The sequence below is a fragment of the Bos indicus genome, chromosome 20, assembly GCF_029378745.1.
Source record: "Bos indicus isolate NIAB-ARS_2022 breed Sahiwal x Tharparkar chromosome 20, NIAB-ARS_B.indTharparkar_mat_pri_1.0, whole genome shotgun sequence".
Lineage (NCBI taxonomy): Eukaryota > Metazoa > Chordata > Mammalia > Artiodactyla > Bovidae > Bos > Bos indicus.
The window spans coordinates 66278261-66421386 of NC_091779.1; the positions used below are offsets into that span (position 1 = coordinate 66278261).

General features: G+C 47.6%; 2 protein-coding genes and 3 non-coding genes across 5 annotated transcripts; 3 read left to right on the plus strand and 2 right to left on the minus strand.

Moving 5' to 3' along the window:
• Positions 1-19768: 19768 nt before the first annotated feature.
• Positions 19769-19875, minus strand: LOC139178093 (U6 spliceosomal RNA). The gene has a single exon (XR_011562517.1). It is a non-coding gene; the product is annotated as a U6 spliceosomal RNA (small nuclear RNA).
• A 5764-nt stretch (positions 19876-25639) lies between these two features.
• LOC139178085 (U6 spliceosomal RNA) lies at positions 25640-25746 on the plus strand. The gene has a single exon (XR_011562508.1). It is a non-coding gene; the product is annotated as a U6 spliceosomal RNA (small nuclear RNA).
• A 12925-nt stretch (positions 25747-38671) lies between these two features.
• SRD5A1 (steroid 5 alpha-reductase 1) lies at positions 38672-76745 on the minus strand. The gene is made up of 5 exons (XM_019982880.2): positions 76392-76745; positions 50909-51075; positions 47841-47942; positions 45865-46015; positions 38672-40771 (listed from the first exon to the last, which is right to left on the minus strand). The coding sequence occupies exons 1-5, from the start codon at positions 76676-76678 to the stop codon at positions 40705-40707; spliced, it is 774 nt and encodes a 257-aa protein (XP_019838439.1). The 5' UTR covers positions 76679-76745; the 3' UTR covers positions 38672-40704.
• A 597-nt stretch (positions 76746-77342) lies between these two features.
• On the plus strand, positions 77343-111026 carry NSUN2 (NOP2/Sun RNA methyltransferase 2). Its single transcript, XM_070774875.1, has 19 exons — positions 77343-77519; positions 77607-77764; positions 79084-79188; positions 85965-86070; positions 89141-89212; positions 89984-90068; positions 91842-92034; positions 93888-93962; positions 97036-97166; positions 100044-100117; positions 100706-100836; positions 101170-101266; positions 104324-104508; positions 104781-104873; positions 105603-105738; positions 106858-106938; positions 107157-107295; positions 108327-108366; positions 110053-111026. Exons 1-19 carry the CDS (start codon positions 77424-77426, stop codon positions 110390-110392), a joined length of 2337 nt encoding a protein of 778 aa, XP_070630976.1. The 5' UTR covers positions 77343-77423; the 3' UTR covers positions 110393-111026.
• LOC139178112 (small nucleolar RNA SNORA70) lies at positions 95011-95143 on the plus strand. The gene has a single exon (XR_011562533.1). It is a non-coding gene; the product is annotated as a small nucleolar RNA SNORA70 (small nucleolar RNA).
• Positions 111027-143126: the final 32100 nt, after the last annotated feature.

The following is a 143126-nucleotide window of genomic DNA, read 5'->3' on the forward strand; positions in this document are numbered from 1 at the left end:
ATTATGTCCATTGCAGCCAAAGATGGAGAAGCTCTACACAGTTAGTAAAAATAAGACCGGGAGCTGACTGTGGCTCAGACCATGAACTCTGTATTGCCAAATTCAGACTTTAAGTGAAGAAAGTAGGGGAAACCACTAGATCATTCAGGTATTACTTAACTCAAATCTCTTATAATTATACAGTGGAAGTGAGAAATAGATTTAAGGGACTAGATCTGATAGGCAGAGTGCCTGATGAACTATGGATGAAGGTTCATGATGTTGTAAAGGAGACAGGGATCAAGACCATCTGCAAGAAAAAGAAATGCAAAAAAGCAAAATGGCTGTCTGAGGAAGCCTTACAAATAACTGTGAAAAGAGAACTGAAGAGCAAAGAAGAAAAGGAAACATATACCCATTTGAATGCGGAGTTCCAGAGAATAGCAAAGAGAGATAAGAAAGCCTTCCTCAGCGATCAATGCAAAGAAATAGAGGAAAACAACAGAATGGGAAAGACTAGAGATCTCTTCAAGAAAATTACAGATACCAAGCGAACATTTCATGCAAAGATGGGCTCAAAAAAGACAGAAATGGTATGGAGCAGAAGATATTAAGAAGAGGTAGCAAGAATACAGAGAAAACCTGTACAAGAAAGATCTTCATGACCCAGATAATCACGATGGTGTGATCACTCACCTAGAGCCATGCATCCTGGAATGTGAAGTCCAGTGGGCCTTAGAAAACATCATTACGAACAAAGCTAGTGGAGGTGATGTAATTCCAGTTGATCTATTTTAAATCCTGAAAGATGATGCTGTGAAAGTGCTGCACTCAGTATGACAGCAAATTTGGAAAACTCAGCAGTGGCCACAGGACTGGAAAAGGTCAGTTTTCATTCCAATCCCAAAGAAAGGCAATGCCCCAAATGCTCAAACTACTGTACAATTGCACTCTTCTCACACGCTAGTAAAGTAATGCTCAAAAGTCTCCAAGCCAGGCTTTAGCAGTATGTGAACCGTGAACTTCCTGATGTTCAAGCTGGATTTAGAAAAGGCAGAGGAACCAGAGATCAAATTGCCAACATCTGCTGGATCATGGAAAAAGCAAGAGAGTTCCAGAAAAACATCTATTTCTGCTTTATTGACTATGTCAAAGCCTTTGACTGTGTGGATCACAGTAAACTGTGGAAAATTCCGAAAAAGATGGGAATGCCAGACCACCTGACCTGCCTCTTGAGAAATTTGTATGCAGGTCAGGAAGCAACAGTTAGAACTGGACATGGAACAACAGACTGGTTCCAAATAGGAAAAGGAGTACGTCAAGGCTGTATATTGTCACCCTGTTTATTTAACTTCTATGCAAAGTACATCATGAGAAACGCTGGACTGGAAGAAGCATGAGCTGGAATCAAGATTGTTGGAAGAAATATCAATAACCTCAGATATGCAGATGACACCACCCTTATGGCAGAAAGCCAAGAAGAACTAAAGAGCCTCTTGACGAAAGTGAAAGAGGAGAGTGAAAAAGTTGGCTTAAAGTTCAACATTCAGAAAACGAAGATCATGGCATCTGGTCCCATCACTTCATGGCAAATAGATGGGGAAACAGTGGGAAAAGTGTCAGACTTTATTTTGGGGGGCTCCAAAATGACTGCAGATGGTGACTGCAGCCATGAAATTAAAAGATGCTTACTCCTGGAAGGAAAGTTATGATCAACCTAGACAGCTTATTAAAAAGCAGAGACATTACTTTGCCAAAACAGGTCCAACTAGTCAAGGCTATGGTTTTTCCAGTAGTCACGTATGGATGTGAGAATTGGACTATAAAGAAAGCTGAGCACTGAAGAATTGATGCTTTTGAACTGTGGTGTTGGAGAGGACCCTTGAGAGTCCCTTGGACTGCAAGGCGATCCAACCAGTCCATCCCAAGGGAGATCAGTCTTGGGTGTTCATTGGAAGGACTAATGTTGAAACTGAAACTCCAAACTTTGGCCACCTGATGCGAAGAGCTGACTCATTGGAAAAGACCCTGATGCCGGAAAAGGTTGAAGGCAGGAAGAGAAGGGGATGACAGGATGAGGTAGTTTGATGGCATCACCGACTCAATGGAGATGAATTTGGGTAAACTCTGTGAGCTGGTGATGGACAGGGAGGCCTGGTGTGCTGCAGTCCATGGGGTCACAGTTGGACATGACTAAGGAACTGAACTGTACTGATAAGGCATATTTTCTAAGAAAAATGAAAGTAATAGTATGTTCTTTTTCACCGATTCAAGAGGGAAAATTGTCCCCCTCCCCCACCATCCTTGGCACTCACCTTGCAAATTTTGCATTTCCCAGTGCATTATTTTCAACCCAATGAAAATTCCTAGTAGAGACTATTATTTATATGTCTCTTGCCCTGAATTAAATTGTTACTTATAATGGGAAAAGCCTATAAAGTATGGGCATTGGACATTCTCTAGGCCTACATTGCACTCAGTGCTGTGAGGGTGATGGATGGGGAATCTGTTCCTGAAGTTTAGGACTGCGCCCCAAGGCTTCTCTTCTCCAGGAACCCAAGATAGACAGAAAACCATCCTATTCAAGCAGAATCGAGTCCAGTTCACTGAAGGAAATGCATAGAAATGTGGAACAATAGTCCATTTGTGTGCTATTAACCCAGGAAACAAAGGGCTGCTGATGAAGCTGCATACAGGAATTCTGGGTGTCATTTGTGACATCACCTGTCCCCCAAACAGGGGCAATTGAGTGTGGAGGAGGACACTTCCCTGGGGTCAGAGGGGGTCAGCCACCAGGAGCTGTTAGGTAGTTAGTGGGGCATCATGTCTACGGGGCATCGTCAGAGGTATGGACAGTACAGGTTTGTGTTTATATCTACAGCATTCCAGCAGATGGAATTGTCTTCTAAAATAGTCAGGGACTTCCCTAGTAGTCCAGTGGTTTAGATTCCATGCTTTCACTGCAGAGGGTGTGAGTTCCATCCCTGATCAGGGAACCAAGATTCTACATGCTGCAAGGTGTGGTCAATACATAAATAAATGTATTAGTAGATCAGATCAGATCAGATCAGTCACTCAGTCATGTCCGACTCTTTGAGACCCCATGAATCACAGCACGCCAGGCCTCCCTGTCCATCACCAACTCCCAGAGTTCACTGAGACTCACATCCATCGAGTCAGTGATGCCATCTAGCCATCTCATCCTCTGTCCTCCCCTTCTCCTCCTGCCCCCAATCCCTCCCAGCATCAGAGTCTTGTCCAATGAGTTAACTCTTCGCATGAGGTGGCCAAAGTACTGGACTTTCAGCTTCATCATCATTCCTTCCAAAGAAATCCCAGGGCTGATCTCCTTCAGAATGGACTGGTTGGATCTCCTTGCAGTCCAAGGGACTCTCAAGAGTCTTCTCCAACACCACACTTCAAAAGCACCAATTCTTCGGCTCTCAGCCTCCTTCACAGTCCAACTCTCACATCCATACATGACCACAGGAAAAACCATAGCCTTGACTAGATGGACCTTTGTTGGCAAAGTAATGTCTCTGCTTTTGAATATGCTATCTAGGTTGGTCATAACTTTCCTTCCAAGGAGTAAGCATCTTTTAATTTCATGGCTGCAGTCACCATCTGTAGTGATTTTGGAGCCCAGAAAAATAAAGTCTGACACTGTTTCCACTGTTTCCCCATCTATTTCCAATGAAGTGGTGGGACCGGATGCCATGATCTTTGTTTTCTGAACGTTGAGCTTTATGCCAACTTTTTCACTCTCGTCTTTCACTTTCATCAAGAGGCTTTTGAGTTCCTCTTCACTTTCTGCCATAAGGATGGTGTCATCTGCATATCTGAGGTTATTGATATTTCTCCCGGCAATCTTGATTCCAGTTTGTGTTTCTTCCAGTCCAGCGTTTCTCATGATGTACTCTGCATAGAAGTTAAATAAACAGGGTGACAATATGCAGCCTTGACGTACTCCTTTTCCTATTTGGAACCAGTCTGTTGTTCCATGTCCAGTTCTAACTGTTGCTTCCTGACCTGCATACAAATTTCTCAAGAGGCAGGTCAGGTGGTCTGGTATTCCCATCTCTTTTAGAATTTCCCACAGTTTATTGTGATCCACACAGTCACTACACTTTAAAAGATAGGTGTCTATGTGTGTGTGTGTGTGTGTTACCTGTCCAGTTGTGTCCAACTCTTTGTAATCCCATGGACTGTAGCCTGCCAGGCTCCTCTGTCCATGGAATTCTCCAGGCAAGGATACCGGAGTGGGTACCCATTTCTTCCTCCAGAGGATCTCCCTGACCCAGGGGTTGAACCTGGATCTCCCGCATTGCAGATGGACTCTACCGTCTGAGCAGTCAGAGCCTCGAGACAATTTTCAGACAGGTAAGACCTGAAGCATCTTGAGGAAGGGCACCTATTTATAACTTGACCAGCCCTGGCCATGTGGGGCAAGATCCACCCTGCCAGCCCTTACCCCTCCCTCCCCAGGGCCAGGCATGAAGAGGCTGTGTGAACTGTGGGGCGGGGGGTGGGCATATGTGTCCAGCTCTGGGGAAGGTGGCCCCTGGCTGGAGGTAGGCATCTGCCTTTGAGAAATCCCTCCAGCAGGGTGGATCCATGAAGCAGTGCCTGAGTCACCTGTCTGTTTCCCCTGGCACCTTCCACAGGAGGGCAGCGGAGCCCAGCCCTGGGAAAATCAGAGCATCGGACGTTCAGGTGCCAGCACTTCTCTTACCCTCCGCAGGCTGCGCCCCAGCAGACTCCCATCGCACCAGATGAACAGTCTGTTGAAAGAGTTTATTGCCCTCTTTCCACATAGCTATTGTTTCTTTAAGTAACTGACTTAACTTCTTAGTTTTAGGCTTATGAAGAAATGGAGCAGAAAATTGAGTCCTATTGTCCCTTTCCCTCTCCGCGTAGTCTCCCACGTTATTAACATCTTGCATTAGTGAGGTGCGGTTGTTACAGTTAATGATATTAATAATACACTAATAACTTACATAAAGCAAAAACTAGACAGCATTTGAAAGTTAAAGTCACTCAGTTGTGTCTGACTTCGCAACCCTGCTCCTCTGTCCATGGCATTCTACAGGCAAGAATACTGGGGTGGGTTGCCATTCCCTTCTCCAAGGGATCTTCCTGATCCAGGGATCAAACCCAGGTCTCCTGTATTACAGGAAGATTCTTTACCATCTGAGCCATCAGGGAAGCAAGCCCTTGATAGCATTTACATTTAACATTTAAATCATTATTCAAATAATAAAATAATAATAGTTTATTATCAACTAAAGTCCATAGTTTACATTGGGGTTCACTTGATGTTGTACATTCCATGGGTTTGAACATGTATAATGACAAGCATCCATTATTATAGTGTCATTCAGAACGGACCCGATTCTATGTTCTGTGCTCTGCCTACTCAAGACTCCCCTGAATCCCAAACCTTGGCAACCACTGATATTTTTACTGTCTCCATAGTTTGCCCTCTTCAAAATATCATATAGTTGGAATCATACAGCCATGTAGACTTTTCAGGTTGGCTTCACTTAGCAATATGCATTTAAGTTTCCTCCATGTCTTTTTATGGTTTGGTAGCTTTTAATCTCTGAATAATATTCCATTGCATGGATGTACCACAATTTCTTTATTCATTCCCATTTTGAAAAACATCTTGGTTGCTTCCAAGTTTAGATAATCATAAGTAAAGCTGTTATAAGCATTCATGTTCAGAGTTTGTGTGGACATAAATATTATTTTTAAAAATTTCTGTTATGGAGTACAGTTGCTCTACAATATCGTTGGTTTCCACCATACAGCAGTGAATCAGCAGTATGTACACATATATACCCTCAGTTTTGGATTTCCTTCCCATTTAGGTTGCACTTCCCAGGTGACACGACTGATAAAGAACTCCCCTGCCAGTGCAGGAGACCCAAGAGATGCAGCTGCCAATGCAGGAGACCCAAGAGATGCAGCTGCCAATGCAGGAGACCCAAGAGATGCAGCTGCCAATGCAGGAGACCCAAGAGATGCAGCTGCCAATGCAGGAGACCCAAGAGATGCAGCTGCCAATGCAGGAGACACAAGAGATGCAGCTGCCAATGCAGGAGACACAAGAGATGCAGCTGCCAATGCAGGAGACACAAGAGATGCAGCTGCCAATGCAGGAGACACAAGAGATGCAGCTGCCAATGCAGGAGACACAAGAGATGCAGCTTCCATCCCTGGGTCGAGAAGATCCCCTGGAGAAGGGAATGGCAACCCACTCCAGTATTCTTGCCTGAAGAATCCCATGGACAGAAGAGCCTGGCGGGCTACAATCCATAGGGTCACAAAGAATCAGACATGAGCGAAGCAACCGGGCATGCACGTATCCACGTAGTCACCACAGAGCACTGAGCAGAGTTCCCTGTGCTATGCTGTGCTATAGAGGAGGATTCCTGTGTGCTGTTTCCTATCTCTCTTGAGCCTTCTGTTCCTTGTCATTTCCTGATAGGAGTGAGCAGAGTGGCAAGCCACTCCCAGGACTGAGATCAAAGAGATGGGATTCTTGCGTAGGATTCCTTCATTAGCTTTTCCATATGGTGAAAGGGATTATTTCCAGCCCTCTTTTGATATGGATTGCCCTTTGGCTTTATGGGCTCTCTGGCTCCTTGTTTCCTTGGTAACTTGTAAAGTCTGGTCTTTTGATCTTTATCTGAAGAAGCTACCTTGTAATATGGTATATATTACTCACACAGAATTCAATAAGGCACCCTTGTGCCACCAGAGACTTGGGTCCCCGTGCCCTTCTTTCTCTCTCTCTTTCTCTTTCTGGCTGAGTCCATGGAGCGCGGAGGCCTGCCAAGCTCATTTTCTTGCCCGGGCTTCCAAGACCTCTTAAGATTTCTTGAGAGGGCGCCCTGTGCCTATGTGAGTGGAACAAGCTCTATCCAAGGGCTTTGTTGGTGTTCTGTGTAAACCCAGGGAATATTAGCCTCTTCCTTTCTTTCACTTTCTTATCGTCGACTCTGGATCACCAGGATCTGGTCCATTAAAGGACCCCAACAAGTGGCCCCCCAGAACAGGCGCCTGGTACATGTGGCACTTCGGACGGAGTGACTCAGGGCCTATTGAGGTCGGTAAGGACAAGGACACGTGTCAAACGGCTGGAAAGCCCCATCACTTTTCTACTTTACTTCATCGTTAATTTAAAGTTCAGGGATTTTCGGTTTCACACCAGCAAATAGAGGCTTGCCTTCAAACAATAGTTGAACATAATCCCTGGTTCCCTGATGAAGGCAGTTTTGATTTAGAAATTTGGCACCAGGTCAAAGAGAATGTTGAACGAGCCACCACACGGGGAAAAAATATTCCAATTGATTTCTGGCCCCTGTGGGCTCTCATTAAAGCTGTAATGCTGCCATTTCAAGGCAATTCTAGCCCTCCCGATATTCAACAACAGACAGAACACTTATTACATGAATATGAATTAGATGATGAAACTTTACAAAAGGCCCAGTTAGAACAAAATACTTCAGAATTTTCCTACAAGCCCTGCCCCGGCTGCTCCAAATGCTCCTTCTCTGCCAACAGGCGTGAATCCAAAAGTCTCTCCTTTGCTAGAACCTAATGATTCTGACATCTTTTTTGGGCGTTAGTTCTAAAAGGCCTTGTAGGTCTTCATAGAACTGTTCAACTTCAGCTTCTTCAGCGTTACTGGTTGGGGCATAGACTTGGATTACCGTGATATTGAATGGTTTGCCTTGGAAACGAACAGAGATCATTCTGTTGTTTTTGAGATTGCATCCAAGTACTGCATTTCGGACTCTTTTGTTGACCATGATGGCTACTCCATTTCTTGTAAGGGATTCCTGCCCACAGGAGTAGATATAATGGTCATCTGAGTTAAATTCACGCATTGCAGTCCATTTTAGTTCTCTGATTCCTAGAATGTTGATGTTCACTCTTGCCATCTCCTGTTTGACCACTTCCAATTTGCTGATTCATGGACCTGACATTCCAGGGTCCTATGCAACATTGCTCTTTACAGCATCAGACCTTGCTTCTATCACCAGTCACATCCACAGCTGGGTATTGTTTTTGCTTTGGCTCCATCCCTTCATTCTTCCTGGAGTTATTTCTCCAATGATATCCAGTAGCATATTAGGCACCTACCGACCCAGGGACTTCCCCTTTCAGTATCCTGTCATTTTGCAGCATGAACTTCCAGATGTTCAAGCTGGTTTTAGAAAAGGCAGAGGAACCAGAGATCAAATTGCCAACATCTGCCGGATCATCGAAAAAGCAAGAGAATTCCAGAAAAACATCTACTTCTGCTTTATTGACTACACCAAAGCCTTTGACTGTGTGGATCACAATAAACTGTGGAAAATTCTGAAAGAGACGGGAATACCAGACCACCTGACCTGCCTCTTGAGAAACCTATATGCAGGTCAGGAAGCAATAGTTAGAAATGGACATGGAACAACAGACTGGTTCCAAATAGGAAAAGGAGTACGTCAAGGCTGTATATTGTCACCGTGCTTATTTAACTTATATGCAGAGTACGTCATAAGGAACGCTGGACTGGAAGAAACACAAGCTGGAATCAAGATTGCTGGGAGAAATATCAATAACCTCAGATATGTAGATGACACCACCATATGGCAGAAAGTGAAGAGGAACTCTTGATGAAAGTGAAAGTGGAGAGTGAAAAAGTTGGCTTAAAGCTCAACATTCAGAAAACGAAGATCATGGCATCTGGTCCCATCACTTCATGGCAAATAGATAGGGAGACCATGGAAACAGTGTCAGATTTTATTTTTTTGGGCTCCAAAATGACTGCAGATTGTGACTGCAGCCATGAAATTAAAAGACACTTACTCCTTGGAAGAAAAGTTATGACCAACCTAGATAGCATATTGAAAAGCAGAGACATTACTTTGCCAACAAAGGTCCGTCTACTTAAGGCTATGGTTTTTCCAGTGGTCATGTATGGATGTGAGAGTTGGACGGTGAAGAAAGCTGAGCACCGAGGAATTGGTGCTTTTAAACTGTGGTGTTGGAGAAGACTCTTGAAAGTCCCTTGGACTTCAAGGAGATCCAACCAGTCCATTCTAAAGGAGATCAGTCCTGGGTGTTCATTGGAAGGACTGATGCTGAAGCTGAAACTCCAATACTTTGGCCACTTCATGCGAAGAGTTGACTCATTGGAAAAGACCCTGATGCTGGGAGGGATTGGGGGCAGGAGGAGAAGGGGACGACAGAGGATGAGATGGCTGGATGGCATCACCGACTCAATGGACATGAGTTTGAGTGAGCTCTGGGAGATGCTGATGGACAGGGAGGCCTGGCCTGCTGTGATTCATGGGGTCACAGAGTCAGACAGGACTGAGTGACTAAACTGAACTGAATGATTCTGACGACTCTCCTGAGACACTTTTTGACACCAAAACTGGCAACACTTTTCTGGATAATAATAATAATAAATCCTTAGCACAAACTCATATTTGCAAAAAAAAAAAAAAATGCTACCTACTCACTCTCCTTCGTGACAGAGGCTCTCTGAATTGATGGTTTTGCAATCACAAGTCTCTGAAGCTGATGCTTTTTCCACCTTCTCAGTTTTAAGAAATGCTAACGCTCAAGGGCAAATAATACCTCAATATGAAGGTATTAACTTTTCTCACATGCAACAAATGAAAAAGGCTGTAACTATGTGTGGCCCACATCCGTCTTTTACTAGAGAAATTCTAAATGCTATGGTGTCTTCTATTGGAACCTTTATTCCCTATGATTGGTGAACTTTAATAAAAGCTCTCCTTAAACCAGGAGAATATCTTCAATACACAACGTGGTTTCAAGATATAGCCAGAGATCATACTAACAAAAACGCTCGAGCTGGTGCTCCCCCAAACCAAATTACTTTTGGAATGTTAACTGGCACCAGGCAATTTGATGCTGTAGAAGCTCAAATACAGTGCCCTCCTTTGTTGCATGAACAATTAAAAACAGTGGCCCTTGAAGCTTGGGATAGAATTACTCCTCAAGGGGAGCCTACATGTAGCTACACTAAAATATTGCAAGGACCTAAGATGTGCAGATGACACCACCCTTATGGCAGAAAGTGAGGAGGAACTAAAAAGCCTCTTGATGAAAGTGAAAGAGGAGAGTGAAAAAGTTGGCATAAAGCTCAACATTCAGAAAACGAAGATCACGGCATCTGGTCCCATCACTTCATGGCAAATAGATGGGGAAACATTGGAAACAGTGGCTGACTTTATGTTTTGGGGCTCCAAAATGACCGCAGATGGTGACTGCAGCCATGAAATTAAAAGACGCTTACTCCTTGGAAGGAAAGTTATGACCAACCTAGATAGCATATTCAAAAGCAGAGACATTACTTTGCCAAAGGTCCGTCTAGTTAAGGCTATGGTTTTTCCAGTGGTCATGTATGGATGTGAGAGTTGGACTGTGAAGAAAACTGAGAACCGAAGAATTGATGCTTTTGAACTGTGGTGTTGGAGAAGACTCTTGAGAGTCCCTTGGACTGCAAGGTGATCCAACCAGTCCATTCTAAAGGAGATCAGTCCTTGGGTGTTCTTTGGAAGGAATGATGCTGAAGCTGAAAGTCTAGTACTTTGGCCACCTCATGTGAAGAGTTGACTCACTGGAAAAGACCCTGATGCTGGGAGGGATTGGGGGCAGGAGGAGAAGGGGACGACAGAGGATGAGATGGCTAGATGGCATCACACACTCGATGGACGTGAGTCTGAGTGAACTCTGGGAGTTGGTGATGGACAGGGAGGCCTGGCGTGCTGCAATTCATGGGGTTGCAAAGAGTCAGACACAACTGAGTGACTGAACTGAACTGAATGAAATTTATGCTGATTTTTTAACTAGATTAGAAACTGCTAATTCCCATATTGTAATCGGAGAAGAAGCTAAAAGGCAACTAGAAAAATTACTTGCTTATGAAAATGCATATCAGGAATGTCAAAAGGCTATAGCCCCAACTCGTGAGACAGGGACTATTATTGATTATTTGAAGGCTTGTCGCGATCTAGGATCAGAAACTCAAAAATGCAAATGCTAGCTGAGACAATGGCTGCTTGCTTTAAAAAGGGAAATGAGGGATGTTTTACATGCCCGGATAAGAACCATTTAAAAAGGGATTGCCCTAAAAAAGCTAATAAAAAACCTCCAAAAATCTGCCCCGGCTGCTGTAGGGGAATGCATTGGGCCAGAGTATAAGTCTAAATTTGATATTTAAGGAAAACCACTTTCAGGAAACTCCAAGCAGGGGACCCCCCAGGTCCCCTTCAACAAAAACCGGGGACAAAATCCATCTTTTCCCGCAAATCTTCAACATCCGGCAGTGCTGCGGTTGATATACCAGCCCTAAATGATTTTCTCCTTTACCCTCAATCAGTCCCTTCTAGGATACCTACCGGACTTTTTGGGCCTTTGCCCCCACAAACTTTCAGTCTTTTACTTGGCCGATCTAGTTTGACTTCTAAAGGAATTACTGTTCACCCTGGAATAATTGATTCAGACTATAAAGGAACAATTCAAATTATGATGTCATCAAAGATTTTATAGCAATTCAAAAGGGGGGACAAAATCGCTCAATTACTTCTTTTACCTGACATTTCTATTAACTCCTCTAATGATATATGGACAGGCAGATTTGGCAGTACAGATAAAAAACAATCTTTATGGACATCATTGGTAACTGAATATGCCTGACCAAATATAAATATCAAAATTAATGGTAAAAGATTTTCTGGTCTCCTTGATACTGGATCTGATATTACTGTTATATCCAAACATTTATGGCCCAAATCCTGGCCTATACAAAAAATCTCTTGCCAGATTTCAGGAATTTCTCAAACCAAAGTACAAGAAGTTTATCAAACTGTTCAAATCTACCCACATGAGGGACCTGAAGGCCAACTTACAACATTAAAACCTTATGTGATAGATACACCCCTTAATTTAATAGGAAGGGATTTACTTATGCAATGGCAAACTCAGATATAGATTCCACATTTTTCCTAGGGGCCACTGCTCATTTAACAAATATTGCAATTATTAAAATAACTTGGAAGAACAATGAGCCTATTTGGACAGAGCAGTGGCCCCTTACAAAAGGAGAAACCACAGGCTGCTAAAGAACTTTTAGATACACAATTAGAATGGAAACATATCGAGAAACCTTGCTCTCCTCGGAACTCTCCTATTTTGGTTATAAAAAAGAAATCTGACAAATGGTGTCTCTTAACAGACCTTAGAAAAGTGAATGCATCTATGAAACCTATGGGTGCGTTACAACCAGGAATCCCATCACCTACCACTATTCCTCAAAATTGGCACATCATTATTATTGATTTGCAAGATTGCTTTTTTAATATACCTCTACACTCTTTAGACTGAGAGAGATTCGCTTTCTCTCTCTCTTATCTTAATCATATCGGGCCTCATAAACGATACCAATGGACTGTATTGCCTCAAGGAATGATGAATTCTCCCACCATGTGTCAGTACTACCTAGCTGAAGCCCTTGAGCCTGTGAGAAAACAATTTCCTGACTTTCTTGTTATCCATTATATGGATGATATATTTTTTTCAGCTCCATCTGTCTTAGAAATTCAACACATGTTTGATATAGCTCAACAATACTTAAAAAACTCTGGATTAATCATTACCCCTGAAAAAATTCAAACCTCTACACCTTATCATTACTTAGGATTTGTTTTTAATAGACAATGTATTATTTCCCAACTAACTCAGATTCGTACTGATAAATTATCAACCTTAAATGATTTTCAGAAACTCTCAGGTGATATAAATTGGATTAGATCCTCTTTGAAAGTGAAAAGTGAAAGTGAAGTCGCTCAGTTGTGTCCAACTCTTTGCGGTAGCCTACCAGGCTCCGCGATCCATAGGATTTTCCAGGCAAGAATACTGGAGTGGACTGCCATTTCCTTCTCCAGGGGATCTTCCCAACCCAGGGATCAAAGCCAGGTCTCCTGCACTGCAGAGAGACGCTTTACCATCTGAGCCAACTAGGAAAGCCCTTCTTCCCTAGTGGCTCAGACCCTCTTTGCTAAGTCGCTTCAGTTGTGCCCGACTCTGTGCGACCCCATAGATGGCAGCCCAACAGGCTCCGCCCTTCCTGGGATTCTCCAGGCAAGAACATTGGAGTGGGTTGCCATTTCCTTCTCCACAGACCCTCTTTAGGCACTGCTAATTATCAACTGACTAATCTATTTCATACTTTGAAAGGAGATCCTGATTTAAGTAGCCCCCGATCACTTTCTCAAGAGGCACGAGAGGAACTCTATTTGGTACAAAATAAATTACAAAAGTAATTTCTTACTCGCATTAGACTAGATTTACCTTTAGAACTATTTATACTCCCCTTCTTCATTCTCCCACTGGACTTCTTGCCCAACAAGAACACCCAATAGAATGGATCTATACCCATTTTAGAGGAGTGAAGTCATTTACACTCTATCTTGATTTAATTGCTCTAATCGTTATCAATGAAAGAAATAGGACTAAAACTCTAATTGGCTCTGATCCCCATAAAATTGTGATACCTGTCAATAAATCTCAATTCGAGAATGCCTTACAAACTTCTACTGATTTCCAAATAGCTTTTCTGGAATACTTTGGAGAAATTTCAATTCATTATCCTTCTAACAAGCTATGGAATTTCTTCAAAAATACTGAATTTATTATTTCCCACATCGTCAGCTCACAGCCTATACCTCAAGCTGAAGTTTTCTATATAGATGGGACTAAGAACACTAACTCCTGGAGATGGTGATGGACAGGGAGGCCTGGCGTGCTGCGATTCATGGGGTCACAAAGAGTCGGATTCGAATGAGTGACTGAACTGAACTGAAGAACGCTAAAGCCTCATTCTGGTCTCTGAAAGAATATAAAGTTTTTTACACTAAATTCCATTCTGCTCAGCAAATAGTATTATATGCTCTTATTCAAGTTACTTGCCTACATCCTTATCCCATTAATATAGTCTCTGATTCCTTGTATTCAGTTTTCATATTAAAAAATATAGAAACCTCCACCATAAACTCCAATCAACCTATTATTCAACAACTCTTTTTCGAATTACTGTATCGACACAAATTCTTCTTTTATCTGGGCCACACCTCTTTGCGGTGAAGCTACACAACACGTTGTAACTCACCTATTAGCTTGTTTGGCCATAATGGGAACGCCTAGCTCTGCTAAAACAGACAATGGCCCTGACTATATTTCTAGACAATTTTTACAATCATTTCCTATTAAACACATCACAGGTATTCCTTATAATCCACAGGCACAAGGCATAATCGAATGAGCACATCACACACTAAAATTGCAAATAAAAAAGGTTAAAAGGGGGGAATACACTGGAACATTGCTATCTTCCCTTTCTAAAGCAGACTCTACTAGATTCCTACATAAGATATTCTCTAAACCTATAACTATTGTTAATACAGCTTTATTTGTTTTAAAATTTTTAAACTTACCACAAGGACATATCTTGACAAGATCAGAAAAACATTTCGAGGAGGAAGGACACTTCTCTTCCTCTGCCCATTTGGGATCAAGACGGGTTCAATAAACAATGGAAATCTGGGAAATTAATCTTACAGGGAAAAGGGTATGCGTGTATTTCCCCAGATGGATCCAACCAACTCACATGGCTTCCTCTTCAGAAGATTCAACCCAAGGGGGCCTCCAGCATTCAAAATGCAGATGAAACAACAAAAAACCCAGGAGGAAGAAGTTCCAATATAGGTCACGTCGGCTCTAAAGATCTCCGAACCGCCCTCAGTGACATCAACCTTATGATCTCCCCTCTTGGGGACAAATAAAAACCCTTACTAATCAAGTCATGTATGGATGTGAGAGTTGGACTGTGAAGAAGACTGAGCACCGAAGAATTGATGCTTTTGAACTGTGGTGTTGGAGAAGACTCTTGAGAGTCCCTTGGACTGCAAGGAGATCCAACCAGTCCATTCTGAAGGAGATCAGCCCTGGGATTTCTTTGGAAGGAATGATGCTAAAGCTGAAACTGGCCACCTCATATGAAGAGCTGACTCATTGGAAAAGACCCTGATGCTGGGAGGGATTGGGAGCAGGAGGAAAAGGGGACGACAGAGGATGAGATGGCTGGATGGCATCACTGACTTGATGGACGTGAGTCTGAGTGAACTCCGGGAGTTGGTGATGGACAGGGAGGCCTGGAGTGCTGCGATTCATGGGGTCGCAAAGAGTCGGACACTACTCAGTGACTGAACTGACTGAGCCACACCATTGTCAATTGGGGACCCCATGGTATGTGGTTGTCTAATTGCTCAGATGATATTAATAGCATCGTGTGTGATTATGCTACTCAAGTGGCTTGGAAAGTTACTAACACTACGATGGAACATTACCATGACAAAGGACTTCTTGGCTGGCTTGACGGTGGAATGGCACCCCCTCGTCCTCGGATCGTCCTCAATAAACAAATTGGGCATGAACAATGGGACATGGGGAAACTTGCTGCGAGCACCGAAGAACTTGGAACTTAGACCAGACATTTCTCAGGAACCAGTCATAGTCATAGTACTTATTGCTTTTGCTATAATCAATCATATTTCATACAAGCCTGTATTCCCCTTCCTTTTGTTTTACCCATAGGAAACTTATAATTCAATAAGACTTTATATTCTGTAACTTGTATAAATTGCAAATTATATACCTGTATTAACTCATATTTCCTTAAGAAATGAATCCCTTTTGATTCTTCGATCTCAATATAATTTGTGGTTATCAGTAAATCTCCAATGGCCCTGGGAAGAAGGTCCCATGGCCGGGCTTGCTTCCCAGTTACTTACTAAATTACTCCGATGCTCTAAATGACTCATTGGACGCCTGATTCTTGGCATTTTGGGATTAATAGCCATTTACACTACTGCTGCCCGGCACTGGCGTTGCTTTACAAACCTCAATTCAACACATAATTTTATCCAAAATTGGACTAAAGATGCTCATACTATGTGGGCCACTCAGGCTCGGATAGATGAGGACATTCAAAATGAAATACAGGCACTAAAAACAGCCATCAAATGGGTTGGAGATCAACTAATAGATGTACAAAAACAAGTGATACTAAAATGTGATTGGAATTCTCAATTTTGTGTTACTCTTGTTCAATTCAGTCATAGTGCCTATAACTGGGAGGAAATCAGATTTCATTTACAAAATATGCATGATAATGCCTCTCTGAATGTACAATTATTGCAAAAAGAAATCTTTGAAACCTTCTCTAAAAGTCTGCCCTCACCCCCCATCTGGAAATTTTAGCTGAACAACTAGCTGATCAATTATCTGGGCTAGACCCCTGAGCTTGGTTTCAAAGCATCACCCACAGCATCGGGTCTGGAACTGTAACTCTGGCAATTGTCTTGGCAATTATATTTGTTGTTTACTGTTGCCTTTCTGCAAAAATTGTTACAACTAAACAAAGTCAAATGGTCAAGACCTTTTTTACAACTATAATAAAATAGGGGGAATTGTCAGGGAATGTTTAACAGTGAGATTCCTGTGTGCTGTTTCCTATCTCTCTTGAGCCTTCTGTTCCTTATCAGTTCCTGAGAGGAGTGAGCAGAGTGGCAAGCCACTCCCAGGACTGAGATCAAAGAGATGGGATTCTTGCGTAGGATTTCCTTCATTAGCTTTTCCATATGGTGAAAGGGATTATTTCCAACCCTCTTTTGATATGGATTGCCTTTTGGCTTTATGGGCTCTCTGGCTCCTTGTTTCCTTGGTAACTTGTAAAGTCTGGTCTTTTGATCTTTATCTGAAGAAGCTACCTTGTAATATGGTATATATTACTCACACAGAATTCAATAAGGCACCCTTGTGCCACCAGAGACTTGGGTCCCCGTGCCCTTCTTTCTCTCTTTCTCTATCTCTCTTTCTGGCTGAGTCCATGGAGCGCGGAGGCCTGCCAAGCTCATTTTCCTGCCCGGGCTTCCAAGACCTCTCAAGACTTCTTGAGAGGGTGCCCTGTGCCTATGTGAGTGGTACAAGCTCTGTCCAAGGGCTTTATTGGTTTTCTGTGTAACTCAGGGAATATTAGCCTCTTTCTTTCTTTAACTTTCTTATCGTCGACTCCAGACCACCAGGTTCTGGTCCATTAAAGGACCCCAACACTATACAGTAAGTTTTCTTTAGCTATCTATTTTGTACACACTAGGATATATATCGGAGAAGGCAATGGCACCCTACTCCAGTACTCTTGCCTGGAAAATCCCATGGGTGGAGAGCCTGGTAGGCTATAGTCCATGGGATCGCTAAGAGTCGGACATGACTGAAGTGACTTAGCAGCAGCAGCAGCAGTATATATATATCTGGAGAAGGCAATGGCACCCCACTCCAGTACTCTTGCCTGGAAAATCCCATGGATGGAGGAGCCTGGTGGGCTGCAGTCCATGAGGTCCTGACTACTTCACTTTTCCTTTTCCCTTTCATGCATTGGAAAAGGAAATGGCAACCCACTCCAGTGTTCTTGCCTGGAGAATCCCAGGGACAGTGGAGCCTGGTGGGCTGCCATCTATGGGGCCACACAGAGTTGGACATGACTGAAGCGACTTAGCAGCAGCAGCAGCAGCATATATATGTCAATCCCAATCTCTTAATTCATCCCCCCCACCTTGGTAACCATACATTTGTTCTCTACATCTGTGTCTCTATTTCTGCTTTGACATGGAACAACAGACTGGTTCCAAATAGGAAAAGGAGTACGTCAAGGCTGTATATTGTCACCCTGCTTATTTAACTTATACGCAGAGTACATCATGAGAAACGCTGGGCTGGAAGAAGCACAAGCTGGAATCAAGATTTCCAGGAGAAATATCAATAACCTCAGATACGCAGATGACACCATCCTTATGGCAGAAAGTGAAGAGGAACTAAAAAGCCTCTTAATGAAGGTGAAAGAGGAGAGTGAAAAAGTTGGCTTAAAATTCAACATTCAGAAAACGAAGATCATGGCATCTGGTCCCATCACTGCATGGCAAATAGATGGGGAAACAGTGGAAACAGTGTCAGACTTTATTTTGGGGGGCTCCAAAATCACTGCAGATGGTGACTGCAGCCATGAAATTAAAAGACGCTTACTCCTTGGAAGGAAAGTTATGACCAACCTAGATAGCATATTGAAAAGCAGAGACATTACTTTGCCAGCAAAGGTCTGTCTAGTCAAGGCTATGGTTTTTCCAGTGGTCATGGATGGATGTGAGAGTTGGACTGTGAAGAAAGCTGAGCACTGAAGAATTGATGCTTTTGAACTGTGGTGTTGGCGAAGACTCTTGAGAGTCCCTTGGACTGCAAGGAGATCCAACCAGTCCATTCTGAAGGAGATCAGCCCTGGGATTTCTTTGGAAGGAATGATGCTGAAGCTGAAACTCCAGTACTTTGGCCACCTCATGTGAAGAGTTGACTCATTGGAAAAGACCCTGATGCTGGGAGGCATTGGGAGCAGGAGGAGAAGGGGACGACAGAGGATGAGATGGCTGGATGGCATCACTGACTTGATGGACGTGAGTCTGAGTGAACTCCGGGAGTTGGTGATGGACAGGGAGGCCTGGCGTGGTTCGATTCATGGGGTTGCAAAGAGTCGGACACGACTGAGCAACTGAACTGAACTGAACTGAACTGAATCATTCTTCTAGATCCCACATATAAGTGATATTATACAGTGTTTGTTTTTCTCTTTCTGACTTACTTCAGTCTTATGGTCGTCACTAGGTCCATTCATTTCTGTACAAATGGCAAAATATCAGCCCTCTTTTTGTCTGCGTATTCCATTGTATAGACACACTGCATTTTCTTTATCCACTCCTCTGTTGATGGGCCTTTAGGTTGCTTCTATGTCCTGGCTATTATAAATAGTGCTGCAATGGACATTGGAGTGCATGCATCTTTTTGAATTATGGGTTTCCCTGAGTATATGCCCAGGAATAAGATTGCTGGGTCTATGGTAGTTCTATTTTCAGTTTTTAAAGGAACCTTCATACTGTTCTCAATAGTGGTGAAATCAATTTACATTCCTACCAATAGTGCAGTAGGATTCTCTTTTCTTCACATCCTTTTCAACATGTATTGTTTGTAGGTTTTTTGATGATGGCCATTGTGACTAGTGTTAGATAATACCTCATCATACTTTTGATTTGCATTTCTGTAATAATTAGGATACTGAGCAGTTTTTCATGTGTTTGTTGGCCATCTGTATGTCTTCTTTGTTTTTTTTTAAATTTAAATTTATTTATTTTAATTAGGGGTTAATTACTTTACAATATTGTATTGGTTTTGCCATACATCAACATGAATCTGCCACAGGTGTACACGTGTTCCCAATCCTGAACCCCCCTCCCACTTCCCTCCCCATACCATCCCTCTGGGTCATCCCAGTGCACCAGCCCCAAGCTTCCTGTATCCTGCATCGAACCTGGATTGGTGGTTCGTTTCTTATATGATATTATACATGTTTCAATGCCATTCTCCCAAATCATCCCCCCTCCCTTTCCCACAGAGTCCAAAAGACTGTTCTATGCATCTGTGTCTCTTTTGCTGTCTCACATACAGGGTTATCGTTACCATCTTTCTAAATTCCATACATATGTGTTAGTATACTGTATTGGTGTTTTTCTTTCTGGCTTACTTCACTCTGTATAATCGGCTCCAGTTTCATCCACCTCATTAGAACTGATTCAAATGTATTCTTTTTAATGGCTGAGTAATACAAAATATGGAACGCTTCACAAATTTGTGTGTCATCCTTGCACAGGGGCCACGCGGATCTTCTCTGTATCGTCCCAGTTTTAGTATATGTGCTGCCGAAGCGAGCAGTGTGTGTCTTCTTTGGAGAAATGTTTATTCAGGTCTTCTGCCAATTTTGGGGGGGTTGTTTGTTTTTTAATTTTGAACTACACAAGCTGTTTCTTTATTCTGGCTATTAATCCCTTCTCAGTCGTTTTGTTTGCAAATATTTCTTCCTATCCTGAGGGTTGTCTTTTCATCTTGTTTATGATTTCCTTTGCTGTGTAAATTGCAAATGTAGAGGGAATCAACAGCAGAATAGCCAAGGCAGAAGAACTGGACAAAAATTTTCAGTTCATTTCAGCTAGGTTAGCAAACACCTAGGAGTGTAATTGCTGGCTGGTATGTAGGTTAGCAAACATCTAGGACTAAAAACATTCGCTGGTTTGGTAAGAGTACATTCAGTTTTGTAAGCAACCACCAAGCTGTCCTCCAAAGAAGCAGCTGTGTCATTTTGCATTCCCACAAGCAATGAATGAGAGCTTTTTTTGTGCTACATCCTCTCCAGCGTTTAGTATTGTTAGTGTTGGATTCCGGGCATCTGAATGGATGTGCAGCGGTATGTCATTGTTTAATTTGCACTCTGACCTGAATGACATACGTTATCGAGCATTTTTTCATAAGCTTGTCCCTCACTTTTTCCTATGGGCCTAAGGGAGATATTTCTTATTCAAAGCAGAAATATTTAGCTTGGCATTATGGGAGAAATATTTTTTTTATAGACTGTTTGGGCCAAATATTCCCTTAACACATCTTTGAAAAGTGATGGGGAATGATACTCATGCCAAGGAACATTTTCTGTTTTAGGTGCTTTCAAGATAGACAGCACTATCAGTGTTAGATCAGTAGGGAGTAATCGAGGGCCTCCATGGGATCCCAGTTGGCAGTGGAGTTTTCTCAGCCACGTGGAGCCTTTCAGACAAATCTTGCTGCTTTGCAATTGTGGGAAGCAACCAATCCAGACTGTTGAAAACTCTCCAAAGAGCTAGACATTAATTAATTTGAGATCTTCCTACAATATGGCTTCTCATATGTATATTTTTAGGTCAGGCAAGTCAGGTTTTTTTTTCTTCTAGAGAAAAGCACTCATCATCTCATTGAGAGAATTGACTGTTTTTTTAAAAAATATATATTTATTTATCTTGCTGTGCTGGGTCTTACCTGCCGCATGTGGCTCCTTGACAAGGGATTGAACCTAGGCCGCCTGCATTAGGAGTGCAGAGTCTTAGCCACTGGACCACCAGGGAAGTCTCTGGCTTGTTTTTAATTCTGTCAAACTGAAGAATTTAATTTAGTTTCTGTGCTTGCTCCAGCAGGTTCTCTACAAGCCAATATTTATTGAGTCCTTGATATTATCTCCGAAGGACAACCTGTCAACCACGGTGAGAGATGGGAAGAGCGAAGGGCAGTGGCTCCCTCCGCACCTTGCTGGGGAGATGGGATTAACACACAGGCAGCAGCAGGGACAGCAAACAGCTAAAACAGGAATTCACCCGCTAGGAGTTTCAACCTCCAGCTTGACCATGACTCTTGAGTTCCTTCTATCTCTAGTTTGACACTGATGATTCGAGCTGCCTGCTGTGAGGCATGTCACCCTGAAGAAGGAATTCTCCCGTGGGACCATATGACAGCGCCCAGTGACTGGCTGTCCAAGATCCTCAACAGTTCCTAGCAATGGCCAATGTGTGGGCACCATGGTTCCTAGATGACCCTCTCTCTTCACAGCTTGTTTTTTCCCTCCTGAAGCTTTGGCGAATAATGAACCATCAGTTCTCTGCAATGTCTAAGTCAATATTTCTAGGAATCTGGGTGAGACTCTTCCCAAATGCATCCAAGTTTGGGGAACTTGTCTGTGAGCTTCCTTCCTCCTCAGCCTCATCCCAGCCGAGCTCTGATGAGCATTACTCTGTGAAACAAGATGGCAAGTGAGATGTCCTTAACATCCTTGGACTTTGTCTTTAGCCCAAGGACCCTTCAGGTTCAATCCCTGGGCCAGGAAGATCCCCTGGAGAAGGGAATGGCTACCCACTCTAGTATTCTTGTCTGGAGAATCCCATGGACAGAGGAGCCTGATGGGCTACAGTCCATGGGGTTGAAAAGAGTCAGACACGATGGAGCAACTAACGAACACTTTCACTTTCAGTTCTGGGTATTACATAAAACTTTTGCAACTATTCCCTCCAAAAGACAGAGTTTTGACCATCTCATTCATTCTTCCTCAACCAGCTAATTCATAGATACTAAAAAAAAATCTATTCTTCCAATGGGATCTATAAAGCAGCTGGGTTTGCAGCATCTTCCCAGAGGAAATGCAAAGTGAGGGAGGTACTCTGGCAAAGGGTGGGTCTCTTTGACCAGGAGGACTGCATGTAGAGAATCTTCAGGAGTTCCCACCTCCCCTTTCCCATCTGGAACAGAAGCAGTGGTCACCACGGGACTTAGCGCATGGGTGATGCGAACACCGAATCCTCAGCCTAATGCTAGGACCGCCCCCCGGACAACCTCCACGTCCCATCAGCTCTCCATGCTCCAGGCCTGTTGAATTCATCCCGTTTCATTTCTGGTGGGATAGAGAGCTCCTTCATCCTTCCTGAATTCAGGTGAATAGTGTTCAACCTTTCATGCTCTTCCCTATAGACAGACACCTGTCCACTTGCCAACAGATGTCTAGACAGGCCACTAAATGCTGAGGGACTTTTACACTGTTTCATTAGACATATCTTCATTTTAGGTAAAAACTGACTGCCTTAGGAGATCTAGGAATTGAAGAAGTTGCTGCCTAATATTTCATTTGTTTTGCATTTGACAAAGATGAGAATAGGATGTCAGTCACACAGTCATGTCTGACTCTTTGAGACTCCATGGACTGTAGCCCACCAGGCTCCCCTGTCCAAGGAATTCTCCAGGTGAGAATAGTGGAGTGGATTGCCATTCCCTTCTCTAGGGTATCTTCCCGATCCAGGGATCAAACCTGGGTCTCCTGCATTGCAGGCAGATCCTCTACCGTCCGGGCCACTGAGATGAAGCTTTTATAAATGAAGGTGAACATTCTGAAATATTTCCTCTGAATTCCATTAGTCAGTGGCAATATAAATATGACTTCCCAGTCCCATTTTCTTCAGGGAAGAGTAGAGAATCTCATCTTTAAAAACCTGGGAAAATGGCCTGCTTTCAACAGTTTTTAAACTGGCTCTTAGTTGATTGATAGTATTATTAATGATTACATTCCATCATTCTGTGACCAAGGTCCTAGAAGTTCAGAAAAAAACTATTTTACTGACTTGCCATTTCCATGTACTTTCTTCTGACAAATTATGTTTTGAAATGACTTAAAGCATCAAGGACATTGTGGCCAATGTCATTGTGGTGTCAATGTGGCCAGGACATTGTGGTGTTAGCCCTGGAGTTAGAACAGACAAAAGGTTCAGTTCAGTTCAGTTGTTCAATCGTGTCCAACTCTTTGTGACCCCATGAATCGCAGCACACCAGGCCTCCCTGTCCATCACCAACTCCCAGAGTTCACTCAGACTCAAGTCCATCGAGTCAGTGATGCCATCCAGCCATCTCATCCTCTGTCGTCCCCTTCTCCTCTTGCCCCCAGTCCCTCCCCGCATCAGAGTCTTTTCCAATGAGTCAACTCTTCACATGAGGTGGCCAAAGTACTGGAGTTTCAGCTTTAGCATCATTCCTTCCAAAGAAATCCCAGGGCTGATCTCCTTCAGAATGGACTGGTTGGATCTCCTTGCAGTCCAAGGGACTCTCAAGAGTCTTCTCCAACACCACAGTTCAAAAGCATCAATTCTTCGGCGCTCAGCCTTCTTCACAGTCCAACTCTCACATCCATCCATGACCACTGGAAAAACCATAGCCTTGACTAGTTGAACCTTTGTTGGCAAAGTAATGTCTCTGCTTTAGTGGCGACAGGACTGGAAAAGGTCAGTTTTCATTCCAATCCCAAAGAAAGGCAATGCCAAAGAATGCTCAAACTACCACACAGTTGCACTCATTTCACACACTAGTAAAGTAATGCTCAAGTTTCTTCAAGCCAGGCTTCAGCAATACGTAACCGTGAACTTCCAGATGTTCAAGCTGGTTTTAGAAAAGGCAGGGGAACCAGAGACCAAATTGCCAACATCTGCTGGATCATCGAAAAAGCAAGAGAGTTCCAGAAAAATATCTATTTCTGCTTTATTGACTATGCCAAAGCCTTTGACTGTGTGGATTACAATAAACTGTGGAAAATTCTGAAAGAGATGGGAATACCAGATCGCCTGACCTGCCTCTTGAGACAAAGGTAGTCTTATAAAATTTGCTGGTTCTTTCTGAGGTTAAGAAGATGTCTTGACACATACATATTTGTCTTAGCTGTTTTGACAAGTTCTTTGTCTGCAGTCAACTGCAGTTTTCAAAAAAAAACAACAAAAAAGGCAAACCATCCTACTCTGTATAATTGCTATCAGTTATCTATTGCTGCATAACAATGATACCACAAAATTTAAGGTACAAAACAACACACATTTATGACCTTAGAGTTTCTGAGGGTTGGGACTCTGGGCACAGCTTAGCAGGGTCCTCTGGGCAGGGTCTCATCAGCTGCAATCAAGGTGTCCACTGGGCTGGAGTCCCATCAGAGACTCTGCTTTCAAGGCTCTTCTTCCAAACTGGCGTGCTGGCTGGCAGCTTCCAGTTCCTGTGGTTGTAGGACTGTGGGCTTCTGCTTCCTGCTGTGAGTCAGCTAGAGGCCATTTTCAGCTCCCGTCATGTGGGCCTTTCCATAGGGCAGATTCCACCATGGCAACTGGCTTCTTCAAAGCCATCGGGGGAGCATCTCACAAGGTGAGTGTTACAGTCTTATGTGCCCTAATGACTAGTAAAGAAATTGAATCAGAAGCCAAAAGCTTCCCAAGAAACAACATCTAGGACTAGACAGCTTCACTGATGAATTCTACCAAATATTCAAGGAAGAATTAATACCAATCCTTCTTAAACTCTTCCAAAAAATAGAAGAGGGAGGTGCTCTTTGGAACTCATTTATGGGGCCAACATTACTCTAACACCAAAACCAGGCAAGGGTGCCACAGAAAAAAAGAAAATTACAGGCCAATATCACTGATGAATATAGACAGGAAAAATTCTCAAAAAATATTAGCAAACCAAATTCACCAATGCATTAAAAGTATCATACACCATGAACAAGGGAGGGTTATTCCAGGGGTGCAAAGATGATTCAGTATCCTCGAGTCTGTCAATCTGATATACCACATTAAACAAAATGAAGGATAAAAATATACGCCACATGTATACCTGTGGTGGACTCATACAATATTGTAATTAACCTCCAATTAAAATAAATAAATTTACATTTTAAAAAATCAGCTCAGTAGATGCAGAGAAAGCATTTGATGAAATTAAACATCCGTTTGTGATAAAAACTCTCAACAGAGCAAGTATAGAGGGAATATACCTCAACATGAAAAAGCCATAGATGACAAGCCTACAGGAACATACTCAGTGGTGAAAACCTTCTCTTCCAAAATCAGGTACAAGATAAGAATGCTCACTCTCACCATTTTTATTCAACCTGTTATTGGAAGTCCTAGACCGAGCAATTAGGCAAGGAAAAGAAATCAAAGGAATCAAGTTGGGAAAGGAAGAAGTAAAACTGTCATTATTTGCAGATGACATAACATTAAATATAGGACAACCCTAAGACTCCATCAAAAAACTATTAGAATTAATAAACAAATTCAGTAACACTGCAGGATATAAAATCAACACATGAAAGTCTGTTGTGGTGCTTGCTTTGGCAGCACACATACTAAAACTGGAACGATACAGAGAAGATTAGCATGGCCCCTGAGCAAGGATGACACACAAATTCATGAAGCGTTCCATATTTTTACACCAATACAGTATACTAACGCATATATATAGAATTTAGAAAGATGGTAACGATAACCCTGTATGCGAGACAGCAAAAGAGACATAGATGTATAGAACAGTCTTTTGGACTCTGTGGGAGAGGGAGGGGTGAGATGATTTGGGAGAATGGCATTGAAACATGTATAATATCATATAAGAAATGAATCACCAGTCCAGGTTTGATGCAGGATACAGGAAGCTTGGGGCTGGTGCACTGGGATGACCCAGAGGGATGGTATGCGGAGGGGGGTGGGAGGGGGGTTCAGGATTGGGAACACGTGTACACCCGTGGCGGATTCATATTGATGTATGGGAAAACCAATACAATATTGTAAAGTAATTAGCCTCTAATTAAAATAAATCAATTTAAATTTAAAAAAAGAAAAAAAAAGAAAGTGTGTTGTGTTTCTGTACACTAATAACAGGCTATCAGAAAGATAAATTAATCCCATTTAACAACTGTATCAAAAAGAATAGAAAACCTAGGAATAAGCTTAACCAAGGAAATGAAAGACTTGTATATTGAAAACTTCAAGACATTAGTGAAAGAAATTGAAGAAGACACAATGGAAAGATATTTTATGCTCATAGATTGGAAAAATCAGTATTAAAATGTCCATACTACCAAAAGCAATCTACAAATAAATGCAATCCCTGTAAAAACTCCAATGGCATTTTCACAGAAATTGGGCAAACGATCTTAAAATTTGCACGGCACCCCAAACAGCCAAAGAAATCTTGAGAAAGAACAAGGTTAGAGGCACCACACTTCTTGAGTTTTAACTGTATCACAAAGTTATGCTAATTATGCTATTGACACAAAAACTATGGATTCGGCTCTAGATTTTGTGGAAGCTTGACTCAAAGGAATTTTTTTTTTTGAGCTGAAAGTCTTTTCTCCAACTCCCCATGAAAGTGAAAGTGAAGTTGCTCAGTCGTTTCCGGCTCTTTGAGACCCCATGGATAGTAGCCTGCACCAAGCTTCTCCGTCCATGGGATTTTCAAGGCAAGAGTACTGGAGTGGGTTGCCATTTCCTTCTCCAGGGAGCCTTCCCAACAACCCAGGGATCAAACCCAGGTCTCTCTCATTGTGGACAGATGCTTTACTGTCTCAGCCACCAGCAAGGCATAGTAACTGCCAATCACAGAGTATGAGTTGTAAGTGTGTGTGGGAAGTGGGCTTGATCCGTAGGCACTGTCCCTGACTGTGGGCTTACCGGGGAAGGTGTGGAGGCTGACTGGAGAGGGCTTCCCTACCGGGTTGACCTGTTGGGTATCCATTGCCTTTGGCATTTCTCTTCTCTCAGAGGTGTAATGCCAAGAGGGTCCCACCCATAAGACATGTTTCTAGGGATGGAATTAGCGGGCAGAGTGATTCAAATTGCTGTGCCTTGGACCCTGGGGAAGACATTCTCCCCTGAATCTAGCAGAGATGAAAGTCACAGGAGGAATCTGAGAAGAGAGGAAACCCGGCCCTGGAGAAGCATTCTTTGAGGTGGGCACAGTATAGTAAGCCCTCTGTCTTGCTAGATTTCAGATTTAGCCAAGATAGCCACTGGATGGTTTTTCCTCACAAAGAACTGAGCAGATAGCTGATGACTAAGGCTGTGCAGTCACGGGACAGAGGAAACTGGAAGAGGGGTGGTTTGGATGCAAAGCAGGCGAAAGGTAGAGAGAGAAGTCCCTGTCAGGGAGAGTGCCAGCTGCTGCCAGGTCAAGCCAGGAGAAGCCTGGCATTGCACCCTGGCCGGGTGGGTGCTGGAAGGACTCCGAATCAGTAAAAGAACAGGATCCTCTGTTGGGGCTAAGGGACAGTCACTTGGGGTTAAAACAAAGAAGGCAGCTGGCAATCATGAAAGATGACAGTTTCTAGAATACCACCTGACTTCAGCCCCTTCAAGAGAAACCAGTCCTGAGTTGTGGGCTGTAGCTTGCGCAACAGCAGGACTTAGCCATAAGGCTGGAGGGCAGAATGAAAGCAAGCAAGGGCAGCATGCGAAGCCTGGTCCCTTCCAACCCTGGGCATGGGGAAGGGAGGAAGGAAGAGACCTGCAGACCTGCCCCCGGGGGCAGGAGTGGATGAGCAGGAGAGTGCAGTGGGAACGGGCCTGGGCCCCTGTCCTGGCCCTGCGGCGGCTGCAGCAGAGTGATTTTGTCAGAGGGCACCCAGGTGTGGGCGAGCGGGCAGCTCACAGGAGCCAGGGCTGGGCACCTGGGTCCCCCAGGGTCCCGAACCAGGAGGGAGGGCTGCCCTCTTCAGAGAAAGAGGCTGCCAGAAGGGAGATTGCAGTCCCAGGGCCAGCCTCCTGCCGGGGCTGGGTGGATGGCACCGGGGTCCCACACCGAACCTCAGCTTAGAGCTGGTCCCAGTGGGGGTGGGGAACTCACGTTCAGTTGGAAAAACGAAGACAGTGGAGCCTTCCCAGGGGTGTTGCAGAAGGCTCAAGGACCCAGGGACTCCTGAATCACACTGGGGCTCTAGACTTCTTTGGCAATCTTGGCTTCATAGCCCCCACACACCCCTAATCTCGTTAGTGACGCTAGTTGGGGCTGAGCTAGCACTTTGAGAATAAGGTCAAGTAACAGACCAAAGAGGCAAACATGTGAGCCCCGAGCTGGCCCAGGGAGGTGTTGCAGCTTCTGAAAGTTGCTTCTGTCAAAGAAGGACCCCAGGGGACACCCCACAGGTTGCCGTGTGCACGCCCTCATTTGCTTCCGAGAGTGCAGGCTTCCAAGACTGTTACAGGTCTGAAAATACTCAGGCCAGCTGTGTTTGGCAATAAACTTGAGTGACCTCCAGCCAGAGGCGGCGAAAGGCACAGGGTCCAGGTTGTCCGTGTGAAAGCCACAAACCCCCTGCAGGACACGAGTTTCCGGTCCTTTGGTCCATGTCATCCCGTCCAGGCTTTCTCTTCAGCATGGAGCTTTTCTACCTTGGCTTTCATGTTGAGTGACAAGCAATGTGGGAGTTGTTTTGTTCATCTAACAAGTGTGTTTTGAGCCCTGACTCCGTCCCAGGTTCCCTACCAGGTCTTCAGGTGGATCTTGATGGATGAGCCCCTGGGGCAGTGCTGTTGGGAGGTGGAGTGGATATAATGTAAGCCAGGAAGGCCATGCTGTGTGCACACGTAACCCTTGGCACCCAGCTCCCAGGGCATTGATCAGCCTGAGGTGGATGGAACACTTGAGGTTGCCGTCTCTGTTTATGGGCTGTTAGCATGCTTTCCGGAGAAGGCAATGGCACCCCACTCCAGTACTCTTGCTTGGAAAATCCTATGGACGGAGGAGCCTGTTAGGCTGCAATCCATGGGGTCGCCAAGAGTCGGACACGACTGATCGACTTCACTTTCACTTTTCACTTTCATGCATTGGAGAAGGAAATGGCAGCCCACTCCAGTGTTCTTGCCTGGAGAATCCCAGGGACGGGGGAGCCTGGTGGGCTGCCGTCTATGGGGTCGCACAGAGTCGAACACAACTGAAGTGACTTAGCATAGCGTGCTTTCAGAAAACACTTGGGAAAATGCCAGAGATTTCTATCCTAATAAGGCATAAGATTTTATCAGAGGAAGATTGGCCTGCAGAAAGTAGAGAAGAAGGGTTAACCCTCTGGACCTTGAATGAGGTGGTTGCTGAATCAGCCTTCTGTGTAAATAATGAGCAATCACCCATTTGATGTCTGAATAATTTCAGCATGTTAACAATCAGCCTCCTGGTGTTGTTGAATATGTGTCTGACAGCCTCATACACCATCATCCCCATAACACAATCTGCAAATGCTTTTCTGGTGCATCAGAGAGTGATTTTGTGAGGAACTGTAAGGGCACACGTTAAAAATAAAATAGAAAATTACTCCTCTCTCTTTTCCTGTGGTTTGGAAGAGATGTGTCTTTACAGGATAAGATCATTTTTGGACTAGCTTTTTTAATAAAGAAAAAAAAGAGGGTTAAATGCTGTTTTCTTTTTAAATATAGGACCTTAAATGCTGTTAATAAAGATTATCTTCTTGGTAAATGTCTGCTTCTGTCTGGTCAAACCAGTTTGCATTGTACTTGGAGGAGCTCCACATTGAGCAGTCCCAGTTTTAAATGATTAGAAGAAAATGGAGCACTATTTAATGGAGGGAGATAAATAAGTTACAACTTCTGAATCTCACAGAGAAAAATATTCATTCTTATTTACTACTTGACTGGCCTCAAATCTCTAGAAAGAACAGGACACTGTGAATAATGGTGCTTGCATGAACATTCTGTCCCCTGTGGTGGTGTCGAGCCTTTGAAAATGGAATTGTTGTTATTTATCCAAATTGAAAATGTATTTTCTCTTTAAATACAGGACCTTAAATTTAAATTATGTTTTGCCTGCCAACTTGGACTGGAGTCTCTTATGGTATTATGGTTGTAGTGTGTGATAAACGATTTCCAAGTCCTTTAGTATCACGTTTTTAATTCAGCATGCCATGGGATGAAGACTTCTGAGCTTTGACAATGAAGGAAAGCCTTCACTAATTTTAAGTCTTTTAGGCAAGGTAAGTATTAGGAACATAACTTCTAAAATGTGCAAGTGTGTGTTTACTAAATTTGCACTGTGAATGGTCTTCACAAAGAACAAGGAAAAAATTTAAGAAGTTCAATTACTGTTTATAATCAACATTTCCTAAAATTCAGCTTAACTTTCAAACTCAGAATTGAGACTAGGGTATGTTACAAGGTTTTTTTTATATTTAGATAGATGGTATGTGGTGGGCCAACAGGGCTTGCTGTTCATTACCAAATAGTGATTAAAACATAAGACTGGGCTTCTCTGGTGGTCCAGTGGTTAAGAATTCACCCTGCACTGCAGGGCACATGGGTTTGATCCCTGGTCTAGGAAGATCCCACATGCCAAGGAGCAGCTAAGCCCATGTGCCACAGCCACTGAGCCTGGACTCTGGAGCTCGTGCTTCCCAAGAAGAGAAGCGGCCGCAGTGGGAAGCCTGCACACCTTAACTAGAGAAAGCCCACACGCAGGACAAAGACTCAGCACAGCCAAAGCTAAAAAAAATCTTAAAAAAAGTGAGATGTTTGGTCTTTAGTTAACATTAAATATTTGACAATCCAAAAAGAAGAGGGGGAAAAAATGGAAGGGAAATAGAAAAGCAACATAAGAACGAAAGGAAGAAATGAAAAAAGGGGTAGGGTGAGGAGAGAGAGAAAGAGAAAAAAGAAAGGAAGGAAATTGCTTTTCCTCTAACGTGGTCTTGACAGTTTCTATTCCCACCGGTCAGGTGTGTGTGACTCTGAGTTGCTTCAAGTCCTTCCTGACACTTGGCATGGTCAGATTTTAACTAGAGCCTTTCTATCACATGTGTGGGGGTATATTTGTGGTTTCCTTTAAAATGCAGCCTTTCATGGGACCTTCCTTGCCATCCAGTGGTCAGGACTCAGTGTGCAGGGACTTGGGTTCCATCCCTGGTCAGGGCACTAAGATTTCTCAAGCTGTGAGCCATGGCCAAAGAAAAATTAAATAAAGAAAATTCAAAACCACCAGCCTTTCATCTTCCACTCGTCGATGTTCATCATACTCATCCCCACCTCCACATTTGTCTGGGGCAGATCCTCCTCTCCTCTCCTCCTGACTGCCCAGCCATCTCCGGCTCCTGCCATCTCCTCTGCATCCGGCTTACTGCGATGGAGAAACCACGGCAGCCCCCAGGTCCAACGTGGTCCCTTTCCCACTCAGACACCTCCGGTGGGCCCTGAACGACGGGACTTTTGTCCTTTGGCTGGTGCATGGTGTCCTCTTCATATGCTCCTCTCCTGTGTTATCCTAGCCCCTCCCTACTCCCCCTTTCTCACTTTATTTCCACCAACTTTGGACTAAATTTGGTCCCAGAGGCTTCTTTGCCCTTCACTCCTCTGGCCTCTATGGGTATGGGCTCGGCCCAGACTATTTCTCCCTGAATTGTAAAAAAAAAAATGCTATATTCTCTGAGCAGATTGAGGGCCCTCTGTTCTTCTTCATTTCTCATAACGCAAACATTGCCTTGTATTTTCCTTCTGCACCAGACCTGCGGTATGGGGTTCACACGAGACCCCAGATCTGCTGGGGTTAAAACTGCATTGTGGGACTTCCCTGGTGGCACAGTGGATAGCAATCCACCTGCCAATACAGGAGACATGGGTTCGATCCCTGGTCTGGGAAGATTCCGCATGCTGCAGAACAGCTAAGCCCATGTGCCCCAACTACTGAGCCCCTGCTTTATAGACTGAGAGCCACAACTCCTGAGCCCAAGTGCGGCAACTCCTGAAGCCCTAGTGCCTAGAGCCCGTGCTCTGAAGCAAGAGAAGCCTCCACAGTGAGAAGCCTGAGCACCACGAGGAACAGCAGCCCACACGTGCTGCAACTAGAGAAAGCCCATGCAAAGCATCAAAGACCCAGCGCACCCCAAAATAAAAAACACATAAAATTACTTTAAAAACTGTACTGTGCCTTTTACGTGTGTATTCAGTTGCTGAGTCATGCCTGACTCTTTACAGCCCCATGGACTGTAGCCCACCAGGCTCCTCTATCCATGGGATTTCCCAGACAAGAATTGTGGGGTGGGTTGCCATTTTCTACTCTAGGACGTCTTCCCCACCTGGGATCAATTGCTCGTCTTGCATTTCCTGCATTGGCTGGCAGATTCTTTACCACTGAGCCACCTGGGAAGCCTGTGCCTTTTAACCCCCTTGTCTAATTCAGTGCTTGAGAGATGTACTGAGTCACCTCATCTTGGTTTTTCTCCCTGGGGATACATCGATACAGTGTCTGCCACCCATTAAACTCCTTCATTCAGTGTGCAAGAACTGTCATCAAATCTCAAAAGTGCTCTCAGCAACGTGTGCTGCCTCTAATCCCCCAACAAAGATGGCAACAAAAGAAAGTGTGAGACCCTCTGTCCTAGGAACAGAACAGCTGCCTGCGGGGAGCTCTCCATGGTCCTGGGAGTCTCCTTGTGCACTGGGGGTCTGACTCAAGACACGCAGCGATTACTGCCCGCCTTCTTTCCTCTTCACAGCATCTTGACTTCACTTTCCTCACCATCCAGACTCCCCTGTCCACTTCTGTATTCTTTTCTTGTTTAACGAAAATATAAAAGAACACATAAAACCACAAAGTAAAATATAGCCACCCAGCATGAGTATTAATACTTGAAAAATAGATGTGATGTATTTGCTTTAGATGTTTAAAACAAAGAAGAAAAAGTACCCATTCTGGAACACTGAAGTCTTCTCGATTCCCGGCTGAGTTCCAGTCTCTCTTGTCTTTGAAGATCAGACATCTTGCTCACAGTCAAGGACTTCTGGGTGTCCAATCCGTGTTTATACTTCTATTGCCCACTGTTCTCCACAGATACACTGCTCTGTGTTTCCCTCTCAACTTGAAACTCCGTATCACTCTCTGGTGGTTGTTTTCCCCTTGCTTCCTCCCTTCACCAGAAAGCTAACCCCGGCTTCCTGTCTAGTCCGAGTTCCCCTAGTTTCAAATGTACAATCAAATGTGGGGCCTCCTACATGGTGCTGTGTTGCCCTGTTCTTGGTCTTCAGTTATATTTTCTAGGACAACCTTGATGTAACCTTCTACCTCTTCTATCAAATTCTCATTTTCTGAGTTACTAGATTCACTGTTCTCCAATAATTTCATTTTCACATATTGTCTTGTGAGTGTAATAATATATTTTTTAAGCTTGAGATGTAAGGGACATACAATGAACTGCATATACTTAGAGTGTATAATTTGATGCATCCAGCTGTGGACTCTTCACACAATCAACCCCAAAGATTCCCTTATGCCCTTTTGTAAGACTCCATCCCCTGCCTGCATTCCCAGGCAAATGTCTATCTGCACACATTGAAGTTGGCACTCATTAACTGGCTTCTTTCAGCAAGCAAAATGATTCTGAGATATATTCATGCTGTTGTGGAGATTCATACTGTATTCCTTTTTAGTATAGGGTAGTATTCCATTGTATGGCCACACAACAATATGTCTAAACCATTCATCTGTTGGTGGACAATTGCATTGTTTCTAGTTTTTGGTATTATAAATAAAACTGCTGTGAACATTCATGTAAAAGTTTTTGTATAGATATTTATTTATTTTTTTTATTTCTTGAGTAAATGCCTAGGAGTGAACTGTTTGAATCATGCATGAAGCATATGTTTAACTTTTTAACAAGCTGTCACAGTGCTTCCCAAGGTGGTTAGATCGTCCCCCATTCCCACTAGCAGTTTGTGAGGGTTCCTGGGCCTCCGCCTGCTTGCCAAGCTTTGGTTGGTCATCCTTTTTAATTTCAGATATTCCAAGAGGTGGGTAGTGGTATCTCATTGCGGCTTGACTGGTGTTTTCCTAGTGACGGAAGAGGGTAAACATCTTTGCATGTGCGTTTTGCCATTTGTACATATTCTTTGGGGAAGTGGCCATTCGAACCTTCTGCCCATTAAAAAATATTTAAAATATTATTGAGATTTGAGAGGTCTTGACATATCTGGATATAAAACGTCCATCAGATGTGGTTTGTCAGCCTCCATCAGCCACCCACCCCTTCACGGCGCTGAGTCACATTTCAGTGCACGATAACCGTCCCACACATGTCCACTCATCTATGCACGCTGAGTTGCCCAGATGTCACAATTAAAAAAAAACAAAACCAAATAAAAAACATTTCCCTTTTGTTTCTGCAATGAGGTTTTCTCCAGAGCTGTTTGCTTTTCATGACAGGGACTTTTCTAAGTATCTGGTGATTCTTGGTCATCAGTTCACACCTTTAAAAAAGGACCAGAAAAGCAGAGCAGGAGCTGTCACTAACGGGCAATACCACCCCGTGCAGGTTCCCACGCAGCCCGAGGCAGAAGGTGACAACCACCACGCTACATGTGATGGTTCCTGAAGACCCAAACGTGGAGGCCTTTTTTCCTAGCATGCAAGCATCTATTTGCTCTCGCTCTCCCTGGAGAGGCCTCCCAGCCCTGCCCCCACCATGCTTCTCCCCTGGGGATGGGCATAGAGCTGATTTCTGGGCTTTGCGTCCTCTTTACGAGGAGCGGGGGGAGCAGGCACTGTTACCCATTCTATGCAGTTGGCCCTCCACCCTCCCATCAGCTCTGGCGTTTAGGGACGACCACCATCACAGCCCCAGGTGGCACAAGTGGTAAAGAACACGCCTGCCAAGGCAGGAGATGTGGGAGAAGTGGTCTCGATCCCTAGGTCAGAAAGATCCCTTGGAGGTGGGCATGGCAACCCACTCCAGTGTTCTTGCCTGGAGAATCCCCATGGACAGAGGAGCCTGGCGGGTTACCGTCCACGGGGTCTCAAAGAGTCAGACACGACTGAAGTGACTGAGCACGCATGCATATCACAGCACCTCTACTAGATTCTACCTGTCTCCACTCCCACACGTGCTGTGGATATGCTGCAATGACTCAATCTCATTCTCCTGACGGGGCCAACCCCAATCCTTAAACTCCTTCACAGGGACTGTAATGGGGGTCAAAATGCGGCAGAGCAAAGTAAAAGCATATGTTCAGCTTATCATATTTAACTGGGAACTTCTAAGTGTACTCCTAAAAATATAAAACCATTCCTTGGACGCTTAGTGCTCAGTCGTGCCCAGCTTTCTGTGACCCTTTGGATTGTACCCCGCCAGGCTCCTTTGTCCATGGAACTTTCTAGGCAAGAATATCAGAGTGGGTTGCCATTTCCTCCTCCAGGGGATCTTCTTGACCCAGGGATCGAACCTGAATCTCCTGTGTCTCCTGCAATGCATGTGGATTCTCTACCTGCTGAGACACCAGGGAAGCTCCAAACCATTCCTAAGGATGCTTAAAAAAAAAAAAAAAAGAACTCTTCTTTCCAGATCACTATAGAAAGTAAACAAAAGCTGAAAACAAGCAATAAAAGCATAAAATATGATAAAAGAACATTTCAGTGTAAAAGAACACTTCAGTTAGTAAAAGAATTTGAGCTTTAAGTGGCAAAGTCCATTTGTTAGGTTGGTAAAGGTAACTGAAACAAAAGATTTTTAAAACTTGGAATGAGGAGACAGGCAAAGAAATGCCAAATGAACTTATCAACAAAAAGAGCTTTGTGGCCATCTTTTTATCAGAGCAGAGTTAAGGCACGGAGAAGGCAATGGCAACCCACTCCAGTACTCTTGCCTGGAAAATCCCATGGATGGAGGAGCCTGGTAGGTTGCAGTCTATGGGGTTACGAAGAGTCGGACATGACTGAGCGACTTCACTTTCACTGTTCACTTTCATGCATTGAAGAAGGAAATGGCAGCCCACTCCAGTGTTCTTGCCTGGAGAATCCCAGGGACGGGGGAGCCTGGTGGGCTGCCGTCTATGGGGTCGCACAGAGTCGGACACGACTGAAGCGACTTAGCAGCAGCAGCAGCAGAGTTAAGGCAAAAAGCATGAAGCAGGTAGATTATCTTATACTGATAGCAGGTACAGATTATAGAGTGGAAAACTATGAAAAACAACAGCATCAAAACATAGAGCAAGAACTGTTTGAAGTAAAATGAAAACGTGATCTGAAAGAAAAGGTTGCAGAGAATGCTAACAGTATAAATACTGTATCTGAATTAACCACAGAGCAAATGGCACCAATGTTTAAAATGATGTTGTATTTTATAAAAAAAGGTTTGAGGCTACAAAGGAAAACTCAGATTCCTCAAAGGAGAAATTGCACAGATAATAATCTCCAGTACACCCACACATGGGAAAAGAACAAAAAAAAAGTTTAAATAAAATTCCCCCAAACGGTTGAAAAGTAAAAAGCACCACTGCAAGCAAAAAGACTGGTTTTCTAAAAGCATTTAGATCAAGGCTTCTGTGATAGTCCAGTGGTGAAGAATCCGCCTTGCAAAGTGGGGGCCACTGGGTTCGATCCTGGCCCGGGAAGACTCCACACGCGTGCCTCACGGCTCCTGAGGCCGGAGCTCCGTGCTCCCGAACAAGAGAGGCCACCGTAATGAGAAGCCTGAGCACTGAAGCTCAGGAAAGACCGCATGCTGCAACCAGAGACACAGCACAACCAAGAATAGATAAATACATAAAAAGCTAGAGTAAAACAGACAAAAAAAGATAAGCATTGAGAGCAACCAGTGAAGAGCTGCAAGATCAGAATGTCCACGTGAACCTAGTCTTAGCCTGTCATCTCCTCTACACCGGCTGGGAGATCCTTGTCTTCCTTTCTCATCTGTGCGAAGTGAATTTGAAAATCTAACTGGAGTTATACAGAGTGAAGTAAGCCAGAAAGAAAAACACCAATACAGTATACTAACGCATATATATGGAATTTAGAAAGACGGTAACGATGACCCTGTGTATGAGACAGCAAAAGAGACACTGATGTATGGAACAGTCTTTTGGACTCTGTGGGAGAGGGAGAGGGTGGGATGATTTGGGAGAATGGCATTGAAACATGTATATCGTATATAAAATGAGTCGCCAGTCCAGGTTCGATGCACGATTCTGGATGCTTGGGGCTGGTGCACTGGGACGACCCAGAGGGATGGTACAGAGAGGCAGGTGGGAGGGGGGTTCAGGATGGGGAGCACGTGTACACCCGTGGTGGATTCATGTTGATGTATGGCAAAACCAATACAATATTATAAAGTTAAAAAATACAATAAAATAAATATATTAAAAAAAAAGAAAATCTTAGTAAACAGAAAATGAACAGAAACAGCAAAGACATGATCCCAATGGCTAAAGCAGAAAACAGAACAATAACCACACAAGAAAATAAAAGTGATCAAAATAATAATTCTGAGTTAGGAGTTCCTGTTAAGATTATGCAAAAATCATAGCAATCACCTCTATGATTTAATCCTCCTTTTGAATTTGTTGCTAATATAAGCAGCAGACAACACCAGTACCAACAGCTTCAAATACTGCAAAACAAGAGCTAACTAGCTAACTAGCTAACTAGGTATCTGAGAATGGTATGTTGCGAAGCTGGAGAACCTGAGATTAATGACAACAAAAAGCTGGAATTCTTAAAATACTCTTAGCAGCATGGTTGGATGAGATTGAGCAAACTCCAGGAGACAGTGAAGGACAGGGAAGTTTGCAGTGCTGCCGTCTTACGGGGTCACCAAGAGTCCAGCATGACTTAGTAACTAAACTAAAAAGCATGGCTGGATGTGACAAATACAGAAGCATCAGTGTGTGGGTGTGTATGCTCAGTCACGTTCAACTCTCTGTGACCCCACAGACTATATAGCTCGCCTGGCTCCTCAGTCCATGAGCTTCTCTAGACATGAATACTGGAGTGGGTAGCCATTCCTTTCTCCATGGCATCTTCCCGATCCAGGGACTGAAGCTGAGTCTCCTGTGTCTCCTGCATTAGCAGGTGGATTCTTTATTACTGTGAATACCTTTCATTCATCCTGGTTCTAAAATGTATTTGGGGACATAGTCTCATTCACAAGAAAGAATAAAATATCTAAAAATAACCCTAGCAGAAATGCATAAAATTTATATAAATAATGTTACACAGCTCTATCACGAGACAAAAAATATTGGGCACTCTGAAATGTAAGGGCTTAACTGGTGGCTCAGACTGTCAAGAATCTGCCTGCAATGCAGGAGACTGGAGTTCGATTCCTGGGTCGGGAAGATCCCCTGGAGAAGGAAATGGCAACCCACTCTAGTATTCTTGCCTGGAGAATCCCATGGACGGAGGAGCGTGGCAGGCTACAGTCCATAGTGTCACAAAGAGTCGGACACGACCGAGCGACTAACACACACACACACACGTGAAATGCTAATATGAGTGGGAAGGAGACTGCAGGGCTGAAACTCACGTTTACCGTCTGAACTTCTAGTGTGAAGAATTGTCCACACAGAAGAGTAACAAAATGACTGAGCCTTCAATGTAATTTTATTAATCTCCTTTATTTTTATATTGAACACAATAACGAACTGTCATAACGTGCTACGTTAGTGTCTAGCAATTGGAAGACAGGCAGACGAAGCAGACTGAGATCTCTTCCTGTGTCAGACACAGTGCGTGCCAGTGAGGCAGGGACTGCGCGTCAGATCCCCACTGAACTCCAAATTCTGGATCACAAAAAAGGAGCACCAACAGACGCAGAATCCCCAGTGGGCCTCTCTGACTCCCAGACAAGCCTCTTCTTGGCCAGGTACGCCTTCCAGGACCCAGGGCCCAAATCAGTTAAGGCTTGCTCAGATTTCTGAGTTTTCCAGACGACACTCTAAATATTTACTGTTTCATAGTTTCAAGTTGTTATTCAGTCAGAAAAAGGTTCAAAGTTTATTTGATCATAAAGTTTCCCTGCAGGAACATTCCAGTTTTAGTTAAAATGAAGCACAGAGTTTATCTGATCATAAAAGTTCCCTGCAAAAGCATTCCAGTTTTAGTTAAAATGAAGGACAACCACATCAGGAAAAGCTTTTCGAAAACCCTAAGAGACTGTAACAAACCGCTAATACCAAGAATACAGTTTCTACATGAAAACTCATGCGGAGGGAGCCCCTGCTTGGGAAGGTGAACCAGGAGAAGGGGAGAGGGGGGCTGATCCGATGGGGTGCCCAGGGGCCCAGAGAGCAGGGGCCAGAGGGCGTGCTCCCTGCCAGGAGGCGGCAGCTGAAGAATGCATAAGACACCACATCGTGCGTCTTGGAGTCCCCCCGTCACTCAGCATGGTCAGCAATCATAAGCGAACAGGAACTCTTTCCACTCACCCCTGTTCCAGTTCCCAGCTCTGCAAATGCAGAAGCAACAGAGGAGAGGAGGGGGTCTTCACCGTGTTCATTACATTTTCGCGGCAGAGACTCAACAGCCTTCCAAAGGAGAGGCTCCTTTGACATATCTGGCAATACTTAGTCAATGTTATTACTGCCATTGATCTCTGTAGAGTTAGGAGCATCGAGAATAAGAAATCCTGCTTCAAGTTGCAGGTGTGCAATCTTGAAAAGTACTTAAAAAAAAAAAAGTGCCTGAAAAAATTCTAGTTCTCCCTCAAAGGAGGAAGGAAAGCCATCCCAGGCCAGCAGCGCCTGGTGAAGGACATGATGGGAGGGCTGGCTGGGGCACCTTCATGCCCTCAGCCCAGGGACACCAGAAGTCCTCCTGCGGGGGATACAGCGGCCTGTTCCTGAAGAATGCCCCTGGCCCCCTGCCTCCCAGTGAGGTCACCTGGTGGACCAGGCTGGAGCAGGTGCCAGAGGCCTTTGTAGCAGCCTCCACTGGGCCTCTCCAGGCCCAACTTCTCTGCCCGCCCAGCACCCAATTGTGAGAGGCTGTGTGTACACCGTGGGTACCCAGAACTGTCTGATCTGGCGGGATGAGGGACATGAAGATAGAACATACCTCTGGTGGGGGGAGGCGGATGTCACCTTTGACCTTAAACTCATGCTGTAGAGGTTGTGTAAGGGCTACAGAAATGTTTCAGTTCATGGAAAGTGAAAGTGAAAAGTGAAAGTATCAGTCGCTCAGTCGCGTCCGACTCTCTGCGACCCGATGGACTGTAGCCCTCCAGGCTCCTCTGTCCATGGGATTCTCCAGCCAAGAATATTGGAGTGGGTTGCCATGCCCTTGGCCAGGGGATGTTCCCCACCCACAGACGGAACCCAGGTCTCCTGCACTGCAGGCGGATTCTTTCCCATTTGAGCCACCAAGCCCCACTCCATGGAAGCAGACCCCAAATCAGAGGAGTTCAGATTCCTGACCTGGTTGGTGGCCAGCGTCATACTTTAGTCTGTGATTTCAGTTTGATTAGACTGTTATTAGGCAGCTTACACATTTGCTAGGGGAAAAAAATCCTAGAGCAAATCTTAAAACAGTGAAGTACCAGAAAAATTACAGAGACATCAGTTCATTTACATGGTCCCAAGAGAAACATCACTGAAAAGCTTCAAGTCAAAGATAATTCCACTGACGACAAACTTAAACCAAAAATGGAATCATGATTTTTCTGAATTTTGGATAATCTTCAAATTTCTCATGGTACCACCTGAAACAAGACAAAAAAATACGTTAAAAAAGTTACTTTTCTCACTAAAACATTTGACAGATGCTAACAAAATGGACAATAGTCTCCTTATAAAGGGATCCTGACCTTTTCAAAAGTACTAATAAAACAGTAGAAATGAACACAGCATTGATAAAGAAACAGACTCCAATCAAAAAAGAGTAATAAAAATTCTGGCATCTCAGGTACACAGCTTGACTTTGTCAGTATCATGAATATCTATCCACATCTGATGGTACAGCATGATTCGAGCAGACGTGACACCTATAATTCACCTTTATACTGGCAAGGAAAGTTATAGGCATGTGATAAACACACGGATCAGGATACTGGAGGGCTACCTTAGCAGACCATAGAAGCAGACAGACTGGGGGAGGGGAGGGGAACCGAGCAGGTGTGTCCTGACTATGGTTTGGTGACTCTGAGAATTTTCTCCAGTCCTCGGAGGAGAACTAGGGCCCAGGGTCTGTGGCAAGAGCACACAGCTATGGGCCGGGCAACTCTCCAAACAAATCTAGGAATATGCAACAGGGGTCATTCATAATGTGGCCCTGCACTCAAACAGGCATTTTCAGTTTTGACTATAAATGAAGTCAACCAAGGCACACTCACTCATTGTGGAAAGGGTTGCAGCTAAGTGGATGGAGTAAAGATGAAAAAACAATCGGACAAAATGGAGAAATAGAGGGAAAAAGGGAGCTTCCCGGAGCACAATGAAGGTTAAACAGACTGAAAACAATGATGGAAAATGATTAGCTATTATTTTCAGAGATGGCAGAAATATATGAAATATACCTGTTATAAAGATGGCAGAAATATATGAAGACAACAACCAGAAAGTGAGTCAGTAAAACCCTGTTGATTTTAGATTCTTGGATGAAGCATCCCCTCCCCTGACACGTGTGTGTGTGCATGCTCAGTCATCTCCGACTCTTTGTGCCTCTGTGGACTGTAGCCCGCCAGGCTCCTCTGTCCATGGGATTTCCCAGGCAGGAATACTGGAGTGGGTTGCCATTTCCTTCTCTAAGGGATCTTCCCAACCCAGGGATCAAATCCACATCTCTTGCATCTCCTGCATTGGCAGGTGGACTGTTTACCACTTGAGCCCCCTGGGAGACCATAGCAACCATGGACTTCCAGATCAGTGATGGTGTCTGAGACAAGAAGGATTAGAGGCCATGGTGACCGTGGACTTTTCCAGATCAGCGATGTGCCTGGAGACAAGAGGGGTTACACACAGCAGTGGAGCCGAGTACGTGCACCATCCACGTGTTGACTCATGTTGGCCTGTGCTACAGTTTGAATGTGAACCCTGCAGAGTCATGTTAAAAACCTAAGGACCAAGGTGATGATCGTATTAGGATGTGAGGCCTTCGGGGGGTGATGAGGGTGGAGCCTCAAGAGTGGAGTCAGTGCCCTGATTAAAGAGGCCCCAGAGCCCCTCCCTCTTCCCGCCTTATGAGTTTACAGCGAGTAGGCACCATCTGCGACCCAGCCAAGGGCCTCCCCCAGAACTGGCCCTGCTGGTGGCATCCAGATCTCAGATTTGCTGCCTCTAGAACTGGGAGAAACAGATGTCCCTTGTTTATAAGGCCCTGGTTTATGGCATGTTTGTTACAGCAGCCTGAATGGACTAAGACATCCTGCTCGGGATCCAGGACACGAACCAGCTGGTTCCTAAGAGCCTCCCATGGCTCAGCAGGGCAGACACCAGGCCAGGAGGGCAGGAGGTGAGTCCCTCTCCTGACCCTGCCCGGGGAATGGGGACAGCGGCCTCGGAAGGGCAAGAGTGAAGGCGAGCGGCAGTCCAAAGTCAACAAGGACAGCCTCACCTGCATAGCCCTCGGGACAGCTCCAAGCACTGTGTGGCCCAGGAAGCTGTTCTACTTTGTTCAACCACTGAGACCTCAAATCCACCTCAAGAAAAGACTTCAAAGCAGAGGTTACCAAACTTTTTGGCACTAGAGGCTGGTTTCGTGGAAGACGGTTTGTCCAAAGACCAGGTCAGGGGAATGGTTTCAGGATGCTTCAAGCACATTATATACATTGTGTACTTTATTTTCTTTTATTATTCTTTTATTATTCCATCAGTGCCACCTCACATCACCAGGCATCAGATCCCAGAGGCTGGAGCCCTGCTTACAAGGAGTCTTCCAGTAGTCCAATGCTTAACACTCTGTGCTTCCGCTGCAGGGGGCACGGGTTTGACCCCTGGTCAGAGAATTGAGATCCACTAAGATCACTCATGCTGTACAGCATACACACACACACACACATATATACACATACACATTTTATACATGTGTTTTCTTGTTCAGTCGCTCAGTTGTGTCTGATTCTTTGTGATCCCATGCATGGCAGCATACCAGGCTTCCCTGGCCTTCACTACCTCCCGGCGTCTGCTCAACTCATATCCATTGAGTCAGTGATGCCATGCAACCATCTCATTCTCAATCACCCCCTTTACTCTTGCCCTTAATCTTTCCTAGTATCAGGGTCTTTTCCAAAGAGTTGGCTCTTTGCCTCAGGAGGCCAAATATTGGAGCTGCAGCTTCATCATCAATCCTCCCAGTGAATATTCAGGACTGACTTCCTTTAGCGTGGACTGGTTGGATCTCCTTGCAGTCCAAGGGACTCTCAAGAGTCTTCTCCAACACCACAGTTCAAAAGCATCCATTCTTCAGTGCTTAGCCTTCTTTATGGTCTAACTCTCACATCCAGTTCATGACTACTGGAAAAATCACAGCTTTGACTACACAGACCTCTGTCAGCAAAGTGATATTTCTGCTTTTAATACACTGTCCAGGTTTGTCATAGCTTTCCTTCCAAGGAACAACGGTCTTTGAATTTCATGGCTGCAGTCTCACTGTCCACAGTGATTTTGGAGCTCAAGAAAATAAAGTCTGTCACTGCTTCCACTTTCCCCCTTCTATTTGCCATGAACTGGTGGAACAGGCTGCCACAATCTTAGTTTTCTGAATGTTGAGTTTTAACCCAGCTTTTTCACTCTCCTCTTTCACCCTCATCAAGACGCTCTTTAGTTCCTCTTCACTTCCTTCCATTAGAATGGTAACATCTGCCTATCTGAGGCTGTTGATATTTCTCCCACAAGATGATTCCAGCTTGTGATTCATCCAGCCATAGACACTTTTAAAAGGACAAGCAGCATATTTCTATTACTTTTCTCGTTCATTTTTCTACCCCTAGAATCAAAGTTTATGTGACACTAAGCAGGGCTGGATATCACTTCTTTGTCTTGAATTTATTACTGTCGAGGCTGAACTGACGTCTCACTGCCTTTCTGCTGAATGCGGAATAACCCTGTAAGCGTTTGTGTGTCTGTGTGTTTCTAGCTCATGAAAAGCTTCGTGTTCCCAATCTCTCTTCCAGAAGCATTCCTCTGCCAAGGACGGGTCACTGATGGGTGAGTAAACACTTTCCAAGTGTAAACAAATCACAGATCTTTATCGAAGTCTTACAAAATACACTGTTGTTCCAAGAATCTAATTTTTTTTTTAATGTATTTTCGAAGACGTTAGATATTTTTAGTCTAAAGAGATGATAATAAATGGTTTCAGCCAGGCCTGTGGAAAGCATGGATCTTTCTGGTTCTGGGCAAAATGTTTCGTAGGCCTGAGGTGGCAGGGAACAACCAGCAGAGGAGAAAACCGAGCGTCTCAGACTCCCTGCCTGTGCTCACGGCCCCGTGGACGCTGCATCCCAGAAGGGCTGGTGTGTCAGCTTCCCAGGGCTGCTGCGACACACAGCCACAAACCTGGGGCCTGAAATGACAGCACGTCTGTTCTCACCGCCTGGCAGCCAGAAGCCCACCATCTGGGCGCGGGCAGGAGCACGCTCCCTCCCCGGCCCCGGGGGACAGTCCGTCCTGCCTCTCCCAGCTCCTGGCTGCCTCTGGGTGCCCCGGTCCGGGACGGCATCGCTGCATTCTCGGCCTCCAGCTTCCCTCTGTGTCTGTCTGCTGCTGGCCATCTTCTCTCTGTGTGTCTGTCTGTGTTCAGGTTTCCCTTCTTCATAAGGACACCAGTCCTTGGGCCCCACTCCAGCGCCACCTCAGCCGAACCAGCCCCATCCGCACAGACTCCACTCCCAGGGTCAGGACACAATCCGACACACGCCAAACACCCAGCATCGCTGTGGCATCAGGGGGACTGTCCCGATGCTGAGCCAGTCTGGGAGCTCTCCAGTCGCAGGACACGTGACTTCCAACCTGTCCGAGGCTTTGTTCCCCGAGCCTCGGTTTCCCACCTGTTAGACTGGGCAGATGGCCTTCAAGATCACCTCATCTTTAACACCCATTGTTTTTTATGTTGATGGTCCAATGCATCACAGGCCTTTTCGGGGATCTGATAAAGGCCGAGGCCCCACACTCTGGAAAATGATGTGAAATGATGTGATTTCGGGGCACGGTAACCTAGAGCCCATTGGGGACCCCAGGCCCGGGTGGTGGGGCACACCTATGGGACGGGACTCTTGCCAGGGCACGATGCCGACTCTTCCAACTACTGCTGCCTGGTCAGCATCCCCCACTGTCATGGGCGAGTCCACAGCAGACCCTGAATCCCCTGCCAGACATTGAACTTGACCATGGAGCCCAGCCATGGCATATCAAAGATGCCACAACAGGGCAAAGCCAACAAGGATGCTGACACATGCCTGACGATTACAGCTAGGCATTTCTTCAGACATTTGTGCTTTTCTGTTTTAATGTAGCTAGAAGTGTTAGTCACTCAGTCGTGTCTGACTCTTTGTGACCCCATAGACTGTAGCCTGCCACGATTCTCTGTTCGTGGAATTCTCCAGGCGAGAATACTGGAGTGGGCTGCCACTTCCTCCTCCAGGGGATCTTCCTGACCCAGGGATCAAGGCCGGCTTTCTCGAATTGCAGGCAGATTCTGTAATGTATGAACCACCAGGAGAGCCCTTTTGTCTAGCTAACGCCTGGTATAAACTGGGATTTGACAAATTAGTATGAATGCTTCTAAAATCTAACCTGAGGATTGCTCTGCGGAGATCAGAGAACAAATTAAAAATGCCAAACATGTTTTTGAACATACTTGTGATGTTGCTGAGCCCTGGTGAACAGGACGCAGAAGGTGAACACAGCGAAAGCCCAGCCCTGAATGGACCAGCTGGCGAGGGCATAGCCGCACCACTCCACGACTTCTCCGAAGTAGTTGGCTGCAGATATGTATTCAAACAAGCCCCCTAGGAGAAAACAGAGCCAGCAGCACGTTTACTAAAAAACAATGCCTAACGAAACCTTGACTGAAGAGAGACCTGTGGATACCTGCAGGGACAACATAAAAACCAACTCTGGAAAAATATGACCTTTACAGAACTTGTATCGATGAGACACCTCCAATAAGACCAGCTTTACTATTTCATACTACAACTTCTGGTAGTACCTGCATGCCCGTATCAACATTCACCTGTTTATCTGACTATAAAAATGCTATGGCTTTAACATACTTCAGTATGTTGCTTCAGTAGCTAACGAGTCAAGCTGACAAAACTTAAACAGGGCTGGGGAGCACAGACTAACAGTGTTAGTCTGGTTAAGAGGGACTTCTAGGAACCCCTGGACAAAAAAGGGAAGGAAATACTAATTTTCAAGGGCAGATTCACTTGTGTATTCACTCATCAAGTCTTCCCAGATGCATCAAGTCTACACGACAGGCCAGACCTTCTTCTAAGGATGTGGGATGCTCCATGGATGAGACCGCTTGCTCCACATCTGGGCTATTACGCCCCAGGGAGGGTTCGGGGGACTCAAGGGGCAGAGCAGGGTGAGGGGGCTGGGAGTGGGGCTGGGCTGGAAGGAGCTCGGGCCAGAGACCACAGTGGCACACTGCAAGGATAACCCCAGGGCCATAGCTTAAGCAATTTGAGGCTCATGGGGTTTTCTGGTTATTTGTTCCACTGTTATTTCTGTACGGTTTCCAGGAAGATAACACAAGGATTCCAGCCTGAGTGCTACCATTTGTGCTGTTCACTGCTGCTCTTTGAGTTTTTAGCTTTACCAACTGATTAAAAAAATTTTTTTAGAAGCTCTGTTGTTTTTTTAACTTCTATATCTATTTAGTTCTTTTTATAGTATGCTACTCCTTTACTCATACTTTCAATCCCTTTATGGTTTAAATATTTAAGTTTTAAATATGAAAGTTTATAACCTGTACCTGAATTCTAAGCTCTGAGATCGCTCACATCAATGACGCCCTTGCTCATGGGGATCTGTTCCTCATGGGCTCTGCAACCTCTGACTGTGGCAATTCTCCCACGGTATAGGGTCTGCTGGGCTCTCGAGGCCTGCGTGGAAGGCAGGTTCTCTGGGAATCTAGGTTTGCCTCGATCGTGGGTGTGAGCCCACCACCCCCAGGATCACAAGGATCCTAATTCGTGGCTGGATGGTTTCTCAGATCAGGCAAGTGGCACGTATTTGGGCTACAAGCCAGCCTGAGGGACAGCGGGTAGTCACCGATTCAACCAAGATGCACTCGGGGCTTTAGCCCTCACTTAGATTTTGCCCTCTGATGATCACGTCTGCTCTTGATACCATACTGATGCATTTACAAATTTTACTCAACATATTAAAGTGTTTTGGAAAGAGGGTCACTCAAGGTATCAGTTCTAATCTATGGCAAGAAAGGAAGTGATGGACACCCCTCGTAGACCATAAATTCTCACTCATACGCTCTTTCCAAACACAGATATAACTAGAATTTCCTTTTTGCTTTCATTAGTCAGAACTGGTTCTTCTATCACTTTAATAAAACAACGATCAGTCACTGCTCCTACGGGTAGTAGCGGCGCACCGGAAACCTGCAGCGACGAGCAGCGTGCTTCAGCTACGAGCTCCGGCAAAACCAAAGCAGCGCGGCGTCACGCCACGAGATCGTGGAACGCGTGCTAAGTTGCTTCAGTCGCGCCCGACTCTTTGCAGCCTGATGGACCGTAGCCCACCAGGCTGCTCTGTCCATGGAATTCTCCAGGCAGTCAATTTTAGAATAAATTCCCCATTTTCAGTACATACCTCTTGGTATTTTATAGCCAGTTTCCCCTGGTTTCCTGAGGTTCCTCAGGACATGATCTGAGTGGATGTTAATCAGCATGCCTATCAACCATAAGGCAGAACCTAAACAAGATAAAACATACAAGGGTATTATGGTAACTAAGCCACAGAATTCACAAGCCCAAGTGTGAATGAACAGTATTATTGTAATCCCTCACAATATCATTAGAGGCATAACATACAAGCCTTGACCAATAGTAAAAATCATGGAAATAAATACTGTGCTTTATTTAGAAAGATGACTTATAGGTGTTGTGAGATAGGGCTTTGTGCTTCTAAAAACACTACTGAATTACCCAATTTATTTAAAATAGCTTTATCTGATGGTCACAATCTATGTTTTTAGGATGACTGGGATGACTAGAAATATGACTGAAGCACAAGCCTCTTTTCTAGGAAAAGGTATTGTCATCGTGGGTCGGCCCACAGAGTTGTCATCGTCCGTGGATTGGCCCACCAAGTTTATGTGACGCCACAGACTCTGTCTGAAGCACGGCACCACCCCCCCCGCCATGGGCAGACGTGGGGCAGGGAGTCCCTAGCGTGTGCTTTACCAGGGCGGACTGCACTCAGGCTGTTGAGGGGGTGGTTCCCAGAAGCTGAGAGCTGGTCCTCATTTCTCTATAATTTTATGTAACGATTTAATGTAGATCCACACCCCTCCCCTACTCATTTCCTGCTCGCTCATCATTTGGCATTCGTGGGTCTGTTCGTGTCCTCAACTCTCAACAAAACTGTCAATTGCCAGCTGCCTGGCTCTGGGTAGATATTCCTGATATATCTATATCAGTCCTGATATACCTGAACGCTTTCTCTCCCATTCTTAAATGACTTCAGAGGTTTTTTATCAGTTAAAAGTTTGCATTGTTTCTCAATGACATATGCTCTCATTTTCAATTCTTCCTATTCAATCGTGGAGAAGTTAAGAAGTCTATATATAATTTCCTGAATATCTTAAACTTTAGACCAGCTTCAGAGGGTTTGCAGGGGACAAGGCCTACCTGCAGAACTACTTCAAATGACACTTAAATGCACAGGCCAAAGAATTCTTTTGTTTTATTGCTGTTCATCAACAATTTTCAAACAATCCATCCCAGAAGCAATTCCCATGAGAACCTCAAGTAGGAGTAGGCTTAGCTGCTCAACTGTCTCTGACTCTTTGCTGACCCACGGACTGCAGCCCACAGGCTCCTTGGTCCATGGGATTCCCGAGGCACAACTACTGGAGTGGGAAGCCATGCCCTTCTCCAGGGGACTTCTTGCCTCCAGGGACTGAACCCAGGTCTCCTGAACTGCAGGCAGTGTCTTCACCATCCAAGCCACCCAAATAAACATTGAAAACTGTTATCTTTTAGTTAAAAAAGAAAAACATTCCCTTTCTCTGTCCTTGGTTGCCTACTCGTAGGGGCTGGTGAAGCCACTGCTCTGCTGTGACTCGGGCAAGGTCTGGGGCCGCCTGATTCACCCCCTGACCTTTCCTCCCTCAGGTGACGAGGACCTAACTTCGGCCCTTCTCGGAACCTCAGAAGGCAGAGGCGTGGGTGCAATTCCTGGCAATGGGCCAAGCCTGTTGTTTCCTTCTTCCTTCTGACAACTGGGGCAGAAGAAAATCAGATAGAGAGCAGGTAAATCAAGACCGTGTTTGGGGGCAGGGAGCAAATACAACAGCTCAGTCTGGTATTCCGTGGAGGCACAGATTGTGGAGCTGGCGTGGGTGTGTGCTAGGTCGCTCAGTCATGTCCAGCTCTGCGACACCGTGGACTGTGCCCACCAGGCTCCCCTGTCCATGGAGTTTCCCAGGCAAGAGCACTGGAGTGCGTTGCCAGGCCCTCCTCTGGGGGATCCTCCCTTCCCTGGGATTGAGCCAGCGTCCCTTACGTCTCCTCCGCTGGCAGGCGGGGTCTGTACCACTAGTGCCATCTGGGAGTTTAAACGTTAAGTTTCCTCTATTATGACCAATTCATAGATGTGGAGCGAAAAAAAAAGGAGAAATGGAGGGTCACTTTATTTTTTAATTTGTTTCTGGCTGTGCTAGGCCCTCACTCCTGCACGTGGCTTTCCCTGGTCGTGAGGAGCGGGGGCGACTCTCTAGGTACGGTGCTCCGGCTCCTCACTGTAATGGCTTCTCCTGGTGCAGACCACGGTCTCTAGGACACACCAGCTTAGCTGGTCTCAGGCAAGTGAAATCTTCCCAGATTAGGGATCAAACTTATGTCCCCTGCACTGGACCACCAGGGAAGTCCTAAGGTTACTTTATATAGTTTAAAGGGCTTTAGGGCAATTTGAAAAGTTGATGGACTCTTAGGAGCTACCCGTGTGCGTGTGTGTGTGCTCAGTGGCTCCGTTGTGTCCAACTTATTGCAACTCCCTGAATGGGACTCTTCCCCCTCCCCTCCCCGCCAGGCTCCTCTCTCCATGGAATTTTCCAGGCAAGAATACTGGAGCAGGTAGCCATTCCCCCCTCCAGGGAATCTTCCTGACCCTGGGATGGAACCTGGGTCTCCTGCATTGTGGGAAGATTCATTACTGTCTGAGCCACCACCAGGGAAGCCTGGAAAATGTGCTACTTTATATTAACTGATAAAAATAAAAAAAATTTTCAAAAACCTCATAAACCTTGGAGTTTAAAGTCTAACTGCCTCGCTGAAGATGACCGACTTTCTCTCGCTTTCCAGAAGAAACTGTAGGAGGTTTGATGACAGTCTTAGATTACACGGCCCGTTAGTGCCCAAGTGGCCTCAGTCTCAGTGCCTTGCTCAGTCTGCTGAAGCTTGTTGCTATTTTTAGGTCACCTTAAGAACAGGTATCTGTGCTTTCGGCGCTTGAGTGGGTGAGAGAGCACGGCGCCTGCGTCACGGGGACAGCCTGACCCTCCATCCCACCAGCGCTCAGCCCCCTGGCCTAGGTCAAGGGGCCTTCACAGACTCTCTGTTCTCTCAAGACGCGTGTGCTTTCTAACTGGACCCTACCAGAAGGTGAACACCGAGCTGAAGGTCACAGGGACGGGAGGCGTCACTGAGGACACTCACCTGTTAGAAACCGGGGGTCACTGAGCCAGTCGTCCGCGTACACTGCGTACTGACTCAGGTACCTGCTCTGCAGGTAGCCGTTATAGGTGCAGAAGATGAACGCCAATAGGAAGGCATACAGCGGCATGGGCTTCCCTCCTCGGATCAGAAATGGGAAAACCAAGCTCCTTCAGAGACAAGAAATGTATATTTTTAAAGCAACAATGATAAAGAATCTAATGTCAGCAATTCTCCTTTAATGTCTTAATGACTTTTTTTTTTCTTTTTAAGCATGAAGATTTTCTTTATTTTCTTCTTGCAGCAACGATTAGATATTTCCTCAACTGGCTCTTGGGCTTCCATGGTGGCTCAGATGGTGAACAATCTACCTGCAATGCAGGAGACCAGGGTTCGATCCCTGGGTTGGGAAGATCCCCTGGAGGAGGGCGGAGCAACCCACTCCAGTACTCTTGCCTGGAGAATCCCATGGACAGAGGAGCCTGGCAGGCTACAATCCACGGGATCGCAAACAGTAGGACATGACTGAGCGCCTTTCACTTACTGGCTATTTTATTACTATTATCTCTAATTGTCCCAGATGTCTTGCAGAGTTTTCCAACTAGAGGAGCTCAGCACCGAATTACAGGTGTGCCAGAGCGGTGCTGCCTAAGCCCTCCAGCTGATCGGGGCAGGATCTGGGGAGGCCAGTGCTCCGGAACAGCTATGTCTTCCCAGGGAGCCTTCTTGTCAGATTATATGTGTCATGTACCTTGTGTGCTATAGTGAGAAACAGATTGAGAAGCTCTGCTTTAAGTGCCTTGGATTTTTAATCTTGATTTTTATATAAAAGTCATTCTTAGGAATACTTGCACAGATGTACTATATCTGTTGAAAGCAGAATTTCTAGTTAAAGAATTAACTGTGTTTCAATAATGTACACCACTGTGCAAAAGTTCAGGGTTCTAGTTATACAGAGTGTGAAACAGATGCACGGAATGAGAGAGAACGGAAGGTCCCATCCTCCTGACACCAGTGACTCAGTCTGGTCCAAGGTGTTTGAATTTGAGGGCCACCGTTACTTTATCTGTCACCATGGCGATGGCTGTCATCTCCCTAGTGCCCACCACGGGCAAGGCCTCCCAGCTCCCTGCACAGAGTCACTGTCACCACACTTGACAGAGGACACGGTTAAGACTCAGCGTGCTCCAGTCATCTGCTTAAGGTCATGGGCTAGTGAGTGGCTGAGTTTAAGTACACTTTGGCCACCTGATACGGAGAGCTGACTCACTGGAAAAGATTGTGATGCTGGGAAAGATTGAGGGCAGGAGGAGAAGGGGAGGACGAGATGGTTGGATGGTATCACTGACTCAGTGGACATGAGTCTGAGCAAGCTCAGGGAGATAGTGAAGGACAGGGAAGCCTGGCGTGCTGCAGTCCATGGGGTCATAAAGAGTCAGACGTGACTTAATGACTGAACAACAGTGTTAGGGTTGCTCAGTCCCGTCTGACTCTTTGTGATCCCATGGGCTGCAGCCCGCCAGGCTCCTCTGTCCGTGGGATTCTCCAGGCAGGCATGCTGGAGTGGGTTGCCATTTCCTTCTCCATGGGATCTTCCCGACGCAGGGGTGGAGCCTGGGTCTCCTGCACTGCAGTGGATTCTGTGCTCTCTGGTTGTACTGCCTTGGTTTAGGTGGACACTGTTGCTTAGCTGCTCAGTTGTGTCCGAGTCTTTGCAACCCCGTGGACTGCAGCCCACCAGGCTCTTCTGTCCATAGCATTCCCAGATAAGAATGCTGGAGTGGGTTGCCATTTCCTTCTCCAGGGGATCTTCCCTTCCCAGGGATCGAACCCTTGTCTCCTGTGCCTCCTGCATTCGCAAGAGGATTCTTTACCACTGCGCCACCTGGGAAGCCCTTAGTGTACATCAGTAGAAGTTTAAAGACAGAAATTAAAAGGATAAGAAGCTAGAAATATAGGAAAAAAACAAGATGTAAAACTTTATGTTGTGTGTGAATTTTCTCTTTAAAATCAATGCGTCATATATTTAAAAGGGGGTCATCACTACATAGCCTACAGCCCTTAAGACGATAATAAGAAACGATTTCAACAGCTTTATGCCAACAAATTTGACAACATGGATGAAGCAGACAAAATTCTTAAAAGACAAAGGTGACCAAAACTGACCAAAGAAGAAACTGACAACTTTAATCCCTCTATCAAGGAAAAAGAATTCAGATGCAAGGAATTCTAGAAAAGCCAAAACTAGAGCCAGGGGAAGGGATCAGCAGCAAAGAAGCACAAAGGGCACATATGGGGATGCGACGTCCTATACCTCTGGGTTGTGGTGATGACCACACAACCGCATCCAGTCACCAAAACTGATCAAATGGAAGTTGATTTATGTAAATGACAGCTTAAAACGGGAAAATGTGCACACTTAGAGTTTCCGTTTTGGCCCTCTGCTCCAGGGTAAAAACACAAACGACTGTTAACAGTCAGAGCACAATAACAGTACTGCGAAGTCACATCCTCAAGGCATTCTCTCCCCAACAGTTTCACTCAGCATCTCGGGAGAGCTTTCCCAGGAATCACAAGCAGGTTCTCATCTTGTTCAGCCGCTTCCCCCAGAGACCTTGTGTAAGTTTAGGGCAAAGCACGAGCTGGACGGGAAGCATCCATCAGGCGATGACACCACGAGTGGGGCAGCTATTTGCCTGGAAACCACAGTGCTGACAGCTCAGCCGCTCTTTGTGACCCCACAGACGGCAGCACGCCAGGCCTCCCTGTCCGTCACCAACTCCCACAGTTTACTCAAACTCATGTCCACTGAGTCGGTGATGCCATCCAACCATCTGGTCCTCTGTCGCCCCCTTCACAAGCCCCTCAAAAAGAACAGGGAGGGACTTTCCTGGTGGCCCAGTGATAACAACTCCACGTTTCCAACGCAGGGGGGTGCAGGTTCGCTCCCTGGGTGGGTAGTAAGAATCCACACACTGTGTCCCAAGGTACATGTGTGCTCAACTGTATCCAACTCTTTTTGACGCTGTCTGCAGGCTCCTCTGTCCATGGAATTCTCCAGGCAAGAAGGCTGGAGAGGGCTGCCATTTCCTCCTCAGGGAATCTTCCCATCCCAGGGCTCAAACCCACATCTCCTGCATTTGCAGGCAGATTCTTTACCGCTGAGCCGCGGGGGCAGCCCACGTGCTGTGTGGTACACAGAAAGAAGAGCCACTCCCTCTGCGTCGGGGAACCGTGGCTCCTACCCGGGCAGACGCTGGTACAAGCACAAAAAGAACAGCCATTTCCTTCTGCATCGGGGAACCGTGGCTCCTACCTGGGCTGACGCTGGTGCAAGTTGACTGGCACTGGGAAGCAGGCGAATGCAAACAGCGACACTGCAAGACCAGGGCTGGGTCTTGACTGCGGGTCCCGGCACAGGCTCCCTCAGAAACAGGCAGGGGTTCTGAGGGGTCGCGACCGGGCACCGTTGCCATGGCGCCTTTCTGTTCCCCCCAGATTCTCAGCCAGGGCAGAGGGCCCTGTGTTAGAGCCAGAGGAAGCGGCTGATGACAAGACAGACCGGTTCTCAGACTGTCCCCGAGGGCCCAGACTTGAGAAGCACCAGGAATAAGCGATCTCATTCCCCAAGTCAGCTCAGGGGATTCCCGAGCCTTGGGAAAGCAGGAAGGGGACTGTATGGTGAGAAAGTTGGGGAAAACAAACTTCTCGGAAAGCTACGGTCTCAAGGAATTTTCCAGGAAAGAAACTGCAGGACCAACTGAGAAAATACTAGAATTCCAAGTTTGGAGAAACAGGGAGGGAAGAAAAGTGAGCAGGAAATAAGACTGGTGGGGGATGCAGGGGGTGTGGGCTGGGTTTAGATACATGCCCGCAGAAATGCAGAGTGCTCAGGTACTGAGAGTCTGGGATGGCTGACCTGAGCAGAATCCACGCAGAGTTCAACACGGGCTAACAGGGATGCACGATCCGAAGTGGAGGAAAAAAACCCAGGAAGCTCAGAGTAGAAAAACCAGGTCCTAAAAAGTGGTTGAGAAGGAAATGGCAACCGACTCCAGTGTTCTTGCCTGGAGAATTTCAGGGATGGCGGAGCCTGCTGGGCCGCCGTCTATGGGGTCACACAGAGTCAGACACGACTGAAGCGACTTAGCAGCAGCAGCAAAAGATGGCTGAAGGGGCCTTCCCTGGAAGTCCAATTGTTAAGACTTCACCTTCCACTGCAGGGGGCATGGGTTCAATCCCTGGGTAGGGGACTAAAATCTCGCATGCGGCGTGGTCAGGCCAAAAAAAGAAAAAAAAACTACAGCTGAAGGCAAATTTCTAGGTTAGTCGCCACACATCTCTAGGTTATAGACGTATGCAGTGCTGAAGGGCCAAGTCTGAGGAAACGCTGCGGAGGTGAAGACCTCTGTAACTCTGTAACCTGAAGATTTCTCCCCTCTGGTTTCCAATTCTGCATGGGCAAACACTGGCTGTGCGTGTGTTAGCTCTCAGTTGTGTCTGACTCTTTCCGATCCCATGGACTACAGCCACCAGGCTCCTCTGTCCATGGGATTCTCCAGGCAAGAATACTAGAGTAGGTGGCTATTTCCTTCTCCAGGGGATCTCCCCGATCCAGGGATCGAACCCTGGTCTCCTGCATTGGAGGCGGACGCTTTACCGTCTGAGCTACCGGCGGGCACGCCGTAAAGGTGGAGCCCAGAGCTGCCTCGTTTTGCCTTCCTGACCGGTCTCCTGGGTCACTGACATTCTGTGACACCAGCGTGAGTGTGGATCAGGTGTCGGCAAACACAGCCGCCGGGCCGAGTCCAGACCTCCACCCGCTGTCTACAGCCTGGGAGCTAAGAACGCTTTTTACATTTGTAAATAGTGTGTGTGTTGGGTGGGCGGCGGGGGGCGGGGGGGAATCAAAAGGCTATTCCATGACACATGAAAATCGTACAAAATTCAGATTTCAGTGTCCGTAAATAAAGCTGTCCTGGAAGGCGGCCACAGGCCTCTGTTAACGTCTCGCCTGGAGGGAGTTCGGGGGCGCGACAGGCCATGCGTGTGGCGATCTCATCTCTTTGCACAGGGCTCGCTGAGCTCGGTGTTCTGTCACGTGGTGCCAGGGTCTGCAAGCCCGCCCACCGCGTCAGAACGAGGAACGCTGTTGGGCAATTCGCGCTTTGACGCTAAGTGGAGCGTGGGCTGTTTTGTTACAGCGTGCACGTGCGTGCTCAGCTGTGTCCGACTCTGTGCGACCCCACGGACTGTGTAGCCCCGCCAGGCTTCTCTGGCCGTGGGATTCTCCAGGCGAGAATACTGGAGTGGGCTGCCATGACCTCCTCCAGGGGACCTTCCTGACCTGGGGATTCAGCCCTGACTCCTGCATCTTCTGCGTTGGAAGGTGGATTCTTTACCACTGAACCACCTGGGAAACCCCTTTGAGAACTTCACCAGCTGGCAAAGCATCCCTGGGGCTCACTGCCAGCAGAGCTGTGGCAGACTCTAACAGAGGCCCCCACTGCCAGGCTCGGTGGTCATCACAGTGTCCCCAACTCATGGGAAAGCGGCGGTCAGAAAAATCCGAGAGTTTAAAACAGCACCCCAGGACAGAACTTCTTTTAAAAAATGGATCAAAATGAGGCTACAGCCTCAGGAAGCTACCAAGCAGTTCAGTTTGCTAGCCCAGCAAGGAAAACCATGTAGACCAATGGTGAGTCAATTAATTGTAGGAGCCAAAGAAACACATCCAGGGAATATAATCTTGTATAACAGGATTATTAGCCTTTTGGGAAGAAGAGTGGCTTGGGGAGTCAGGACACCAGGAGTGACACTTGATAGTTAGAAACTGAGGAAGAAGGCGGCGCAGGCAGGCATCCTTGCTGCCTGGTAAGTCCATGGGTGTCACTGCGATGGCTCAGCTGTTTATTCCAGGGGTTGGTGCTGAGGCTGGAGTGGCTGAGGGCTCAGGCTCTCTAAACCGGGGCCTTCCACCCCCAGGGAATGGACGAGTGTTGGTCCACGGCCTGTTAGGAACCGGGCTGCAGAGCAGGAGGTGACCGAGTGACGCTTCATCTGTATTTTACAGCTGTTCCCCCATTAACTCAAGTTACAGTCTGAGCTCTACCTCCTGTTAGATCACTGGTGCCTTTGCTGCTGCTGCTGCTGCTAAGTCACTTCAGTCGTGTCCGACTCTGTGTGACCCCATAGACGGCAGCCCACCAGGCTCTGGGGTCCCTGGGATTCTCCAGGCAAGAACACTGGAGTGGGCTGCCATTTCCTTCTCCGATACATGAAAGTGAAAAGTGAAAGTGAAGTCATGTCCGAGTCTTCGTGATCCCATGGACTGCAGCCTACCAGGCTCCTCCGTCCATGGGATTTCCCAGGCAAGAGTGCTGGAGTGGGGCGCCATCGCCTTCTCCACAGCGGTGCCTTTAGATTCTCATAATAGCTTGAGCCCTACTGTGCTTGAATCATCTCAAGTCTGCCAAGAAACCGTCCTTCATGGAACTGCTCCGTGATGCTGAAAAGGCTGGGGTAGGCTGCTGCATACAGTCTGTGGGGAACAACTAAAGGTGAGGCTCCTTCCAAAGAAGTTGAGCAACCGACTGGCTCAGTGCAGTGCAATCTGTGCAGGAATCTGCAACTCATGGTGGTAAAAATGTGTGCGATAGACAAGGTACAAATTTACAAAGCTTGTGAAAATTGAAGGCCTTTAAGCCATTTCTTATACCAGCTTCCCTGGTGGCTCAGACAGTAAAGAATCTGCCTGCAGTATGGGAGACCTGGATTTGATCCCTGGCTTGGGAAGATCCTCTGAAGAAGTGACTGACAACCCACTCCAGTATTCCTGCCTGGAGAATTCCATGGACGGAGGAGCCTGGTGGGCTACAGTCCATGGGGTCGCAAAGAGTTGGACACAGTTGGGCAACTAACACTTTCACTTTCTTATGCCACCAATTTGTTGTTGTTATTGTTGTTTAGTCACTAAGTCATGTCTGACTGTTCGTGGCCCCATGGACTGCAGCCTGCCAGGCTCCTCTGTCCTTGGGATTTCCCAGGCAAGAGTACTGGAGTGGGTGGCCATTTCCTTCTCCAGAGGACCTTCCCCACCCAGGGATTGATCCCTCACCTGCATTGCTAGTGGATTCTTTACCACTGAGCCTCCAGGGAAGCCACGAGTTAAATTTTATTCCCCAGCAACAACAAAAAAGAATCCCATTCTTCTCATTACACCTCTATTACCAAAACTGCGTTGAGGTGTTATTATATTTTGAATTCTCTCGACACAATTTCTGTGAACGTCTGTTTCCTCTTCAGTTACCAATTCCGACACCCAGGATCTTCCTTTGCCCTTTGGGCCAGAAAGCTGGGCAGACACACTTGGCCCTTTCCAGGGGAGTTCATAGTCCTTAGTCCAGATCACAACAGCAGATCTAATCTGGACATGTTAACTGGGTTTTCTTAGAAAGCAACTCTTGCCTGTGGCCCCAGCACTTGGCTTTCGGACAGCCACTGTGGTCTGGGGCTGGCCGGTGGCCGGTGGCCGGTGGAGACTGCACACACCTGTCCTGTTCCCCGGACGGCCTGGAAGGGTGCCCTGACCTCTGTGCCTGTGGGAGCCGGTCACAAACGACCTGGGGAGGGGATTTCTCTCTCTTTGGTCTCACGTGAGATGTCAGGAAAGGGGCCAGGACTGGAGACAGGGCCTTAGGCTGACAGTCTCTTCTGTTGCTCTCTGTCCTTGGAGGGCTCAGCAGGGACCCTGATGTCCACAAAACCAGGAGGTTGGAACAAACTGTCCCAAGCAATGCCACCCAGGCCCACAGACCTCCAGCAGGGAGCTGAGATTGTCCTCCCCACCCTCTCCTTCCCCAGAGGCTGAGAACGACCCCGGGACTGGCCGGCCTGGCTCACAGGCCGAGGCCCGGGTCTTCAGCATCTGGACACTCAGATGCAACACGCCTTCCAGAGGGGAGCGCCCTGCCCACTCCTGGCATCTTCTGGGTGGTCTTTCTCCTTCTGGGTTATTTCCTTTCCCTTGGAAAGCCATGCAGCTGCTGTCAGCAGCGTTTTCCTTTGCCTTGGGCCAAAGGGGCAGCCTCTGGACACGGCTTTTCCTGAACCTCCCTCCAGACTTTGGAGGGACAAGAGCAGCTCAAAGTTGGCGGTGACCCCAGCTGTTTATCCAGGGGAAGGTCCAGGCTCAGACAGGAGGGGAGGCGGGCGCCTCTGCTGGGCAGACACAGCTCCTGCCAGGAGCCAGGTCTGGAACCTAGGTCCCCTCTTTATGGAGCGTGTTTGGGTTCAAACAATCTCACACACCACCTTGCTCTCACCATTGCCTTTGGGACACGAACAGCACCCCTCCTGGAAAACAGGCGTAAGTCAGAGACTGAAAATTCCTTAGCACAGAAATCATCTCTTGAGAAACCATGAAGCGCATCTTTGGAGAAACCAGGGTATAAAGCCATTTCCTCTTCTGCATACACAACCGCCAGGTCCTGAGGAGCTGGGAAGAAATCCTGTTTCCTGCATCATCAGGAGGGGTGGGGGATTACACCTGACACTTCATTCCTCATTGTGTTACAGCTTGCTCACTTTCTTTCTGTTCCTTGTCAAGAAAGAATATGGCCTTTCCATAAAGTTGCTGTTTGTAAGGCAATCAGGAACACGGGCGTGCTTGATCACCAGGTAAACCTAAATCTCTGAGATGCTGGAATCTCCGTGGTGCTTTGATGGCTCGGGGCAGCTTGCAGTCCACCTCCTTTTGGGGGTGAGTTTACACACTTAGCAGAAGAGGAGTTCTCATAGTTTCTGACAGAATGGTCTCCATAATCCCTAATCCTACAGATACCTTTTTTAACATGTCAGAACCATTACTCTTAACCTGATGAAAAGATGAGGACCAGAGGCTCAGGGGAACACGGCGGAACTCTGTCCTGGGTGATGATGGAGGGAGACAGCAGGAGGTGGCCCCCTCCACGGCAACATCCCTGGTGTGTCAGCCACCGCATCCCGAGGGGCCAGCCAGGAGCAGGACCAGGCAGGGCTGTCTCTGTCTACTCATGCCGCAGCACATTAGGCTTTAAAAATCATCTTTATTTCTTTATATTTCTACTAAGCTAGGACAGTACTTATGTGAATTGATGGAAGCGGGATATAAGATTTTGTGTGCTTATATATCCGTGTTGTTATCGTGATTACTTGAGAAAAAATGATCCAAAACTTATAAAAAACAATGAAGGAGAGACTTCCCTGGTGGCCCAGTGATTAGGACCTCACTTTCTAATGCAAAGGGTGCAGGTTTGATCCCTGGTCGGGGAACTAAGATCCCACATGCCTGGGGGCAAAAAACCCAAAACATAAAACAGAAGAGACAGTGTAGCAAACTCAACAAAGACTTAAAATAAAATGGTCTATATTTTAAAAAAAACAGTGACGGGGATGGGAAAGAGATATTTCAAAATACCACCAGTGTTATCCGAGGGGTGGAATTCTAGGTGGGTTTACTTTTGTTTCCTTAAATTCTTCCGCACTTTATATAAGTTTTCCACAAGGAGCATGTGTCTCAACCACAGGTTCTTCTGCACACAATACGTACACATGTATTTTAAGCCCTGATCCCTAATACATTCAGAAGAGACCTGATGAGTGGCAAGGAGAAATCTGATTTCTTGGAACCTGAAAGACTCGGGCAAAATCAAAGGCAGCAGTGGAGACACAGATACAGAGAACAGAATTACAGACGGGACGGGGGTGGGGGCAGGAGAGGGCGGGCTGCGTGCAGAGAGTAACGCGGATACATGTACACTGCCATGTGTAAAATACACAGCCCATGGGAACTTGCTGTGTGACTCAGGCTGGGGCTCTGTGACAACCAAGAGGGGTGGGATGAGGAGAGGTGGGAGGGAGGTTCAGGGAGGAGGGGACATACGCTACCCACGGCTGATTCATGCTGATGTTTGGTGGGAACCAACACAATATTGAAACCAACAGCTCATATAAAGAAGGCTGAGCGCCGAAGAATCGATGCTTCTGGACTGTGGTGCTGGAGAAGACTCTTGAGAGCCCCTTAAACTGCAAGGAGATCCAACCAGTCCATCCTAAAGGAGATCAGTCCTGGGTGTTCATTGGAAGGACTGATGCTGAAGCTGAAACTCCAATACTTGTGCCACCTGATGTGAAGAGCTGACTCATTGGAAAAGACCCTGATGCTGGGAAAGACTGAAGGCGGGAGGAGAAGGGGACGACAGAGGCTGGATGGCATCACCAACTCAGTTGGTGATGGCTGGATGGCATCACCAACTCAATGGACATGGGTTTGGGTAAACTCCGGGAGTCGGTGATGGATAGGGAAGTGTGGCATGCTGCAGTCCATGGGGTCGCAAGGAGTCAGACATGACTGAGCGACTGGACTGAACTGTGGCTCAGCTGGTAAAGAGTCCGCCTGCAATGTAGGAGACCTGGGTTCGATCCCTGGGTTGGGAAGATCCCCTGGAGAAGGGAAAGGCTCCAGTATTCTGGCCTGGAGAGTTCATGGGGTTGCAAAGAGTCGGATAGGACTGAATGACTTAAATTAAAAAAAGATCCTAAAAAAAGACAGAGGAGCCTGTGGGCTACAGTCCATAGGGTCACAAAGACTCAGACATGACTGAGTGACTAAGCATGTATGCAAGAACAAGGCACGTATAAAATGAGAACACAGCAGAAAACTGGAGAACGAGAAGGGCACACCAGATCCTCAGCCTTTGCCGTGTGGAAAACTTTTATGCCAAAGTACAGAGTGACTGGTTTGATCTCCTTGCAATCCAAGGGACTCTCAGGAGTCTTCTCCAATACCACAGTTCAAAAGCATCAATTCTTAAGTGCTCAGCCTTCTTTATGGTCCAACTCCCACATCCCTAAGTGACTACTGGAAAAACCATAGCTTTGACTATATGAACATTTTGTTGACCAAGTGACATCTCTGCTTTTTAATATGCTGTCTAGGTTTGTCATAGCTTTCCTTCCAAGGAGCAGGTGTCTTTTAATTTCATGGCTACAGTCCCCATCCACAGTGATTTTGGAGCCCAAGAAAAAATTTGTCACTGTGTCCCCCTTTTCTCCATCTATTTGCCATGAACTGATGGGACCAGATGCCATGATCTTAGTTTTTTGAACGTTGAGTTTTAAGCTAGCTTTTTCACTTTCCTCTTTCACCCATGTCAAGAGACTCTTTAGTTCCTCTTCACTTTCTGCTACTAGAAAACTCATACTATCTGTTATTAAAAGCAGCATTTCAAGAAAACTTCGAAGAAGCCGAATCCAGTCTTGGCCCAGACTGCTTCCCTGGTGGCTCAGAGGTTAAAGCGTCTGCCTGCAATGCGGAAGACCTGGGTTCGATCCCTGGGTCAGAAAGATCCCCTGGAGAAGGAAATGGCAACCCACTCCAGTATTCTTGCCTGGAGAATCTCATGGACGGAGGAGCCTGGTGGGCTACAGTCCACGGGGTTGCAAAGAGTTGGACACAACTGAGCGACTTCACTTTCGCTTTTCACAGAGTGACCGACAGCACAGTATTCTTTGTGTTTGCAGCCTCACCTTGAAAGGGCAAAATCCTTGTTTAAGTATGTAGCTTTATTGCAGTTTAATCACTGTAATCACTAAATTCCTTTCTTTTTACAGAAGGAAGGATAAGCAAAACGAACTGATCCAAATCTAGAAGTGTTGTAGATTACAGTGATATCAGATTGTTGAGAAAGAAGTGAAGCCAGTAATTATTAAAATTAACAACAATTCTCATTTAAACATTTGAAAATGGTTAGATCTGCCATTTCCTAGTAAGTAGATAAGTAGATGCATGCTCAGTCATGTCTGACTTTATGGCCCGTGGACCGTAGCCCAGCAGGCTCCTCTCTTCCTGGGATCCTCCAGGCAAGAATACTGGAGTGGGTTGCCATCTACTCCTCCAGGGTATCTTCCTGACCCAGGAATTGAACCTGCGTCTCCAGTGTTGCAGGCGGATTTCCCGTCACTGAGCCACGGAGGAAGCCCACCATTACCTAAGGTACTGCCAGATCACCCAAGTTGGCTACTTAAGTGTTCCTCAAACTTGGGTTAGTTACCTTATAAGCTGCCCTGGGAGATGATGTCCAATTGCTTCTATTTCGAGGGTCAAATCATTTGCTGAATGATTGTGTTATTTTTTATAGCAAGAAAACTGAACAAGAGTCTTCTCCAACACCACAGTTCAAAAGCATCAATTCTTCTGTGCTCAGCTTCCTTTACAGTCCAACTCTCACATCCATATACGACTACTGGAAAAACCATAGCTTTGACTAGATGGACCTTTGTTGGCAAAGTAAAGTCTCTGCTTTTTAACATGCTGTCTTGGTTGATCATAACTTTTCTTTCAAGGAGCAAGCATCTTTTAATTTCATGGCTGCAGTCATCATCTGCAGTGATTTTGGAGCCCAGAAAAATAAAGTCTCTCACTATTTCCCCATCTATTTACCATGAAGTAATGGGATCAGATGCCATAATCTTAGTTTCTGAATGTTGAGTTTTATATCAACTTTTTCACTCTCCTCTTTCACTTTCATCAAGAGGCTCTTTAGTTCCTCTTCACTTTCTGCCATAAAGGTGGTGTCATCTGTATATCTGAGGTTATTGATATTTCTCCCAGCAATCTTGATTCCAGCTTGTGCTTCATCCAGTCCAGCATTTCTCATGATGTATTTTGCATATAAGTTAAATAAGCAGGGTGACAATATACAGCCTTGATGTACTCCTTTCCCTATTTGGAATCAGTCTGTTGTTCCATGTCCAGTTCTAACTGTTGCTTCCTGACCTGTATATAGATTTCTCAGGAGGTAGGTCAGGTATCTGGTATTCCCATTGCTTTAAGAATTTTCACAGTTGGTTGTGATCCACAGAGTCAGTTGTGATCCACACTGACTGCTTTGGAGCAGTCAGTAGGGCAGTAGATGTTCTTCTGGTATTCTCTTGTTTTTTCGATGATCCAACGGATGTTGACAATTTGATCTCTGGTTCCTCTGCCTTTTCTAAATCCAGCTTGAACATCTGGAAGTTCACGGTTCATGTACTATTGAAGCCTTGCTTGGACAATTTTGAGCATTACTTTGCTAGCATGTGAGATGAGTGCAGTTGTGCAGTAGTTTGAGCATTCTTTGACATTGCCTTTGTTTAGGATTGGAATGAAAATGGACCTTTTTCAGTCCTGTGGCCACTGCTGAGTTTTCCAAATTTGCTGGCATATTGCGTGGAGCAGTTGTCACAGCATCATCTTTTAGGATTTGAAAGAGCTCAACTGGAATTCCATCACCTCCACTAGCTTTGTTTGTAGTGATGCTTCCTATGGCCCACTTGACTTTGCATTCAAGATGTCTGGCTCTAGGTGAGTGACCACCCCATCATGATTATCTGGGTCTTGAAGCTCTCTTGTATGGTTCTTCTGTGTATTCTTGCCACCTCTTCTTAATATCTTCTGCTTCTGTTAGGTCCATACCATTTCTGTCCTTCATTGTGCCCATCTTTGCATGAAATGTTCCCTTGGTATGTCTAATTTTCTTGAAGAGGTCTCTAGTCTTTCCCATTCTATTGCTTTCCTCTATTTCTTTGCATTGATCACTGAGGAAGGCTTTCTTATCTCTCCTGGCTATTCTTTGGAACTCTGCATTCAAATGGGTATATCTTTCCTTCTCTCTTTTGCCTTTTGCTTCTCTTCTTTTCATAGCTGTTTGTAAGGCCTCCTCAGACAACCATTTTGCCTTTTTGCATGTCTTTTTCTTGAGAATGGTCTTGATCACCGCCTCCTGTACAATGTCATGAACCTCTGTCCATAGTTCCTCAGGCACTCTGTCTATCAGATCTAATCCTTCGAATCTATTTGTCACTTCCACTGCATAAGGGAAAAGCTTGTACACAACAGGACCCAAGAGAAAGGAACAGTGACCTCACAAGAGACTGACCCAGACTTTGCAGGAGTCTCTGGCGGAGGTGTGGGTTGGTGGTGGCCTGCTGCAGGGTCGGGGGCACTGAGTGCAGCAGTGCATCATGGGACCTTTTGAAGGAGGTCACCACTGTCTTCATTACCTCCACCAAAGGTTGGTCAAAGAACAGGAAGGGAACACAGCCCCTCCCATCAACAGAACATGGGATTAAAGATTTACTGAGCATGGCCCTGCCCATCAGAACAAGACCCAGTTTCCCCCTCAGTCAGTCTCTCCCATCAGGGAGCTTCCATCAGCCTCTTATCCTTCTCCATCAGAGGGCAGACAGACTGAAAACCACAGCCACAGGAAGCTAACCGATCTGATCACATGGACCACAGCCTTGTCCACCTCAATGAAACTAAGCCATGCCCTCTGGGGCCACCCAAGAGGGACAGGTCATGGTGGAAGTTCTGACAAAACGTGGTCCTGTGGAGAAGGGGATGGTAAACCATGAACAGTATGAAAAGCCAAAAAGATAGGACACTGAAAGATGAACTTCCCAGGGCGGTAGGTGCCCAATATGCTGCTGGAGGTCAGTGGAGAAATAACTCCAGAAAGAATGAAGAGACAGAGCCAAAGTGAAAAACAACACCCAGTTGTGGATGTGACTGGTGATAGAAGCAAGATCCGATGCTGTAAAGAGCAACACTGCATAGGAACCTGGAACGTTAGGTCCATGAATCAAGGCAAATTGGAAGTGGTCAAACAGGAGATGGCAGGAGTGAATGTCAACATTTTAGGAATCAGCGAACTAAAATAGACTGCAATGGGTAAATTTAACTCAGATGACCATTATATCTACTACTGTGGGCAAGAATCCCTCAGAAGAAATGGAGTAGCCATCATGGTCAGCAAAAGAGTCCGAAATGCAGTACTTGGATGCAATCTCAAAAACGACAGAATGATCTCTGTTCATTTCCAAAGCAAATCATTCAATATCACAGTAATCCAAGTCTATGCCCCAACCAGTAATGCTGAAGAAATTCAAGTTAAATGGTTCTGAAGACCTACAAGACCTTCTAGAACCAACACCCAAAAAAGATGATCTTTTCATTATAAGGGACTGGAATGCAAAAGTAGGAAGTCAAGAAACACCTGGAGTAACAGGCAAATTTGGCCTTGGAGTAGAGAAGGAAGCAGGGCTAAGGCTAATAGAGTTTTGCCAAGAGAACGCACTAATCATAGCAAACACCCTCTTCCAACAACACAAGAGAAGACTCTACACACGGACATCACCAAATGGCCAATGCTGGAATCGGACTGACTATATTCTTTGCAGCCAAAGATGGAAAAGCTCTATACAGTCAGCAAAAACAACACCGGGAGCTGACTGTGGCTCAGATCATGAACTCCTTATTGCCAAATTCAGACTTAAATTGAAGAAAGTAGGGAAAACCACTAGACCATTCAGGTATGACCTAATTCAAATCCCTTATGATTGTACAGTGGAAGCTGAGCCACAAGGGAAGCCCAAGAATACTGCAGTGGGTAGCCTATCCCTTCTCCAGCAGTTCTTCCCAATCCAGGAATCAAACCCAGGTCTCCTGCATTGCAAGCAAAGCTATCAGAGAAGTTCATGGGATTATCCAGGTAAGAATCCTAGAACTGGTTGTCATTTCCTTCTCCAAGGGACCTTCTGGACTCAGGGATCAAACCCTTGTTTCCTACGTTGGCAGGCGAGTTCTTTACCACTAGTGCCATCTGGGAAGCCCCTTGTGTGTTGAGTGTTGGCTGCTCAGTGTCCGACTCTGCGACCCTATGGACTGTAGCTAACCAGGCTCCTCTGTCCATGGGATTTCCAAGGCCAGAATACTGGAGTGGGTTGCCATTTCCTTTTCCAGCGGATCTTCCCAACCCAGGGATTGAACCCAGGTCTTCTGCGTTGCAAGTGGATTCTTAACCGTCTCAGCCACCAGGGAATCCCTGGAATTCCCTTATGACACATTTAAAAGAGAGGCTGACCAAGGCTTTCCCCAGGCCACTGATGGATTCCAGCAGGAGGGAAGCTGAACCTCAAGCAGGTGACATGCTTTGAGGTGCTACCATGAGGGATGACAACAGAACCACGATCCCACCGGGTCACAGACCTGGCTGAGCACATGCCTTGCAGTGGGTGTTTGAGAGTCCACACTCTGGGACTTGGGGGTGGGGTGGGGAGTGTTTGGCCCCCTTCCTCTGTGGCCTCAGGGTAAAGGTGGTAACTGGGGGCCCCAGTGGCAAATAAACAGCTTTGCGCTCCAGTGGGACTTGGGTTTGTGACTACCGTTACATGGAAGGGCTGATGAAGAAATGATGCAGTGAGTCGCTCACTGACTGCCCAGTGGGAATCAGTGACACAGGCGCCCTGGGTTCGGGTCACACTGAGTCCCTGCTTGGATTGACAGAAAGCAGAACACGAGCTGAGACAGGGTTGAGGGCACCACCCCAGGACCCCGGCGTGGAGAGGCTCTGAGCAGACCTGATAACCGAAAGTTGCTCATTTCCAGCACACATGTGCCTGGGGTGAGCAGGTGAAAGGTCACACTCTGCATACAAACAAAACCCAAGGTGATGTGACAAGGTGTGGACAGTGCCCTCTGGACTCAGAGGCCTGAGATCAACAGCTGACCTCCGCGCTGACCCTATGCAAGGGCCACTGGCACAATGACGCGGTTTGCCATGGATAAAAAAAAATGCCTACAAACATCCTTGTCCATCCCCAGGGTCAGGGCCTTGGTGTGCTCTGTCTGACAGCTGTCCCTGCCTCGTTCCTAGGCAGGCCTGCCCCGCCGTCCCCGGCTGTCCTCCACAGAGGTCCTGTTGATCCTGTTGATTCTGCCTTTGTACTCAGCAAAAGTACAAGAGTTTCTCTCATCCTCACCCATGTCTTCAGAGAACGTCTTGCCTCCATCTACAAGCCCACCAATGAGCAGGGAGTCAGTGGATCCTCGGACAAGGTGTGCTAAAGGAAGATTATAAAAACATGCAGGCAGACACCCCTTCCCACAGACCACGGGAAGCCCCTCCACCTGGCTCTGGTTCTTCATGATGCTAATGCTCCCTTAGGGCAGGGTCAGCCCACAACCCAGCCCAGGGCCTCGGCAGACGACCACCAAGCTACTCGGGCTTGCATCTCCCAAGCACGTGTCCCAAGTCCCGTGGTTTGTGTTTCTCCCACCACCATCTGACTCAGGTTGGGATTCACACATCCCTTCTTACTCAGTCTGGGCTGGCTGGCAGAGCCCCAACAAAGCAGGGGCAACAGACGTCTCCCGACTGGCGGGATGCTTTGGGACGAGCTCTCAGTCCATCGTGCACTCCTGTTCTTGTCCGCTTCCTTCCGTAATTAACAGCTTGGGGCTGATCAAACGGAGGCCCCCACTTCCCCAGAGGCACAATCCCTGCTGGGATCAATCGGCCCTTATTATCAGGGCCAAGCTGAGCATACCTGGTCTAAAGTTTGGCTATAAAACTATGATTATAGAAAAACACAATTTCTGACAATGTGCTCACAATATTCTTTAGACTCCAGAGAAAGCTTGATGAACAAAGTTATCTAAGAATTCTTGCTAAGAGGAAATAATTCCTCCCATACCTTTAGACCAGAGCTCTCTGGATCACTTATCTAGACCATCTCTAATTCCTGAAACCAAAAGAAAAAAAGGGGAACAAAGCCTTTTCAAATCTTACTCCAACCATTTTTACAATTAGTGTGTTTTGTATCGTGATATCTGATTCATAACTAAGTTTGGAAAACATGACTTTGTTTTCCATTTATTTGGATAAATGTAGGTCTCAGTGTGCATCTTTGTATTTTGGATAATATTGCTGATTGCTGAGATCAGTGTGTAAATGACGTTTAATATTATTGGCTTTGAAAAAAAAAAGGGGGCATGTACAATTCAAATAATTCTACCACAAGAGAAATTAACCTAAATGAATTTCAGGTTCATGTGAACTTGGAAATATTCAGCATTAAATAACTGATATTAATGTTTGTTTGTTGATCTAAATAATGTAGACATGTGTAAGAGTAATTAGCATTAAGCAGCATATTTTCGTTTTACCTAGGTTTAACAAAAGTTAAATATTATTATATGTGTTACAAGTTTGTCAGCAAGGAAATTCTCTCAAGTCAAAAAACTTCTTCAAAATGCAAATGAGATATGAACCTTTAGATAGACTCAAGAATAATTATGCTTTAGGAATGTCTGTCTAAAATAGTCTCTGCAGACTGGGGTAACTTGAACTTCTAACGATTGTACTTAACTGAGTGTTGGAAGTCTATTGAATAGCTAAGTCATTTTCCAAATAAAATACGATTTTGAAACATTTATTACTAGATAGCATATTGAAAAGCAGAGACATTACTTTGCCAACAAAGGTCCGTCTAGTCAAGGCTATGGTTTTTCCAGTGGTCATGTATGGATGTAAGAGTTGGACTGTGAAGAAAGCTGAGCACCGAAGAATTGATGCTTTTGAACTGTGGTGTTGGAGAAGACTCTTGAGAGTCCCTTGGACTGCAAGGAGATCCAACCAGTCCATTCTGAAGGAGATCAGCCCTGGGATTTCTTTGGAAGGAATGATGCTAAAGCTGAAACTCCAGTACTTTGGCCACCCCATGTGAAGAGTTGACTCATTGGAAAAGACTCTGATGCGGGGAGGGATTGGGGGCAGGAGGAGAAGGGGACGACAGAGGATGAGATGGCTGGATGGCATCACTGACTCCATGGACGTGAGTCTCAGTGAACTCCGGGAGTTAGTGATGGACAGGGAGGCCTGGCGTGCTGCGATTCATGGGGTCGCAAAGAGTCAGACACAACTGAGCGACTGATGATCTGACTAGGCAAAATCTGTGATAAGCCTTTGGCAAAGTATCTGCCTGCGATGCCGGGGATGCGGGTTTAATCCCTGCGTTGAGAAGATCTCCTGGAGAAGGAAATAGCAACCCACTCCAGTATTCTTGCCTGGAAAATCCCATGGATGGTGGAACCTGGTAGGCTATAGTCCATGGGGTCGCAGAGAGTCAGACACAACTGAGCAACTTCTTTTTTCTTCTTCCTAGCCCTGAAAGGTTTTATTTTAAAAGTTCAATCTGAGACTCCATAAAAGTCTCAGCAAAGCAAAAAAGTCTATGATCAATTACGGTTATATAAGTCATCAGGCCAAGTTTATTGAGACCAGACCTATATGACAAACAGGTGTTAATTTGGTAAAAATGATGGTGATTTTAGGGAGAAAGAGATGTTCCAATGAATGTTAAATCCCAGCTTGTTAATGGAGGTCTGTTTCTACTCAGACTTACTTTCTGGATAGTTCTTTGTTGTTAGGGTATATTAATGTAAAATTTAATTGAATTATTAAAGGACACTCTAGGTTTGTTTCTGAAGCTTATCTTAGTAATCTGTCTTTGGATAAAGATCAGATGCCTCATGCATGACCTGCAACCAAGATTGGAAGAAGACATAGTTTAAGGAACTTTCTCCAACCTGGATGGAAGGACCTTTCTATCACGTACTCTAAACTAGCTCATGCCCAGTGAAACCAAAGGGAAATTGACTCTTGGGTTAACTCCCACTTCCAAAAGCCCCTAAGCTGGACTGGTTGATAGAGATGCCTGCTGACCTCAAGTGATGTTCAAGTGAAGTCACTCAGTCGTGTCTGACTCTTTGTGATCTCATGGACTATATCCTACCAGGATCCTCTGTCCGTGGAATTTTCCAGGCAAGAGTACTGGAGTAGGTTGCCATTTCCTTCTCCAGGGGATCTTCCCGACCCAGGGATCGAACCCAGGTCTCCCACATTGCAGGCAGACACTTTACCATCTTTGCCACCAGGCAAATCCCAACTCACCTTAAAACAATGCTCAAATAGAGGAAATTACACTCCACTAGGGCAAGAAGAAGAGGACATCAGAAGTAGGCAGCTTGCCCAAGATGCTCATCTGACTTGTATGATCATTTATAACGTTTTCTTGATTCCTTGGACCTATGCCTATCAATCAAATGCTTTCTATCATGGACATGAGTCTATGCTAGTTTAAAACTCAATCCAATTGTTGGGTTGTAGCCAATTACCTGTGTCTAGTACTTCTGGGTTACTTTGGTGGATTTCTGCTCTCTAGGGCTCTGACTGGATACCCACTAGGAAATTTATTTTAGATGAATGTTCAGTCCTGTTTCATCTATTCACGATATTACTAGATGGGATCCTCTCACATGGCCATTTAATAATATCTGCTCTGATGCTAGCCACTCCAGTGTCCTTGCCTGGAGAATCCCAGGGACGGGGGAGCCTAGTGGGCTGCAGTCTCTGGGGTCACACAGAGTCGGACACAACGGAAGCAACTTAGCAGCAGCAGCAGCAGCCCCAGCAGATGCTGGCCATACACTTAAGTTTTCTCTTAGGGTCATTCAAACTCAGTCAGAGTGATGAGCTAAGTCTCTATAAAAAATTAACCTCTCATCTATTAAAAGGAAAACTCTCACAGTTATGGGTTGGATCCTTATGGTTAATACCAGGCTATGGTCATTTTAGTTTAAAAGCCCCTCTATGTTGGGAAGGGTTAAATCATACTAAAAATGATCAACCTGGTAATTTTGAAACAAGACTGGGTGCTTTATGAACTATGTCTATCATTACTGTTAGAGAGAGTGATTGGTATGGAACTCTGTGGGTTCGTCGGACTAATTTATGGCCATCACATCTACAGGGATGAATACGAAGGTGTAGCCTGGGATTCCCATGAACTTAAGGTCATACATGTTAACAAATTAGAGGTAACCCCAACGAATCTACCATTGGTATGATCCCAGTGGGTCGCCGATCTGTATCCTACTGGTATGACCGTTCAGCAGCTACTGTGTGTGTGTGTGCACGTGTGCGTGCACGCCTTCAGTGGGGCTGCTGCTGCTGCTGCTAAGTCGCTTCCATTGTGTCCGACTCTGTGAGACCCCATAGATGGCAGCCCACCAGGCTCCCCTGTCCCTGGGATTCTCCAGGCAAGAACACTGGAGTGGGCTGCCATTTCCTTCTCCAATGCGTGAAAGTGAAAAGTGAAAGTGAAGTCGCTCAGTTGTGTCCGACTCTTAGTGACCTCATGGACTGCAGCCTACCAGGCTCCTCCATCCATGGGATTTTCCAGGCAAGAGTACTGGAGTGGGGTGCCATTGCCTTAGAGGATGTAATTGGCCATATCTAAAATCCTGAAAGATGATGCTGTGAAAGTGCTGCACTCAATATGCCAGCAAATTTGGAAAACTCAGCAGTGGCCACGGGACTGGAAAAGGTCAGTTTTCATTCCAATCCCAAAGAAAGGCAATGCCAAAGAATGCTCAAACTACCGCACAATTGCACTCATCTCACACACTAGTAAAGTAATGCTCAAAATTCTCCAACATTTGGAAGTTCACATGAACCATGAACTTCCAAATGTTCAAGCTGGTTTTAGAAAAGGCAGAAGAACCAGAGATCAAATTGCCAACATCCTCTGGATCATGGAAAAAGCAAGAGAGTTCCAGAAAAACATCTATTTCTGCTTTATTGACTATGCCAAAGCCTTTGACTGTGTGGATCACAATCAACTGTGGGAAATTCTGAAAGAGATGGGAATACCAGACCACCTGATTGCCTCTTGAGAAACCTATATGCAGGTCAGGAAGCAACAGTCAGAACTGGACATGGAACAACAGACTGGTTCCAAATAGGAAAAGGAGCACAGCAAGGCTGTATATTGTCACCCTGCTTATTTAACTTATACTCAGAGTACATCATGAGAAACGCTGGGCTGGAAGAAGCACAAGCTGGAATCAAGATTGCCGGGAGAAATATCAATAACCTCAGATATGCAGATGACACCACCCTTATGGCAGAAAGTGAAGAGGAACTCAAAAGCTTCTTGATGAAAGTGAAAGTGGAGAGTGAAAAAGTTGGCTTAAAGCTCAACATTCAGAAAACGAAGATCATGGCATTTGGTTCCATCACTTCATGGCAAATAGATGGGGAAACAGTGGAAACAGTGTCAGACTTTATGTTTTTGGGCTCCAAAATCACTGCAGATGGTGACTGCAGCCATGAAATTAAAAGACGCTTACTCCTTGGAAGGAAAGTTATGACCAACCTAGATAGCATATTCAAAAGCAGAAATATTACTTGGCCAATGAATGTCTGTCTAGTCAAGGTCATGGTTTTTCCAGTGGTCATGTATGGATGTGAGAGTTGGACTGTGAAGAAAGCTGAGAGCCGAAGAATTGATGCTTTTGAACTGTGGTGTTAAAGAAGACTCTTGAGAGTCCCTTGGACTGCAAGGAGGTCCAGCCAGTCCATCCTAAAGGACATCAGTCCTGGGTGTTCATTGGAAGGAATGATGCTGAAGCTGAAACTCCAATACTTTGGCCACCTCATGTGAAGAGTTGACTCATTGGAAAAGACCCTGATGATAGGAGGGATTGGGGGCAGGAGGAGAAGGGGACGACAGAGGATGAGATGGCTGGATGGCATCACCGACTCAATGGACATGAGTTTGAGTGAACTCCAGGAGTTGGTGATGGACAGGGAGGCCTGGAGTGCTGCGATTCATGGGATCGCAAAGAGTCGGACACAACTGAGCGACTGAACTGAACTGAACTGAAGCCTTAACAACTTTCATAAGCTTTAAATGATAGTAATCGGGCTATTAGCCTACTGAATTCTGAGATCTCTCTGATGAAAAAGGCAGTTCTACACAACTGCATGGCCCTTGACATCCTTACAGCATTTCAGGGAGGCACCTGCGCCATAATTCAAACTGAATCCTATGTTTTTATACCTGATGAATTCTCTAAAATAACACATTTGGTGAACCATATGAAAAGTCAGACTTCTGCTTTCAGTGACCCATTCCCTAGTCTTGATGATCTTTAAAAAAAAAAAAACTGGTTTGCTGCGGGAGGTTCATGGCTAAACTATTTACTTTTAATTCCACTAATGTTATTAACTATACCATTTGCATTTTGCTTCTTTCACAAGATTATTATTTCTTGTATTACCAGGTGTATGACTAAGCCTCCAATGAAAATGAGGATTAGAGTTGAAGCAGCTGATCAAATGTATAGCTCAATATACGATCAGTGATTGTAATAGTGTAACTGTAGGTATTTTCATGCAACAAGAGGGAATCCTTTCCTGGGCCATAACTAGAAGACAGGTGTCCCGACGTCTTTGACTGCTAAGATCGAGTCCGGTAATGGCACACTGAGTGGCTTATCGGCAAAAACCTTCTTCAGAACTGGGAATGAGCCTTCCCAGCAAGGCAGGACAAAATGGTTATGAAATGCCCCTCAATGTATGCCTGGATTTATGACCATAAGAGGGCCGTGTCAACTACAAATTGGCACTTACGAAGATCACTGCCATCTGCCTGCAGGGAAATTGAACCCCAGGCTGCTACAGCTGTTGACCTTCAACAACCCCTGAGGGAGTTCGAGGTGGAGTGAGGCACTCTGTGCTCCAGAGGATCTAGAGGGAAAGGTCTTTAGATAGTTGGATGTTTTTAGGAACAGATTTTATGATCTCAATCTTTGCATCTTCTCATATCTTAGAGAAAGCACTAAATCCCTTCATGGTGACATCAGATCCTCATGACTAACAAAAACCTTTTGTAACATGAGTGCTTCATGGCATTGAACTCCCCCTTCACCAAAACCTTACATATTGACTTTCCCCCACTGCCGCTTTGGAGCAGTCTCAGAGCTCTCTGAGATGCTGCCTCCCAGGTCACAGTCTTCATTTTGCCCCAAATAAAACTTAACTTGCAACTCTCAAGTTGTACATCTTTTTTTAGTCGACAGTGCTCACTGACTTAGGTCAAATGACCATTGAATAAATTAGCTGCTTGGGTAGAATGGAAGATGTTTATCTCTTCTATTTGGAAAACTTGTCATTGTTTAGTTGCTCAGTCAAGTCTGACTCTTTGCAACCAATGGACTGCCGAACACCAGGCATCCCTGTCATTCACCATCTCCTGGAGTTTGCTCAAGTTGGAAAGTTTGGAAAATTTAAATGTCCCCAAATCACACGGGCTATGTGTACAATAATATGAGCAACTGTGGGTGGCACCCTTGTGTAGAGGTTTCCTCTCTTCATGAATGAAACTATTGGCCAGATTTAGGTGCTGTGGCTCCCTGCTTTGGTACGGATTTATGGCAAACTTGGGCTTCCCTGGTGGCTCAGACGGTAAAGAATCTGCCCGCAATGCAGGAGACCTGGGTTCAGCCCCTGGGTCGGGAAGATTCCCTGGAGACGGGAATGGCTACCCACTCCAGTATTCTTGCCTGGAGAATTTATGGACAGAGGAGCCTTGCGGGCTACAGTCCATGGGGTCGCAAAGAGTCAGATGTGACTGGGAAATGCACTGATGAGTCTGTTACTGAGTTTGCTTACGGGAATTCTCTAGGACTGTCAGGTACAGAGCACTCAGAAAGACTTCGTGGAACACTGACTGCCCATTCCCAGTGTCTGCTTAAAACTTAAAAGCAGACTGGGATGCAGCTGCCCAGGGATTCAAGAGAGGCTCAGAGACACCCGCACTGACTTCTTCTACTGCTCTGTGAAGTGGGTGTCCTAAGGTGGGACCCACAACCAGAGAGATCAAGTAACCTGCCCACGCTTTCAAAGCAGTTGAGATCAGGTCCCTGATGTGTAGAGAACATCCCTTTTAACACTGGGCAGCCTTAAGAAGTCTGAATACAAATTTTCAAATTTTGATTTTAAGCTTTCGAGCAGCTATTTGGTTTAGCTATGCAAAAGTGTGAAAATGTTAGTTGCTCAGTTGTGTCCGACCCTTTGCGACCCTATGGACTGTACCCCATCAGGCTCTTCTGTCCGTGTGGATTCTCCAGGCAAGAATACTGGAGTGGGTTGCCATTCCCTCCTCCAGGGGGTCTTCCCCACCCAAGAATCGAACCCAGGTCTCCTGCAATGCAGGCAGATTCTTTACCAGATGAGCCACCAGGGAAGCCCTTAAGCTGTGCAAAAGCCAAAGCCTAAGACCTGGAGAGAGTCCGAACTTGTTACAGACCTGAAGAGTACAGACACAGCCATTGAGCCTTCTTCACAAAAACCAAACATCTGTAAGTTAGCTTAAAGACCTTAGGTGTGTTTACCGCTTATTTCTTGGAAGGCTACTTTCACAGTGCTGGAGGCACCTGCCTATATTGTAGAGGAGAAAGTCCCTGAACGTGACCCATTCAGTAATTGGAAACCAGACTAAGGTGCAAGTGATCATCTGATTGGGGGAAACAATCCTTCACCCTAAACAAAGAGTGCACACGGAACTAGAAAAGTAGCAAGAGGGCGCTGGGGGAGAGAGCAGGGGCGAAGGAGAGGGCGCCAGGACCTGGTGTACAGGTGCAGGGAGCCGGCCCGGGGTGGCAAGAGGGCGGTGCACCAAGGGCGGCGGGGGGAAGGGGGCGCATCAACCAGGGGCGGCGGGGAGAAGAGGGCGCACCAGGGGCGGCTGGGGGAAGCGCGGGGCCGCCCGCTCTTACCGTTGCGCATAGTGGACGAGGAACATGGCCAGGAGGATGCAGTTGGGCCAGCGGTTGAGGCGCTCGGCCGGCGCGCCTGCGCCCGCGCACGCGAGGAGCGGCAGGGCCAGCGAGGGCAGCTCCTGCACAGTCCAGGCGGCCCGCGCCGGCAGCCCGAAGGCAGAGCCGGACGACGCGTAGCGCCCGTAGGGCGAGCCCACCAGCTTCAGCAGCACGTAGCACACGACGCCCAGGGCGCATTCCAGGTAGGCGAGCGCGTCCAGCAGGAACCGCTCGGCCAGCTCCATGGTGGGCGACGGCAGGCGTGCTCCATGGCCCGGGTGCTGCGTTGGGCCACATATAGGGCGGCGGCGGCTGCGGGCGGGGTGGGGTGGGGGGCGGGAGGCGCGGTTACTTGAGGCCGGGATTCGCGGCCAAAGCCTGGGCCCGGATCCGCCCCGTGCGGGCGGCCCCGGAGCCACACGCCACCCGTCTCCCTAGTCCTGGGTGCGCGCCGGGGACCAGGTGGGACGCCCGGGGCGCCCGCCCGCCACGCCCACACGGCCAGAACCCCGCCCACTCCAGGTCCTCCCCGACTGTCTCACCAGTCTTGGGTGCGCGCTGCGGACCCGCCCCGCCCCGCCCCGCCCCGCCCACGCGCCTATAGCCCCGCCCACCAGGCCCCGCCCTCTAGACCCCCACTCACTCCGGGCACTCCCAGACCGTCTACCTAGTCGTGGTTGGGCGCCGGGGACGGGGCGGGACGCCCGCCCGCCCCGCCCACGCTCCTAGAGTCCTGCCCACTAAGCCCCGGCCCACTCCGGGCCCTCACCGAGCGTCGTCGCCGCGGTGCGCACGCGCGACCTCGGGCTGTCCGCATCGCTGCCTGAGCTGGCGCGGAAATCCTTGCGCTCCTGCAGGTCCCTCCCTCCCTGCAGGTCCCGGGGAGGCGCATGTGCTGACCCGCGGGGTCCTCGAGCTGCAGCCCGGAAGTGCTTGCGGCCGACGGTGGCGGGTCGAGCTGTGCGGGAGGCGTGCGCGGCCGCGTGGGCCATGGGGCGGCGGTCGCGGGGCCGGCGGCTCCAGCAGCAGCAGCAGCAGCAGCAGCGGCCCGGGAGCGCGGAGGACGGCGGAAAGCGCAATGGGGCGGTAGGACCCGGGGGAGGGCGGGCCGGGGCCCCGAGGCCTGCGGGGCGGCTTCGCGGCCCCGGGTGCCAAGTTTCTCTCACTCCTCAGGGCTGGGAAGGCGGCTACCCCGAGATCGTCAAGGAGAACAAGCTGTTCGAGCACTACTACCAGGAGCTCAAGATCGTGCCCGAGGGCGAGTGGGACCAGTTCATGGGAGCGCTCAGGGAGCCTCTCCCGGCCACTTTAAGAATTACCGGTTACAAGAGGTAAGGGGGTCGTGCCTTTCACGTTTCTCGGGGAGTTGGGGTTTAGAATGCCCCGGGTTTAAAACGGAAATGTATTTCTCCCAAGAAGCACACGTCAGCGGTGTGGATGCTAGAGCCTGGAGGCCTTGAGAGGAGGGAGCACGGGTATCCCAACGGAGTACGGGGAGGAGGACCTGGCAAGTTGGGAGGTTAGAATCAGAAACGAGTGTGCAAGATGAGAAGCATTTGACTCTTGGGGGCCCATTGACGATCCCCCACCCTTTGGAACACATGAGAACCTGTGACGTTAGTGAGTTTTAAGTGAAGCTTATGGTGTTCTCTCTCTTAATTTTTTTTTTTTTTTTTTTTTGAGTCGTGTAACTGAGCACGTGGGCTTATTGTAAGCTGCACAATGAAAAGACCAAATATGGGGGCAACAGTCTTGCAGAAAGCGAAAAGGCTTTACTACAGGATAGTCAAGCAAGGAGACAGGAGGCAGTGATCAGCTCTTTTCCCGTCAGCTGTTGAGCAGGGTATTTATCCATGGAAGTAGGGAATAAGTGGAGGAGGGGGCACTGGAATGATGGGTGGAAATTAAAGCTAAGTTTCAAGCGTCCCCTGCAGGTTCAGCTGTGCTTCATCCCTTTTTATGTGCAATTTCAGGGTGGGGAGTCTGTTACATGTTGTGGATTTTCACTTTGTGATGTCTAAAGTTTACTGTGTGTTATTTAACTTATTAAAAATGTTTATTACGAATATTTTGGCCTCGGCCCATGGCATGTGGGATTTTAGTTCTCAGACCAGGGATCAGACCTGCACTCCCTACATTGGAAAAAAATAGAATTTTAACCACTGGACCGCCAGGGACCGTCCCTGCTGTGGGCTGTATTAGTCCTTTGATGTGCCTCTACTGGGCAAAATGGCCTTTAGGACTGTTGTGGCCATATCCTGTTTCGGTGGTCTTCTTCGAAATGAGCTTAGAGATGTCATTTAATCAAGTTGTTTCTTCCTTACGAACCTTTAGTGTGTAAGTTTAAGGATATGGTTGCAGTTGTACCTTTTGAAGAGGACCTGAAAGTGAAGATGGAACTCGAGGAATGTTTAGGAGAGAAGGGATAGAATAGTATTGAATGTAGTTTTTCACCTTTTAGGGATTAAAGGACAAGGATTGTTTAAGCTTTGAAAGAATACAGTAAAATGGTAGTAATGAAAGAATGTCTTCACTTGGCACACAAGGATGGCTTTTATTACAAAACACAATCTTGGGTTTATAAAGAGATAAGGTGTATTGAATTAGCTTTCCAGATTGATTTGAAACTTTAAAAAAATTTTTTTGATAGCCATGCAAAAGAGATTCTCCATTGCTTAAAGAACAAGTATTTCAAGGAACTGGAGGACCTGGAGGTGGATGGGCAGAAAGTTGAAGTTCCACAGCCCTTGAGTTGGTAGGTATAACACGGCTTCATTCTGTTGGATATGTCTCTAGGATTTTAATCTTTGTCGCTTGAATTTATTTCTTGGTAACCCGTTTGATTTTGGCACGAAGGAACCTAAATGTGCTTTTGAGACATTTTCCTGTTCTTACTCCCAGTGCTTTTTCCGCTGTTGCTTCACACGCGTGCAGGCTTTCCTTTGTGACTTGCAGCGCTGTGTGTTGGAGTCTTGATTTCCGTCGGTTTTTCCAAGTCAGTCCAGCTTCTCTTCTTCCTCGATGTTACCATTTCCACCATTTCTACCTAAACCCCTTGTCTTCATGTCAGAACTGTTGCAGACTTAATGTTTTTTTGCAGGGCCCAGGCATAAGACCAGGTAAGAGTCAGAGGCTGGGACACACATGGAGTGTAGCTAGCATTTCATTTTGCTAATTGCTTGGTTTATTGCATACGAACACACTGCACAACAGAAGTTAGTCACGCAGAGAAGGAAAGGAAAGGGGGTGATGGAGGAGGCGACTCGGCATGAGTGTCGGTCCCCTGCCTGCAGGTGGGCCTTGGGACAAGTGTGAGCTGGAAGTCCCCGTCTGCTCTGACAGCGCCTCCAGTGGCGTCTGTCTGTGAAACAGTTCCTCCATCTTGCAGCATCAGGTCCTTTGACAGTGAACCTTCAAGCCCCCGTCTCAGTGTTTTAAAGCGTCCCGACAGTGGATGTCTGAACAGTGATAATCTGAGACCTCCTCTCTATCAGTCGCCCCTTCTGTTCCCACGGTGTCTTTCTGAGACGTTACCAAACGGCGGATGTTTCCAAACAGTCCTCATGGAGGTTCACATTGGCCCCTGCGCCTCCGTTTCAAACTCCTCGACATCACCCAAAGTCACAAGATCACCCAAAATCCCACAAGATGAGTGGGATTCCCATGACTATTAATCACACCATAGCTCCTCGCCCAGCAAAGACTCAGCAGGGGCTGCATCAGCTGTCCTGTCTGTCTCTGTCTCCAGGGCCCATGCTCACCCTCCTTTTATCCTCGCTGTCCTGTCAGTGTCTCGTGGCTCATTTGTGTGTCTTGATCCAGTTTAGGCGTGTGAAAGCAGTCCCGTCTGTCTCGTGAATGGCCCAGAGAGTCAGGCACAAACCGTGGTCGTGCCAAGGCCGGGGCCATCAGTTCAGCTCAGCTCAGCCCAGTCGCGTCTGACTCTTTGTGACCCCATGGACTGCAGCACGCCAGGCTTCCCTGTCCATCACCAACTCCTGGAGTTTACTCAAACTGGTGTCCATTGAGTCAAGAGATGCCATCCAACCATCTCATCTTCTGTCGCCCCCTTCTCCCGCCTTCAGTCTTTCCCAGCATCAGGGTCTTTTCCAGTGAGTCCATTCTTTGCATCAGGTGGCCAGAGGATTGGAGTTTCAGCGTCAGCATCAGTCCTTCCAATGACCATTCAGGACTGATTTCTTTGAGGATGGACTGGTTGGATCTGCGTGCAGTCCAAGGGACTGTGAGTAGTCTCACAGCCTGGGCTGTGGAAGTCAAGAAGTTGTTAACAGTTGCACATTGCAGATTATCAACTTTAAGGTACTGAGAATTCTTACAAAAGGACAACAGCACATTTGAAATGATTACCATAAAAAGGTGAATTTAACCATCATTGTCTGGCAGTTTGTTGTTCAGTCGCATCTGACTCTGTGACCCCATGAACTATGTCACACCAGGCTTCCCTGTTCTTCGCCATCTCCTGGAATTTGCTCAGATACTTGTCCATTGAGCTAGTGATACTATTTGAAAGCATTGGTTCTTTGGACCCCAGCCTTCTTTATGGTCCAACTCTCAGATCCATACTGACTACTGGAAAAACCATAGCTTTGACTAGATGGACCTTTGTTGGCAAAGTGATGTCTCTGCTTTTAATACACTGTCCAGGTTTGTCATAGCTTTTCTTCCAAGGAGCAGGTGTCTTTGAATTTCATGCTTGCAGTCACTGTCTGCAGTGATTTTGGAGACCAGGAAAATAAAGTCTGTCACTGTTTCCACATTTTCCCCTTCTGTTTGCCACGGAGTGATGGGACTGGGTGTCATGATCTTTGTTTTTTGAATGTTGAGTTTTAAGCCGGCTTTTTCACTCTCCTTTGACCCTCATCAAGGCACTCTAGTTCCTCTTCACTTTCTGCTTGAGAAGATGAATTTAAGCAGCGTTTCTTGACAGCTTTTGAAGTTTTGACTGTTCAAGTGTTTGATGTATCTTTTCTTTTTGGCCAACCTTTGTTCATCACAAGCCAAATTGAGGTTTTCATTGTTCCTGGTCCGTGCGTTTGCTTGCTTTTCATTCTTTTGTTGGCCATTTGGATGTTCAGTGTCCATATCACAGATGTGCACAGAATCCACGGTGGAATGAGAACTGAGTGGCCAGATGCTTAAATCAGATCAAAACCAAATGTTACCATTTCAGAGCGCATTTCTGGTATACAGGAATAATACACCAAAAAATTCCATGATGGCTTTTTTGTTAAACAGTTTTAATCAGAGTCTAGAAGCTTGACTGTTAGAGAACAGGAAAAGGTCGCTGAGGCCAGCAGGTAAGGAAGGTGTCTCCCCTGCTGTGTCTGCAGCGTCAGCGAGCGCGGCGGCCGTCACGTGACGCGTGGGCCCCCCTCTCAGTCACTGGGGTGTGCACTCGGCTCTTGGCCTGTGCCATGATGTGGAGATTTGGGGGATGGCCCCGGTGCTCGAAGTTGGTGTGTTTGATGTTTTCAAAAGCAGGTTTAGGATTGTCTTTGCACATTTCTATGCATAATCTTTGCTGCTTTTGCTGCCTCACACAGTCACCTGGAAACGTTTATTCCTTCCACCCTGTGTCCAGAAGTTCAGCTTTTCAGATGCGGCTGCCTCTGCGGGTTCTCTGCCTCTGGGCAGAAAGAGGAGCTGGTGAGCCGGTCCCCTGGGGAAGGGGTGTCTCTCTGGGCTGTCCTGGTGGTTTTCTTCCACTGTCCCAACCCATACGGAATTAGTCTATTTTTACTGTTTTCTGCAAACTACAGTGGGCCTTTGGTTTACTTGGCCCATTGAATGTTTAATGGCTGTTTTTCACTCTTGATTCTTGAACTTTGGATCTCAGGGCAGGACCAGTCAATTCCAGACCTCTTGGAAAGGCCCTGCAGGTATTCTGTGGGTGAAGAATGCAAGGAGTCACCCCAGTAACAGCCGGGCCTTCTCTTCACAATACTGTTTCATCTAGTTTTCTGAACATAGATGAAGGGTCTGAGCAACATGTAAGATGCGAGTTCCTAATACTCACCCTTTTTTCGTTATCAGTGACAACTGTGAGACAGTTTTATTCTATAAACATTAAATCAAATTCACTGGTCAGGTGTGGGATACCCATAAATCAGTAAATAAAGCAGAAACATAAAATACTTTCTGGTGGTTCTTTATATTGTGGAAATTGCAGAAATAGATCTTAATAGTCTTTTAACCTTTTGAGACATAGTGGGATGTAATGTAGGAGAAGTATTTTGGGGGACCAGGTTTTCTAGAAGGAATGTCATATATAGGACTTACAGCGTGTGCAGATTTCATTTTTTTTCTTACCTTGCATAGACTGGGAATTGCAAGGGGTTAAAGCGTTTTTTATAAGGCCTTGTTTTGACAGTGAGTTGTTGCAAATGCACCTTATTGTCATTCTGTTTATGTTCTTTTCATTGAGTTGATGATGATTATCCTAGAGGTGATATATGGAGAGAGACTTTTGAACTCAGTCTGTCTGTGTAGTTAACTCTTTGAAAGTTAAATAATTTTCTCATAAGATGAAAAGCTTTCGTAATTATAACTTAACAGTCAGATTTTATTCTTGTAATAACAAGTTTACATTTTTAACTAGTAGAAACTTAACCAATAAAGCACATAAACAAATATTCCCCTCAAGTTATACCTAGAGTCTGCTCTCTATTCAGATCAGTAGCTCAGTCGTGTCCGACTCTTTGCGACCCCATGAATCGCAGCACGCCAGGCCTCCCTGTCCATCACCAGCTCCCGGAGTTCACACAGACTCATGTCCATCGAGTCAGTGATGCCATCCAGCCATCTCATCCTCTGTCGTCCCCTTATCCTCCTGCCCCCAATCCCTCCCAGCATCAGAGTCTTGTCCAATGAGTCAACTCTTCACATGAGGTGGCCAAAGTACTGGAGTTTCAGCTTTAGCATCATTCCTTCCAAAGAAATCCCAGGGCTGAACTCCTTTAGAATGGACTGGTTGGATCTCCTTGCAGTCCAAAGGACTCTCAAGAGTGTTCTGCAACACCACAGCTCAAAAGCATCAATTCTTCGGCTCTCAGCCTTCTTCACAGTCTAACTCTCACATCCATACATGACCACAGGAAAAACCATAGCCTTGACTAGACGAACCTTTGTTGGCAAAGTAATGTCTCTGCTTTTGAGTATGCTGTCTAGGTTGGTCATAACTTTCCTTCCAAGGAGTAAGCGTCTTTTAATTTCATGGCTGCAGTCACCATCTGTAGTGATTTTGGAGCCCAGAAAAATAAAGTCTGACACTGTTTCCACTCTTTCCCCATCTATTTGCCATGAAGTGGTGGGACCAGATGCCATGATCTTTGTTTTCTAAATGTTGAGCTTTAAGCCAACTTTTTCACTCTCGTCTTTCACTTTCATCAAGAGGCTTTTGAGTTCCTCTTCACTTTCTGCCATAAGGGTGGTGTCATCTGCATATCTGAGGTTATTGATATTTCTCCCAGCAGTCTTGATTCCAGCTTGTGTTTCTTCCAGTCCAGCGTTTCTCATGATGTACTCTGCATAGAAGTTAAATAAGCAGGGTGACAGTATACAGCCTTGATGTACTCCTTTTCCTATTTGGAACCAGTCTGTTGTACCATGTCCAGTTCTAACTGTTGCTTCCCGATCTGCATACAAATTTCTGAAGAGGCAGGTCAGGTGGTCTGGTATTCCCATCTCTTTAAAAATTTTCCACAGTTTATTGTGATCCACACAGTCAAAGGCTTTGGCATAGTCAATAAAGCAGAAATAGATGTTTTTCTGGAACTCTTGCTTTTTCCATGATCCAGCAGATGTTGGCAATTTGATCTCTGGTTCCTCTGCCTTTTCTAAAACCAGCTTGAACATCAGGAAGTTCATGGTTCACATATTGCTGAAGCCTGGCTTGGCGAATTTTGAGCATTACTTTACTAGCGTGTGAGATGAGTGCAATTGTGCGGTAGTTAGAATTCTGCTGTCTATTAGAAAATGAAAATTCAGCTTTGTACAATAAGTAACGGCAGGCAGCATTCAAATTAGTGACGTTTGGTGGTTTGATAAGGTAGTTACTGGCACGTGTGCTGTTGTTGGTCACAGACAATTCCGTTTGCCAGGACTCTTATGAAAGCAGATGTTTGGCTATCACCAAAGGCTTGTATTCTTGCCTGGGAAATCCCAGGGACAGAGGAGCTTGGCGGGCTGCAGTCCACGAGGCCGCAAAGAGCTGGACATGATGGAGCACAAGCACATAAATACACACAAAGGTTGTAGAGGGGCGGCAGGTTCTGTTCAGTTACACAGCTAGAGCCAACCCACAGGAATCCCTGCCGTTCACCTCTAGTGAGGCCACAGGGAGTATTTAAAGCTAAACACTTATTAAAATTGTCTAATAAGTATGATTGCACTTTCGTTTTGTATTTTTGAAACAGGTTAAATATTGAAGAGGGAAGCAAGCATAAGAAATAGAAACCAAAGTTCCAGGACATTTTGAGGGTGGCCATGAACAGGTTCAGCCAGTTTAATCTTCATAATTTGGTGGAAAGCACTCATCAGAATAGCTCGTGATAAAATGACAGTTGAGCAGCTTCTTCAGATCTTAAGCCTCAGTTTGTCTCTGTCAGATAGTCACTCGGATTTTCAGAGCAAACGTGGTGTTTTTCAAACATTCCGTTCCATTTTCACGGCTTTCGCCTTAGCTGTGGTGTGACACATGGCACATTGTGAGCCCTATTGTTAAATTGAGCTCATCGTTATGGCTCAGAGTTAACACTAAGTGCGGTAAGGTTTGTCGCCGAGTGCCGTGTGACGCTGAGCATGGCCCCGCGTGTCCTGTCCATGTACTGACCCATGCGGCTGGACTTGAGTGGCTAGACAGGCGCACGGGATGATGAAGAAACCACACACTTCCTCATCTGTGATGGCATCGTTCACACACTGTTCAAGTATGTTTACATAGACGGCAGGAGAGGCTCTGTTCTTCGGTCTGTATAAACATCAGCCTGGGACCTCAGATTAATAAATGTTTGATTTCCAAGGTTTGGGGGTATATAGAACATTTCACAATATTATTGGACTGCTTGGTTTGAGAAATAGTGAAAAATACAGTAAAAACAAATACTGTAATCAAACGTCGGACGTGCTGATAGCTGCCCCGCAGCCTTATTTCCCTTCTGTGTGAGCTGCACTGTAGCCTGTCGTCATCTGCCTTCTCCTGGGCTGTGTGCCCTCGGGTTCCCACGGTGGAGAGTGGGCCATCAGCTCTCCCTGTTGCCTCTGCTCTCGGCCATTCACCGGCACAGCTCCTCAGTCCCGTCCCGTGCCGTGTCCCTCAGCGCCCAGGGCCGGGGCCCCGTCTCGGCGAGCCTCCGTGTCCTGCTGCTCGTCCTTGGAGGACGGGGCAGGGGTGTGAGCAGCCAGCACACGGCTGGGCGTCTCACTCGGCCCATGAGCTGTGTGATGAAGGCGCTGTGAAGAGCCCGCTTTAGCACGCGTGACCCTTACGTGTTTTACTTTCCTTTCGGTCAGGTATCCTGAAGAACTTGCCTGGCACACAAATTTAAGTCGAAAAATCTTGAGAAAGTCTCCACAGCTGGAAAAGTTTCACCAGTTTCTGGTCAGCGAAACTGAATCTGTGAGTAGATGACTTCAGGCTTGCTGGTTTCCTTGAAGCCTTAGTATCGCAGTTTTATTTCAACCACGCTTGCCACTGGCAGTGATTAGGTAGATAGAAAAGCACCCTGAACTCACTGTGAGCGCCCCTGTAACATCTGGTAATGTAGGTATTAGTAGCGCCTCTGATCACGCAGAGTCCCGGGGGCGCTGGCACGGTTGTCCGGGTGGCTTCTGGTGTCGCTCGCTGCAGCCACGGCTGGGCCCGGCACTCTGTTCCCCGGCCCTCACGTTGGAGCGTATTCCATCTGCTTTCGTGTCCTTTTGGGCTGCACGTGCCGGGTGCCTTCCTTGGAGAGAAGGTGATGGGTGTTTATGGCCGTCTTCATTTTAATTAAAGTGCTGTACTCCACCTTTGCCAAACAGAAGAACACCATCTAAACGTGACAGACTTGGTTCTCATAAAACGACATGGTCTTTGCCCCCTGGTTCCTCAGCCGCCCCCTGATTGCCGTTCAGTCACTAAGCTTCTTACCTTTAGCACCACATCTTCCCCAGCAAACAACTGCCCCCGCACGCAGTGCGTGACTGAGTGAGCGCCTGCGAGCGACGGGCGTCAGCAGTGTTGCGGTTTCCTTTCTGTTTCACCCGCGGCATCGGAAGCTCCCCTTCCTGTTCTCTAGCCTCCTTTGCTGGGCCCAGGACCCCTGAGTGCCACCAGATGGTTTTGTTTCCTTGTTGCCCTGAGCTTCTCTGTCCGCCTGGCGGGACTGTTTGCTTCCCATGATTCTTGCCTTGAAGCCACAGCCAGTTTAGAAGCGCTTCACCTCTCTCAGTTCTGATCTGCTCAGTCCACAGCTGCGTGCTCTCAGGCTTCCTGTCCACTCGGGTGAGCTGGTAGGCAGGCTCCTGTTGGCCTGGTTTCCCACTCCCGCCGTGTAGAGCAGCACAGGGTGCTGGGCACTGCCTGTGCTCCCTTGTTGGCGCAGACTTGTGCAGAAAGCGCTTCTCTGGCTTGGCGTTTAATCTCCAGGGGTGTGTGAACCGTCGGCGAAAGTGCAGATTTGCACTTGAGCAGAGCGTTCGTCATCCTGCGTCCATGTGAGGTGACTGACGAGTGCAGGGTGGCAGTTCAGACAGGAAGCCCAGGTTGTCAAGGAGCAGAAGCCTCCTGGTAGCTGACAGTTTTTGGCTTTTTGTTGGGCATTCAGTCCTAAGCTGTTAAAATAGAGTTGTGAGTGTCACAGGTGCTGGATTTTGCAAAGAATCTTTGAACAGTCGAACACGTGAACAGATGTCCTGACCCAAGGCTGAAGGTCTGGAGGATGGCGGATTAGTGTGGAGGTTTAGTTGTTGTCTGCCTTCCTCTGAGGCAAGGAGGCAGTGGTTGACGGGGCGGTGTCCAGGAATACAGAGCAGGTGTGGGCTGCTCCTGGAGACGGGAGAACCAGGAAGTAGAAGTTAGGGTTTCAGCTGTGAGGGGACACTTCTAGGGGGCTTTCTGTCCTCTGTGCATGTTGTACTTGAGTTTCTAACAAGCTAATGTCATTCTGACATTAATGCCAAAGACATGCCAAAGAATGCTCAAAGTACCACACAATTGCACTCATTTCACGCTAGTAAAGTAATGCTCAAAATTCTCCAAGCCAGGCTTCAACAATACGTGAACCGTGAACTTCCAGATGTTCAAGCTGGTTTTAGAAAAGGCAGAGGAACCAGAGATCAGATTGCTAACATCCGTTGGATCATCGAAAAAGCAAGAGAGTTCCAAAAAAACATCTATTTCTGCTTTATTGACTATGCCAAAGCCTTTGACTGTGTGGATCTCAACAAACTGTGGAAAATTCTTAAAGAGATGGGAATACCAGACCACCTGACCTGCCTCTTCAGAAATTTGTATGCAGATCGGGAAGCAACAGTTAGAACTGGACATGGTACAACAGACTGGTTCCAAATAGGAAAAGGAGTACATCAAGGCTGTATATTGTCACCCTGCTTATTTAACTTATATGCAGAGTACATCATGAGAAACGCTGGGCTGGAAGAAACACAAACTGGAATCAAGATTGCCGGGAGAAATATCAATAACCTCAGATATGCAGATGACACCACCCTTATGGCAGAAAGTGAAGAGGAACTCAAAAGCCTCTTGATGAAAGTGAAAGTGGAGAGTGAAAAAGTTGGCTTAAAGCTCAACATTCAGAAAACAAAGATCATGGCATCTGGTCTCACCACTTCATGGGAAATGGATGGGGAAACAGTGGAAACAGTGTCAGACTTTATGTTTTTGGGCTCCAAAATCACTGCAGATGGTGACTGCAGCCATGAAATTAAAAGACGCTTACTCCTTGGAAGGAAAGTTATGACCAACCTAGATAGCATATTCAAAAGCAGAGACATTACTTTGCCAACAAAGGTCCGTCTAGTCAAGGCTATGGTTTTTCCTGTGGTCATGTATGGATGTGAGAGTTGGACTGTAAAGAAGGCTGAGCACCGAAGAATTGATGCTTTTGAACTGTGGTGTTGGAGAAGACTCTTGAGAGTCCCTTGGACTGCAAGGAGATCCAACCAGTCCATTCTGAAGGAGATCAGCCCTGGAATTTCTTTGGAAGGAATGATGCTAAAGCTGAAACTCCAGTACTTTGGCCACCTCATGCGAAAACTTGACTCATTGGAAAAGACTGATGCTGGGAGGGATTGAGGGGCAAGAGGAGAAGGGGGCGACAGAGGATGAGATGGCTGGATGACATCACTGACTCAATGGACATGAGTTTGGGTAAACTCCGGGAGTTGGTTCTGGACAGGGAGGCCTGGCGTGCTGCAGGCAATGCGGTCGCAAAGAGTTGGACACAACTGAGCGACTGAACTGAACTGAATGTCATTCTGATGGGATTACTGTCTTTTGATAGTGGCCATTTATCCACTAGTAGAAACATCGGTCTTACTTGCTGTATATGCGATAGTACTAAATTTGGTGTTCTGTGTATGGTTATACAGTGTTTTCTTAATGCATTGGAAATAATGCCCAATATTAATTTTTTCTGCTGTTTTTTTAATGCCGTTGCTGATTTTTAACAATTTTATTTTCCAAGGGAAACATCAGCCGTCAGGAAGCCGTCAGCATGATTCCACCGCTGTTGCTGAATGCCCACCCTCACCATAAGGTACTCTGAGCCTTACATGGAAAATGCTGGTATTCATCTCTCTCTGTTTTGTTGAGACCTTTTATCTTAATGTGGTTCATTATTTATTTTTCCTTTTCACTTTGGGTGAAGTGGAAAATGATATGTATTTTGCTTTAGGTTCTTTTTGCAATTTTTACAAGCTCAGTTTTTTTACTTGCTGTTGAGATTATCTTCATTGTCTCTGACTCAGTCAGGTTGAATTCACAGTGAACCCATACCGAGGGCTTGTTGAATGCCAACCATGGTTCTTTGTTCTTTTTGTGAATTAATTCTTTATTGCACACACATCCCTGTGAGGGCAGATGCTATCACTGTCCCTGTTTTTCCACACGAGAGAAAGGAGGCAAAGAAAAATGGAGGTAATTGGCTTAAAGTTAGAAGTTAGTTGTCAGGGGCCAAACTGAGATTGGAACCCAGCGAACTCTGCCCCCTAGCGTTCTGTTACAATGCTTTTTGCATTTAGTATCTTCACTCGTCATCCCTGAGTGTATTTTTCTGCCGGTTTCTAGTGCCGTTTTTGTTCCTGTTTCCTGTGGAGCGAGTATCTTTCTCCTTCTGTGGTTTGGGGGCAATATAGATTAGGGCATCCCGATAAATTAAATAGAACATATGCCATAGATTTATCTTAGAAATAAATGTGCTTAGGTCCTAAAGTAGAAATGAAAAATAATTTTAAATTGTTCTAAGTTAGATGTAGGATAGTTGATTTATATAAAGAAAAACATCAAACGCTTTCTTGCTTTTCACTAGATCTTAGATATGTGTGCAGCTCCAGGGTCAAAGACCACACAGTTGATTGAAATGCTGCATGCGGACATGAACGTTCCCTTCCCAGGTATGTGTGGGGCCGGGGTCTGGGGGTGGGGGTGCTGCTCTGGTGGGTGGTGGATGAGGGAAAGAGCAAACACAGTGATAGCTTACGGTGAACGATGTGATCTCCGAAGAAGATGTAGCTTCGGGACCAGGGACCAGGCTTGGTTGCTCAAGAGCTTTTGTGTAGCAGAGTTTTATTAAAGTATGAAAGGGACAGGGAAAGCTTCTGACACAGACATCAGAAGAGGGGCGGAGAGTGCCCCCTCGCTAGTGTTAGCAAGGGAGCTATATACTTTTTAAATTAGTTATTACAGTAAATTGAAAGAATGCCTCAATGTTGTAAAAATTTTACCAGACCCACTCCCACAATTTACATTTTAGGATAAAAGAATTAGAACTTAACAATAGAAAGGTCCCACCAGACCCACTCCCACGATGTACATTCTAAGATACCAGGATTGGTCAGAAGGTTTTCAGGAAGGGGAAACTGTCCTCACGCAGGATTGTTGTTATTTAATTCCTAGGACAGAGTTTAAACTGGGTTGTTTGTTGTGTAATCATCAGTTTCGGGCTTAAAGAAAAAAAAAACAAACTTAGTTTTACGTGATTAAGACTAAGGAATGTAGAGAAAAAAAGAAAAGGTGTTTATCCTTTCCTCCTCCTTGAGAATTCCAGACCCCTTTTTCCTCCCTGGGTACCCGGGACTTCTTATCAGCCTGCCTAGGAATTGACTGTCTGTACAGGAGGAGTCAGGCAGCTGGGTTCCCTGTCTCTGAAAGTAGAGCTGGGTGCTGTGCCTGACCCCGTCACCTGTGCCCTCGTGTGCCCCGTGGAGAGGGGCCTTCAGTTTAGCATCACGCGTGGTTTCTGTAAAAGCACGTGTTGTTTCTTTTAGAAGCCACAGTAGGTAGATTTTTTTTTTAATCTGCCTGGTGAAAATCTCTGGCTGCTTCGCACCCTGGTTACATCATGCGGGATCTCTCATCGCGGCGAGCCTGCCCTCGCCCTGGTGCTCGGCCCAGGAGTTGACCCCCAGCGTGTGGGATCTCAGGTCTCCCACCAGGGTTTGGACCCACGTTCCCTGCATGGCGAGGCAGAGTCTTAACCACCAGACCCCAAGGGGGGCCCCAATAGGTTGATGTCAGTTTGAATTTTCGGGAGTCCCCGTCTCACATTGGGGTTTTGGTTCTCTTCTGACGGTTAGTACCTGTGTGAGAGGCGGGAGGATGTAGTTTAGAGCCACTGTCAGACTCCCCAGGTTCAAATCCCACCAGCGTCTGGTAGGTGAGTTATGTGACGTTTCCAGGCTCCACATAGGAAACGAGGCTTCCGTCTTGAACTTGGAGGACATTAGGTCGATGGCAAAGGTCCGAGCCTCCTCGGCAAGTGGACCCTCAGGAGCCTCAGTCCCCACCTCACTCTGGGAGCTGACTCTCAGGGTCTATAGTGGAGCCCCAGCACGTGTGGCCTATTTTAAACACTTGTCAGGAGACTCTCTCAGTTTCCACGTCTTTCTCTCCTCACTCTCCCTTTTTTTGTTAATAGTCAATGGTAGAAAAGCTAGTTTGGGCAGAATAAGCCGTCCAAAGTGAGGAACTGTTGGCAAGATGAATTTTGAAGATTTGACATTTTAAGGGACTTGAAACCCCTGCCAAGCCGCCCACTTCCTTCTCCCGGATCGCGGCCCCAGTTCCGGCAAGTCTGAGGCTGGGTTGCTGGTCCCACCTGCCAGCCTGGGGGCGAGCGCGGCCCCCTGTCCGCTGCCTTTAACCCGACGCCGCCTTTGTGCTCGCAGAGGGCTTTGTCATCGCCAATGACGTGGACAACAGGCGGTGCTACCTGCTGGTGCACCAGGCCAAGCGGCTGGGCAGCCCCTGCATCATGGTGGTCAACCACGACGCGTCCTGCATCCCGCGCCTGCAGGTGGACGTCAACGGCAGGAAGGAGATCCTCTTCTACGACCGCATCCTCTGTGATGTCCCTTGCAGGTACCGTCAGGAGGCCGGGAAGCCCAGCGTCCCCACGAGAAAGCAAATCAGAGTCTAAAGTGAAGCTGCACGTGGGTAGTGAATCTGTCACAGCTGGTTTGGAGAGAGAGGCAGTGTGAGCCTAAATCAGAAAATAGAAACAGTTTTAGTGATAAACTGAAGGAGATCAGAGAGGGGCGGTTTTAATGGTCTTGAAAGGGAACATGAAGACGATAGTGGAGAGCAGTGATATCACTAGGGCCTTGTTGCGGGCACTGTGCCGGGAGTGAGGTGTGAGTGTTCATTCAGCGCCTGCTTGCGGGGAGTGTAGATACAGTGTCACAGCGTAATAATCGGTGTTAACACCCGGTGAATCCTGAGTAGGACATCCAAGGGTTCCGTGAAGGTTGGCGAACTCATGCATTTGTACACATATCTTTCTTCGATATGTATTATGTTAGATTTTTGTAGAGTTTACTGATAGAGAATTTCAAGGTATAGCTGAATTACTGAGTTTTTCCAGAAAGGAAGGAGTAAAAGTAAAGTGGCTAAGCTCCCGGAGACAGTGCCGTAGACGTGGACGTCAAATGTGTCTCTCTGAGCACGTGACTTGGCCAGACTGTTCTACCAAACCCTCCATCGTGCTTTGTTAGCTCTAAAGGCAGCGTTTAAGTGGGATGCATTGTTACCAAGTCCTGTCTTGTTTAAACAAATGGTAGTTTTACTGCTGGTGGCAGAGCTCGGTGGCGGTATTACTGTGTGTCAAACACCCGGAAGAATTCTCCTTCAGAAAAGTTGAAATAGGTCATGAGCTGCATTTGTTTTTGTTTTTTTTATCTCAGATTGCAGGTTTTTAGTTTTCTTTTGGATTAGATGTTTTCCCACTCCTGTGGTTTTTTTATCCTCTCTCTTTTTTTAAATTGGAGGATAATTGCTTTACCACGTGTGCTGGCCTCTGCCATACATTCCCGTGACTCAGCTTCGGCGGGTGTACACCGTCCCCTCCCTCCGTCTCCCACCCCTCTAGGTGGTCACGGAGCACTGGGTTGTGCTCCCTGTGTTCTTGTGATCAGAGATACAACACTGTGCCCATGATGTGCCCTCTGAGTTGTAAGCTGCGGCAGTCATAATTGTAGTCCCCACAGTACAGCAGGGGATGTCATTTGAAAGCCATGATATCTTACAGGACATTTCCACCCTGCAGAGCCTTCACCTCAAGGACATGTGACTAGACCCACAGTGAAAATTACGTTTTACAGGGAAAGCCAGCAGACACAGGAATTCCTCCAAAAAATCTGGGGTTCAAAATTAGACCCGGACAAAAAGACTTAATTGGTCAACTGTATTATGAAATTTACATGGAAATGATTTCTGTTAAATGGGAGTAGAAATTTTTAAAATGTTTAATTGATACAGAGAACACTCATGGTAGAGAAATTAAATTGGCTTGCTGAATTTGCTGAGGAAGTCCTTTATAAGTTTATCATTATTCATGTAATTCTGATTAAAATGCTGCTGTTGATCAGCAAGTTTCTAAGTAGCAGGATCAGGTTGTTATCTATGTTCAGAGTTCTTTCCTAGGTCTGGAGATGGTGTTTTGATGGTATTTCTCTTAAATGGAAGCAAATTACTGTCTCTTTGTCGAGTGAGGTTTCCTACTCAGATCTTTTATTTCCTTGTTGAATTAAAATTGAAATAGATTAGAAAGTTTAATGCATTAGAGTGTCCTCCAAACAGAAATAGGAAGTTTATTGGGGCTTGTGAGAATTAGATTGTTTTCTAAGTGGTACTCATAATACCCTTTAGCATGGATTATTAAGCTCCAGTCATCCTGTGGTACAGAGTTTTAAGTTCTTAAATCCCTTTCTTTGCAGTGGAGATGGCACAATGAGAAAAAACGTCGACGTCTGGAAGAAGTGGAGCGCCTTGAACAGCCTGCAGCTGCATGGGTAAGTCAGCTGCACCTCCCTGGTGGCCCTGGGCGACGAGGAGGTGAGTGAAGGCTTACGGTCGAATCCCTGAGCGTGCAGAGCTTCAGCTGGCTGACGCAAGCCTCGGAGCTGCCTTCTTGAGTCTGCATATTTGTCAGGAGTTGGTTCTGAAACCTTTCAAGAGTAGGACACGAAATTCTGTACATTTCAGGTATGCATGTATCGAAAATGCCTTTTATTTTCTAAACATGTTGTCCATGAAAAGACCGTTTCTTACTAATCTTTCTCCTCTCTGTTTTCAGTTCTTCGTGTTGAATTATTTTACCTTTTAACATCTGATCTCAGAAATATTTATGGCTATCTTTAAAAAATTTTTTGAAAAGTTCTTAAAACTGAAAGGAAAAAGGCAATCTTATAACTCAGATATATTTTATAATTTCTCGTGTATTGTAGTGTTTCCTGTGCATAGGGATTTTTTAAATTGTAGTGTCCACAGAGCTTTGGCTTTTTATCTCATTTAACATCAGAATCACAGATACAGAACTGTGGGTGACCTAGAGTGTGCGCACGTGTGTGCTCAGTCGCTCGGTCGTGTCCAGCTCTTTGCAACTCTGTGGACTACAGGCCACCAGGCTCCTCTGTCCATGGGGTTTTTCCAGGCAAGAATACTGGAGTGGGTTGCCATTTCCTTCCCTGGGATATTTTCCCCACCCAGGGATCAAACCTGAGTCTCCTTCATTGACAGGCGGATCTGTACCATTGAAGCACCACCTGTGAAGCCCTGATCTAAAGTATCCTAATGAATATTTTTATAATCCTGATACTAATCCATATTATCTAAATTTATTGCTTAACTACTGTGATAATTGGGGGGGGGCAAAATTCACTGGTACAGAAAAAAAAATTAATGAAAGTTAAAAAAAAGTATCTGTAAACAATGTTGATACTTATCTACATTATCCAAATTTATTACTTAAATATTCTGATAATTGAGAAAAAAACCAAAATCCACCGGTGCAGAAAAAATAATGAAAGTAAAAAAAAGTATCTATAAGCAGTGTTGTTTTTGCAGCCAGTTAAGCCGACTGTGCCCTTTCCCCGTGGGGGCCCAGTGTGCAGTGGCTGCAGACGGCAGCCTCCTTGGGAGTGTACGCACCTGTTCCCTGTACAGGTTGCCCTAAGGGACCTTGGAGACAACTCTTTCTAGTGGGCATTCATGACTGGCCTGCTGTCCCCAGTCTATCCCTGGGTTGGGAGGATCCCCTGGAGAAGGAAATGGCAACCCACTCCAGAACCCTTGCCTGGAGAATCCCATGGACAGAAGAGCCTGGTAGGCTACAGTCCATGGGGTCGCAAAGAGTCGGACACGACTGAGAAACTTCACTTTCACTTTCATAAGCAATGTTGTTACTGTTCTGTTAACCTTTCCCAACATGTGAATGAGCAAAGCATAAAGCTAACAACTGAATTCAATATATTAGGAAAATTTCACTATTAAAAAGACCGTACAAATACATGATATTTCTTTCTATTAGCAGTTGGTGTATTCTAAACCTAAATTCATGTTTCATATGAAGCATTGAATTGATATAGTTAAGTAATAAATTTAGATAAGATAGGTTAGTATCAGCACTGTTTACAGATACTTTGTTTGTTTTTCAATTATCAGAATAGTGAAGTAATAGATTTAGATAATATAGATTAGTATCAGGATTACAGAGGTCATCTAAAATAGTCATAGTCAACACTTAGAGGATGCCATCTGCATACACATATACACACCCAGTGTAGCTTAAGCGTATTAATCGCATCGCATTGGACCTCCCTGGTGGCCCAGTGATGAAGAATCTCCCTGCGCACGCGGGGGACGTGGGTTCGACCCCTGGTCTGGGAAGATCCCACGTGCCTTGGGGCAGCTGAGCCTGTGAGCCGCAGCTGCTGGAGGTCTCTCGAGTAGAGCCTGTGCTCTGCAACAGAGACCTAGCGCAGCCAGAACTAAAGTGAAAATGAGTGAGTGCACAGAATTCACTTTTAAATGAAGCGTGTCACGTAGACTTAGAAGATGTGATTTACTTTCACAGAGGAACAGAAAATGGAGTTATGTTGAAAATTTTTTTTTTAAATGGAGTTATGTTGAAAATCCTGGTATTCAAAAAGGTATTTCTTCTGTGAAGAGCCTTATGAACAAAAGGAAAGTCTTTTAAAAGATTGGAGACACTATTTTTGTGAATGGCACATTCTGGGTTTATGGGTATTGGTTGCTCCCCGCATGGGAGATGAAGGATTTCTACAGATACGTTCCTGGTATCTTCTGTCCCCTCAACCTCCCGGTTTTATTAATTTCACTGTCATTTTGAAAAGGGAAAGTTTTGTAATAAGTCAGTTGGTTTCCCAAATTCTCTCCATAATTTTACCTCGGAACTATATTGGGATGCATTAAAAATAATGAAATAGTGCCATTTGTAGTAACATGGATGGGCTTAGCGATGATCATACGAGGTGAAGTAAGCCAGACAGATAAAGTGCCACCTGATGCCACTTACATGTGGAGTCTAAAAACTACAGCAAGCTAGTGACTGTCACAGGTGGAAATCAGGCTCACAGATACGGGGAGCAGACTGGTGGTTACCAGTGGCAAGGGGAGGAGGGACAATGCAGGACTTGGGACTCTTGTTTTTAATCAGCACGAAGCACCTTAAATAGGCTTACACTGACTTCCTTTAGAACCTTAAAAGGTATAATGAGCGTTGTTCATTTTACAGAGAGTGTTTTGTATTTTGTTGTAGGTCTGTCATAGTGAAGTCGCTCAGTTGTGTCCGACTCTTTGCAACCCCATGGACAGTAGCCAACCAGGCTCCTCTGTCCATGGGATTTTCTAGGCAAGAATACTGGAGTGGATTGCCATTTCCTTCTCCAGGGGATCTTCCCAACCCAGGGATCGAAGCCGGGTCTCCTGCATTGTAGGCAGATGCTTTACCGTCTGAGCCAGCAAGTCTGTCCTAAACTAATGAATACCTGCTCTAGTAGGGCCTGTGATGCGTGTGCCGTATGGTTGTGCTTGTCGTAAAGTAACCTAGTATCTGGCCCTCAGTTTACAGCTACGGATCGCAACACGGGGTGCTGAGCAGCTAGTGGAGGGGGGCAGGATGGTGTACTCTACGTGTTCGCTGAATCCCATCGAGGATGAAGCCGTCATAGCGTCTCTACTGGAAAAGAGTGAAGGTAAGTACGTGATGGATCTTTAGGAAAATGTATTTCAGAACCTTTATTGCTGTGGTGCATTCTCCTGTAGACTTTTTCTAACTTTGTTCACGGACATTAGCTTGTATGATTAGTCCATAAACCCTACAATGAGGTGTATGTGTGCTTGTCAAGTCGCTTCAGTCGGGTCCGACTCTTTTCAAGCCTATGGACTGTAGCCCGCCAGGCTTCTCTGTCCATGGGATTCTCCAGGCACGAATACGGGAGTGGTTTGCAGTGCCCTCCTCCAGGGGAACGTCCCAGACAAGCCCACCTCTCTTATGTCTCCGGCATCGACAGGCAGGGTCTCTGCCACTAGCGCCACTCGGGAATCCTCAAAATGAGGTAGCCCTGATTACAGACATGCTTCTGTAATGAATTTGTCATTTTCCATGAGAAATGAGTTTTGCCTGTTTTCTTTCTATAAGTTTGAAAGGTGGTATCAGATCCTTTACCACACCGTTGCATTTTTAAAAAGTTTTAATTGTGGTAAAACACACGTAATTTGAAATTATACAGTTAATTTAAAACATGCAGTTCACCAGCGTAACTGCGTTCACTCTGTTGTGTAGCCAGGCTCCCGAGCTCTTGATCTTGCAAATGAGCTTCTAGGCCCTTTGAGCAGCTCCCCCATATCCCCCCGCCCCAGCCCTCCCTGCTGTATTTTCCGTCTCTGTGTGTGACTGCTCTAGGTATCGCCTCTGAGCGGAATTCTGCAGCATTTTTTTGTGTGACCGACCGGCTTATTTAGGATCATGTCCCCAAAGTTTATTCACGTTAGATGATATACTCTCAGAATTTCCCTCGTTTTTAAGGCTGAAGATACTCATTGTATGTTTAGACTGTACTTTGTTCATTCATTGATCTGTCGGTGACACTTGGGTCGCTTCCACGTTTTAGTTGCTGTGATAACGCTGCTTTGCACCTGGCTATACCAGCGACTCTTGAAAGACCCTGCTCTCAGTTCTTTTGGGTGTATACGTGAGTGAAATTGCTGCAGCCTGTGGTGATCCTGTGTTTATTTGTTGAGGACCCACAATGCTTTTTCCACAGCAGCCGCACCATTTTATGTCTCTACCAACAGTGCACAGGTTTTCCAGCTCCTCTGCATCCTCACCAGCACTCGCCATTTTCTGCTTTCTTGACTATTAACCATCCCAATGGGAGGGAGGTCTTACCACACTGTTTTACGCTGAGGGACCAGACATAACGTTTCATGTTTTCATGTCAAATATTTCTCCTTTTATGTTTTTGCTGAAATGTTAATCTTTTCCATCAAATTCTCCTTAAAGCAAATAGTGGGAAATTTAAAACTAATAACATCTCCTGAATAGAATGCTACTTGCGTATGAAGCAGGTTGAAATGTAGATCCTGAAACTGGTGTGCATTTCCTGAGATGGTGTCCACGACTGTCTCAGCTTCTGTTACATTCTTCTCAGTGGCTGAAAGGCCTGTGCTGTGAGGTCAGCCCTCCTGTTCTCACCTTTGCGGTCCTTTCAGTTTGAATTTCCTGTGTCGTATTTTGTTTCGCTACACTTATCTGAGACTTGATTTCTGTGTCATGTTTTCCGTATGGAAAAGCTCCACACTTTTGGTGGTGCTCTATTTCAGAAGGCCGGTAAAGAGAAAGGTCACGGGTGATGTAATTTGACAGTAACTGAGAGTCCTGTTCCCTGAGCACCCTCTCACTGGGCAGGTGGGTCTTCCGTCTGCGTTTTGCTGTCACAGCTGTCTCTTTGCACATGGTTGCTCCAGACCACATCGTGGGTGTCTCATTCCCATGCTCCATCAGAGGCGTGTGTGTAGACGTGGCTTCATCAGACAGTGACTTTTGCTGGGTCTTGTCCTCTGCATTTGCTGGGGATCTTAACTGCAGGGGTGGGGCCCCCACCTGAACGTCCTCAGACCCAGCAGAGGGGATAGGTGGCCAGTAGGCGTTCAGTCAGTGCTCGCTTCTGACCCAGATGCTAGCAGAGAGTCACCGCTGAGCCAGGGCAGCGTTGGACTGAGAAAACCAGCTTCCGTGTTTGCACTGTTACCTGGTGTTCGCGTTTAGGAGCCGGGATGTTTGGATGTCCCGTGGCGGCCGGCGTGATGCTTCTGTCGACGTTTCTCCCTGTTGGACCTCCGCCTTGGGGATTCTTCGGCTTTGTTTTCATGAGCCCTGCGTTTTTCACAGCTTCCACGGAGCTGTGTTGGATTTTCCTTTTTGTGAGGCTGTCCATGGATCTGTCCGTGGGTTGTGGTGGGTAGTTCATCTGAGAGGTTTCCTGTAACGGCCCCAGAGTAGAGCTTCTTGTAATGGCGCTCCTATGAACACCGCTTTAGAAGGGGGCTGTCGTCCTGATGGCCGTTTTAGAAAACCAGCTTGGACCTGAAGCTGAATGTTTAAAAATGTCCACAGTTTCATCGTGTTGCTTTTTGGATCGGTATGTTTGTTCGAGATAAAGGCATGCAGACGCAGGTCATTCCTTGGTGTGACTGGAGACCAGGAGCCGGCCGAGCGCAGGGTCCCGCCCTGTGTGCGTTCTAGGCCGCCCGCGTGGCCGCGCCTCGGGCGCAGCGTGGACTCTGCAGCTGATTCCTGCAGCAGCTCCCGTGCTGCCCTTCACCCACGTGGCGGCACTTGCTCTAAGTGTGCAGGTCCGTGGGCTTGAGTGACTCTTGATGCTACGCTGTGGAGAAGAGCTCATTTACGGTCAGTCCTTGACCCACCCCAGAAGTCTCTGATCTGCTCTGTCTGGGTGGGTCTGGCCTCCCGGGACAGTCTGTAAACAGGATCTTAGAGTGTGCGATCTTTTACAGCTGTTTCCTTTCACTGGGATAACGGGAGTTTTTGTTTTGCTGTTGACCCGCAGGTGCTTTGGAGCTCGCCGACGTGTCTTCAGAGTTGCCAGGACTGAAGTGGGTGCCTGGGCTCTCGCAGTGGAAGGTAGTCTCCCGCCAGGACTCTGGCTCAAAAGGGCGGGTCAACTTACTAGGCCTCTTAGAGTCGTGAGAATTTTAAAGCATCCACTCTAGGGTAACTTGAATAAATGGTTCATTTGATTATGCAACTTAGAATCAGTTTCAGAATTATGTTTAATGACAAACGGTACATTTATACAAATATTTCTGGCAGTGGAAGTTTTCCTGCCTTTATTCTGTAATCACGAGTCAGCTTTGTTTATGTACAAGTATAGCTTTGCTTTCTTCCCTTTTAATTGGCTGGGATTCCAAGCTTTGTTTCCAGTAGGAAGCAATTCACTTCTCAGTGTTAGCCCAGGAACGGTCTGAGGCTGGTTTTATAAAAGAAAGAGAGAAAAAATAACCCGCTTGGAAAATGAAAATGCCACCTCATAGAATGAGTGTCCTGGTTCATGGAATAAAAGATGGTGTCATTTCTTTCCTTGCAAACCGTCCTCCTCTCTTTAGGGAGAAATGAGACGTGCCATCTCTTGAGAGCTTCCCCACCCCCTCTTCTGGCTTTCCCTGCTCTCAGATGGGCTGGTCGTTGAGTCCCAACCCTCTGGCCCTGCAGGTGATGACGAAAGATGGGCAGTGGTTCACATCCTGGGACGATGTCCCCCACAACAGACACACCCAGATCCGGCCGACCATGTTCCCCCCGAAGGACCCCGAGAAGCTCCAGGCCATGCACCTGGAGCGCTGGTGAGTTTCCTGGGAGATGCGTCTCGGGCGTTTCCTGCATGGGCTGTGCTGTGCCCTTGGCTGAACTTTTGGACCTGAACTTTACAGCAAGTAAGGTTCTCAGTGTCTCCTAGCTGCTGGTAGCAAGCAGCTGTGTTGTAAACTTAAAAAACCAAACCGGTGTGAACGTAAATGGCGATGTTCTAGACATTGCATTATCAACTCCTTACAGGTGACACACTGCCGTTCTCTCAATGAGGGTTGTGTGTTGTATTGTGAGTAATATATTGTGTTATGAGAGTGTATTTTGGATCAGTTAAACAGGGTAAGTTGTGTATGCGTGTGCTTTTTCAGTCTTAGAATATTACCACATCATCAGAACACTGGAGGCTTCTTTGTGGCGGTGTTGGTGAAGAAGGCTTCGATGCCGTGGAATAAGCGTCCTCCAAAGGTAAGCGTCTCCCGGGACAGCAGAGCGTGCTGTGTGGCCTTGCTAACCGGTGGGGCAGGAGCTGACCACGGAGCATGTTTGCAGGGTGGAGGGCAGTTGGGTGTTCTTGTGTGTGTGGTGGTGGTGGTGTCCTTATATTTTATCACCAGTTTCTTAAAACTTTTAATTAAAGTCGCTCAGTTGTGTCTGACTCTTTGTGACCCCATGGACTGTACCATCCATGAAATTCTCCAGGCCAAAATACTGGAGTGGGTAGCCTTTCCCTTCTCCAGGGCATCTTCCCAACCCAGGGATTGAACTCAGGTCTCCCACATTGCAGGCAGATTCTTTACCAGCTAAGCCACAGGGAAGCCCAAGAATACTGGAGTGGGTGGCCTTTCCCTTCTCCAGGGGATCTTCCCAACTCAGGGATGGAACCCAGGTCTCTCCCGCATTGCAGGCGGATTCTTTACCAGCTGAGCCACCTTATAAGGGAAGTGGAAAAGGTGGAGTTTGGGAATTGCATGGGCTATGGTCCTTGGAGTAGACACGGACTGCAGAGTCGGACGTGACCGAGCGACTTAACACACACACACACCTTCCTTCTGCATCTTCAACTTGCTTCTTTAATAAAACTTGAAGAGGCGTGAAGACTGCTCTGTGGCTCAGTCAGAATCCCTGCTGGTGGTGTCTGAGCCCTGCGTTCCCACGGGTGGTTTTCAGCTGGGACAGCTCTGCCAGCCGCAGGCCGGCAGCCTTCCCCTTGGCCGTGAGGGGCAATGCCAGGCTGTCCAGGCCTGCCTCAGGTGGACGTGGGCAGGGCTGATCCGTCATAATGAACCTCAGCCGCCCCCAGGGTTGTGTGAGGGAGGCCATGAGGCAGAGAGGTGGGGAGAGGGCAGCTGCTGCTCTTTTATTTTTTTTAAATAATTTTATTTATTTGTTTTTGGCTGTGCTGGGCCGTCTTTGCCATGAAGGCTTTTCTCTAGTCACGGTATGGAGGCGTCTCTTTGCAGCGGGTTCTCTTGTCGAGGAGCACAGGCTCCAGGAAGTATGCATGGGCTCGTGAGTTGTGGCTCGCAGGCTCAGTAATCGTGGCCCGCGGGGTCTCCCCAAACCCCTGGCGGGTGAATTCTTTACCCCTAGCCACCAGGGAACCCCGAGGGCAGCCTCTGAGTCTTAACTCAGGCTTGTGGTGTGAAGCGCGGTATCCCCCTTTGTCAGCGTGCGGTGGGACTTGATAGCTCGTCCATCAGCATGCCTCCTGTTGCCGTGGACTGGGGCCTGGGGTCACTGTCAGCGGGGCTCTAATTTCTTCGGGTCCGTGTGGGAAGATGAGGACCGGTGGTGCTTATAGCCTTCGGAGAAACAGAAGCCAACCATTCTCTAGGGTATGGCTCATCCAGGTAGATGCCTGCAGGCACAGCCTCATGGCGAGGTGACGCGGCGCTTCCGAGCAGTCGTCCTGGGGCTTGTGAGGCTGGAGAGGGTCCCCTGGAGGCGGGGCTCCTGCCTCTCACAGCCCTTGGTCCCCGTCAGGAGAGGAGGCGTGGAGCTCACAGCCGGGCGCTCAACATGTGAACGCCGACCTCGTCTGCAACTGAATCATCTTGCAACTGTTGCCTTACATTACATGTGATTTTCATGCAGTCACAATGTTACTAATGAAGTAGTTTGTATGCTTTCGTTCTGAGACTTAAAAACTGTGAATTTTGCACTCTGAGATCCATCTTACTTTGCACTGGTCACATTTGACCTGGTCAGAGCACTCGTGAGCCCACCTAGCATGGCGCTGCTGGGGCCACGTGATAAGACGGGGCCTTGGTCTTCAGGACGCCATTGTCCCGTTGAAGCGATGCAGAGTGTGAACGCTTCTGGAGCTGGGGCCGGGGAGAGGCATGCGGACAGAGTGCTGACGCCATTGTCCCGTTGAAGCGATGCAGAGTGTGAACGCTTCTGGAGCTGGGGCCGGGGAGAGGCATGCGGACAGAGTGCTGTTGGTGTCATTGTGAGGGCGCCGGGTCAGATCTCAGCATTGCGCCCAACAGAAGGAGCTTCCTGGGTCAAGGGGCGCGGGAAGGGGGCTCTGGAAAGCAGGCGGTTTCCAGACTTGAGGGGCGGGGTGGAAAGGACACACAGCCTTGCTAACCTTGGCAGAGGATTTGGGGGTTTGTTCTTTGTTTGCCTTTTTCTTTTACAATTAAACCACGTTTCTGGGAGGCAGTGTTGCACAGCGTTACAGAACCTTACCAGCCTGTCCGCTTAATAGCTTTGTGAACCTGACAGATGTGTTGGACTTTCCCGTGTACATAACCTGATTTGTAAACTCACTTCATAAGGGTTGGGAAATACCACTTTTACCAGCCTGGTGACTTGTTAGAAAGGACGTACAGTTTTAAAGAAGGTTACCAAGTTGAGATGTAATGGACACAGACCATCGTGTCGGCTCAGGGGCACCAGGGTGATTCTGTGCACATACACCTGGTTGTGGGGTGTCTTTTCCCAAGGTGAGAGCTTTTAAGGTCTCTCATAGCAAGTTTGAAGTATATAAGCAGCGTTGTTACCAGTAGTCCCTGTGCTGTGTGTCACGCGATCTTTTGTTGTCTAAGATCTTACATAAGGTATACGTAAAAAGTTAACGGCAGTAAGACACTTTGCTCATTTTTCAGCAAGTGGTCCCTCCATCGTGGGAGGTGCACTTCATCTTTCTTCCGTTGGGCCCTGGAGCGTTTCCACTCTCCTCTCTGAGTCCTTGTCTTTCTTCTCGGCCCTGTGTAGCGTGTCTGGAAGCGTGTGACTCACCGCACAGAGCAGATGCCTGGCAGAATTTCTGGGTGAAGACAGGCCGGTGTTGCTGGCCCCCGCTAAGAAACAGGAAGTTAAAACTAGACTCTGTGCCCATGAATTCTGCTTATAATAGCAGATTTAAAATACTTTTTTAAAGAATCCTGTTGTCTGTCTTTTGCATGTGAATTGCTGTATTCGTTCGGGTGGGTTTTGTGGCCCTGGAATCTTCCCTGCCTGTGTCAGGACAGAGGCAGTTGCTGTCCCAGTGTTAACGAGCGTGTCCCTGTCCAGCTGCAGGGTGAGCTGGCAGAGCCGCGGGCCCCCGTCCCCCCAAGCCCTGCGGAGCCCATGGCGGGCTGCACCTCCGACACCTCGGAGCTGGAGAGCAAGCTGGCACCTGGCATCAGCGACACAGGAGCAGTGGAGAGAGCGGAGAACATGGACAGCAGTGGGAGTAAGAGGGACGGCGTGTGCGGGTGAGGACCGCTGCATCGTGGCCCTCGCGCCCCAGCGTCTGCCCAGCCCTCGGGGTTCAGCAGGGTCCGGGTGGCGGCTTCGCAGGGGCGAGCAGGTCCTGGCTGTGTGGGCCCCGGGGCTGATAACCGCAGGGGATGGACGCCTCGGATCGTCCTCCGCAAGGAAGAGACCCGCGTCCCTGCAGGGCGGGGTGGGGCTGCGGGGAGGATTGGGCTGGAGGGACTACTGCGACCCCTCGCTGACGGATGCCCTCATCCCATACCCGCCTCAGCCCTCCTCCATCCAAGAAAATGAAGCTGTTTGGGTTTAAGGAAGATCCCTTTGTGTTTATTCCCGAAGACGACCCGCTGTTTCCACCTATCCAGTAAGGATTCGTTCGGCCTGTTACAATTCCTTGTTTATGTTTACCGTGGGGTTAAATGCACACGGGGTCACGTGTAACCATAGTTGTTCTTTTAGCTCCTTTTTAATTGCCTGTGAGAGCTGGGGGAAGCTTTAGAGGGTGTTTACCAAACCCTTCAGTTTAAGGTGAGCAGTAATCAGAGAATGCTGGACCCCTGAAGGCAGAGATGACGGAGATGGGGACTCTGGACTGGGGGCCCGAGTGGGAAGCCCTCGGTGGGGGTCCATGACCAGGGCGCCCCACCTTGCTGCCGGTTAGGGAGGGTTGGTTGGGTGGGGTTTCTGGGTCGATCACAGGGGAAAGGTGCTCAGGATATCTGTCGGGTTCACTTCTTCCTTGTCGGTTAAATTTAGCGTCTGTGAACCAAAGTGCTCACATATGCTGTCCTGTAGATGACTGGTCCTTTGCCTGTGTTTGTGAAAATCCCTCCTAAAATGTCCGTGAAGGGGGAGTGTTCTCAGGTGTGTTGTTGGAATTCGGGGGAGACGCTGTGCCTGTGAATACAGGTCCTGGATCCAGGAGGTGCAGGCCAAGCGGGGGACGTTAGGGTTAGACAGTGGGCGTCCAGGGCAGAGCCCCCGGCCCTGAACCACACGAGCATGAGACATTAGACCATGCAGGGGCGGGACGCCACAAGGCTGGCGTCATGTTTGAGCTGAACCCTCGTAACCAGCTGTGTCTCTTTAACAGGAAGTTTTATGCTTTGGATCCCTCGTTCCCAAAGACGAATCTGTTAACCCGTACCACGGAAGGAAAGAAGAGGCAGCTCTACATGGTGTCCAAGGAGCTGAGAAACGTGCTGCTGAACAACAGCGAGAGGATGAAGGTGGGGTCCCGGCCACGGAGGGCCGTCCTTTCTCGCTGCTCCCGCTTTGTTGGAGGGGCCAGGGCTCAGCTGCCCACCTGGGGGTCTCAGAGCCGCCAGTGGTCGCAGGTCGCCTGCCTAGGGGTCTCAGAGCCACCAGTGGGCACGGGCCGCCCTTCTGGAAGGGTCTCAGAGCCACCAGTGGGCTCGGGCCGCCCTTCTGGGGGTCTCAGAGCCACCAGTGGGCGCGGGCCGCCCTTCTGGGGGTCTCAGAGCCACCAGTGGGTGCGGGCCGCCCGCCCAGGGGTCTCAGAGCCGCCATTGGGTGCAGGCCGTCCGGCCGCGTCCTTCCCGCCGTCTGTGTCGTGGGGCACCGGGGCCTGCCTGCTGCTCTGTGGGCCTTGGTTTCGTGTGTTCTTAACGGTAGCCTTTAGGGCCTGCATTTACTTGCTGAACTGTGTTCCCAGCTCATTTCCCTCTTGCCTGTTTGTTTCACACGGCCTACCTCCATGTGGTCTGGAGGTCCTGGGCGTCACATCTTCTCAGGACAGGGCTCGACACTGTCCTTTCCCAGGGGCCCACCGGGGTTTCCAGGGTGATGGCAGCCTTGCTCCTGATGGCCCGTGGACCACATGCATTTCTTGTGTTCTCAGAGTTTCCTAGTTTTAGTGTCTTATTTAAGTGCTAATTATTGGGCTTCCCTGGTGGCTCAGTGGTAAAAAAAAAAATCCACCTGCCAATGCGGGAGACATGGCTTTGATCCCTGGGGCAGAAAGATCCTCTGGAAAAGGAAATGGCAACCCACTCCAGTATTCTTGGCTGGGAAATCCATGGTCAGAGGAGCCTGGCAGAATACAGTCCATGGGGTCTCAAAAAGTCAGACAGGACTTCGCAACTGAGCGCATACACATGCGTGTGCTAAGTGTTAGTATAAGCCACGTAAAGCAGAACCGCTTGAGGACTTCAGTCAGGCTGAGAGAGTGTCTGTTTTAGTCAGAGGACCGTGGCGGCCACTTCTTCCCTTCTTTGAGCAGCTGCTGACAGCTTGGTCTCCTCGGGGGCTGACGGAAGGGAGTATTCCCATTGATTTTTCTGACTTCCGCTTTCATGCGTTTGTTTCATCTGTGTTTTCCATCACAGGTCATTAACACCGGGATTAAAGTCTGGTGTCGAAATAACAGCGGTGAAGAGTTCGACTGTGCTTTCCGGTTGGCACAGGAGGTGAGGGCGTGGACAGGTGCTTCTGGGCCGGCCTGGTTTCTGCCTCCAGCGGGAGCTCTCATGGTTTCTGAGCTCTCCTGGGCTGGGGGGTATGTCTGCCTGTGCGACCCCGTGTCACCGGGGTCCCCCCACCCCCGGGTAGGGGCCGTGCTGAGGGGGCAGACCCCGGGCACCGCCTCACACTGGTCGTCACGGTGATGGGTCTCTGTATCCCCCAGGGAATATATACATTGTATCCGTTTATTAACTCAAGAATCATCACCGTATCAATAGAAGACGTCCAAGTTCTGTTAACCCAGGAAAACCCGTTCTTTAGGAAGCTCAGCAGCGAGGCCTACAGCCAGGTCAAGGACATGGGTAAGCGGCCTGACGCGAAGACGCAGCCCGTCCTCCCCTGGGGCGGCTCGGCGCTCCCGCCTGCTGGGCCTTTCTCGCCTCCGTGTTCTGCACGCTGAGGCTCGGTTCTCAGGGCCTGCGTCCACCTGCCGAGGGATCTGAGGGACGGAGGCGGTAGTCCCCGCACGCCGATGGGGGATTAGTCCCCGCTCTCCCCGGCCCGCCCCTCGCGCCAGCCTGTGCAGGTGTGGGGCCGGCAGATGGGGTGGGGATCTGTGGGCGGGGAAGCCGAGGCCCAGGAGGGCAGCCAGCACAGGATGTGGTTCGTTTGGCGTCTTGGCCAGCCCCCTGCGCTGCAGGGCACTTCGGGCTCAGCCGGGCTTTCCTGTCTCCCAGCCTTCCACCCTACATCTCTCTAGTGAGGTTTTCAGCTCAGAATGAAAATAGGGCTGCCGGGGATTCTAATTGCATTTGCTTTCTGTTCTCGCTTCCTTCTTTATCGCTGAAACCGCGTTTCTGGCTCGGTTAGAGGGAGACGGTATAGACGCAGTATTAAAGTCGCGCAGGCACGCCGCGGCCTCCCCTCGCTCGACTCCTCGGGTGGAACCGCGTTCACCGTGGGGGTTGTCGTCAAGGATAAGGGAACTGCTTGGAGTCAGTTTTGTTTTTTTCCTTTTAATCCTGCCTTTAGATGATTGCAGTATGATTTTGACAATTTTTGTATGTTCTTTCCCGCTGTTTCTGGGAGTTGGACCAATTATCTTTTTAATCTTGCGTTTTGAGAATTAAGCAGTGGTTAATCCCCATCTCCCTGCGCCCGAAAGAGCCTTGCAGAGCGGCCGAATCCCTGAGCGCTCTGACTCCACTGTCTCCACGGCCCCACTTGGTACCTGGTGTGGGGCAGCCTGGTGGGCTTCTAAAGAAAGGCCTCTGGCCTCTTCCGAGACCCCTGAGACCTAGCATCTAGGTTCTCTCCTCTGGGCCCGTGAATGAGGGCAGCAGAGGCGTCTGGGCCCGGAGGGCTCAAGCAGCGGTGTCTGTTTCTCTTCCAGCCAAGGGCAGCGTCGTCCTGAAGTATGAGCCAGACCCCACGTAAGTGAGATGCTCCGCCCTCGAAGCCTCCGCGTTCTGTGGGAGAGGGCAGGGTTGTGTCTTAGAAGCCTTTCAGAACTGCAGTGTTCCCGGGTGTCACCATGACGATCCTCTTTATGAAGCACCTGTGCATGTTTGTTCAGAGGATAAAGCGAAGGGTCAGTGTAAAGACGGGCCGTTAAGAGAGGCTGCGTTCTCCCACGCCTGCCGGCCGTGTCCGGTGCTGTTGCCCTGCCCGTGGGGGCGGCCGTGCCAGCTGCCATGGCCCCCAGGACCACCGCTCAGTGACACCCCTCACAGGAGGGTGTGGTTCCGGGTGGTCCGCACTTGCCAGAAACGGGACAGGGGACTTGAGTGCCGGCCCGGGGCCCTCAGCGGGGTGGGGGTGGCCGAGTCAGCATCTGCACCCCAGCTGGTCCCCATTCAGCAGCTGCCTCTGACAAAACGCTGCCTCCCGAAGAGGAGAGAGAACAGGCCCTGGGCTGGAGAGCGGTTTGGGCAGCTCATCCCGAGGCGGGCCTTGGCCTGACTCTGGGTGGTGGGAGGGAAGCTGGGGGCCCAGCCCCTGAGGTGGAGCCAGCGGCGGGGCCTGGCCTCAGGGGGCTCTGCACCGCCCAGGGTGGAGGGGGCAGGTCAGTTTTAAGATATTAGTATTTGGGCGGCTCACAGAAAATTTAAAATGGGCAGTTTTAAGGTGTGGGTTCAGTGTTCCATGTACGCTGGTTTCTGCCAGTTGAAGTACTGAGGTGAAAAGAGCTTCAGGAATTAGATGTTTTTTTTTTAAGGAAGAAAACTGGAGTATGAGAATTGTGTTAGGTTTTTCTTTCATCGTTTTTTTAGTCAACTAAAATTGTTCTAAAAAAATAGAAAGGTCCGATAGATTTCTGTCTCTCTCTTTTAGTGGTTTTTCTTACTGGTTCAGGCCTTTCTCATCTTTTTCTGTTTGTTTTTTCTTAGTTATTACTTAAACCCTTGTTTGGTTCTTACTCCGCCTGCATCACTGATGCCTGTCGCCAGTGGGCTTGGGACATGTGTTTACTTAACAAGGCCTTTAGGAGCTCAAAAACTAGACCAGAGTCTCCTGCGAAAGGAGCTAAACACAGTGCGTGTGGCCCACTGTGACAGGCACCGTGCTGGGTAAGGGGCACCCAAGTGGCACCGACCGTCAGCGCCCTCCTCCCTAGGACAGGCCGGCGCGTCGGGGCGGTGTTGTCAGGGGTGCGGACCCAGACCGCATTGCCGGGAGCCTCGAGTGTGGGGAGGGCGGGTGCCCTGGTCCCCGACCCTTAGCCCCTGCCATCCTGGCTCCGGGCCGTGTCATCCAGCCTCTGGGGGCCTCGGTGTGCTCGTGTGTCCGGATGGGCTGTGAGGGACAGGGCTGCGTGCCTTGTCGGTCAGTAGGCAGGGAGGCATAGGGATAGGCCTTCAGACTTGAGAGGGCGCAGGTGCCTGCAGATGCTCACGGTGAGAGTGCTGGACATCTGCAGACTTGGGGGCTCGCCCGCGAGTTTGTAGAGGGAGACACTGGCCAGCCTGAGGGCCTTGGCGGTATTCGAGTCGGGAGGAGGGACGCCCGTAGGAGGGCAGACCGGCTTGGGGGTGGCTGTGGGCGCGGTCGTCTGCGCTGGCCTCTGAGGCTGCCGTGAGCAGACGAGGACCGCTAACCGGGAGCCGCTCTGTGCGCAGGAAGCCGGACACGCTGCAGTGCCCCATCGTGCTGTGCGGCTGGCGCGGCAAGGCCTCCGTGCGGACTTTCGTGCCCAGGAACGAGCGGCTGCACTACCTGCGCATGATGGGGCTGGAGGTGCCGGTGGGAAAGAAGCGAGAGGGCGCCGCTGCGGCGCCCGGTGCGGCCAGCCCCGCGGAGCCGGAAGACGGGCCGGGTGCGGCCAGCCCCGCGGAGCCGGAACACGGGCCGGGTGCGGGCAGCCCCGCGGAGCCGGAAGTCGGGGCCGGTGCTGAGCAAGAGGCCGGCCCGGACGCCTCCTCAGGCGGGGACCCGGCGGAGGCTGGCCTGCCCCGGTGAGCCGCGGGGGCCCCGCCGGGGTTGCCCCGAAGACCAGATCTAGGACGTGCCTGTGAAGACGGAGCTGACAGGAGGCCTGGTCTCGGAATGATCCCAGGACTGCCTTCACGTGGAGCTGACAGAAAGTATCTTTGTAGCTTGTTAGTAAGTGCTCACTTTGTATCTTCAGCAAAGTTGATCCGCTGTGCCTGTTGTCGGGAACAGACTTGGATCATTCGAAGTCTTACTCTGCCACGAAATGCAGCTGCCCTGGCAGGAAGTTTCAGGTCCCCTTTGTTATGCCTGTATCGGTCTTAAGGCCCAGAACCTCTTTTTAAGTGTTATTTGTAGAGAGAATCTGTCACTCCTTCCAGGTCATTGGAAGACTACTGTCAGCTTTAATAATTGTATTGAGTTGCACATGAGTGTGACGTTAGTATGCGGTGGGGTTAACATCTGAAGTGTCAGATGACTTCCTGTGCCTTTGTAATAAAGGGTAAAACAAACTTTATCTCACAGTAAGAGCTTATTGTGAGTTGTGATACTAGTTATGAGGGTTTCGTGTGCTTTGATTGGAATGCTCTGCAATTAAATAATTTTTAAATGGGGTTTGGGATCCTTGGAAAGTTTAAATAAAGAATTATTAATGAAAACATGTATGTGTGTGATTCAAGTTGTACTCCACTTCGTGTGGTAGAAGGAACAGACTTATTTTGGGGCAAATGGAAGTGTTAGAATTAGAAGCTTCTTAGCTGGTGGAGGGAATGTTAATGTGAAGACGTGAAGTCACTCGGTTATGACTGCAGCCCGCCAGGCTCCCCCGTCCATGGTATTCTCCAGGCAAGAACACTGGAGTGGGTAGCCATTCCCTTCTGCAGGGGATCTTCCCGACCCAGGGATCGAACCTGTGTCTCTTGCGTTGCAGGCAGATTCTTTACCGTCTGAGCCGCAGGGGAAGTCCAGCTCTTTAATGAAGTCCAAGGTTGGGCGTGAGAGCACTTGAGAGGACTTGCCTACGTCACCTTTTATCCTCTAGAGGGCGGTGTTGACGCTGCAGCGCAGTGAGTCTGGCTCGGCTGAGAAGGGCCTCTTAGCAGCCTGGGGACTGACAGCCCTTCCGGCCTGCTCCTTGGGGCACTGCGCTCGCCCAGCAGGTGCCGCCTGGCCGTGTCAGTTAATCCGTTAACTGAGTCCCTGCCGGGTGCCAGGCGGAGCTCTGGGTGCTGGGGACGCCGCTTTTCAAGGCAGTCAGTTTTCAAAAGATTACGGTACAGTGAACACTCCCATCCCCAACGGCTTTCACAGTGCGCACAGTTGTCTTAGTGCTCTGCTTATTTCCCACCTTTTTCTGTTGTTTTGAAGTAGGTCGTTTCTAACAATTCAAAAGATAAGGACTGTTTTTCTCTTTAAAAAATAAGCTCAGTAACTTGACACCAAAGACAGTAACAGTTCCTTAATGTGAGATACCTTACATGAAAATTCTGTGCGTTGAAAACTGTTAAGACGTGGATGAGAGAAATTGAAGACGCAAATAAATGGAAAGATACTCCATGCTCGTGGGTTGGAAGAATTAATGTTAAAAATGTCCATAATGCCTGAAGTGATCTTACAGATTTTCCTAGTTAAGTTTTACTGAGGTTAAAGCTGCCTGCCCATTTCTTCCCTCTTCCTTATCAGACTTTAATTACTCTTGGTAGTTTTTCCTGATCCGGTTTTTTACCATCAGTTCAGTTCAGTTGCTCAGTCGTGTTTGACTCTTTGCGACCCCATGGACTGCAACATGCCAGGCCTCCCTGTCCATCACCAACTCCTGGAGTTTGCTCAAACTCATGTCCATTGAGTCGGTGATGCGGTCCCTTCAAATGTTGAACAAACACAAACAGTGAGGAAATTCAGGGCTCTGCAGCCTACGTGGGAGGAGAGAGGATAAACGTGGATGGGGGCTACAGGAGAACCCAGGGGCGGGTTGAAACTAGAGGTCCCGGTGTGACAGGGTTTTAAACAACGTACAGGTAACGCATAACACCGTGTGTGCTCGCACAGTCATGTTGATTTCCTAGTTCTCTCTGCTGAGAGGGTTTATGAGAAACAGCACCCCAGCAGCAGTGAGCACTCCTAATACCAGACCTTGATTTCTAACAACCAGGTTCCATTGCAAGGATAAAGGGACCTGGGGGAGACTCCACATGACAGATACATGAGGGACGTCACAATTAGAAGCAGGTCCCGGCAGCCAAAACTGGAACAATGACAGTAATACACCTTCCTCAACAAAACAGGAATCCTTGAGTTCATGATACAAATAAATGAATAAGGAAGCAAACGGGACAAGAAAAAATGTTTAATAGCTCTAGTCCAAGCTATGGCTATTTTAGTAGTAATGTACAGGTGTGAGAGTTGGACTATAGAGAAAGCTGAGTGCCGAAAATTAGATGCTTTTGAACTGTCCCCTTCTCCCGCCTTCAATCTTTCCTAGCATCAGGGTCTTTTCCAATGAGTCAACCCTTTGCATCAGGTGGCCAAAGTGTTGAAGCTTCAGCTTCAGCATCAGTCCTTCCAATGAATATTCAGGACTGATCTCCTTAGGATGGACTGGTTGGATCTCCTTGCAGTCCAAGGGACTCTCAAGAGTCTTCTCCAACATCACAGTTCAAAAGCATCAAATTTTCGGCACTCAGCTTTCTCTGTAGTCCAGCTCTCACACCTATACATTACTACTAAAATAGCCATAGCTTGGACTAGGGCTATTAAACATTTTTTCTTGTCCCCTGTTTGCTTCCTTATTCATTTATTTGTATCATGAACTCAAGGATTCCTGTTTTGTTGAGGAAGGTGTATTACTGTCATTGTCCCAGTTGTGGCTGCCGGGACCGGCTTCTAATTGATTGTGACGTCCCTCGTGTATCTGACATGTGGAGTCTCCCCCGGGTCCCTTTATCCTTGCAATGGAATCTGGTTGTTAGAAACCAAGGTCTGGTATTAGGAGTGCTCACTGCTGCTGGGGTGCTGTTTCTCATAAACCCTCTCAGCAGAGAGAACTAGGAAATCAACGTGGCTCTGCGAGCATGCACTGTGTTGTGCGTTACCTGTACATTGTTTAAAACCCTGTCACACCGGGACCTCTAATTTCAACCCGCCCCTGGGTTCTCCTGTAGCCCCCGTCCACGTTTACCCTCTCTCCTCCCACGTAGGCCGCAGAGCCCTGAATTTCCTCACTGTTTGTGTTTGTTCAACGTTTGAAGAGACTGATTCCCTCTTGGGCTGAAAGCCTCACACGCTGGCCCTTCCAGTTCCCACTGACTGTGCCAGGGCCACAGCCGCCATCCTCTGACCCTCTTCCCCGAAGGTCCCTGCCGGCCAGTGCCAGCATGAATGTCAGCACCAACCACAGGGAATGGGCAGCTCCTAGTTTAGAAAGTTTCTCCTCTAGAGCTTCTTTAAAAAACGGGTAGGGGGTGGCAGAGAGGCTTAAGATGGGGGGTCACACGGCAGAAACCAACACAACACTGTAAAGCGATTATCCTCGAAATGAAAATAAATTTAAAAAATGCAAAACTCTAGCCCTACTTATCAGAGGATATTTCTCATGGCTGGGCTAGAATCTACACCCACTGTGGTCTGACAGGGAGGCAAGTGGAGGACCAATGGTTTATATAACCTTAGCTTGTACAGGGCTGACCCTGTAAAGACAAGTTAGAACTCTTACTGTTTTCTTTGCAATAAAGAATCCCAGCATTTGTTCAGTTGAGGAACTTGACATTTTGAGTAGTTATGATCTGTAGAGGCCCGGGTTCGAGGTTCAAACCCAGTTGTATTCACACTGCATCATAGTTAACCATGGGCTCATTCAGTCAGCAAAGCGCCCTTGAGTATTTAGATCTCTTCCCAATTTGACACATAAGCAAACCAGTTCATCTCAGTTCAGTCGCTCAGTCGTGTCCAACTCTTTGCGACCCCATGGACTGCAGCATTCCAGGCCTCCCTGTCCATCGCCAACTCCCGGAGTTTACTCAAATTCATGTGCATCGAGTCGGTGCTGCCATCCAACCATCTCATCCTCTGTCGTCCCTTCTCCTCCCGCCTTCAATCTTTCCCAGCGTCAGGGTCTTTTCCAGTGAGTCAGTTCTTCGCATCAGGTGGCCGCAGTATCGGCACACCAGGCCTAGGTAATTGCAGTTATTGAACAGGGCAATGACTGGCCTTTGCCAGTGATATTTAAGTGACTCAGTCATACTGACCCGTGTCAGTCAGATATGACCAGGAGAAACCAGTCATGTGAGCTGGGAAACGGAAGAACTGCTGACTGTAGCGGGGTTGGAGTAATGAGGGGCTAGCTGGTAAAACGAGAGAAGGCTGCTGGGAGCCAGAGCACCTTAGGAAGAATTTACCATTCCTCACCTGGGGGTTTGCTGAGGAGGGGGCCACCACAGCTCACTGAATAGCAGGAATGTAGCTGTGTCTTTGCACTTGTGGAACTTGCTGGAAGCCTGGCTCCTGGGGTGCTGGGGACGGCTAGTGGCCGCGGGAGGCCGCTGGCCATTACACACTGCAGGAGCCTGGCACCGGGTCTCCCTGGCTCCAGAATCTTGGAAGTTAGGACCTCTCCTTCCCGCAGTGCCTCTCTGGTGCCCTCTACTGGCAGAACTGTCTCAAGGGCCCAGGTGAGGACGATGATTGGATGAGTGGAGCCCTGACATGAGGAATCGATAACTGATACGTGACTCATTCAATACAGCAACCGAAGGGAGGGGGGCTTATTATTACCCCTACTTACAGGTAAGGAAACTGCAGCAAAGAATTAAGTAATTACCAGATACCACACAGCGTGAGCGACAAAGCTGGGATTCCAGTTTTTCAAGTATTTGTTGGCTGCATCTGATCATAGTGCAGCCTGCGAGGCCTTTGCCACAGCAGGTGGGTCCCGTGTGCCCTGCCGGCTCCAGAGTTGCCCCGCGCCCTGTGGGGTCTTACTTCCCCGACCAGGGACTGAACCCGTGTCCCCTGCATTGGAAGGCAGATCCTTAACCCCCGGACCACCAGGGAAGTCCCCAGGATTCCAATTTTTTAAAACGCGTGGGAGCCACAGGAGCAGCATCTCAAGACACCTCCCCTTTCAAGGGCTGGCTGCACTGGCTGCTTTTCAGTGACCACGTTTTCATGATTTCAGCTGCTTTTCAAAGCTGCCAGAGAAGAGTAGACCTCCGGAGGTACAAATGTGATACCTGAGTGTGTGTTTTCTGGCTTCTTTTAAAATGAAGCCTATTTAAAACCTCTGAGCTGCTTTTGTCAGATGTAAACGTGAGCACTTTTCTCAAAGCACAGGAAATTAGAAGAGTTTGCCTAGTTTGAGGCATGGGTTGAATCCAGACATCTAATTTCACAGCGCCCCCTCCCCCAAACGCTAGAAAAAACTACAGTAACCGTATTTTAACAAACAAAAGCAAAAGAGAGGGCAGTGCAGAAGCAACATGGTTTCAGAAGCTGGAAAGCAGGCAGACAGGTAGTAAGAAGAGAATCCGGAGGGAAGCACTAAGCCCACGATGAGAAGAACCGAGAAGCCAGCCACATGCGGCCCTTCCCTTGGCTCCTGAATGTTCGGGGCAGACAGTCTCCCCGTGGAAGACTCTTCTCTGGAACCTGTCCAGCTCCAGAGGAAAGATCTAGGGTTCCTGGCCTCGGGGTTCCCCAGAGCTGGCACCTCTGAAGTCGCCCTCAGAACTGGCATGTCACCCCAGCCGTGTAGCTGATACACCTTGGAGCCCTCGAGTAGCGCAGAGGGGGCAGCCTGGGAGTCCCAGGCCTCAGAAACCGCCGCCGGCATCCAACACAGAGATCAAAGCAAGCAGGGAAAAAAAAAATAAGAAAAAAAAACAGGAAGAAGCACAGACTTTCCAGGGAGGAGAAAGCTTCTTTAAAAGAGTCCCTTTTATTAAAAAAGTTGGGGACCCCCCCTGGGGGTCCAGTGGGTTAAGACTTTGCCTTCCAATCAGTGCAAGGCCTGCGGATTCGATCCCTGGTCGGGGAGCGAAGATCCCACAAGCCTCGCAGCCAAGAAACAGAAAACAGAAGCAGTATTGTAACAAAGTCAATAAAGACTTTAAAAAAAGGTTCGGTGATGGCGGTGTGTGACTAAGCCTGATGAGACCCCTTAAAACCAAAAATAAACGTTAACAAGGGTGTTTCTCACATGAATGCTCCACTGAAGGTTTCTTTCCAATTCTAATCAACATTCTGGTGAGGAGTTTCTGCTCTGAAAGGAGTGTTGAAGGAGAAAAGACAGAGCTGGCCTAAGACAGGTTTCTCTTCCAGACACAAACCCTCCCCTGAGTACGTAGTGGGCGTGGCTGAATGAGACCCACACGTCCAGAAATAATGGCTGCTTGGCTGCCACTGAGAGAGCAAGGTTTAAAGCTTAAAAGCATCTGTTTCCTTTGAACTGTGGAATCCGTCTTTGAGAAGACGGATAAAATAAATTTCCTAAAAAGAAAATGACAACATACGTAACTTCAACCCAGCGAGTCCACTTCCTGCGCTTGCAAATGAGCAAAACGATGTGTCTACATCATTGATGCCACACTGTTTACAACAGAAAACCAGAAAGGCCGTAACATCTATGGCCAGGGCGCCGGTGAAATGAATGATCCCTAACCACTGAGCAAACTCTGGGAGATGGTGACGGACGGGCAAGGCTGGCATGCTGCAGTCCATGGAGTTGTGAAGAGTCGGACACGGCTGAGCCACTAAACAGCAACAACAGAGGAACACTTGATGCCATTGAAATTGTGGGAGGAAGTCAAGAGTCTTCTCCTGGTGAAGGAGCACAGCACGCCCCAAATCATCCAGCCAGTTGTGACACATGTGTCACCAGGAAGGTCATCAGATACCCCATGACCAGGGTTGGTACCAGAGTACCTCCACCGGTTTTTCCAGTGGTCATGTATGCATGTGAGAGTTGGACTACAAAGAAAGCTGAGCGTGGAAGAATTGATGCTTTTGAACTATCGTGTTGGAGAAGACTCTTGAGAGTCCCTTGGACTGCAAGGAGATCCAACCAGTCCATCGTAAAGGAGATCAGTCCTGGGTGTTCATTGGAGGGAATGATGCTGAAGCTGAAACTCCAATACTTTGGCCACCTGATGTGGAGAGCTGAGTCATTTGAAAAGACCCTGATGCTGGGTGAGGGCAGGAGGAGAAGGGGACGACAGAGGATGAGATGGTTGGATGGCATCACTGACACAATGGACATGGGTTTGGGTGGACTCCAGGAGCTGGTGATGGACAGGGAGGCCTGGCGTGCTGCGGTTCATGGGGTCGCAAAGAGTCGGACACGACTGAGTAACTGAACTGAACCCCTGCCTGGCTCGTTCAAAATCACAGCCTTCCACAAGGAAAGCAGGTGTTCAAGTCACCATCTGCATACACCCTCCCCGTCAGCTCGAGCAGGGCAGGAGGAGACACTCGTGAAATCCAAGTTCCTGGAGTGCAGCCCAGAGTGCAGGCCTTGTTGAGGTCAGCGATCTCAGTCCCACCAGGTCAGCTCTTCCCCGCACACCTCCACCCTGGCAGCCACTCACCTGGCAGTGAATGCTGCCAGCAGCCGTGCGGGGTGGGGTGGGGGGGCCTGGATGCAGGGCCTTCCAGAGTCAAGTCTTGAGATGACTAGAGCCTCTTGGCACGCTTTGCAGCTGGAGACCCAGCCCAGATCCGGCATCCTGACCCACAGAAGCCATGAGACAGTAAATGTAAATAAATTCTGGGGTGATTTGTTACACAATGGCAGATAACTGATACAGTCACTTAGAGACAACTGACTGTGTGACCTTGGGCCAGCTTCTTAACATCTCTCAGCCTCCGTTTCCTCATCTGTGAAATGGACGGAGTGACGGCACCCACCTACCTGATAAGACTGAAGCTGAAACAGTGTGGGACAGCAAGTGTTTCAAGGTGGAGGCTGATTTTTTTTTTAGCTTCTTAGGCATTCACTGCTAAGTCAGTGTTTCTTTTCGCTCTTGGATAAAACCTTCAATCAAAGCAGACAGGGGCTTTCCAGGTGACTCAGTGGTGCAAAATCTGCCTGCAGTGCAGGAAACGGTTTGACCTCTGTGTGAGGAAGATCCTCTTGGAGAAGGAAATGGCAACACACTCCAGTAATCTTGCCTGGAAAATCCCAGACAGAGGAGCCTGGCGTGCTACAGTCCATGGGGTCGCAAAAGAGTCGGATGTGACTGAGTAACTCAGTACACACGCACAGGGCAGACAGATCACCTGGGAGACGGGCAGGCAGCTTAAACCGTGGCCTTGCTTACAGGCTCTGTCCTCGGTCTCGGGAGTGAGTAATGCTGTCAGATGCGGAGGCAAAGCAAGGGGACCACCCAGCACCTGTCGCCTGGCTCCAGGGATCCTGCTCTTACCTCTTTTTTGCAAGCTCGGGGAGGGGGTGTTTCATGTCAAGGGGAGCACCTCAGGAACTGGTTTTGGCAGGAAATAGGAATGGCGTAATGGACCCCATTTAAAAATTTTTTACTTACTTGGCTACGCAGGGCCTTAGGTGCAGCATGTGGGATCCTGTTTCCTGACCAGGGGTCAAACCTGGGTCCCCCACACTGGGGACGTGGAGGCTTAGCCACTGGACCACCAAGGAAGCCCCACTAACCCCACTCTGGTTTCAAACTGGTTTCCATTACCAGCTCCTTCCACCCTCAAAGTCAAACCATTTACCATCGAAGACTGTTTGAAGGTCATGAATGAAAGACTCCTAAAACCTGAAAAATATGAGCCTTGCATTAAAAGTATCTGAGCACCTGTGAAATCATGCAAATTTGTGTTCTGATTAGAATATTGTTAAGATTGTTGTTGATGTCAGGAGAACGACTGTACTTTTTAAAATAAAATTAAATATCTGTGGTTTGTTTCTCCGGGTGGATTTTTGTTGCAATAAATAGCATTTTCCAATAACAAAGTGTCTAAATATTTCAGCCAGTTTTAAACAGTGACAAGTGCAAACAGTATGAAGTGTCCAGAACGTGCACTAATGGGACACAGTCAGCGCCAGCATTCAGACACGCCTTTTTTTAAGAAAAAAATTAAACTGGTTTTATGATACTATGATGACATTATTTTTTTAAGAAATAAAATTTATTTTTTTATTTGCAAAAGCATACTTAATCATATACATAGAAAACTTTAAGTAATCGTCAAAAAGCCAAAGTAACAACTGCAGAGCTAAGTTAATTCAATAAAGTAACAATACTATGACCAATGTAGAAAACTTTATCCTATTTCTGTAAACAAGCAACAGTTTTTTGAAACCTCAAGCTATAGTATAATTTGCAATTTTGTATTTATTTACAACAGCATCCAAAGAAGGGAAATGAATGGGGATAAGTTCAATAAAAGATATTCACATCCAGTCTGATACACCTGTTAATAACCGATCATCCTTCATTATTAGCATTGAGCCATTTGCATGACCCAGTCTTTGGAGAGGTGAAGCCAAAAAGTACATGTAAATGCAGACGCACACAGGACTCTGCTTCTGGATGATTTCAGCAAATCACGTCCTGCAAGGGAGGAAGGTCGGGGTGTCCTGAGGACCTGTCCTGCTTGGGAGAGAGGTCACAGTTCCATCAACTCTAAGGCCGATTCGGCAAATGCGTGGTGTAGTCAGGTCCCCTGGGAAACAGAGCCCGGGGAGAGATTTTCACACAGGGAAGTTTGGACCCAAGGCCCAAGGAAGGAAGCAGGGCTGGACTGTCTGCCCGAGCAGAGCAGGGGGCATCCCGACATCCTGAACCGTCTTTGTCAACACGCTAGAGAGGCACAAGTGGGAACTGACTTCCCATCCGCTAGAGGGAAAAGGTAACAAAATTCCATCAGTCTAAGGAAGGAGGGGAAAGGGAAAAAAGAACAGCAATAACAAGGAAACACAAGAAACAGAGAACACAAAACAGTCCCCAAAACTGAAATGAGACGGACACAGGCAAGTGTTCATGAAAGATGGAGGTGTGGGTGTTTTGTTTTAGTGTTGTTTGAAAGAGCCCAGTACTCAGAATTTGGTATTTGGGAGGTTCAGATCCACAGGATGCCTTCTTCCATCCTCACCTGGCCCCGTTCTCCTCTGTAGCAGCCACGAGCATCGGTAATTTTCTGTATATCCTTCCAGAGAGATTCCAGGTGGGTATTGGGTTGGGCAAAAGGTTCATTTGGGTTTTTCTGTACGATGTTATGGAAAAACCTGAATTTTTTTTGCCAACCCAGTGTTTTCTCCCTTCTGTACAAATAAGGCTTCCTTGGTGGCTCAATGGTAAAGAATCTGCCTGCCAAGCAGGAAATGTGGGTTCGATCCCTGGGTCAGGGAGATTCCCTGGAGGGGTAATGAATGGCTACCCACACCAGTATTCTGGCCTGGAAAATCCCATGCACAGAGGAGCCTGGCGGGCTTTAGTCCATGGGGTTGCAAGAAGCCGGACATGACTTAGCTTTCCAAGAAGGTTTATACAAGTAATAATATGACTTATATACAGAATGTTCTGCTCCTAGCATTTGTTTTTATTTAATAGCACAGCTTGGAAATTATTTCCTACCAGTACATCAGAGCTTCGTTTCTTTCTTAAAGGGCAGAGGATCCACCCCCCGCTTAGCCAAACCCATCTAGACAGCATATTAAAAAGCAGATACCTTACGTTGCCAACAAAGCTGTGTCTAATCAAAGCCATGGTTTTTCCAGTGGTCATGTATGGATGTGAGAGTTGGACTGTGAAGAAAGCTGAGCGCCGAAGAATTGATGCTTTTGAACTGTGGTGTTGGAGAAGACTCTTTGAAAGTCGCTTGTACTGCAAGGAGATCCAACCAGTCCATCCTAAAGGAAGTCAGTCCTGAATATTCATTGGAAGGACCGATGCTGAAGCTGAAACTCCAATACTTTGGCCACCTGATGCAAAGAGCTGACTCATTGGAAAAGACCCTGATGCTGGGCAAGACTGAAGGCAGGAAGAGAAGGGGACAACAGAGGATAAGATGGTTGGATGGCATCACCGGCTGGATGGGCATGAGTTTGAGCAAGCTCTGGGAGTTGGTGATGGACAGGGAAGCCTGGTGTGCTGCAGTCCATGGGGTCACAAAGAGTTGGACACAATTGAGCGACTGAACTGAACATATAAATAGATGCTTGGGTTGTTTCTGATCCATCATTACCTTGTCCAACTCTATTGTGAGCCCATGTATCTTGATATTGATATCAAAACAATTCATTGGAAGACACATTAAATGGGAAAAACAGTAATGCTTCATATATTTTATATTTATAAAAGGCATAATATACCAAGGACATATAGCAGCCTTTAACCTTACAACAAAATACTGAAAATGCAAAAAATATTACAAACAGGAGAAGAAACTGACAAACCCACAGTTATATTAAAACATTTTAATAACAGCATCTATCGGAAGTGAAACACAGGGATGTGAGTATCAGTTAGCACCCTGAGCAAACACAAAGTAATGAAACAGAACACATGCTCACGAGCGGTGACTGGTCATTCAGAAGCCTTTGGAAAGACCAGTGAAACAGGCGCGTCTGTAGTCACTGCTCACGGAAGAAAGAGACAGTGAGTGAAGCCGGTAGCACGATGGGGCAGGCTCGGAAGGGTACAAGGACACACCCAGCTCCTTTTGTGCCTGAGATTTGAAGACGCGGGTGAATGAAAGCACGCAGGAATAAAAACACCGGCACCGTTCCGAGAAAAGGAGAGAGACAGAAGCAGGAGTAACAGCCGCAGACAGAGGGGAAGAGCAGTGGAGGTGCACCCACCCCTCGCCCCAAGGAGAGGCCCAGGGAGGCTGCCAGGCGAGCTTTGCAAGGCTTCAGGAGTCCCCCGAGTTCCATGCTAAAGGCGTTTCATAGAAACAGCCAGAACGTTGCCCCAGTCAAATGGTCAAACAGAAAACAGGATGGAAAACCCAGCTGCCGATACATGGCTACAGTGAATGGGAAGAGACCAGACAAGCAGGGAATTAAAATAAGAGGCCCACTGTGACGTAGTCATGGGGCACAAGGATTTATAGTCTCTCTGTGATTACATATATAAATACTGCAGATGTTGGTTATTATAAGTTTACATGTTATATATTTATATACACATATAGTATGTGTATCTATATTATATACACACATATAATATACATATTATATATGCATATAGTGCATATATATGTATATGTACATATAGTTATATATACCTATTTACATTTATGTTATATATTTATAAAATAAATTATGTATGAATGTATATATTTAAATTATACATGAATGTATACATAGTTACATAAGGAATCAAAAGGAATATTAAGTGCTTAAAGGAGAAGAATGAAATTCAAGACTTATTTCTTCAAAAATGGCAATAAGCTAAGAATAAAAGGAAACTTATTTAACTTGATAGAAGGATACTTATCAGAAATCATAAATCAAGCATTATACTTAATGGTAAAAATATTAGGAACTAGAATCAACGAACATATTGCTCACTCTTGTCTCAGTTCACATCAGCAGTCCTGGTCGGTACAGTGAGACCAAGAGAAGAACTGACCTGCCTTTATTGCAGGTCAGATAATTATCTATGTATGGAAATTCAAAAGGATGAACTAGAAAGATATTAAAAACTCGATTAAGTAGCTTACTGATTTAATAAAGATGAAAGACATCATAAAGATTTTTACAGAAGGACACATTGGGAGCAAGTATTTGCCATATATGTAATGGCCAGCGCATCACACCCGTGCTCTACAAACAGTGTCTTCAAATCAGTAAGAAAAAGGAACAATTTGAGAGAAAAGTAGAGAAAGGAGAGACACAGGTCATTTACAGAAAAAGACGTACATGAGCCCCTGAACAGCCCCACTCAGACTTGAAAAATGAGACGTGAGAGTAACAGCGAGGGCTTCCCAGGTGGCTCAGATGCTAACGAATCCACCTGAAATGCAGGAGACCCAGAGGCCTGGGTCGGGAAGATCCCCTGGAGAAGGGAATGGCAATCCACCCCAGTATTCTTGCCTGGAGAAGCCTGTGGACAGAGGAGCCTGGCGGGGAGTCCATGGCGTCGCAGAGTCAGACACAGCTGTGCAACTGAGCACAAACTCAAGCTTGCGGTGTCCAGGAATTCCAGTCTTTCACTCACTGAAGTGACCAGAGCTGGAGGAGTAATTACGTCTGGGGGTGACGGCGGTGGGAAACGGGTGTGTGCAGGCGGGCGTCCCCCGGGCTCCGCTCTGACTCAAGGGAGGCCGTGTTGTGGGCACCGCACGTGACCCGGGCTGAGTAAGGCCTGAGTCAGGTGCATGGATCTCGGGGGATTTGACGGCTCCAGGACTTGGGCCCGGGAGTCAGGTGGACAGGGGTCTTCCCCATCCTCTCACGGTTCTGGACGGTGGCCAGGTGTGTTTTCGGGGGAGGAGTTCAGCCTCTCCCTGGCTGGCTGTGACCCCCCAGAAGTGGCCATCTCGGTAGAGGTCTTCACTAGCATCATGTGTGTGTGTGCTCTGTCGCTTCAACTGTGTCCGACCCTCTGCAACCCGTGGACAGTAGCCTGCCAGGCTCCTCTGTCCATGGGACTCTCCAGGAACAATAATGCATGAGGAATCAGAGCAAAACCCCCAGCGATGCCGGCAGGTGTCAGCCAGCGTCCGAGCCCTCTGCCGAGCCCTCCCACCTGCTGAAGCCTCAAGGTCCCACCCACACGCTCACCTGGAGTGTAGACCCCCCCGGCGGCTCTGACTCCTGTCCTGCCATCTGCCCTCTGGCAGCTCAGCTCGCTTGCTTGGCTCCATCCATCTGGACCTCTGGACAGAAGCTTCACCAGGACCGGGAGCCCCCTCCCTCCCCGGGGCCTGGTGGATGTACGGGGGTGGGGGGGGAACTGAGGCTGGCCCTCTGCTCATCTATGTGTGTTGGGGGGGGTGGTCTCTGCCCAGTTGGTCACAGGACTCAGGGAAGGGGCTAGACAAGCCCCCGGCCCCCTGCCCTGGGGCACCAGTCTATCATGAGATTCAAGGAGCCTGAACCAGGCGGTGCTTGGGAAGCATCTACCTGGCGGGCAGCCCAGACGCGGTCCCCCGTCCATCTGAGCTGACACCGGCTGAGGGTCTGTAAGTCTTTCACACGGAGACAGGTTGTACTAAGTCACTCAGTCGTGTCCGACTCTTTGCGACCCCATGGACCGAAGCTCACCAGGCTTCCCTGTCCATGGGATTCTCCAGGCAAGGGTCCTGGAGTGGGTTGCCATTTCCTCCTCCAGGGGATCTTCCCGACCCAGGGATCAAACCTGTGTCTCTTCTGTCTCCTGCACTGGCAAGCGGGTTCTTTACCACTAGTGCCACCTGGGAAGTCCTAGAGACAGGCTACCAGGGGGCATCATTGCCTGACACGTTCAGGATGAGGTTATAGAGGGAGCTCTCAGAGGGCTCTACCCAGAGTCAGAGCTGGGGTTTCTCCCCTGACTCACCAGGGTGACACATAGAGGGGGAGAGACTCCCCGTGGATTCACGTGGGGATGTAGTTATCTATTCAGCCTATGAGAGTTGGACCATAAAAAAGGCTGAGCACTGAAGAACTGATGCTTTTGGACTGTGGTGCTGGAGAAGATTCTTGAGAGTCCTTTGGACTCTCCAACCAGTTCATCCTAAAGGAGACCAGTCCTGAGTATTCATTGGAAGGACTGATGCTGAAGCTGAAGCTCCAATACTTTGGCCACCTGATGTGAGAATGGACTCATTGGAAAAGACCCCGATGCTGGGAAAGATTGAAGGTGGGAGGAGAAGGGGACGACAGAGGATGAGATGGTTGGATGGCATCACTGACTCAATGGACATGAGTTTGAGCAAACTCTGGAAGTTGGTGATGGACAGGAAAGCCTGGCGTGCTGCAGTCCGTGGGGTCACAGAGAGTTGGACACGACTGAGCAATTGAAAAACAATGACAAAAATTCAGCGTTATGAATATGCATTTACACTTGTAACACGATGCAAAGAACGTGAAAAAAATCATTAATTGCAGAAAATGAAGCTCATCTGAATCTTGGCAGGTGGAGCTATGCAGAAGACTCTTCCTCCCAGCCTGCACTCCCCACACTGTCACCCCATCCCCATCGCCAGAACAGGCAGAGTATCAATACCTCCAGGAGAGGGAGTGAGGGGAGAGCTGTTAAGTTCAGCCAGAGGGCTTTAAAACTCCCCCTGGAGCTGCAGCACCTGAGTCTGGGTAGGTCTCAGGCTTCCCTGAGCCACTGACCACCTCTCCCCCTTTGCTGTTGATAGCTTACGGTGAACAGTGTCGGATTCGCGACCTCCGAAGAAGATTTAGCTTCGGGACCAGGGACCAGGCTTGATCGCTCAAGAGCTTTTGTGTAGCAGAGTTTTATTAAAGTATGAGAGGGACAGGGAAAGCTTCTGACACAGACATCAGAAGGGGGGCGGAGAGTGCCCCCTCGCTAGTGTTAGCAAGGGAGCTATATCCTTTTTAAATTAGTTATTACAGTAAGTCAAAAGGATGTCTCAAGGTTGTAAAGATCTTACTAGACCTACTCCCATAATATACATTTTAAAGTAGCAGGATTAGTCAGAAGGTTTTCAGGAGGGAGAAACATGTCCTCAAGCGGGATGCATGATTGTTATATAATCCTTACTAAGGAATGTAGAAAAAGAACGTTTGTCCTTTCCTCCTCCTTGAGAATTCCAGACCCCTATCTCCTCCTTGGGAGCCCCAGACCCCTTTCTCCTCCTGGGGGACCCCGGACTTCTTATCAACCTGCCTAGGGATTGAGTCTCTCACCGTCTGGAAGGGGCAGCAGGAGGTGCCTACAGGAAGGGCAAAGTTTTCTCTGAAACGTGCTGCCTGGGGGTCCCTGCCATGCCTGACGTGCAGAGACCCCCTCCTCTCAGCCTGTGTCTCCAGAAACAAGTGACGTTCTGGCCCGGGGGCTGCCCTGATGCCCACCCAGCACTGGTGAGCGCACCTTGTGGCCCGTGGTGGCTTGCCGGCTGGCACAGCTCCCAGGCTGTCAGCCAGGGGACAGCAGGGGGCACCTCTGAGTCACCGCAAATTGGAGGCTGGATTGGAGGCGGGACCCCGTCTGGATGCTGTTAGCGGCCCCTGGGGCGTGCCAGGAGTGGGTTAATGACCTTTGCACCGGGGTGGGGTGGGCGAGGGCATCCCGGGGGGCATCCTGAGGCTCCTTCCGTAATGGACCAGTGTCTGCTGTCTGGGACTGGCCTAGCTCTGATTTAGAAGGGCACCAGTTCTTGTATGGGCTAAAACTCCTGCAGAACAGGGACAGCCTCCAGGCTACAGGGCACCTTGATGCCGTGACTAATAAAGATCGGGCCAGTGGTTGACGCTGGCCTCTGAACAAACCTTCCCTCCGCCGTTTCCAGTCTCCCATCCCAGGTTCCTCTTTGCCTGGTGGAAGCAGGTCCAGGGAGGGTCACCAGAGGCCTGAGCTCCCTATGGGGGTGGCTCTGCCCTCCCTTCATGGAGTTGGGGTGCTGGGCCCACCCTCTGAGTCCTGGGCGCCCAGGAATTGCAGTGGAGCTGAACGGCACAGGAACCTACTTGAGATTGTTTCCCAGGTGGTAAAGAATCCGCCTGCCAATGCAGGAGACATGAGAGACACAGGTTCCATCCCTGAGTCATGGAGAAGATCCCCTGGAGGAGGAAATGGCACCCCACTCCAGTATTCCTGCCTGGAGAATCCCCCTGGACAGAGGAGCCTGGCAGCTGCAGTCCATGGGGCTGCAGAGAGTCGGACATGATTGAGTACACCCACGTAAGACAGTTAGCGAGCAACGCTCTTTGATTTAGAGGCATTAGGACGTGATCGGCCCCTGGGGATGGGTAATGAATAACTCTATTTTATAGACAAGGCTGGGGCTTCGCTTAGGTGAGAAGAGTTACTGGGTTACTTTGCCAACGAAGGTCCGTCTAGTCAAGACTATGGTTTTTCCAGTAGTCATGTATGGATGTGAGAGTTGGACTATAAAGAAAGCTGAGCGCCGAAGAATTGATGCTTTTGAACTGTGGTGTTGGAGAGGACTCTTGACAGTCCCTTGGACTGCAAGGAGATTCAACCAGTCCATCCTAAAGGAGATCAATCCTGGATATTCATTGGAAGGACTGATGTTGAAGCTGAAACTCTAATACTTTGGCCAACTGATGCAAAGAGCTGACTCATTAGAAAAGACACTGATGCTGGGAAAGACTGAAGTCAGGAGGAGAAAGGGACGACAGAGGATGAGATGGTTGGATGGCATCACAGACTCAATGGACATGGGTTTGGGTGAACTCTGGGAGTTGGTGATGGACAAGGAGACGTGGTGTGCTGCAGTCCTTGGGGTCACAAAGAGTCGGACACGACTGAGAGACTGAACTGAACTGAACTGGGCTGGGTCCCAGCGTCCAAAAGAGCTTTCAGGTCCATGCTCCCCTTCCACTGGCCCCCTCCCAGCTCTGGCTGCGGGTGAGCAGACTGGTTCTCTTCTGAGCTCCTCACCCTGTCCTGGCCCATGTGTCTTTCTTCCAGGGAAGAACACGGCAGGATGGGTGTTTCAAGAATGCGTGTTTCTATCCTCCAGAAAAAGGGTTGGCAGGAAAAGCATGTCTCCTCTTTGTTTCCTGGGATTTTATCTGTATCTTGAAACTCCTGCCAAAGTCCCCAGTCCAGGCACTGCATGATTTAAATATCAATTGAATTTCACCCAGAAACCAAATTGAAGTGTATAAACGGCAGCCACACCCCATGTCTTCTCCTGGTTCCCCAGGATCCTATCTGGGCAGGATCCTGGGGAGACTGAGGATGGGTTCCCTGTGGCCTCTGCTCACCCAGCCGCATGGCCAGCTGCCCGTGGGACTGCAGATGGTGACCGTCACCCCATGGGCCTCAGTTCCCTCCCTATGGAAACAGGGGGCCAGACCTGTTGACTTTGATCTCCCTTCAGTCTAATGATCGGTGATTCCATTGTTGGATATTAAGCAATGTGACTGCAGTAGACTTACATTGAATACAGTGTGAATGTGTGTGGTGAGTGTCTGTGTGTGTGTGTGTATGCAGGGGGCATTTAAAGCTCAGTTGATTTTTACAGACTTGGGGGTTTTAAAAAATACGACCCAATACTCATAAACATGAAAGCAAAGATTCAGAAATCCAGCTACATAAAGATCCCCTGTATGGGGAAAAAAACAAAAAAGCCTGTAAAATAGTCAAGACAAAAGATAAACTGGCATACCGAATCAAAGGGCTAGCTTCATTAATAAATGGCCTCCAAATCAAAAGGAAAAGATGACCAAACAGAGAAATAAGTAGAAATCTATAGATACTAATAGCCAGCAAGCATGTGGAATGTGCCCAGTCTTGGAATGTGAACCGAAGCAATGGGGTAGCTTGTCTTTCCCCAAACACTGTTGCTAACGCGCCCTGACGTCCTGCTGAGGGGGTGCACATTCAGTCCCCTGGATGGCCGCTGGACCGCCCCTGTCAAATTTAAAATTCCTGTACCCTTTTATTTTTTTTCCCGTACCCTTTTATTTTTTTTCCTGTACCCTTTTAAAGAGATCTATTTCCTTTCGACTCTACTGGGTCTCTGTGGCTGCCCAGGCTTCCTCTAGTTGACGTGAGCAGGGGGCTGGCTACTCTTGGTTGCGGCGTGAGGCCTCTCTGTGCTGGCTTCTCCTCTTGCTGTGAAGCCTGGACTCTAGAGTCCTGGCTCAGCGGTTGTGGTGCAGGAGCTTAGTTGCTCTGTGGCATGTGGGATCTTCCCCGGACCAGGGATCGAACTTCTGTCCCCTGCACGGGCAGGCAGATTCTTAACCACTAGACCACCAGGGAAGTCCAAAATCCCTATACACATTGACTTGGGAATTATCCTTCCAGGAACTTATCCAATAAAATATTTTGGTAAGTGGGGAAAAAGGTGTGTATTCATATTAATTACCATGGCATTACCATTAATAACCATACCATTCATTACTATGGTCAGAGCAAAGGATTGGAAACCAGCTGCTAAGTAGGGGTCAGTTAAATAGATTGTTGTGTGTCCTCCAAGGAATAAGACTTGTTCAAGGAATAAGGCAGCTCTATATCTACTGTTGTGTGTCTCTAACGTGAGGCTCCCTGATGGCTCAGGCGGTAAAAAGTCTGCCTCCAAGGCAGAAGACTCGGGCTTCCCAGGTGGTACTAGCGGTAAAGAACCCGCCTGCCAATGCAGGAGACACAAGAGATGCGGGTTAGAGCCCTGGGTCGAGATCCCCTGGAGGAGGGCATGGCAACCCACTCCAGTCTTCTTGCCTGGAGAATCCCATGGACAGGGGAGCCTGGCGGGCTGCAGTTCTTGGGGCTGCAAAGAGTCAGACACGACTGAGCAGCTGAACACACACACACACACGCACCCATCTCTAGCACACCTCACGAAGTGCAGAAAAGTAAGGTGTACAATGGCCCTGCCAGCTTATGCCAGGCAGCTCTTCCTGCCAGCCCTTCCCCCTTTACATGGACATCTCTGGAGGATGACCATGGAACTTGCCACTGTGCTTGTGTCCAGAATAACAAGTGTGTGGGGGGATGGGAATCAGAGGGGAATGCACTGAATACTTTGAAATTTTGTCCTGTGTGTATTACTTGCTAAAAATGGATAGAACACAAAAGTAATACAATTGCTTTGGGCTGAATGTTTGTGTACTCCCGGAACTTATGTGTTGAAACCCTCGTCCCTAAAATGATGGTGTTTGGAGATGGGGCCTTTGGGGGGTGATTAGGTCATGAGACGAGAGCTCCCAGTATGGGACTAGGGTCCTGCCTAAGGGGATGACAGAGGATGAGATGGTTGGATGGCATCGGACTCGATGGACACGAGCTGGAGCAAGCTTTGGGAGTTGGTGATGGACGGGGAGGCCTGGCGTGCTGCAGTCCACGTGGTTTCGAAGAGTCGGACACGACTGAGTGACTGAACTGAACTGATAGAGTAATTTAGCTTCAGACCTCTACTGTATGTGTTTTTTTTTTTTTGAAACATGGCTTGATTTGCTGCATATAAAAAACCTGGTTGGCACAAGCACGCCGTCATGGGGTCCCTCCAAGTGTAATTTCAAAAACTTCAAAGTGTGATTCTGAGACAAGTGTGGAGTGACCATGGATAACCACTGCTGATCACATCATTACTGATGATTCTTAGAACTTGGCAGCAAGGAGAGCGACCGGGAGGTGAAGCTGGTTTAATGGGCATTTGAGGATCAGAGAGACAGTCAGCTGGGAAGCAGGTGCTGGAGGAAGCCTGAGATGAGATGCAAAACTGGGCAACAGCCCTCGCATAAGCTCTGGGATATCCCTTCTACCCAACAGGTGTCATCTGGGGGTCCTAAGTTACTTGCCTGCATCTCCAAGTGTGGTTCTAATCAAAGCATGCGTGTTCCAGGCACAGAGGTAACTGTTGGCAGGTGAGCTGAAGGATGCGCTTGCATTTCGGAGCATCTCTTCTCGGAGCCTCTCTTCTCGTCAGGATCCTCCCTCCTCCCCTGTTCCCAGCTCACAGCTGTGATGTCAGGGCCAGCAGGGAGCTGTGTGTGCCGCCTGGCGTCACCTGGATGAGGTGCCCGAGCAAGGGTCCAGCCCTGCTATGAGGCCGGCGTCCCCATCTGCAATGTGTGGAAACATGACCACATGGTGTCGACTGGAGGACCATTCATGACACGTGTGTGAGTGTGTGGTTCCAGCAGCCAGCAGGGCCCTCTCCCCGGCTTGCGGGGGTGGGCGGGCAGGTGGGTGTAGAGATGGTGCTATTCCTGTGGCTTCTGGCACGGGGCTCGCCTCCCCGGCCTTCCTCTGTGTAGTCAGAGCCCAAAGTCTCCGCTTCCTTGTTTGAAACACTCGGGAACATAGGCCCTGCTGCTAGAGGCCTTTTCATTCTTGACCTAAGTCATCACCGGGCTGGAGGAGGGATGCGTGAATGGCCAGCGGGGGGAGCACAAGGCGGGCTCACCAGCCTCGGAAAATAAGAATACAGGACCCCTGGTCAAATCTAACCATCAGACAAACCCATGCATACAGGCACACCTCAGAGACATCGGGGCTCCGTTCCAGACCACTGCAATAAGGCAAGCGTGGCAATAACGTGAGTCACACACATTTTTTGGTTTTCCAGTGCATGTACGTTTATATTTACATTATACCGTGGTCTAAGTGTGCAATTGTAGTTATGCCTGAAAAATGCACATCCCTTAATTTAAAAATAATGCTGTGGGAAAAACGGTGCCAATAGACTTTCTCAATGCAGGGCTACAACCCTTCAATTTGTTAAAAATGCAACATCTGAGGAGTGCAATAAAATGAGGCATGACTGTCTATTTTTAAGCATACGTTTGTCCCATGCAATATTTGGGATATATGTATATTAAAAAATTACTTGTTGTTTCTCTGAAATCCAAAGTTGACTCCCATCTGTATTTTATCCGGTAACTTCGGTCCAGGGACCAGCAAGCGGGGAAGAAGCAACTGGACTGGGTAGTCAGGGAGGTGGGGAAGCGGGGAGACAGAGGGGCTTTGAGGGGATGCCCCAGAGGTCGGAGCGAGGGGCAGACAGTGTGTGACCCGCAGAGCAGCAACAGGGGAGGAAGGGGGCACGCGGCCAGCAGGGCAGGGCCCGGAGGAAGGGTCTGGGTGAGGGCTGCAGAAGTGCGTGAGCAAAGCACAGGCTGCTGCTCAGAGCCGGAGGCAGGGGACCAGTGTGACTGGTCAGGGGACCACGGCTGGCTTTCTCTGGCTGGGCTTAAGTAGGAAAGGGCGGAAAAAAAAAAAAAAGTTAGGGCAGCCGCCAGTTACTCGTCAGCTGCTGTGCACGTGGGGCTGAGGGTCACAGGGATTATGTTTGCTCCCCAGATGGTCGGTGTGGATCCTGCAGGCGGCTTCTGGGACAGCTCGCTGCAGATGAGGGCTTGGTTCCGGGGCTGGTTGCATCGGGCTGTGGGCCAGAGCTCTACTTGTATTATAAGTTCTGAGTGATCCTTCCAGCCCCTTCGAGGTTCACTCCTCCTGGATGGGCTTGAGTCCTGCATTTTCAATACTGCATTTCAGCTGTCCAAATCCTGAATGGTGTCTGTCTTCTATAGAAGGTCTCCAGTGTGGACGATGCCGTGCCTTCCTCTAAGGAGCCCTGCTCCCCTCCTCCCTTCCCGTCCCCCTCCTCTCTCCCTTCTTCCGTCCATCCATCCTTCTTCCCTTCCTTCTTTCCTTCCACCACATACCCTTACGTGCCCAGCGCCACGCGGTGTGCTCAGAGGGGGAGGACCGCCCAGAGACCCCTTCAGCACCCCTAACGTGACTCACACCTGGTCCGCAGGGCGCCTCCTGGAGAGACACCGGCGGCCCTGGCCCAGACCTCACAGACCCGGGCCGGCCTGCTGGTGGCCTGCTCCCCTGCCTCAGTCCCGCTGTCTCAGCGTCTCCACCCTGTTCAGCGTTTCCATCCTCGGGAAGCGGGGATGTCCAGGGAGCCGTGTCTTCTGCGAGGGCCTGACCAGGCCTGGAAGCAGCAGAAGAGATTGGCTGGCTGGGTTTTGGTTCTGTGAAGGCCCAGCGCTTTTCCAGGCACGTCTCTGTGCGGCTCACTTCGGTGCCCAGGGGCGGAAGCGCCGCAGGCCTGGCCTTGCGGTTGGAGCTCTGGGCGGAAGGGCCTTCCCAGACGCAGTCTCCCCGTCGGGGTGGAAGCGCTGCAGGCCTGGCCCTGCCATTGGAGCTCCAGGCGGTCGGGCCTGGCTGGAGTGCAGTCTCCCGGCGGGAGCCAAGGCGGCAGCACCCAGCCCTGCACGGGCCCCCACGTGGTGACAGGTCACCAGGCAGGGGTCTCCAAGGTCAGGGCTCCGGGGCCTTCTTACTCAGCCACAGGGCTCCGCTGCTTCTTCCTAACATACTTTGGAAGTTTTAATTGGTATGTTATTCTTCTGTCTTTTGGTTCATCAGTTAAACTTAATTTTGTTAACTTTTTATTCTAGAAAATTTCGAATGTACAGAAGTGGGGTGAACGGTATGATGAACCTTCTGCAGGCAACCAGCGCTCAACTCCGAGGTCACTTCGGGCCTTATCTTGTTTTGTCTACAGATCACACAAGCACACCCCTCTACACCTGCCCCAGACACACACACACACACACACACACACGCATATACACTTGCACCTGCCCAGACACACACACACACACAGAAACACCCCTGCACCTGCCCCAGATGATTTTAAAGCAACCCCGAGACATGATTTTATTCATTAATTCCCGGAGAAAAAGGTGTGTCTTCTCTAAAGCACCAAGATACAATTTTCTCACCTGAACAGCACAAGACCACAGCATTGAATCCTGTTGTGTTCCAGTTTTTTTTTTTAAAAAAAAAAACAAGGAAAACCCAGCCAGGATCCGAGCCCTTTCTGGACCCGTCCTGTGGCCGCTGGACGCACCCAGGAGCCCATGGCTCCCGACGGTTCTGCTGCTGGTCTCTGGCCCGTGAACCCTCCTCTGACCCTGGACATCCCGGAAACAAGCTGCCCATCTCCCACGGCACAAAGCCAGGTTCTCTCCAAGCTGCTTTCCCATGCACTGCGTGGTGCCAGTTCTGCTCTAACAGGCCGAATCCCCTTCCAGCGAGAGCAGTTTGAATGCTAATTGTTGTCTTATTAGGACCTGTTCCCAAAGTGATTCCCCAGTCTAGTGGTTCTCCCCGCAGGCTGCCCATTAGCACCCCTGAGCAGCGCTGAGATCACACAGGAGAATGTGCTGTGATCCATCTGGGTGGAGGGGGCCCAGGCCCCAGTTTCCTAGCTGTCTGCCGTGGCTCTCACGGACAGCCTAGGTGAAGACCACCGTCCACCCCCCTCCTAGCTCTGACAGCATCCAGAGCACAGACAGGCTGGCCGACAGAGATAACTGTTTCGCAGGCCCGAAATCATTTCCTGTGACCCAGTTTTATACCTTCAAGTCTAGGCAGCAGACTGTGAAGCCAGTAAGTGCAGCTAATTGAGAACCACAAGGGGCTCCTTTTCACAGAGAGACAGGGCAGCCCCCACGTTCCAGCTGCCTGTGTCTTGCAGATGATGCCCCTGAGGTCTTCAAAGCCGGCTGGGCGCTGCAGAAGGGTAAAGACCCACTTCTTCATTCCTTCTGTGTCTCACAGTAAAACCTTCTTCCCCAGGAGGCTCCTCAAGCCAAGCGGAGAGCCACAAGGGTACCACCTGGGTATCATAGGCTAAATCCTATTTTAGCGGGCCTTCTAATACACGTGGGCATGTGCCACAGCAGAACTCTAAAATTACCCCAAGATTCCCATCCCCTGGTGGTCTTGTGCTTTATAATCCACCCCCAGATTGCAGGCAGAAACTGTGACTATGATGGAATATTGTGCCTGTGAAAAGGTTACTGAGCACTTGACCTTGAGTTAATCAAAAGGCAGGGGAGCCCGGTGGGCCTGGCCTAATCAGGTGAGCACACCAAGGGACCGAGCCCTTCCTGGAGTGAGAGGTTGGAAGTCTGATGGGCCAATGGAGGGGGCACGTGGCAAGGGCCTGATGGTGTGAGCAGAGGTGGCCCAGGTCCTTCCACAGCAGCCCACCCATCCGTCCTCCCGGGAGCCCATCCTTCCAGCCACGCCCTCCCCTCTGCACAGCAGCCTCTCTCCCCGGCCCTCCCGATGCTGAGGCTGGTCCACGCTGCTGTCCTCCAGAATGTGCTTGTTGTCCTCTGCCTCCTGGGAAATGCTGAGGTTTAATCTTGCATCATCAACAAATATTGTAATAAGGTGCTTAGTCAGTCATGTCCAACTCATTGTGACCCCATGGACTGTAGCCCGCCAGGTTCCTCTGTCCACGGGATTCTCCAGACAAGAATACTGGAGTAGGGTGCCATTTCCTTCTCCAGGGGATCTTCTCAACCCGGGGATCAAACCCCTGTCTCTTGGGTCTCCTGCAGTAGCAGGCAGATTCTTTATCACTAGCGCCACCTGGGAAGCCCCATTGTAATAACACTTGACATTTTGTAGCATGCCAGGCTTCTCTGTCCATCACCAACTCCCAGAGTTTACTCAAACTCATGTCCATTGAGTCGGTGATGCCATCCAACCATCTCATCCTCTGTTGTCCCCTTCTCCTCCAACTTTCAATCTTTCCCGGCATCGGGGTCTTTTCAAATTGGCTGAATGTTTTTGATCCAACAGGGACTTTGTTAGAAACATTTGAGTTTGTCCCATTGTGTGTCTGTGTGCAGATGACAAACTAAGCCTTGAGAAGGTTTAGCAATTTGCCCAAGGGGCTGGCCTGGATTCAAAGATTGTATGGCCATGATGAAGTCTGAATCCCCCCATGGCTACTTGGCAAGGACTTGGGCCAACAGGACATCTGGGGATTCTGAAGCAGCAGCAGGTCTTCAGAGAGGGAGACAGGAGCACAGAGAAGGGGCTGCACCTGAACTTGGGGGTCGTGGTTTTATGCCAGCTTGACATCACTCCCTTCCTGAGTGTATGTGCACCACGCACAGAAGCTGGAGCTAGTAATAACAGGAGTGGATCTGTCCCTGAAAGGAAAGTGTCTTCAATAAAATAAGCTACCATGTAACTGTCTCATCTTTTGCATTTATGGTTTTTTTTTCCTTTTGCCTAAGAACATCTGAAAATCCCATGGATGGAGGAGCCTGGTGGGCTGCAGTCCATGGGGTCACTAAGAGTCAGACATGACTAAGCGACTTCACTTTCACTTGTCACTTTCATGCACTGGAGAAGGAAATGGCAACCCACTCCAGTGTTCCTGCCTGGAGAATCCCAGGGACAGGGGAGCCTGGTGGGCTGCTGTCTCTGGGGTCGCACAGATCGGACACAACTGAAGCGACTTAGCAGCAGTAGCAGCAAGAACATCTGATGCATTTTAGACTGCCTCCAGGTGAAAAAAAAGAAACCCATAAAAACAAGCTGAAACAATTCCTACTCTCAACAATTAGCAATTAATGAGTTTATTTGTTGCTTATCCACACAACTTTTTCTTATCTCTAAATATGTTATGCAATGTCATGGTCAGTACCTCCTATTTCATAATCAGCGTGAACTCCAGATCACTAACATCTCCGTAGAACTTTCTTTGGCTGGCCTCACTGAATAAAAGAACCATAGGTTATTCATCACGAGTTGGCGAGTGTCTGTGTTGTTTATGCTGTGATCAGCACCCATGCCACCGCTCGGAAAATGCCAGCAAACTCTCAGTGGTTGATAACTTAATGGACTCACCTCTTAATAAGATGAACATCTGTGAGGCTGCCTCACGGAAAGGAAAATCCAGATTCTTAAGTGTCAGTATTTCCAATCCTGGCCACGGCTACACTTCCTTGAAAGGGCTTTAGTGAATACAATGGGCTGAACCTCAGAGATTCGAGTCTAACTGGTGAGGGTGTGCCTGTCATAGGTGTTGTTTTAAAGCTCTCCAGGTGACCCTAATTTGCAGCCAAGGTTGAGAAACTCTGAAATAAGCTGTCTTTATAAAACACGTGCTTGTTTATATCTTAATAACTTGTTAAAATGCTCCTCTCACCTCTTTTTGAACTTCCCGTCTTGCTTACTTGCTTACTGAGCTGGCCACGTTAGCTTGAGAATGTCAACCAGGGGAGATAGAAAATTAATTTGTTTGAGAGAACTAGCCATTGTTCATTTTATAAGCCAGGTGCGACCTTGAAACCAAGGATAGTATACGAAAGCCAAATTGCTGGGCCATCGCACTTATGAAGATGGATCCCTTAAAGATTACTAGCAAATTGAACCTCTAAATGTATAGAAATGATAATAACCAATACCTAGGAATTTCCTACAAATATAAGGAAGATTTAATGTTAGATAATCTGAAAATGTCACTGTTTTGAGAGAGAAAATTATTTCATTAGAAGTTAGAAAAAGCATCTTATAAAATTAATCATTCATGATGGAAAAATAAAAATTTCTCATTGAAATAGGAATTAGGGTTAGTTTTAGTGTTCTTCACTCGATGAAGTGTACCTAAATATACATAATGAATCATTATAATGATGAAACATGGATGCATCCACTTTAAAATCAATGAGGCAAGGCTGACACGTATCTTTATGCTTCTTATTGACATTACATATAAAAAGGAATCAATGGCATAGGATAGAAAAAGATATATTTGTCATTATTTACAAATATGCAAATATTTATATTTATATCATTGCTTATAAATATGATTATCTACAGCAATAACAAAAATCTATAAATTACTAGAAAAATTAGGTGTTCAGCAAGGTGACTAGGTATAAAATTGATTTTCAAAAGTGAATAGCAAAAAATTTATAGTAAAAAAAATCTGATGTTTCTTTAGAACAAATCTGAGAAATCGTTTTTAAAATTCATTTGCATACAATCTGTACAGAAGATCCTTAACGAAGGACCAAAGGTGTGGCTGAATACTTTCTGTTCATGAACAGGAAACATAACAGCTCAAGAATATGAATTCTCTCCAGATAGACCTCTAGATTTAAGGCAACTCCATTCAGAATCACAACAGGGTTTTCATGAACTCAATACCGGGTTTCTAATATGTGCAGTGATGATCAAAGGACTAAGAAAGAGCCATGTGTATTCTAAATAGAAGTAAGGACGGGGGAGGGTTTGCCTAGCCGGCATGTATAATCATGGAACTACGACATTAAACTGATTCATTGGAAAAGACCTTGATGCTGGGAAAGATTGAAGGCGGGAGGAGAAGGGGACGACAGAGGATGAGATGGCTGGATGGCATCACTGACTCAATGGACATGAGTTTGAGTAAACTCCAGGAGTTGGTGATGGACAGGGAGGCCTGGCGTGCTGCAGTCCATGGGGTCGCAAAGAGTCAGATTCAGATCCCTACCTCACATCATACACTTTACTATGATCAAAAGTAGCAGCATCAAAAGGCTTCCCACGTGGCACAGTGGTAACGAACCCTCCTGTCCTGCAGGGGACACAGGAGATGTGGGTTCAGTTCCTGGCTCTTGAAGATCCCCTGGAGGAGGGCATGGCAGCCCACTCCAGTATTCTTGCCTGGAGAACTCCATGGACAGAGGAGCCTGGAGGGCTACAGTCCACGGGGTCACAAAGAGTCAGACACGAATGAGCATGTACACATCTTATCACAGGAACAACAACACTTTAAAATTCTTAATGAGAACATGTAGGTGGTTATTTTTTCTTAACCTGGGGTAGAAAAAAAGTTTTCTTAAACAATGTACCGAAAGCCAGGCAACCAATATGAAATATTGGTGAATTTGGCAAGCTAGATTAAAGATGGTGTTGGTAGCACATGTAACTGACCCAGACTATAAAACAAACTTCTAGAAATTAATAAGAGGAACTTCTCTGATGGTCCAGTGGTTAAGACTCCACGCTTCCACTGCAGGGGCCACAGCTTCCATCCCTGGTTGGGGAACTAAGATCTCGAATGCCTTGGGGCTTGGCCAAAAGAAAAAAATAAAAGGATAATTTTTTTTTTTTAAGAAATGAATAAGAAAAAGATAACTGATTTAAAAAGTGAGTGAAAGATATGAACAGGCCTTTCAGAGAAGAGGAAATATAGGGAGCCAATAAAAACTGTAAGGAGATGACAGACGTCTTAAGAAATCAGGGAAGTGCCTGTCGTGTAGTGAGATAGCATTGCACACCCATGTTTGTCAAAATTATGAAGTCTGATAGCACCAAGTATTAGAAAGAAAGCAGACTGAGAATATACATGTTGTTGGTGGGAGTGTAAATTGCTACCATCATTTGGGAAATCAATCGTGTAAATTTGGACATTAGTCTACCCTGCTGCTGCTGCTGCTGCTGCCAAGTCATGTCAGTCGTGTCTGACTCTGTGCGACCCCATAGATGGCAGCCTACCAGGCTCTGCCACCCCTGGGGTTCTCCAGGCAAGAACACTGGAGTGGGTTGCCATTTCCTTTTCCAATGCATGAAAGTGAAAAGTGAAAGTGAAGTCGCTCAGTCATGTCCAACCCTCAGAGACCCCATGGGCCTACCAGGCTCCTCCGTCCATGGGATTTTCCAGGCAAGAGTTAGTCTACCCTACAATCTGGCAATTCCAGTCCTAGGAAGCATAAAGAGATTCACTTGCACAAAAAAGGAAACAAAAAAAAAAAAAAAAGAAAGAAAAGGAAAACAACACAGTAAGAAAGAAAAAAAAAGAGAGCTGCCCGAAAGTGTGTTTAACAAGTCATGAACAAGAATGTGCAATCCTGTTTCTAGTAGCAACAAACTGGAAGCATCCCAACGGCCTGTACAAACCGGAGTCCACTCACACTAAACTACTGCCCAGGGTACAAAGGAATGAGGAGCAGCCACAGTGGAAGCTTGATGGCTAGCGGTCCAGAGAAATGGACCACCGCAGGGGACTTGGGCTCGATTCCTGGTCAGGGAACGAAGATTGCCTTCATGCTATGTGGTGCGGCCAAAGATTAACAGCTATCAGGCAAACAGACAAAAAACCCTCACCCAAAACCCCACAAAACATGATGCCTCGAGGGAGCGTAAGGTTCCATGAAAAAGCAAGCGCCAGAGACTTCATATAGTAAGAGAGCCTTTTATATAATTTTTAAAATGCACAGCTACACAATATTTAGGACTCCGTGTGGAAGTCAGAGTATTTTTTATTTTTTGTACATGAATGTTCATAGCAGTATTATTTCTAATAGTCAAAAGGTGGCAACATTCAAATGTCCATCAACAGATGAACAGATAAAAGATAGGATATCCACACAATGGAATATGATTCACTCATAAAAAAGAGTGAAGTACTGATACATGCAACAACATGGATGAATATTGAAAACATCATGCTAAGGGAAAGAAAACAGTCACAGAAGACTACACTCCATATGGTTCCATTCCTATGAAAGTTCAAAATAGGGAAACCCATAGACTAAGATGGTATTAGCGGTCACTTAGGACTGGACGGGGCAGCTGCAGGGGAATAGGAGGGTAACAGCTAAAAGGATTTCCTTTTTTTTTGGCAGTGCCAAGTGGGTTGCAGGATCTTAAATCCTGACCAGACATTGAACCTGGACCCCCACAACGGGAGCACCAAGTCCTAATCGCTGGACCCAGGGAATTCCCCCAGATTCCTTCTTCAGGTGATGAAAAAGTTCTGAAGATGACAGTGGTGATGGTTGCTCTAATCTGTGAATACAATAAATCTCATTCAGCTGGACACTTCAAAGGGTGAACTATACAATAAATGAATTCATACCTCAATAAAGTGTTTTTTTTTAAATCTCTACTCATAATAATGCAGAAGCCCACTAACCCAGAAGTTTCTGTGGCCAGTTCTCCCTTATAACTGTACTAGAGAGTAGAAAGCATGGTCTGCTGCTGCTGCTAAGTCGCTTCAGTCGTGTCCACCTCTGTGCGACCCCATAGACGGCAGCCCACCAGGCTACCCTGTCCTGGGGATTCTCCAGGCAAGAACACTGGAATGGGTTGCCATTTCCTTCTCCAATGCATGAAAGTGAAAAGTGAAAGTGAAGTCGCTCAGTCGTGTCTGACTCCTAGCAACCCCATGGACTGCAGCCCACCAGGCACCTCCATCCATTGGATTTTCCAGGCAAGAGTACTGGAGTGGGGTGCCATTACCTGGGGGATATTCAACTTTCCACTTGGTAATTCCATATTCATGCTAGCCTCTTACCTCATACCAAGTAACACAGAGGGAACTTCCTTGCCATGAAAAGCTTCAAATGTTGAAGCTGTAACTATGCCAAACGAATGAGCTCACTAACAGAGATTCTGAAGGCCTTTGGATTTCGGGTCTTTCTGTAAAGTCAAATTAAAGTGTTGTAATGTCACATATCTGCCTCTTTGGGGTACTTTCTAAGGTGAGTTTCAAAATGAGGAGGCTGAACCAAGAATGCATTTTATGTAATGACCAAAGCTACTCCTATCCCGTTTGATTTCTTTTTAATTTTTAGTAATAAGGTGGGGAGTGGGTGTGCATGCGTGTGCTCAGTCATGTCCAACTCTTTTCAACCCTGTGGATCATAGCTTGCCTGGCTCCTCTGTCCATGGAACTCTCCAGGCAAGAATATTGGAGTGGCTTGCCATTTCCTACTCCACAAAGTAGTTTTTTTTAAAGCAAAATAATGACGTGGACAGAGGAGCCAGGCAGGCTACCGTCCATGGGATCTAAAGAATCGACATGACTTAGAGACGAAACCGCCACCACCGCCACCACCCCAACCAAGGAGGAACCCCAAATGCAAGGCAGTAGCTGCATCTGAGGAAAGAGGCGAAGTGGTAATAAGCACGCATGGAAAAGGACACGTCTGGAGGTGTCAGTCATCTGCAACGGCCTCATGCGGGTGGCTGGTGAGTTCAGGGTGTTCAGTGTGTAACACAGACAGACAGACACACCTAACAAAGACAGCCGTACATGGGCCGGTGATGACATTCTAACTTGAACCTGGGCTTATGCACGGACCCCAGCTCTGTGCATCTGAGGTCCAACTTTCAAGAAAACAGAGAAAAAGAGGAACAAAACCTTACTTTAGCTGTGCTGCCAAATGCCAAGGAGCCCGGGAACAAAGCCACAGTTTATAAATCTTGTGGTTTTGCCTCTGTTTCCAAACCCATCTCCCGAGATCGACATTCTCAACTCGGGTGTGTATCGAGAAAGACTGAAACGTGTTATGAGGCTGGAAACGTCTTCCAGACAGTCCTGATCACCCCCACCCCGAGCAAACGCCCCTTTTATCCTGTGCTGCTCTGCACGGAGCTGTCAGGCTGCTGTCAGAATTTCCTGGAAATATCTTCGTTGGTCCTTCTGGTACTAGAAGTAGCATTTCGTCCCCAAGGCTTCCTATGCACGCATGCTCAGTCACTTCAGTTGTGTCCCACTCCTTGCGACCCCATGGACTGTAGCCCACCAGGCTCCTCTGTCCATGGGATTTCCCAGGCAAGAACACTGGAGTGGGTTGCCATTTCCTCCTCCAGGGGATCTTCCCATCCCAGGGATCAAACTTGTGTCTCCTGCATAGCTGATAGATTCTTTACCACCAAGCCACTGGGGAAGCCCTAAACCTTCCTATAGATGAGGCCGCAGTCTGTGCTCTGTATGCAGAAGAAGAAATCCCTGCTGACGTGTAGCGAACTTCCTTCCTGGGCATTAAACTGCCCCCCTCTTCCCTGCTCTTGACTGACTGCGCTCTGACCCTCTTGAAGGAGTCTGCAGTGACTGCCTTTTCTTGCCCAGCTGGGCAGTTGGAAGCCTGTTCTGCAGGAATGCTGTTAACCCCGTTCATTTCTACTCATGCTTTTACCTTTTGTTTCACTCTGACTTCATTCTATATTAAAGTTATCTAATTATCAATTATTAAAGCGACCCGTTCCTGCTCAAATATTGGGGCCTTGAGCAGATAGTTTCATGTTGCTCCAAGAGAGAGCCCAGCAGAGCATACTGTATTAAGGAACAAAGGGAGTCACCTCTCTGAGGCATTTGTTATGAGGAGCCTGCAGGCCCAGTTGCAAAGGGAGTTTTAAAATTTAAAGATGCCTTAACTGATCTGGCTTCTCTGCTCCGGCCCACAGTGCAGGCGCTATTTCTCAAAAGAGACTCAAAGTGGTGAAAGGAGAGTCCTGCCGTTTTGCTAAGAGCTACGACTCATTTGTATTGAAGTAAACAGCTCAGCGGTCTTCCCTGGTGGCTCAGAGGTAAAGAAACTGCC

Bases quoted from the DNA above. Each gene is read 5' to 3' on its own strand.
- SRD5A1 (XM_019982880.2), bottom strand. From the start codon at position 76,678: ATGGAGCTGGCCGAGCGGTTCCTGCTGGACGCGCTCGCCTACCTGGAA. The intron at 51,076-76,391 runs GTAAGAGCGGGC...TTGTCTCTGAAG, and splicing joins CTCGTCCACTATGCGCAACG to GAGCTTGGTTTTCCCATTTC. The intron at 46,016-47,840 runs GTATGTACTGAA...GTTTTCTCCTAG, and splicing joins TGGCTATAAAATACCAAGAG to GGGGCTTGTTTGAATACATA.
- NSUN2 (XM_070774875.1), top strand. From the start codon at position 77,424: ATGGGGCGGCGGTCGCGGGGCCGGCGGCTCCAGCAGCAGCAGCAGCAG. The intron at 86,071-89,140 runs GTGAGTAGATGA...TTATTTTCCAAG, and splicing joins TGGTCAGCGAAACTGAATCT to GGAAACATCAGCCGTCAGGA. The intron at 93,963-97,035 runs GTAAGTCAGCTG...TCTGGCCCTCAG, and splicing joins AACAGCCTGCAGCTGCATGG to TTTACAGCTACGGATCGCAA.